Source organism: Coregonus lavaretus, assembly GCF_964263955.1.
Source record: "Coregonus lavaretus genome assembly, chromosome: 6".
In the NCBI taxonomy this organism is placed as follows: domain Eukaryota; kingdom Metazoa; phylum Chordata; class Actinopteri; order Salmoniformes; family Salmonidae; genus Coregonus; species Coregonus lavaretus.
Window position 1 is genome coordinate 27,068,854 of NC_139993.1, and position 144,179 is coordinate 27,213,032.

At 42.0% G+C, this 144,179-nt stretch overlaps 4 protein-coding genes across 5 annotated transcripts in view; 2 read left to right on the plus strand and 2 right to left on the minus strand.

Annotated features, from left to right (window-relative positions):
- LOC311130845 (uncharacterized protein) overlaps positions 1 to 9,094 on the minus strand; it is a gene marked incomplete at its 5' end in the record, with an annotated part of 19,621 nt that extends 10,527 nt beyond the window's left edge. The window contains 7 exons of the mRNA XM_084163651.1: positions 126 to 338; positions 566 to 724; positions 2,642 to 2,770; positions 2,927 to 2,998; positions 3,488 to 3,613; positions 7,010 to 7,103; positions 9,075 to 9,094. Of these exons, the coding sequence (XP_084019777.1) occupies positions 126 to 338; positions 566 to 724; positions 2,642 to 2,770; positions 2,927 to 2,998; positions 3,488 to 3,613; positions 7,010 to 7,103; positions 9,075 to 9,094 (813 nt within the window). The remainder of the gene's footprint in view (positions 1 to 125; positions 339 to 565; positions 725 to 2,641; positions 2,771 to 2,926; positions 2,999 to 3,487; positions 3,614 to 7,009; positions 7,104 to 9,074) is intronic.
- A 12,398-nt stretch (positions 9,095 to 21,492) lies between these two features.
- LOC311130762 (LIM/homeobox protein Lhx8-like) lies at positions 21,493 to 32,979 on the plus strand (the record flags this gene model as incomplete). Its single annotated transcript, XM_084163555.1, has 8 exons — positions 21,493 to 21,567; positions 22,648 to 22,794; positions 22,992 to 23,113; positions 23,525 to 23,745; positions 24,456 to 24,559; positions 24,725 to 24,820; positions 32,019 to 32,208; positions 32,900 to 32,979. 8 exons carry the CDS (start codon positions 21,493 to 21,495, stop codon positions 32,977 to 32,979), a joined length of 1,035 nt encoding a protein of 344 aa, XP_084019681.1.
- A 3,120-nt stretch (positions 32,980 to 36,099) lies between these two features.
- LOC311131628 (choline transporter-like protein 5-B) lies at positions 36,100 to 109,821 on the minus strand. Of its 2 annotated transcripts, none has more exons than XM_084164708.1 (22): positions 109,641 to 109,821; positions 71,134 to 71,182; positions 59,923 to 59,996; positions 55,440 to 55,524; positions 54,486 to 54,570; positions 54,235 to 54,363; positions 48,646 to 48,706; positions 48,297 to 48,420; positions 44,324 to 44,407; positions 44,097 to 44,209; positions 43,658 to 43,795; positions 43,247 to 43,346; positions 43,003 to 43,095; positions 42,616 to 42,703; positions 42,086 to 42,348; positions 41,687 to 41,781; positions 41,475 to 41,578; positions 41,262 to 41,335; positions 41,060 to 41,130; positions 40,787 to 40,875; positions 40,611 to 40,695; positions 36,100 to 38,182 (listed from the first exon to the last, which is right to left on the minus strand). In XM_084164708.1, exons 1-22 carry the CDS (start codon positions 109,675 to 109,677, stop codon positions 38,070 to 38,072), a joined length of 2,154 nt encoding a protein of 717 aa, XP_084020834.1. In that variant the 5' UTR covers positions 109,678 to 109,821; the 3' UTR covers positions 36,100 to 38,069. The 2 variants fall into 2 exon arrangements, with proteins under 2 accessions (XP_084020834.1, XP_084020833.1); XM_084164707.1 differs by lacking the exon at positions 36,100 to 38,182 and adding an exon at positions 38,278 to 40,014.
- Positions 109,822 to 125,633: 15,812 nt separating this feature from the next.
- LOC311130994 (alpha-N-acetylgalactosaminide alpha-2,6-sialyltransferase 5-like) overlaps positions 125,634 to 144,179 on the plus strand; it is a gene marked incomplete at both ends in the record, with an annotated part of 22,568 nt that continues 4,022 nt past the window's right edge. Inside the window, 2 exons of the mRNA XM_084163829.1 lie at positions 125,634 to 125,660; positions 129,903 to 130,115. Of these exons, the coding sequence (XP_084019955.1) occupies positions 125,634 to 125,660; positions 129,903 to 130,115 (240 nt within the window). The remainder of the gene's footprint in view (positions 125,661 to 129,902; positions 130,116 to 144,179) is intronic.

Consider the following 144,179-nt stretch of genomic DNA (forward strand, 5'->3'; position numbering starts at 1 on the left):
GTGCGTTTGATCACACTAGACTATAGAGTGGGTGGACACCCTACCATGTGTGATCTGAAGGGGGGAGGGAGCTATGGTTGAAGAGGTAGAGAGGGAGGAAGGAAGAAAGAAAGGAAAAGAGAGACCTCCGTCATTCCGGGGCCACTGGGGGCCGTGGTGGGGCGCAGTCTCCGTCCCCTGAAAGTGCCGTTGGGGGTACCCTTAAAACCGCCCCTCTCTTTCCTCTTTGTCGGAGGTGGCACTGGGGTAACAAAGTTGTTGATGACTGGAAGACGGTAGGGGGATATACCACGGGAAAACTCTGTCGCGGTCAAATGTCTTCTGGAGTCTCTGTCCATCTGGAAAGAAAATACAAAATTCCTGTGATAACGCTTCAATTACAAGTTGCCCGGATACAGGTCCAGGAATACAAAGGCAAGCAAGTGCAATAAAACATGCATGGAATTCTGACTAAGGACTAAAGACTCCACTGGTGGCTAGCCCCGTAAGTCTGTGTGTGTGTGCGTGCGTGCGTGTGTGAGCGCTATAGTGTTATAAATAATACAGTCGATGTTGGTGGTCTCACAATGCAGTTGAAAGGCTGGTCCGTTTCGTTGGAGGAGTCATGGGGCCTGTAGGGGGAGGTGTGTCTGTGGGAGGCTGTGGTGCTGTTACTATGGATGGGCTTCAGACGCACCGGCCTCTGCATCTTCCCTGGAGCCGTGTTGGGCCGGGAGGAGCCCGGCTGCAGCACACACACACATCAACCATGCATTCTAAGCAGAATATGTTTTTTTAAATGTTTCATTTTCTGATGGACATTTAATGTTCATCATAGTAAATGTTTCAGTATTTTAAACATGCTCTTATCTACACATGAACTATACTGAACAAAAATATAAATGCAACATGCAACAATTTCAAAGATTTTACTGAGTTAGAGTTCATATAAGGAAATCAGTCAATTTAAATAAATTCATTAGGCCCTAATCTATGGATGGGGTGCAGCCAAGTCCCACCCACTTGGCAGCCAAGCCCACCCACTGGGGAGCCAGGCCCAGCCAATCAGAATTGATTTTTCTCCACAAAAGGGCATTATTCCAGACAGAAAAACTAATCAGCACCCCCATCCCCCCTCAGACAATCCCACAGGTGAAGAAGCCGGATGTGGAGGTCCTGGGCTGGCGTGGTTACACAGGGTCTGAGGTTGTGAGGCCGGTTGGACGTACTGCCAAATTCTCTAAAACGACGTTGGAGGCAGCTTATGCTAGAGAAATTAACATTAAATTATCTGGCAACAGCTCTGGTGGACATTCCTGCAGTCAGCATGCCAATTGCACACTCCCTAAAAACTTGAGACATCTGTGGCATTGTGTTGTGTGACAAAACTGCACATTTTAAAGTGGCCTTTTATTGTCCCCAGCACAAGGTGCACATGTGTAATGATCATGCTGTTTAATCAGCTTCTTGATATGCAACACCTGTCAGGTGGATGGATTATTTTGGCAAAAAAGAAATGCTCACTTACAGGGATGTATCACATTTGTGAGAAAGAAATTGAGAGAAATAAGGTTTTTGTGCATATGGAAAATGTAAAGGATTTTATTTTTCAGCTCATGAAACATGGGACCAACACTTTACATGTTGCATTTATATTTTTGTTCAGTGTATGTTTAACCAAGTGCTTTTAATTATATTTGAAGTATTTTTGGCAACACTATATAGTAAGATTTGAACAAGCCCCAACATGCTTGTGATACGTATGTTTTCCGATTTCGTCAAGGGACAACGTCTAACTTCTAGTAAATACAACGATCAAAGCCAGAAAAACCCAGGCAGGCGTTCACCCCTCGACATATGTTGATTCAGCCATTAAGACCTGCCACATCTTACATTTCAAAAGCGTGAGATAAACTTGTGTAATCCTACCACTTCACGTTGAATACACTCTTAAACGAGACATTGAGCAAACACATGAGAGAAGTGTTCTTCAGACCTGCTGACTAGAATGTCAACACCAACCTGGCAACTATCTCAGCACGCACAGGCTATGTCTGCACCCTAAATGGCACCCTATTCCCTATATAGTGCACTACTTTTGACCAGGTACACTATATAGGGAATAGAGTGCCATTTGGGATGCACAGGCCATGAATCAGCTCCACACAAATCCATCAGCCTATAGCTACCAATGAAATACATTTTCCATGATTGTCAGATGGCTGCCTCTGTGTGGTTGAAACACAGCTCAATTTGCTAAATGTGTATAACTCTTGTAACAATAACTCTTAAAATATCAAACGTGATCAAGTTTAAAAACAAACAGCATAGTCGCCAACATTGATACTTATTTTCCGAACCTTTGTCACAACTATCCGGCTCGCGAGTGGCGCAGCGGTCTAAGGCACTGCATCTCAGTGCTTGAGGTGTCACTACAGACCCCCTGGTTTGATTCCAGGCTGTATCACAACCAGCCGTGATTGGGAGTCCCATAGGGCGGCGCACAGCGTCGTCCGGGTTTGGCCGGTGTAGGCCGTCATTGTAAATAAGAATTTACCTTGTCACAATAATGCGACTCTTGAGCAATCATTATCAAAATCGTTATTAGAGATCCCAGTTGTGCATTTGCTTTAATTGCTATGGTTTCAGAGGCATCACTCACAGATTCAGAGGATTCAGAGTGCTCCCCCTCTGGCCCAGAATGCTGTGCGTGGGAGACCCTGGGGCCCGTGGGCGGCCGTGGAGACAGGATATGGATTACTTCCTCCTCGTACCTCTTGGAACGTTCCACCTTCACCAAGACAAAGACTATGGTTATAATGCCTTTACTCATGACTCCCTCCAAAATACATGAGAGACATAGGTTTGCATATGATTATGTTTGATACGATAAATTCAAATGAAGGAGTCACAGGTTATACAGAATATTAATCTCCAAACGATACACCTTGATTTTATGCACTCTCTCCCTCCGGGCAAAATCCTCCAACTTCCTCTTGATCTCGATCTGATGGAGACGCTGGATGAGAAGGACACAGGAGCACAATGTTTACGTTACACACAGAGGCAGAAAGAACCCACCAATCAGAACAGTGGGATCATGGTATCTAGGACAAGATCATGTTCAGGAGGGCGCAATGTACTAAATGTTCAGATAGAAATATGTTATGTTTAACAGAAATGCCTTCCCCTCCCCCAATCCTAACCTTAACCAGAATGTAACATTTTTATGGGAGACTCTGTTACAGAGGAGTGTAAATGCTTTTTTTAGGCTGGATCATGTTTTTTTATTGTATTGTTGTATGTTTTAATTCTGTAATGTATTGATTGTTGCTACCTTCTTGGCCAGGTCTCCCTTGAAAAGGAGTCTCTGGGTCTCAATGGGCTTTCCCTGGTTAAATAAAGGTTAAAAAATATATAAAATATAAAAACAAATACTAGTGTGGGGAATGCAAAATTGACCCAAGGTCAGCATCTAGGGGCAACTTCACCCTACTCCCCCTCTCACCTCCATGTCCAGCACCTTATGGAAGATGGCCTGGGCCAGGCATTCCCTCACATGCCTCTGGTGGGCTCTCTGCATCACATTGTGTCTGTACTCTTTGTCTGGGACTATCCGCCCACTCCTGGTGATCTAATAGAACATCACACATCACGTTAGGAAGTGTTAGTATTAGCCAGGACAGTCCTCAAAATAAGATTTTTACTATCTTATCATTTTGTCTCCCATACACTTCTGTCATCATCACTGGCATAATCGTCATTGTAAAACTGGTTGTTTGGATCCTGGATGCTGATTGGACGAGCAGCGTTCCAAGCCGTGCTGTATTGGCTGTCACAGACACACCTATGCCTGCTATCTCAACTCGCATATTATTTCCCCTTGCTTCCAGCCTAGCCTTTAGTTTGGTTCACCCTCCTTGGTATTTTTCCTATTTTCTTGCCTTACAACCTGGAATTAAAATTGATTTTTGGGGGGAGTTTGTATCATTTGATTTACACAACATGCCTATTTTGTGAAACAAACAAGAAATAAGACAAAAAAACAGAAAACTTCAGTGTTCATAACTATTCACCCCCCCATTGTCAATACTTTGTAGAGCCACCTTTTGCAGCAATTACAGCTGCAAGTCTCTTGGGGTATGTCTCTATATGCTTGGCACATCTAGCCACTGGGAGTTTTGTCCATTCTTCAAGGCAAAACTGCTCCAGCTCCTTCAAGTTGGATGGGTTCCGCTGGTGTACAGCAATCTTTGTCATACCACAGATTCTCAATTGGATTGAGGTCTGGGCTTTGACAAGGCCCTTCCAAGACATTTCAATGTTTCCCCTTAAACCACATGAGTATTGCTTTAGCAGTATGCTTAGGGTCATTGTCCTGCTGGAAGGTGAACCTCTGTCCCAGTCTCAAATCTCTGGAAGACTGAAACAGGTTTCCCTCAAGAATTTCCCTGTATTTAGCGCCATCCATCATTTCTTTAATTCTGACCAGTTTCCCAGTCCCTGCCGATGAAAAACATCCCCACAGCATGATGCTGCCACCACCATGCTTCACTGTGGGGATGGTGTTCTCGGGTTGTTGAGAGGTGTTGGCTTTGCGCCAGACATAGCGTTTTCCTTGATGGTCAAAAAGCTCAATTTTAGTCTCATCTGACCAGAGTACCTTCTTCCTTATGTTTGGGGAGTCTCCCACATGGCTTTTGGCGAACACCAAACGTGTTTGCTTATTTTTTTCTTAAAGCAATGGCTTTTTTCTGGCCACTCTTCCATAAAGCCCAGCTCTGTGGAGTGTACGGCTTAAAGTGGTCCTATGGACAGATACTCCTATCTCCGCTGTGGAGCTTTGCAGCTCCTTCAGGGTTATCTTTGGTCTCTTTGTTGCCTCTGATTAATGCCCTCCTTGCCTGGTCCGTGAGTTTTGGTGGGCGGCCCTCTCTTGGCAGGTTGTGGTGCCATATTCTTTCAATTTTTTAATAATGGATTTAATGGTTCTCCGTGGGATGTTCAAAGTTGTGGATATTTTTTAATAACCAAAGCCTGATCTGTACTTCTCCACAACTTTGTCCCTGACCTGTTTGGAGAGCTCCTTGGTCTTCATGGTGCCGCTTGCTTGGTGGTGCCCCTTGCTTAGTGGTGTTGCAGACTCTGAGGCCTTTCAGAACAGGTGTATATATACTGAGATCATGTGACAGATCATGTGACACTTAGATTGCACACAGGTGGACTTTATTTAACTAATTATGTGACTTCTGAAGGTAATTGGTTGCACCAGATCTTATTTAGAGGCTTCATAGCAAAGGGGGTGAATACATATGCACGCACCACTTTTCCATTATTTATTCTTTAGAATTTTTTGAAACAAGTTTTTTTTTTCATTTCAATTCACCAATTTGGACTATTTTGTGTATGTCCATTACATGAAATCCAAATAAAAATCCATTTAAATGACAGGTTGTAATGCAAAAAAAATGGAAAAACGCCAAGGGGGATGAATACTTTTGCAAGGCACTGTAAGACTTGCTGTCTGCCTGTCCAACTTCGGAAACAATGTTTCACTTTTGAATTTCGATCTGTGTAGTACCATACATAGAGTGAACGTGCCCAAATGAGACAACTTTTTCTGAACCAGTCGAAATCATGCATCAACATTCTTATCATGGACATGCTGTACATGGCTAGTTCCAGGCATAAGCGACATAGCCCGACCAAAACAAAGATATACACTGAGTTCACAAAACATTAAGAACACCTTCCTAATATTGAGTCGTTGTCGTCCGTCCGTCCGTCCGTCCCCCCCTTTGCCCTCAGAACAGCCTCAATTCGTCATCGGGGCATGGACTCTACAAGGTGTCGACCACATTGACTCCAATGCTTCCCACAGTTGTGTCAAGTTGGCTGGGTGTCCTATTCTTGATACACACTGGAAACTGTTGAGCATGAAAAACCCAGCAGCGTTGCAATTCTTGACACAAACCGGTGTGCCTGGCACCTACTACCATACCCCATTCAAAGGCACTTAAATCTTTTAACTTTCCCATTCACCCTCTGAATGGCACACATACACAATCAATGTCTCAATTGTCTCAAGGCTTAAAAATCCTTCTTTAACCTGTCTCCTCCCCTTCATCTACACTGATTGAAGTGGATTTAACAAGTGACATCAATAAGGGATCATAGCTTTCATAGCTTTCACTTGCTCTTTCATTTTTATATATATCTTAGGAACTCAGTCGCGGTCTCAACTTACTATTGAGAATAAGAATAGTAGAATAAACCTGATGCAATTTCGAAATGTGTTTGTGCATCAGCAGTTTTTCTCTTGTTACGTCAGTCACCGTTTTTAGCTTGTTATGTTTGGCCCCGTGTAGCTCAGTTGGTAGAGCATGGCGCTTGCAACGCCAGGGTTGTGGGTTTGTTTCCCACGGGGGGCCAGTATGAAAAATGTATGCACTCACTAACTGTAAGTCGCTCTGGATAAGAGTGTCTGCTAAATGACTAAAATGTAAAATGTAGTCACTCCAATTTGCCATGTCAGCTAAATGTGTAGAATTGCAGGAAATTAGCTTTAAAACTACAAAATATTATCTCCACTCCATGGCAAAATTAGTAGAATTGCATGAAATTAGCTGTAACTGCATTTTCTTCTCTCCGTCCCAAAGCAAAATGTGTAGAATTGCAGGAAACTTGCTTTAAAGGTCCAATGCAGCCGTTTTTATCTCGATATCAAATCATTTCTGGGTAACAATTAAGTACCTTACTTTGATTGTTTTCAATTAAAATTGTCAAAAATAAACTAAAATAGCTTCTTAGCAAGTGCAATTTCTCAAGAATGAATTTAGCTAGGACTGTATCTTGTGCCTTATTGCTTAATCACCATCATCATCATTAGCTCTGGTCCAAGGGATTACGTGTGGCTTGACCCTTCAAGCCACCCGTAACGCTCTTGACCAAAGCTACATCATCATCAACTAATACAAACTTTGAGGGGAATGTTGCTGATGTGCGTTAACCACTGGTGTTCTTGACGTACCAGGCCAACTCTCTGGAGATGTCTCCTGATCCGGGTGTTGTTGAAGTATCCAGTAAGGTGTTTGTCTGTCAGACTATTGTAGGCTGAAAGTAGTCTAAAGAGAGAATATTACATTATGACAGAAAGGCTATTTATTTTTTGTGTGAAAACATCATACGAACTGTATCCATTTAATGTGCCTAATATGCCATGTATCAGTAACTTAATTGATTTTGTCTGTTCTCCTTTATAGTGGGTTGTATTATGGATTGAGAATACCTGTCTAATGGATTATAGTGGTTCACCAGTCTGCATCACCTCTGAAAGTAACAATTATGCTTAATTTCATCATTACAACATCTAGCCTAAATGTCAATGAGTCACCTGCACCATTAAAAACAAAAAAAACAAAAATCCATGTTTTTGTAATTAACTAGGCTATCATGGTGTCAGGTCTACCTTCGGATATGTTCAACTTCAATTCTGCCTAGCTCTTTCCAACACAGATTTGATTTCCTAGAGCGTTTGTCAGTGGAACAACAGTATCCCCACAACTATCGGCTCTATTTCCGGTGTCTGATTACCTTAGGAATTAAGGGATGGATAGCGCACTTAACCCAATCGCCCTTTTGTGCCCCCCGTCTTTCTCTCCTGCTCTAAATACCTTCAGTACGGATTTCTCATCTGAATAGGGTCACCAGAGCATGCCCAAGAGCAGGGGATACATTGTCATCCTATACAAAGATATTCTGAGTGGCCAAATTATTTAGATAAAATCTAAGATTTTAATAATAATAATAATATTGTAGCGACCTTAAAGGGATAGTTCACCCAAATTACAAAATGACATATTGGTTTCCTTACCCTGTAAGCAGTCTATGGACAAAGTACGACAGCAATCCTTGCTTTGGTTTTGTTTATCTGGCCACATCTTTTTTGTAAACATTAGTGTCACAAATCCAATGCAAGTCAATGGAAACAATATAAGCATTTTCACGCTTCACGTCCAAATCATCTCTAAGTAACAAAATAATTTCCTAAATATATTTTTTTGATACTTTAGGATGATTTGGACATGAAGTGCGAAAATGCTAATATTGTTCCCATTGACTTGCATATTTTGTAACTCAATGAAGTTACTTAGAGATGATTTGAAAGTGTAGCGTGAAAATGCTTATATTGTTTCCATTGACTTTGTGCCACAAATGCTAAAAAGTTAGCATTTGAAACAGTGGCCAGGTAAACAAAACCAAAGCAAGGATTGCTGTCATACCTTGTCCATAGACTGCTTATAGGGTAAGGAAATGAATATGTAATTTGGGTAAACTATCCCTTTAACCCAACACCTAGTGATTTTGTCAAGATGTTCGGATCTCTTGGTGTAATGGCTAAGGTAATGTGTTGACATTCACTGGACAAGGGTTAAAATCCCGATTGGGGCTACCCTCTGAATTCGCTACATTGGTGTCATAAGTGGGATGACCGCCATGAGGCCATTGGAGAGGCGTGTACACTTGAGGGACTTGGCATATAGAAGCGTAGTGACACGCTTTACCGAAGGAAGGGGTAATGTAGTGACCTGAACTCAACACCTTGCGATCTCGTCAAGAGGTTCGGATCTCTTGGCGTAATGGCAAAGGTGTTGCGTTGACAGTCGCTGGACCAAGGTTAAGTTCCAGTGGGGCTACCCCCGAATTTGCTAAAATATGATTAACTATAAAGTCCTTGACAACTTTTATATTGTATTTGAGCCACGTTACAATTCCCACCAATTAAGTTAAGCCTATTGGCGCCATGCGTAAGGTGTAGGCTATGCCATTAACCCCGGTGACCCGAGTTCGCGTCCCGCTCTCTCCATTCACTACTAATATTTCCTGTTTACTCAAAAGGCCAATCTTTTTTTTAAGCAAACCCGAAGAGTCGAATAGCCTATGAATATATATATTTTAAACATGAATAATAAAGTCTTAAAATTGTCAAGAAGTAAGCTACCCTATCATTCGCGTCTGTAGACTAGACGCGCTAAAACCCCTATCATCACTAGGGTACAACAACCTGTAGAAAATATCCAAAGAATGGCACCTACCCTGGGTTTAGGTGACTCATGATTTCAGGATGCAGTTTTCTATAATAAACGGAGCACTCCGGGTCGGAAGACTGTCTGCCTTGCTCAAATACATGCAGATATAGAACCAGACGATAGAATACTGTCCTATTCGAATGCCCGGCTTGGTAAACGCTGACTGTACTTGCTACACTTCTTCTCGAGCGGAACTGATGACAATTTCACCGTTGCTATGGAAAGTCACGTGACGATGCTATAGAGGAGGCTTGTCTCCACTTACAACTACAGTAAGGATTATTTTCTTTTTCTGCAGGGTATTTTTCTATTGTATTCTATTCTAGAATAAAACAAATGTCTGAATTATTGGACCTACATTCTATTCTATTCTATCCATTATCAGATATGCATGGACCCTATCAGTAGTTTTTTAAAATTATTTATTGTAATTGTATTTGTTATTATAATATTGTAGGTAGCAACCCTGCACTGTATTCAGGGACGGACTGGCCATAGGGCAGTTCTGGCAAATGCCAGATGGGCTGGGCCATCTTTAGCCTACTGGGCCTGTTGAAATTGGGGGTTTTGAACAAAATAGTATTTATTGGGCTAATAATGGGGGCATACCCTGGAGCATTTAGGGTTGTGCCTTGCTCAAGGGAATATTCACTGATCTGTCACCTAGTCGGTTTTAGGGATTCGAACCAGCGACCTTTAAATTACTGGCCCAATGCTCTTAACAACTAGGCTACCTGCCACCCTACATAACAGGTCACAGAACTCCACATCTATGGTCCATTCCACACAATATGAAAATATGTAATTAGGAATATGATGTAAATAATGTTATTGGGTCTTCTGCATTCTTCACAGCATGCTACACATCTATCTCTGCCAGACAGTGTCTGTGTCTGTCTCTTTGATCAAGGTTGCCAATCTTTGCTCAGGAACATTTCCTGGTCCTTAATAAATGCCTCTCGTTACTGTCAGAGAGCAGCCGTTTGCTGAAGAGGCCTCTGCAGTGCAGCAGTTGACCAGTAGATAGAGCCATAGGTCTTATACGGATGTTTGTGGCTTGCAGTATGATGACGGTGTTCCTCACTCTGACCCTAGAGGGCAGCCAATCATCAGTCTACACAAAACCCCATAATGACAAAGTGAAAACAGGTTTTTAGAAATGTTTGCTAATTTATAAAAAATTAAAAATAGAAATACCTTATTTACATAAGTATTCAGACCCTTTGCTATGAGACTCGAAATTGAGCTCAGGTGCATCCTGTTTCGATTGATCATCCTTGAGATGTTTCTACAACTTGATTGGTGTCCACTGGTAAATTAAATTGATTGGACATGATTTGGGAAGGCACACACCTGTCTATATAACGTCCCACAGTTGACAGTGCATGTCTGAGCAAAAACCAAGCCATAAGGTCGAAGGAATTGTCCGTAGAGCTCCGAGACAGGATTGTGTCTAGGCACAGATCTGGGGAAGGGTACCAAAACATTTCTGCAGCATTGAAGGTCCCCAAAAACACAGTGACAATCAAAAATGTAAAGCTGAAATGTCTTGAGTCAATAAGTATTCAATGTCTTTGTTATGGCAGGCCTAAATAAGTTCAGGTGTAAGAATGTACATAACAAATCGCATAATAAGTTGCAGGATGCATTCTGTGTTCAATTAAAGTGGTTAACATGATTTTTGAATGACTACCTCATCTCTGTACCCCACACATACAATTATCTGTAAGGTCCCTCAATCGAGTAACGCATTTCAAGGACAGATTCAACCACAAAGGGAGGTTTGCCAATACCTTGCAAAGAAGGGCACCGATTGGTAGATGTGTAAAAATAAAAAAAAGCAGATGCTGAATATTCCTTTGAGCTTGGTGAAGCTATTAATTACACTTTGGATGGTGTATCAATACACCCAGTCACTACAAAGACACAGGCGTCTTTCCTAACTCAGTTGCCGGAGAAGAAGGAAACTCCTTAGGGATTTCACCATGAGGCAAATGGTGATTTTAAAACATTTACAGAGTTTAATGGTTGTGATATGAGAAAACTGAAGATGGATCAACAACATTGTAGTTACTCCACAATACTAACCTAAATGACAGAGTAAAAAGAAGGAAGCCTTTACACAATAAAAAATATTCCAAAACATGCATCTGTTTGCAACAAGGCACTTAAGTAATACTGTAAAAAATGTGGCAAAGAAATGTACTTTTTGTTCTGAATACAAAGCGTTATGTTTTGGGCAAATCCAACACAACTGAGTACCACTCTTCATATTTTCAACCATGGTGGTGGCTGCATCATGTTATGGGTATGCTTGTCATCGGCAAGGACTAGGGAGTTTTTTTTAGGATAGAAAGAAACCGGATACAGCTATAAGCACAGGCAAAATAATAGAGGAAAACCTGGTTCAGTCTGCTTTCCAACAGACACTGGGAGACGAATTCACCTTTCAGCAGGACAATAACCTAAAACACAAGGCCAAATCTACACTGGAGTTGCTTACCAAGACAACATTGAATGTTCCTGAGTGGCCTAGTTACAGATTTTACTTAAATTGATCTAGCAATGATCAACAACTAACTTGACAGAAGGGCACAATGGCACTTGATATTCTGATGCTAGCAATTCTCTGGTTGCCATCTCATACTCCCGCCAAAGTTCCCCTTTAACCCTGGGATTCGAACCAGCAACCCTGCAGTTACTAGACTGCTTCTCTAACATAGAGGCTAGTGTAGAAGCAGGAATCATAGACAGACAAACACTGGCAGATGGGCAGACAACCAGACAGACATACAAACATGGGCAGATTGACAGACAGACAAACATGGGCAGATTGAAAGACAGACAAACAAACAGACATATAGCCAGATAGACAGATATGGGCAGACAGGCAGACAGACAGACAGACAGACGGACAGAAAGACAGACAGACAGACAGACAGACAGACAGACAGACAGACAGACAGACAGATTTGCATTTAACATTCCCCTCTCGTCAAGTTGGTGGAATCGAGAGGTACAGTGTGTGTATGAATACCTCAAATGCCCATATTAAACACTGTAATCAAGGCCGACATTTCCCTGGAAATAAACGTCTAATATAATTCTTAAAATGACAATTAGCCTGCAAATAGACGTGGGGTGATTATAAATTCCTTTCAGGAGGGGCAGCTTGGCTTAAAGCTGGGGGGAGGGGTGGCAGGGAGATCTGGAGGATTCATGCGGTTTGGGGATGGGGGGGGGCCAACCAGTCTTTGCAATCAGCGTTAAATAGAGCAGTTTTGTGCCTGTGTGATTGTCAAGTGGGCCATTACTGGCTGATAAGGGCACTTTTTCCCCCACGTCGCCCTGATTGGGCCCGAACACGTTGCACCGCCTCGCATGCTGTCCTGATGCAATCAGGGCCCTTTTGCCACTGCCATTTTCACCGCTGTGATTTCCACTGAATCCCTCATCGGCCCTCAGCCAACACTAGGCCCCCTTGAGCCTCAACGAGGGCCCATTCACATCAAGGAGAAAAGGTCACGCCAAAGTCATTGTGTCAATTGTAAACCACCACAATTTGGCCTCATTTCAATGAAACAAATAAGTAGTTAAAGCCCTAAAGTTTGAAAGAAAGCAAGGAAGTAGCAAATTATGGGATTTTAGAAGATTCATTTGGGGCGAATGCTTGTAGTTTCTATCATCAATGATGCCCCGAATCTTGCACCTTAATCTTGATTTGCTCAAGCTGAATTATTATCTGTTCAAAACCCCTTGAATAAAACTATTGACATAATGACAATGTTTTGTTTCAATAAAATTCTTAGAGGAATCTCAAATAATCTACTACACTTATATTTGGTTTTTGTGTGTGACTATTGACCTGGGCCTGGTTTCCCAAAAGCAAAAGGCTATGTTCATCGTTAGAACCTTCGTAGGAGCATTGTTCAATCTCAGAGCTGTTTCCCAAAACCATTGTTACTAAAGTTGCTCTTGAAAAAGCTCGTTATTTAACGACTGTGTTTTTTTTATAAATGAGGATTGCCGAATCATTTTGAAAGTAGGCCTACGCGGGGCACGTAATGTCACCGTGTAACTATATACACTACATGACCAAGAGTATGTGGACAGCTGCGCGTCGAACATCTCTTTCCAAAATCATGGGCATTAATACGGAGTTGGTCCCCCCTATAACAGCCTCCACTCTTCTGGGAAGGCTTTCCACTAGACTTGCTTCCATTCAGCCACAAGAGCATTAGTGAGGTCGGGCACTGATGTTGGGCGATTAGGCCTGGCTCACAGTTGGCGTTCCAATTAATCCCAAAGGTCTTCGGTGGGGTTGAGGTCAGGGCTCTGTGCAGGCCAGTCAAGTTCTTCCACACCGATCTCGACAAACCATTTCTGTATGGACCTGAGGGCATTGTCATGCTGAAACAGGAAAGGGCCTTCCCCAAACTGTTGCCACAAAGTTGGAAGCACAGAATCATCTAGAATGTAATTGTATAGGCCTCCTGTAGCTCAGTTGGTAGAGCATGGCACTTGCAACGCCAGGGTTGTGGGTTCGATTCCCACGGGGGGCCAGTATGAAAAATGTATGCGCTCACCAACTGTAAGTCGCTCTGGATAAGAGCGTCTGCTAAATGACTAAAATGTAAAAAAATGGTATGCTGTAGTGTTAAGATTTCCCTTCACTGCAACTAAGGGGCCTAGCCCGAACCATGAAAAACAGCCGCAGACCATTATTCTTCCTCCACCAAACTTTACAGTTGACACTGCATTGAGGCAGGTAGGGTTCTCCTGGCATCCACCAAACCCAGATTTGTTTGACGGACTCCAGAGTCCAATGGCAGCGAGCTTTACACCACTCCAGCCGACACTTGGCATTGCGCATGGTGATCTTAGGCTTGTGTGCGGCTGCTCGGCCATGGAAACCCATTTCATGAAGCTCCCGACGAACAGTTATTGTGCTGACATTGCTTTCAGAGGCAGTTTGGAACTCGGTAGTGAGTGTTGCAACTCGGCGGTCCCGTTCTGTGAGTTTATGTGGCCTACCACTTCACGGCTAAGCCGCTGTTGCTCCTAGACGTTTCCACTTCACAATAACAGCACTTACAGTTGACCAGGGCAGAAAGTTGCGAACTGAACTGTTGGATAGGTGGCATCGTATGACGGTGCCACTTTGAAAGTCACTGAGCTCTTCAGTAAGGCCATTCTACTGATAATGTATGTCTATGGAGATTGCATGGCTGTGTGCTCGATTTTATGTCAGCAATGGGTGTGGCGGAAATAGCCGAATCCACTAATTTGAAGGGGTGTCCACATACTTTGGTATATATAGTGTAGCTCCACTACACATTAATTCTAAATGACTACTGCTTGCAAAATAAAAAAATTCAACTAGGCTAAATTGGTTCTTCTTACTATTCTGGTTGGCTGGAAAGTTTCACCATCAATTATTTCAGATCTACAGGAGTGCAAGCTTCACCATGGCACATACCGTGGCTATAAGTTGGCACATGATCATTATTAGAATATGGCAAATATTAGTCAATTATTACTTTCTATTCATGGTGGCTTTCGCGAGCTAGGCCTACCTGAGACATGAAACAGATAGGTGGGAGGCCATACAGGCTATCGCGAATTTATTTGCCTAAAAGGGTAATGGTAAACCTTCAACCACTACATTTGTATTCAACAATATGTTTTCTTTCGGCTGTTTTAGGTGTGACATCATTACATCCAGCTGATTTTATCTACACAAGAAAAGTTAGGCTAAATGGAAACACACCCTAGCATGCAGGCAATTGTCGCATCTATTTTATATGCGAACTTAAATGTCGAAAAAAAATCACAGGACAATTTAATGGAAACATAGCTACTGACAATAATACAAAGTTGCCCATTTCTTTGCATATCAAGCGAAGGATATAGATGCTTCAAATGAAAACCGAGATTACTGTATTAAAATATAAATACAGTATAGGCTATAGCCCTACAGGCTATGTTTGAATGATATCGAAATCAATTTCATGTTGTTTCAATTGAGTTGTATCTATTTGTATGCTACCGTCAGTAATTTTTGCTTTGATATATTTCATGATGTGCAACATGTGCACAATGATGTGCCAAATCTTGATTTAGTGCATTATTATAGGGTAAGCATTAGAATAAGCCGCCTCAATATTTGTAACCGTAGGTGATAATATTTCTCTAGGACAGTGGTATTCAAACTTTTTCAGCAGTAACCCCATTTTTTGGCTCCAGAATTTCCGGGGACCCCATTTTCCCCCCAAGATTTTCTCCCGATCCCACCCCAACCCCCCCCCCCCCCCCCCCAAAAAAAAATCGGTAAATGTCGATTTTTTACATCAACAATCACATTCAATTCATTGCATTTTCAACTAAAAGAAACCAATAAATACATTTACTCAATATTATTTTTTCCCCCTCAAATTATCTTTCTCAAAAACGTTTGTATATTGTCCCATACAATAATCGGTACTTTTTTGTGTTCCTATTTTTGTATTATTATGATTCTTTTTTACAAGTTTGAATATCACTGCTATAGGAGCTGATCCATCGTCAGTGGGCTATTGTGGAATAATCCAAAAGCCTCGTTCACAATACATATAAACACTCCGTTATGTTGCGCGATGTCATGCATTTCAATCGGGACATCCGCAACGGAGTGGAAACACAACGCCCTCTTGTGGTTGAAGGCTCCGTTGCGAGACGGACACCGCATACTTGCTCTGTATAGCTCCGCATTGACATTATTGGTTCACAGTAGGTGAGGGCGGGGAGTCCTGTATAAACACAAACTCACTTCCTTGACAACTTCCTTCGCAACAGTTCTGCGCTGCTCGGCGAAGCACAAGAAGTATGAATGCCCTGACTTCTGCAGAGGCAATATCACCATAAATGCTGCACAGCCAATGCAAACGTTGGAAACAGCATTTACGGTGATATGGCCACTGCAGATGTCAGGGCATTCATACTTCTTGTGCTTCGCTGAGCAGTGCAGAGCCCTTGTAAAGGAAGTGAGTTTGTGTTAATACAAGACCTCCCGCCCTCACCTACGGTCAACCAATCATGTCAATGGGGAGCTATATGGAGGCCTCCGCATTGTTAAAACATTTGGGAGGTCCCCGGCGATGCAGTACAGAGCTCAATTTGGCCTCTGCATGCCTCCAGAACTCCACAATTGCATCACATCCTCCATTTGGAGCCTCCGACCACATTTTCGGATCAAGTATAAATTGGCTTGAAGTTCCATCTACCGGTTTTCCAAAAGCATTTTAAGGCTAAATTAATCGTTAGAACCTTCGTACAGTAGGAGCATCGTTAAGTCTCCAAGCTGTTTACCAACACCATCGTTATTAACGTTGCACTTGAAAACTATCTTAATCCAACACCTCCTCAGTCCGCCCATAGAACAGCTAAATTGTTAGATGCTTTTTGCCCTCCCGCGTTACTTTATATACGGAAGATCTCCGCTAAACATAGAATCACATGGTTTACCAATCTCTCTGTGACCGCCATAACTTCAGATTAAAGTTGACCACAAATACAACGGTGCCAATGTCTTTGCAATTAATACAAACAAGCAATGTATAAAAATATGCTTCAAATGAAAACCGTGATGACTGCATTAAAATATAAATACAGTAGGCTATAGTCCTATTAAAATCATATTGAAATAAATTTCATGTTCAATAAATTGAGTTCTATTTTGCTACTTAGGCTACAGTCTGTAATTATGGCTTGGTGTACAGGGAGAATACTGTAAGAACGGCCCATGTTCTGAATTATGTCGCTGTACATTTTAAAAGAGCTGAACAAATAGTTATATTGACTACGTCCGTCCTAGCTCGCTCAATAATGTCTTACTCGAAATTACGGTTTGCCTCTTGTCCGCACGTCGTCCCCTTATGCCATAGTTTGTACATCTCAATTGTCAGTAGAAACCACATTTGTTTAAGCAAGTCAGCCATATCAGCTGTTTTTTTTAAAGGCAGTAAATGAGGCTGAATGAAATGTTTTGCAGCCAGACAAGGCTCCGCTGATAGCCAGGTGTAACAGTGGTAAGGTGTTGGGACTGCTATTGGGACTGCTGTAGGCCCTAACAGTTTGTGGGCACTGTTTGTCACCGTTATAGTGCAATTAATGTATTGTTTAGTGTTGTGTTGTGTTGTGTAGTGGCTTTGCTGGCATGCATTAAAAAAAAATGTTTTTTTTGTTTGCCCCACCAATATTTACATGCTAAAATCGCCACTGATCCAGACTGAAGAGAAATCTGCAAATTTTACATTTTTACATTTAAGTCATTTAGCAGACGCTCTTATCCAGAGTGACTTACAAATTAGAACTGCATGCCACAAAAGGCCAAATGACTAAAAACTCAAGCATTAAGTTAGAGCATATTGAGTATAAATATAGTAATCAGAACATAAATACTCTGTTCATTCATACACAGACTGTGGTGGTTCATGAAGACCAGGTGAAGCCTTCACATGTGCAACAAGAGTTCATGTATTTTCAGGGGGGCCAAAATTGAAGACAACACTCCAAATAATGTGTCCCTGACCACCTGAAGTGGTCAGCCAGATCTGAACACAATCCGACCACAATGCAACTTTTGTGTGTCTAGACCTGTCGTTTCAATGCGATCTTCGTATTCTGATAGCAGGTCAATGTCCCAGGTAAGTGTCAAGTGTAAACACAGCCGTAGAACAGCTAAGTGTGTGATATATGCTCCCCCCCCCCCCGAGTCACTTTATACACAGAAGATCTCCGCTAAACATAGAATCACATGGTTTAGCCCAGGGGTAGGCAACCCTGTTCTTGGGCTGCAGTCCAAACAAGTTATTTTTACCCCCCCCCCCAATGACATTGATTTTAGCTTTAGTAAATTGGTTTAGTCTTGTAGTGAGGAGCCTATAAAACGTAGCTAGCTTCATAAACAAGTCCCCTGTAGCTCAGTTGGTAGAGCATGGTGCTTGCAAACGCCAGGGTTGTGGATTCGTTTCCCACGGGGGGCCAGTATGAAAATGTATGCACTCACTAACTGTAAGTCGCTCTGGATAAGAGCGTCTGCTAAATGACTAAAAAATTAAAATAATAATTGCACTATTACGGTGACAAACGGTGCCCACAAACTGTTAGGGCCTACATAAAGCTGTCCCAACAACTTACCACTGCTACACCTGGCTATCAGCGGAGCCTTGTCTGGCAGCGAAACAGTTCATTCAGCCTCATTTACTGCCTTTAAAAAATATATAGCTGATATGGCTGACTTGCTTAAACACGTGGTTTCTACTGACAATTGAGATGTACAAACTATGGCACAAGGGGACGACGTGCGGATAAGAGGCAATCCGTAATTTCGATTAAGACATTATTGAGCGAGCTAGGATGGACGTAGTCAATATAACTATTTGTTCAGCACTTTAGAAATGTACAGTGACAGAATTCAGAACATGGGCTGTTCTTGCAGTGTTCTCCCTGTACACCATGTCAGAACCGTAGGATAAATAAAGGGGCATACATGCAGACAATGAAAGCTTTTACAATATTCAATGATTACATTTCTCTAAAACAGGTTATAGGCTACATGTACACAACCAAGTCAGAACAGTAGGCGAAATTAAGAGGGGAAAATAGACCAAATTATTAGGGTGAGGCACATGGGCTACTAACAGCTTACTACACAACATACACTTAGTATTACTTTCTTAGCGACAGTATACATATCTCCCTGGCATATTACATCATTTGTGCAGAAGCATACAATACTTTTTTGGACTCACCTTGTTGTGCTCACTTGAACAGGAAAGTGGAGTGGCGGTTCTTTGTGGGCAAGTTTTGTCATCAGACTTTGTCATCAAAGTCTGGCATTCTCTGGATTTATGGTGCTTTCAACACAACTGGGAACATCGGAAAAAAACAAGGTTGAATCATGATGATGTCAGTGATCTTCAGGTCGTAGCTCTAGAAAGAGGCCCAAATTCCCAACTTACAATTCTGAGTTGGATGACCATTCAAAACGTATTTTCCCAGTCTGAGCAATTTTTTCCTGAGTTCCCAGTTCTGAGTTAACAGTTGTTTTGAGCTCGGCAGAAATCATGCTGGATTGACAGCATGGCCAATGTTGAATGTTTATCATTTTAAGCTTGGAAAAGAGAACCTTAAACCGATAATTGGGACCACACACCCACTCCACTGAATAGCAGGCTAGTGATTGCTTTGCAATGCTTGCAGTTAGCCACTGATTCCTTCCAAACCACTCATTGTTGAATTTGCGATTTCCAACTTGTTGTGTAATGTTTATGTCCAATGGGCTGATGAGCACTGATACGTTTTATCTATCATTTCTCTTCATTATTTCTCTTCATATGACAAGGATTTAAAAGAATTTGCCAGTAGATTGTCAACTTGATTCATGATGATGACTGCTGGCTAACATTTTGAAAGTATGATGTTGACATGATCAGTCCAAACAAAGCTACTGTAGAAAAAACGTGATTTGACTTCATTTTATTTGTGGCCAATGACCTTGAGCCTTCTTGGATGGGCACTTCTAATGTAACTCTATGGCAGCACCCAAGGTTATTGAATTTTAGAGCTCAATCCTTAGATTTGGCAGTGATGTAGTGTCCCCATGAGTGACAGAACACTGAGCCAATCACAGCGCAACTAGAGAACATTACCAACCCCTATGGTCCTTATTTTCCGCTGGCTGCCCCACCACAACAGAAAGCACTGAGCTAGGCTGAAACACCTGCATTTTGGAGCTGCCTTACTCAAGAAAGCAAAAAAGAGACCATGTTTGTATGGAGGCTTTATTAACTCAATTATGTTTTTTTTTTTTTTTTTTTTTTTTTACATTGTTTACAAACTGATATGTGACACCTATTCATGCCAAAATAACATGCAAAACAGGCAACCCCCCCCAAAACAAATCTACAAACGTGGGGCTCAAAATAGGGCTGCAGTCCAAACCCAAAGTAGACAGCCCTCGGCGCTAAACCCTCAGCCCTTGAATGACGTTTTACATCATCACATCCGAGTGTACCTTAAGTTTAGCGCCGAGGGCTGTCTACTTCTATGGAGACAGTCAATTCAATTAAAGTGTAATGGAGAATTTGATTTTGCATGTGGTTTATTATCAAAACGTAAGGGACTCACCAACAAACCAACAGAGTGAATAGCCTAATCGTTAATTTAATCAATGAATGAATAATCATCTTATGATGAAAATAAATACCTATGATCAATAAAAGGAATGTAAAATAACACCCTGAAAATATTATGACATTCTGACCGACTGCAGCCTGTTTCCAGCCTTGTGTGTGCCATCAAAGCCAGTCAAAATGACTAATGAATTTCACTGAAGGTTATACAGTAGATCACAATGAGGTAAAACTGATAGATGAAACTTCCTAGTACCAGACATGTGCTATCACGTCAATTCCTTGTCATGCCAAATGGCAAGGAGTGGCATGATGGCACAACAGACTGGTAGCCAGGCTATAACTTTCCTTCTTCAGGAAAAATAAAAATAGATCTGGAGTTTTGAGAGAGGTTGAGCTGAAAAGATATTGAGGGTAAATTGAGATACCATTTCTTCACAATATGATGGTGTATGTAAAATGTGATAGTAAAATGACAATTGACTATGAAAAATCACTCAACACTGTAGCAAGCTTTGTGTAGAATTACTATTCCAATATATTTTGAGATTTTGTCATAAAACATTTGTTATAAAACATGAGATACAGGCTGGAACAAAAAGTGAAATTTTGTTGCATCTTTTTAGTAAAATAATTTAGGTAGTTTAATGAACATATTCAGATACTATACAACCAGCCTTTCATTACCAGTTAATTGAAATAAATGTTGTATTGTCAAATGCCTATGCTATAAAATCAAATAGGCCTAATGCCTCGACTGTCGTTTCATGGTTTATGCTCAAAATGTTCTGTGCCGTTTCATAAAAACACATTTTAATCGAAAGTGATTTCATTTGAAATAACCACTTCGGCATACACTTAAATGCCTTTACATATGCTATAAAATACTCAAAAACAATGGTACCAATTAGAATACTCCATTGAGGTTAATTGTATGCCATTGTATGGCATTTTCCTCCTCCTAGGCTTATACAGTAGGCCATTTTTTTTTTTTTACGATAGTGAATATTTGACAGGTAGGCGCGGCCAAAGCAGACAGGAAAATATGAATTATGTCCCTCCCTCAAGATAACAAAAGCTCCTGGGTTGGTATAGGCTAAACCTATAAGTAGGCTATTTTCGGATTCGAAGGAGACACATGGAATAATCTTACAACACATGTAACTACTCTTGAAAGGGATATTGACATTTGAAACTGTCAGGAAGTTGCTGTTGGGTTGTTTTGAGCAATACCGATAATCACAATTTAAATGCACTGGAAAAGTGAACAGAAATTAGAATGTTGCAATGTTGTTGATGAGAATGAAAACGGTTCCAACGATGGGGTAAGTTCTGTTTTTCTAGCCTAGGACTAACCTACTTAAAAAAGAAAAGGATGCGTCAAAGATTCTGCTTTCATCGGAACAAGTATTGTGCCATCCTTTCAGGGCAGCCTGCAAAGATATAGCCATAGGTTTATTATAAAAAAGTGCGGAGAATGATAACAAAAGGGGTTGAAATAGAATTGCTTGAAATTACTTTACCAATTATACCTGTCAATATTATATTGTATGTCTTATATAGCGGCAGGTTCAGTGTTTTCACTTCCTAAATATTCAGCAATTAAGGCTGAAGTAGTTAATGAGACCTCTTCACCTTTAGGTTGTCCCGTGCAAACGTTTGTGTCAAAATTAATTGGTGTTATTAAATAAATCAATTCCCTTTCCCTGTCTACCTCGCGCTCGTTTTGATTGACATGCGAAATTGATACGTTGGGGAGTCAACCGATGTACTAAGCAGTTCAGAATCCCCAAATGCAAATCTCAAGAGCATAATGCACATTTGATAACTATTACCTCAAGTGTCGCCTGTTGTTTGAAAGTAATGACTATCCTTCCCTTTTTAAATGTCATTTTGATAATCGCTGGGGTAGTCATGTTAAAAGGTGAAGAGGATGATAGTTATGGGATGTAGCTTGGGGAGTTTTTTTTAAAGCGGCTGAGCGTGACAGACAAAAAAACCCTGTTCCTCTAGCTTGTCGTCATGTGTGAAGATTGCAAAGGCGACGCAGAGGTTATCCGCAGGTGGAGAGAGGGCAGGAGAGAAATTCTAATGGTAACATTTCCTAATTTGATCTAATGAATAATTTAAAAACGTTCTAAAAAATTCACCATGCATTAGGCTACTCACATGCGATTATGTTTAAGTTATAAAGGTAGAGAGGTTTGTTTGTTTTGTTTCAACCACATGAGCCTGTCAAAATCTTTAAAAAAGGCATTTTGCAAATAATAATAATAATTCGAATGGACCGGATAACCTGAGTAATTGGCGTCAATGCGTGATTTGCGCCAAAGTTTTTGTTAGCACCTGTATAAAGTAGGATTCGGCAGAACATGGTCTTAACTGCGGTATGTTTTTCATTTCAGGGTACACCGGTGGAAGTTTTGGATGACGATTCCTGCTCGCTCGGCTCATCCTCCCCGTCGCTACAGGCGATGGTATCTGCACCTCTGTTGGGTAGAACTGTTTGTGCAAGTTGCAGTGAGGACATTTTGGATAAATACTTGCTGAAGGTAAAATTTGTGATTGCATCTTGTTTAAACGTTTCAAATTTTTTAGGGGTGTTCATTTTCGTGCATAGCTTGTACCTTTTGTATTGATTTTAGTCGACTTACTGTACAACAATAGGCTATTTTGCATTAGCATTAGCCTACTACTAAATAATGTCAGAATATTCTTGTTATTTCATTATTGTATGTTTTTTTCATAGGTTAACGACTTGTGCTGGCATGTGCGTTGTCTCTCCTGTAGTGTGTGCCAAATATCGCTTGGAAGTCATACAAGTTGTTACATCAAAGAAAAAGAGGTCTTTTGCAAATTGGACTACTTTAGGTATTTCAAATTGTTCTTGAATCCTTCATACATATCCAATAAAATCGAGTTTAATTTTTTAACATTTAATTTAAGGCATTTTTATGCATGTGCATGTCATGGTATTTGGCTTAAATAATACATCAATAAATAAACATATTATTATCAGTTATGTGTAACACGTTATTTATAAGATTGGATAGCATGTAAAAACATTATTTTTGGGTTAACCCTTATTTTATCAGGTAAATTGACTGAGAACACATTCTCATTTACAGCAACGACCTGGGGAATAGTTACAGGGGAGAGGAGGAGGGATATGCTTTTTATGCTTTTATTTTATTTTGCATTTAATTCCACGACTAAACCACCATCTAAACAAAATGGCAAGTATTTACCTGACTTTTAAAACCTGTAGCCTATTTATTGCAGAAGATATGGAACATGGTGCGCGTGCTGCGGCCGAAATATCCACTCTACAGACTGGGTCCGCCGGGCGAAGGGCAACGTGTACCACTTGGCGTGTTTCGCCTGTTTCTCCTGTAAGAGGCAGCTGTCCACGGGGGAAGAGTTTGCCCTGGTGGAGGAGAAGGTGCTGTGTCGTGTCCACTACGACTGTATGCTGGACAACCTGAAACGCGCCGTGGAGAAAGGTGAGCATGCTGCAGCGGAGTAATACAAATATTAGCACAATTTATGCCGGTATAGCGACCTGAAATATGATAGAAAATAAATCGAATAACTCATAATAATATGCAGCAATCTTTGTCAATTAAAACATATACTAATGATTATTTATTATCAACATAGGTGAAGTGGAGCCTAAATATGTAGTCCTAACAAAATAGATAATGTTGAAAGTGTTTCTTAAATTTCTGATATTTGCAAAGTTCCTGAATATACCCATGCTTAATGTGGTGTCTGGACAACTACTGCACCAGAAGCTCCTAACTTTTCAACTATGTGTATTGGATATGTTTGTTAATACGTTCTGGAAGCCACTGAGAAAACAACAATAGGATGAATGCATTATCTTTCATTAATATGTTCTAGTCAAATTGATCATAGATATGTATACTTTTTTACTGTACTGTAAAATACATAAACCAAAAGATAAATCCCCTTGACATTTGATAATAAAACAGACTACATTAGATTGTCAATTGATTGAAAGAAACAAAAACAAAAAACAACAACTATTGTCTCTGATAGGGAACAAAAGTAACTTCCCATTTCTCAGATAAGAAGCCATTTGGTGTATAGATGTCAATAAACAAGATGTCATATTAATGTCTAATGCTTGCCATGTCGAGTATCATGATTATGAGCTCATTAATTAAGAAGATCCATCATGTTATTTCAGGAACTGGTGTGAACCTAGAGGGGGCGATGCCAACAGAACAGGAAGTGAATCAGCCCAAGCCGTCGAAAAGAGCGCGCACCAGCTTCACCGCTGACCAATTACAGGTGAGTATCACTGTCCTGTCGATCTCTCCCAAACATAGCCACAATATATAATTGTCAATAATGTCTGACTGTTCCCAGCCAATGGGTTCAGGCCAAGTGAGGAACAATGGATGACCACATGTGATTGACCTGTGATTGACCTCTTAGACCTTATGACCCCTCCAGGTGATGCAGGCCCAGTTTGCCCAGGACAACAACCCAGATGCCCAGACTCTGCAGAAGCTGGCAGAGCAGACAGGCCTGAGTAGGAGAGTCATACAGGTTAGATATTCATACACAGTTCGAATCAACACATGCCTTAATCAGCATAGGACATTACTGAATTTCTGCAGTTAATTTGTAATATTTTTGAGGATTTGTTGTGTTGAAAAACAACAACTCTAAAACTCTAAAAACACCCCCTTGGTTTCCTGAAATCTCCTCAAAAACAGCATTCTGGGATGGGTACATCTGTTTACCAAAACAAGTGGTGGGGTGCCACTTTGTTGTTGTTTGAATTCCAGATTTCCACTTTAACCCTCATACTACCAACATCTTTTACATAAATGGATTACCAACTAGGGTCATTTTGACCCCAAGAAGAAACTACAGGAAAAAGCAGCAATCATAGCAAAATGTCAACTTAATTCATATCAAAACACCATTAGACATGTAAATAATTTTATCTGAAATAAAAAACGAATATAAACAGACTGTTATTTTAGCAAAATTACAGTTAATTAGTATATTTTGTTAAACAAAAAACAAAAACATATAAAAATAATATATATATATATATATATATATACAGTACAAGTCAAAAGTTTGGACACACTGACTCATTCAAGGGTTTTTCTTTATTTGTACTATTTTCTACATTGTAGAATAATAGTGAAGACATCAAAACTATGAAATAACACATATGGAATCATGTAGTAACCAAAAAAGTGTTAAACAAATCAGAATATATTTTATATTTGAGATTCTTCAAATAGCCACCCTTTGCCTTTATGACAGCTTTGCACATTCTTGGCATTCTCTCAACCAGCTTCACCTGGAATGCTTTTCCAACAGTCTTGAAGGAGTTCCCACATATGCTGAGCACATGTTGGCTGATTTTCTTCACTCTGCCGTCCGACTCATCCCAAACCATCTCAATTGGGTTGAGGTCGGGGGATTGTGGAGGCCAGGTCATCTGATGCAGCACTCCATCACTCTCCTTCTTGGTCAAATAGCCCTTACACAGCCTTGAGGTGTGTTGGGTCATTGTCCTGTTGAAAAACAAATTATAGTCCCACTAAGCCCAAACCAGATGGGTTGGCGTATCGCTGCAGAATGCTGTGGTAGCCATGCTGGTTAAGTGTGCCTTGAATTCTAAATAAATCACAGACAGTGTCACCAGCAAAGCACCCCCACACCATAACACCTCCTCCTCCATGCTTTACGGTGGGAAATATACATGCGGAGATCATCCATTCACCCACACCGCGTCTCACAAAGACACAGCGGTTGGAACCAAAAATCTCCAATTTGGACTCCAGACCAAATGACACATTTCCACCGGTCTAATGTCCATTGCTCGTGTTTCTTGGCCCAAGCAGGTCTCTTATTATTGGTGTCTTTTAGTAGTGGTTTCTTTGCAGCAATTCGACCATGAAGGCCTGATTCACACAGTCTCCTCTGCAGTTGATGTTGAGATGTGTCTCTTACTTGAACTCTGTGAAGCATTTATTTGGGCTGCAATCTGAGGTGCAGTTAACTCTAATGAACTTATCCTCTGCAGCAGAGGTAACTCTGGGTCTTCCTTTCCTGTGGCGGTCCTCATGAGAGCCAGTTTCATCATAGCGCTTGATGGTTGTTGCGACTGCGCTTGAAAAAACGTTCAAAGTTCTTGACATTTTCCGGATTGACTGTGCTTCATGTCTTAAAGTAATGATGGACTGTCGTTTCTATTTGCTTATTTGAGCTGTTCTTGCCATAATATGGACTTGGTCTTTTACCAAATAGGGCTATCTTCTGTATACCACCTCTACCTTGTCACAACACAACTGATTGGCTCAAACGCATTAAGAAGGAAAGAAATTCCACAAATTAACTTTTAACAAGGCACACCTGTTAATAGAAATGCATTCCAGGTGACTACCTCATGAAGCTGGTTGAGAGAATGCCAAGAGAGTGCAAAGCTGTCCTCAAGGCAAAGGGTGGCTACTTTGAAGAATCTCAAATATAAAATATATTTTGATTTGTTTAACACTTCTTTGGTTACTACATGATTCCATATGTATTATTTCATAGTTGTGATGTCTTCACTATTATTCTACAATGTAGAACATAGTAAAAATAAAGAAAAACCCTGGAATGAGGAGGTGTGTCCAAACTTTTGACTGGTACTATATATATAATATTTCCAAAGTACAATCCACATACAGTGCCTTCAGAAAGTATTCACACCCCTTGACCCTTTCCACATTTTGTTGTGTTACAAAGTGGGATTAAACTTGATTTGATTGTCATTTTCTGTCAACGATCTACACAGAATACAATCTAATGTCAAAGTGGAAGAAAAATCCTAACATTTGTAAACAATTAATGAAAAATAAAACACTAATTTATCTTGATTAGATAGGGATTCAACCCCTTGAGTCAATACATGTTAGAATCACCTTTGTCAGCGATTACAGCTGTGAGTCATTCTGGGTAAGTCTCTAAGAGCTTTGCACACCTGGATTGTGCAACATTTGCCCTTTATTATTTTCTAAATTCTTCAAACTCTGTCACATTGGTTGTTGATCATTGCTAGAAAACCATTTTCAGATCTCGCCATATGTTTTTAAGCCTATTTAAGTCAAAAATGTAACTGTGGGGTACAGAGATAAGGTAGTCTTTAAAAAATAATGTTAAACACTATTATTGCACACAGAGGGAGTCCATGCAACTTATTATGTGACTTGTTAAGCACATTTTTACTCCTGAACTTATTTAGGCTTGCCATAACAAAGGGGTGGAATACTTATTGACTCAAGATAATTCCACTTTGACACTATGGGGTATTGTGTGTAGGCCAGTAACAAAAAAATCTCAATTTGATCCATTTTAAATTCAGGCTGTAACACAACACCAGCCCTCCTGTAGCTCAGTTGGTAGAGCAGGGCACTTGCAACGCCAGGGTTGTGGGTTTGATTCCCACGGGGGCCAGTATGAAAAATGTATGCACTAACTGTAAGTCGCTCTGGATAAGAGCGTCTGCTAAATGACAAAAATGTAAAAAAAAAAAAAATGTGGAAAAAGTCAATGGGTGTGAATACTTTCTGAAGGCACTGTCAGTACTAAAAAAACAGATTTACGATCATTTCATTGTAGTATCATTTTGTTTTTAGAATTTGTAAGTAAATACAAATGACGTCATATTTACAGTGAGGGAAAAAAGTATTTGATCCCCTGCTGATTTTGAACGTTTGCCCACTGACAAAGACATGATCAGTCTATAATTTTAATGGTAGGTTTATTTGAACAGTGAAAGACAGAATAACAACAAAAAAATCCAGAAAAACGCATGTCTAAAATGTTATAAATTGATTTGCATTTTAATGAGGGAAATAAGTATTTGACCCCTCTGCAAAACATGACTTAGTACTTGGTGGCAAAACCCTTGTTGGCAATCACAGAGGTCAGACGTTTCTTGTAGTTGGCCACCAGGTTTGCACACATCTCAGGAGGGATTTTGTTCCACTCCTCTTTGCAGATGTTCTCCAAGTCATTAAGGTTTCTGGAGACTGGCTAGGCCACTCAAGGACCTTAATGTGCTTCTTCTTGAGCAACTCCTTTGTTGCCTTGGCCATGTGTTTTGGGTCATTGTCATGCTGGAATACCCATCCACAACCCATTTTCAATGCCCTGGCTGAAGGAAGGAGGTTCTCACCCAAGATTTGATGGTACATGGCCCCGTCCATTGTCCCTTTGATGCGGTGAAGTTGTCCTGAAATACACCCCCAAAGCATAATGTTTCCACCTCCATGTTTTACGGTGGGGATGGTGTTCTTGGGGTCATAGGCAGCATTCCTCCTCCTCCAAACACGGCGAGTTGAGTTGATGCCAAAGAGCTCCATTTTGGTCTCATCTGACCACAACACTTTCACCCAGTTTTCCTCTGAAACATTCAAATGTTCATTGGCAAACTTCAGACGGGCCTGTATATGTGCTTTCTTGAGCAGGGGGACCTTGCGGGCGCTGCAGGATTTCAGTCCTTCACGGCGTAGTGTGTTACCAATTGTTTTCTTGGTGACTATGGTCCCAGCTGCCTTCAGATCATTGACAAGATCCTCCCGTGTAGTTCTGGGCTGATTCCTCACCGTTCTCATGATCATTGCAACTCCACAAGGTGAGATCTTGCATGGAGCCGCAGGCCGAGGGAGATTGACAGTTCTTTTGTGTTTCTTCCATTTGCGAATAATCGCACCAACTGTTGTCACCTTCTCACCAAGCTGCTTGGCGATGATCTTGTAGCCCATTCCAGCCTTGTGTAGGTCTACAATCTTGTCCCTGACATCCTTGGAGATCTCTTTGGTCTTGGCCATGGTGGAGAGTTTGGAATCTGATTGATTGATTGCTTCTGTGGACAGGTGTCTTTTATACAGGTAACAAACGGAGATTAGGAGCACTCCCTTTAAGAGTGTGCTCCTAATCTCAGCTCGTTACCTGTATAAAAGACACCTGGGAGCCAGAAATCTTTCTGATTGAGAGGGGGTCAAATAGTTATTTCCCTCATTAAAATGCAAATCAATTTATAACATTTTTGACATGCGTCTTCCTGGATTTTTTTGTTGTTATTCTGTCTCTCACTGTTCAAATAAACCTACCATTAAAATTATAGACTGATCATTTCTTTGTCAGTGGGCAAACGTACAAAATCAGCAGGGGATCAAATACTTTTTTCCCTCACTGAATGTGGTAAAACCGACACCAAAATTTAAAAGATACTTCATTTTATTGACAAACATTTATTTATCCATTGATCCTGAGAGACAACGACCATAAATATGGTGTAGTTTTCTTTAATTACTTACCCCGACAGCCAGCATTAGCATCTCTGCTAGTGAAACAATGGGAGTGGTAGTACCTACAGCAGGATGCTTCAAAAAGCATGCCCAAATCCTCAAAGTCACTTCAAACCAAATGTTATAGCAAGCAAGCCAAATACCATAACAAGTTGCACATATAGAATCTTGGAGGATATTATAGGAATTCTGGTATTTATATAACATTTCCAGAAGAATAACTTTTTTTCAGAGAGTACACACCAATACAGCACTATGTACAGTGCATTCGGAAAGTATTCAGATCCCTTGACCTTTTCCACATTTTGCTACGTTACAGCCTTATTCTAAAATGTATTAAATATGTTTTCCCCCTCATCAATCTACACACAATACCCCATAATGACAAAGCAAAAACAGGTAAATTTTTTTGCAAATGTATTCAAAATAAAAAACGGAAATATAACATTTACATAAGTATTCAGACCCTTTCCTATGAGACTCGAAATTGAGCTCAGGTGCATCCTGTTTCCATTGATCATCCTTGAGATGTTTCTACAACTTTATTGGAGTCCACCTGTGGTAAATTCAATTGATTACATAAGCTGCTCCAGCTTTGCAGGTGATCTGTCTATCTGGTCAAAATCACTAATACAGGTCCCCCTCCACCCTTTGATGATACTGTATGTATAACTGAATATTATGTAAAATAAATACTTTTTTAGATTTGCCTTAGAATACCTACTTTTCAGAAAATACACACCAATACAGCTCTCTGTAGATTCAGAGTGTTTCTGAGTTCTGTATTGCAGTACTATCAAGTATTTATACCATTGGCAGACGTTGTATACCATTGGCAGATGTATATGTTTTTTAAAAGTTACTTTTTGTATTGTACACGGTCATACGATACGTGGTATAGAAAAGTACAATCTCAGGCGAGATGACATGGTGTGCTATATCTCGGCAGATGATCGGTCTATCTGGTCAAAATCACTGATACAGGTCCCCCTCCACCCTCTGGTGGTATGGATAACTTGATATTAAGTCTCCAGAGGAATCTAGATTACAATAAAGGTCCTATTAATCAAATTACTACACTCTTAGAAAAAATAGTTCCATAAGGGTTCTTTGCGGAGGGATAGGGTTCTACCAATAACCGTTTTGATCAGAATAACCCTTTTTGGAAGTCAAGGGTTCTTTGTAAGGCAAAGGGTTCTACCTAGAACCTTTAACATACTAAGAACTGTTTTTGGAAGAAAGGGTTCTTTGATGATTCTTTGGAAAGCGAGAAGGATTATTTGGAAGGGAAGAAGGGTTCTACATAGAACCATGTATAATATTTCCCAGCATGTTCTATTGCAGGGAGATTTTCTGAATTGTTTGTTTTACTGTAATATCTGTGTTTTTGCATGTACATTGATTGGTTGATTAATCTTATGCTACAGGAAGATAAAGAACATACCGTTTTCTAAACTAATCCGATCTGTTAGTAATTGGATTTATTGCACCAGTTACTGAGATGGTTGTTCCAGTTTAGATGATTTATGTAGTCTCAGTATTCAATCTTCCCTACCCTGGCAGTCATTCTGAATGCAGGTTGCGGGTGATTAACAATTCCACTTGTTGGATATCCTAACTCTGGCTGGATTCCAATAGGAATTACACATCACTTTGCAAGCCAGCATAATGTGACTTGCAGGCCTGATGTGGCCTGTAAACCAGGAGATTCATAACACCACTGTGTTAGGGTGTAACTAGGCCCTCAAAGAAACACCTTATGATATACAGTACAGTATGTAATGTATTGTCATAAATAATTCAATTTTAAAGTATATAAAAATAAAATGTATGCACTCACTAACTCTGGAAAAGAGCGTCTGCTAAATGACAAAAAAATAAGAAAAAGGCTAATAAGGCTGGTGGAACTGTTTATAGAGGGTTCTAGGAAGAACCCTCCAAATATAAAAGGGTTATCTGTAGAACCCTTCATAGAGGGTTCTAGGTAGAACCATATAAAGGGGGTTCTTTGAAGAACCCTACATATAGGGTTCCAGATAGAACCCTCTGCAAAGGGTTCTACCTAGCACCAAGAAGGGTTCCGCTATGGGGACAAACCGAAGAACCCTGTATGGTTCTACTTAGCACCTTTGTTTTTAAGAGTGTATAGGCAGAAATAGGTGCTTTTGGCTGGGGTCAAAATTACCCCAAAGGACTTCAATTTTAAAAAAAGTCCATATTGATACAGAAACACTAAACAATTATTTGGATTTATTAAGAACAAGTTGATTGACACAGTCATGAACATTTTGAATAATTGAACAAACCATCTTAAATTGACCCCAGTCGGTAGGTAGTAAGTATGAGGGTTAACACACATCAATTAAGTGTGCCACTATTGAACGCTAGTACTAAAACATGGCACTACTTACTGTATATCCATCCAGGTTTGGTTCCAGAACTGCAGAGCACGCCATAAGAAGCATGTGAGCCCCAACCACTCCTCAGCCACCCCCCTGTCCTCCCTGCAGCCCGGTCGCCACTCCCAGCCCACCCCAGCCCCAGAAGAGCTGCAGTACACAGCCTACGGCAACCCAGAGGGCTCCATGCTCACCGCGCTGCACTCCTACATCGATGGTAAGCTGAGAGATAGCCTGTGAGATGGCACCCTGGTCCCTTTATAATGCTCTACTTTTGGACCCTATGAGCCCTGGTCAAATGTAGTGCACTATAAAGTGAATAGGGTGCCATTTGGGACGCACTATAGGCTGCACCAGAGACATATAGAAAGACATACGAGTATGGCTCTGGGCTGCACTGTGTTTAGCAGTCAATTAGAGTTATAGGAGCAGTAATCTCTTCTGGACAGACTATGTAATATAAATGGTATCATTTAACATTATGTGTGTCAAAAGACTTACAAGAGACAGTATTTCCGGTGCTCTGGTTTTCTGCCACTGGTTATTTGGACATATCAGGATTGGGTGATGGTGGTGCTTAAAGTGGGAAGGGGGATTTCAAGCAATGATTTCAAGTGTAACGTTTTCGGAATGGGGGGGAACCTAATCGAGTATCTGACCCAATTACTCAAGATTTTAGTTCTGGTTTTCTGAGATTATAGAAACAGATTTAATAGAAGAGATATTAGGGCTTTGACGAAACATTCGTTTTGAATATGGGACACGTCCCTAATGGTACCATATTCCCAAGATAGTGCACTACTTTCAACCAGAGCTCTATGTGCCCTAAAAGACCAGAGTAGTGCACTATAAAGTAGTGATGGATGTATTATTTGAGTGTCTCATGCTAGTCCTCTATCTCTCCACAGTGCACTCCCCTCAGTCTATGCTGTTCCATCCCCTGCTGCCCCCCCATTCCATGGCCTCCCTGCCTGTGACCCATGCCTGAGCCACACACACACACAGGAACATGTCAATTTGCCAGAGCCTCACACACTACCAGGGATCTAGCAGGTTTCTTGGCACATTAATTAATTGTAACATTTCATGTGACTTATCACTAAAGGTCTTGTTAGAAGCCTTATCTGTCTGAAAGGAGCCCCATACACACTCAAGTTGTACAACTGATGTACAACGCATTTGTCACAAACGTTTTTTTCTCCCCCAAAAATAAAAATAATAATTACACAAGCACAGTGGTTAAGTAAACATGTTTGTGCATACACACTCTTTGTTGTATCACACAAATATGAGTTGTATCACAACCATTGTGTCATACTTTGTACATCAGCTGGATAACCTGTGTGTACATAGCTTTGTGTATTTATTGCAAAGTGCCACAGTTTGATGCCGATCTTTTATCAAAGGGGGAAAACTAGACTGCCATTGACAAACCATTGTGACGTTTATCTTAAATTATGAATTCTTTGTACATTAGTATTTGAATTATTGTTGTTTCATGTATTTATTGTATGTGATTAAGAAAATAAATGTTTATTGACAAAATTACTTTATAAAATAGTGACAGTTTCTACTCACATCAACAACCAACAGTACCACAATGCAGCAAAGCAAAATGGAAAAATGGGTTCAGTCAATGTCATAAATGTAATGTTTATTTTTTAAGAATGATAAATGGCATGGAATGCACCTCAAAAATAATTAATAAGTCAGGAATGGTTGATTAGCATCAATTTATTTAAAAAATGAAAGCAAACCCCAATCAAATATTATTGTGATTAAATAATATGCATATATAAAGTCCAAATATGCCAAATTCTTTACATTTTAAAAATACATTTCTGAACGATGTTAGGAATCTACCATTGGTGAGAGGTCACAGACAAGTCAAAATGAATTTATTCTCTCCGCAAGAGGCTTTTAGCTTCTTGTCACTGTGCTGTTTGTAATCTGTCCTTGCGTTGTCCTTGAGAGGCAGAGGGAAACTAAGGCACACACTAACTCACCATGAGCTTTTACTTGTGTCTACTTGTTGTCTGTGGTAAAACAAAATAATTCACTTCCCAAAGAGGGAGGGATTCTTCTTATTTACCTCCTTATCTGATTTGTCAAAGGTACAGCATTCTACCACATGGCGATGGAAATTAGTGGGTGAGTAGAAAGATAAATGACTACATACTGTATATTCTTTTGTCATCTTGTGCCTTCAGAAAGTATTGACACCCCTTGCCTTTTCCACATTTTGTTGTGTTACAGCCTGAATGTAAAATTGATTAAATGTAGATTTTGTGTCACTGGCCTACACACAATACCCCATAATGTCAAAGTGGACTTTTTTACTAATTAATAAAAATTGAAAAGCTGAAATGTCTTGAGTCAATAAGTATTCAACTCCTAAAGTTCAGGAGTAAAAATACTTTACTGACTACCTCATCTCTGTACCCACACATACAATTATCTTTAAGATCCCTCAGTCGAGCAGTTACATTTGTTTTTGTTTTAACTGAGTCCGCAACTCCCGTGCGGACTCAGGAGCGGCGAAGGTCGAGAGCCATGCGTCCTCCGAAAACACTACCCCGCCAAGCCGCACTGCTTCTTGACACACTGCTCGCTTAACCCGGAAGCCAGTCGCAACAATGTGTCAGAGGGGGGCGAAGGCAGCGTGCATGCGCCCGGCCGCCACAAGGAGTCGCGAGACAAGGACATCCCAGCCGGCTAAACCCTCCCCTAACCCGGACGACGCTGGGCCAATTGTGCGCCGCCTCCCGGTCGCGGCCGGCTGCGACACCCTGGGATCGAACCCGGATCTGTAGAGACGCCTCCAGCATTGATCAGTGCCTTAGACCGCTGCGCCACTCGGAAGGCCCTCAAGCAGTTAATTTCAAACACAGATTCAATCACAAAGACCATGGAGGTTTTCAAATGCCTTGCAGAGAAGGGCACCTATTGGTAGATAGGTAAACATGTAAAATAAAGCAGACATTGAATATCCCTTTGAGCATGGTGAAGTTATTCATTACACTTTGGATGGTGTATCAATACACCCAGTCACTACAAAGATACAGGCATCCTTCCTAACTCAGTGGCCGGAGAGAAAGGAAACCGCTAGGAATTTCACCATGAGGCCAATGGTGACTTTAAAACAGTTACAGAGTTTAATGGCTGTGATTGGAGAAAACTGAGGATGGATCAACAACATTGTAGTTACTCCACAATACTAACCTAAATGACAGAGTGAAAAGAAGGAAGCTTGTACAGAATACAAATATTCCAAAACATGCATCCTGTTTACAATCAGACACTTAAATAAAACGGCAAAAAATGTGGCAAAGAAATGTACTTCATGTCCTGAATACAAAGCGTTGTTTGCGGAAAATCCAACACAGCACATCACGGAGTACCAGTCTACATATCTTCAAGCATGGTGGTGGCTGCATCATGTTATGGGTATGCTTGTCATTGGCAAGGATTAGGGAGTTATTTTTGTTGATAAAAAGAAATGGAATAGAGATAAGCACAGGCAAAATCCTAGAGGAAAACCTGGTTCAGTCTACTTTCCAACAGACTGGGAGATTGGGAAACAAATGAACCTTTCAGCAAGACAATAACCTAAAACACAAGGCCAAATATACACTAGAGTTGCTTACCAAGATTACATTGAATGTTCCTGAGTGGCCTAGTTACAGTTTCAACTTCAATGGGCTTGAAAATCTATGGCAAGACTTGGAAATGGCTGTCTAGCAACGGTCAACAACCAACTTGACAGAGCTTGAAGAATTTTGCAAATATTGTACAATCTAGGTGTGCAAAGCTCTTAGAGACTTACCCAGAAAGACTCACAGCTGTAATCACTGCCAAAGGTGATTCTAACATGTATTGACTCAGGGGGTTGAATACTTATCTAATGAAGATATATTAGTGTTTTATTTTTCATGAATATTCTACAAATGTTTTAATTTTTCTTCCACTTTGACATTACAGATGCTTTTGTGTAGTTGACAAAAATTACAATTAAATCCATTTGAATTCCACTTTGTAACACAACAAAAGGTGGAAAAAGTCAAGGGGTGTGAATACTTTCTGAAGGCACTGTACATACTTTAGCATATGCATAGTCATAAATAGTTTATTGGCATCATTCCATTATAGTGGGACTGTTCTTTCATGGCAATAATAGGGAGACAAGAAAACACAGTGCATCTGTAACAATCCATTCAAATTATTATCTGATATGCATTACTTCCATATTTTCATGTTACATGATTTTACATTTACGTCATTTAGCAGACGCTCTTATCCAGAGCGACTTACATTATTTATTTATTTTTTCATACCCCCTGTGAGAATCGAACCCACAACCCTGGCGTTGCAAACGCCATGCTCTATCAACTGAGCTACATCCCTGCCGGCCATTCCCTCCCCTACCCTGGACGACGCTGGGCCAATTGCGCGCCGCCCCATGGGTCTCCCGGTCACGGCCGGCTACGACAGTGCCTGGATTCGAACCAGGATCTCTAGTGGCACAGCTAGCACTGCGATGCAGTGCCTTAGACCACTGATCATAAAGTTGTTGTGCCCTAACACAGGTCGGATTTTAAAAAACAAAAATGGTATGGCAGTGATGCCACTATGGGACAGACATAGTAAGGCCACATTATCTGTCCCCACAGTGCTGCTGCACAAAGAAGGAATGGGATGAAGCCTTTAGACCAAAAACCTTGAATGACATACAAGAGGGAATGGGGCCAAACATAATTTGTAACACAGTGTGATTTATGGTCATTGGTGGCCAGAATCCAATACATACAGGTAATTGTCCTTGAAGGCTGCATTCCTGCTGATTTCTGTTGCTCTTTGGCACTTACTTAGGCACCTAATTGTAGGGCTATTAAATTTTTAGTCATTTAGCAGACGCTCTTATCCAGAGCGATTTACAGTTAGTGAGTGCATAATTTTTTTTCATACTGGCCCCCCGTGGGAATCGCACCCACAACCCTGGCGTTGCAAGCGCCATGCTCTACCAATTGAGCTACAGGAGGCCTATTACATACATACAATTGGAAAAGTTAGAAGGTTGAGACAAAGAGAAATTAGCACAATTGACAATGTATGGCAAATAGCTTTCTCAATAGGAGAAAATAAAAGATAATGCTCCAAGGAGCTTGAAGAGCATAATTATACATAACTGTACATGGTAACTATTTACATTTCATGTACAGTATTAACCCGAGCAGCCATTCACTCAGCTGTCTTGGTGTAACCTCTTGGGAGGTTTATTAAAGGCCAGTGCAGTCAACATTTTTATTTCCTGTTTTGGTGGGATGGAGTTTTGGCCTGCCTGGTGACATCACCAGGTGTCAAATTAGCTAATAGACCAATAAGAAAGAGAGTTCCAAACCTCTCTGTCAATAACAGCTGGTTTTCAGTTTTCCCCTCCCCACTCAGACCAGTCCCACAGTCCTAGCATAATTCTTGCTTGAGAAATTGCTCTTTGCTAAGAAGCAATTTTTGTTTCTCTTTGACCACTTTAATTGAAAACAATCACAGTAATGTACTTAATTGTTACCCAGAATTGATTTGATATCGGGATTAAAACGGCTGTATTGGACCTTTAAGATTTCCACGTTAAGAGTACCATCTTGTGGCTGGTTTGAGTTCCTGCATACTGAGTGACATGGGCCTGCTGACAGGTAATATGTGGAGCAACCTATTATTATACAAATATATACTTCGCTGTTCACTAAAGTAAGTGCTTCACAGTACATTGGTAAAACCAAGAACTTGCAGTTGCCTTTAAATGCATGATTTGGCCACAGTTATGCTAACCATACTGTTGTCATTGTGGATTCATGGTGATGGTTTGTTAGTACATCAAGTACTGTACGGCAAGATAAGAGAATTCCCATATTATGTCCAGAGCATAATAATAATGTCATCAAGTGCATTATGGACCAGGATTAGTATTGTCTGTCTTCCATCACTACATCACACACTGGTGCCTTCCCCATCTCCATCAACTCTCCTGCCTCTGTCTCCTCCAGTCACCCTGTATCCGTTCCTCTCTTCTCATCTTCCCTGCTATCTCTTGTCTTTCCTCCTCTTGCTGTTCTTCTTGTTGAGAATGTGTCTAAGGGTGCTGCTCATGTAGAAGGGTCTGGCAGCAGAGCCGTTGTTCACCTCCAGATCCACCACTAAGGACAGGAACACATAGCTAGTCACATACCACAGAAGCTATGTTACATACCCCTAAACTACTATTAAACATTCTCTAACACGGTCATATTCCTCCAAATCTATTTGAAATACCAAACTCATTTTTACTCTCAAACCCACTTGATCACAGCCAAACCACCTTTTATTACCTCAAACCCACTGTTTGACAACAGGTCTTCCCCAAATCCTGTGCAATACCACAAACCCAGTGTCAATGTAAATATTTCATAAACCCTCTGTTTAATACAAATGAGATATCAATTACCTAAGAGTTGTGCTATAATTGAACCATTCAAAAAAAAAAGAAGGAAAAAATAAGATTTAACATTTTCATGGAGTCATTGATACAAAAGAGTTCTCCTGTACAAAAACATTAAAAAGCCTCCAAACAGATGCGAGTTACAGTACCTAGTATTAAAAACAGCACTACTGCACGTCCATACGATTCCATATAAAATTACTAAAAATGGCTTTAACATCCTTTTATAAACGGTATTTCAAAGGTTCTCGGTGTTAGAATGTAAAACCACAAAATAATAAGAGGAACATTTTTCCACGTAGAATTAGGCACGTTTACTAGCGACTGCATTAAGAATTCCTGAAAGGTGTCAGGGTCTATTCAAATCTCATTCTTAGCATAAGCATCAATGTGTTCAGAAGTCTTGACCTCCCTTAGCCTACATTATATCTGTCATTTACAGTATATCAATGATTGTAAAACCAAACCATACTACAAGTGTCTGTGACTCTGTAGATTTATATCAAATGTCATTTATGAGTGTGTTCAGTTTATCTATGTAGCATTACACATTAAGTTTGGAATAGTGTTCTTGTGCCCAGGACTCTGTAGCAGTATCTGTAACAGTGTCAATAAATATGGTGGACCAAATGTGCCTCTTCAACTAATGTTAAGCATAAACAGCCCAAAAATTATCATGCTTTACAGAAAACCCATCTCAAGGTTATTTTCCACACATGTGCCTAAAACAGTTATTGGGTGGGGTAAAACCTCCCCCAATCCTAACCTTAACCATTGGTGAGGAAAATGCTAAACTGACTGACCCAAGATCAGCGTCTAAGAGCAACTTCACCCAAAACACCTTACATTACAGTACATATAACCATTGCACAAACACAGTAGTGTCAGAAGGGGGTGCCCTTGTACTGTATCACCCCACAACCCCATAATGTTTTTACCATCTGAAAAAGTACACCAATTGCATCCGAAATACAGAGATCTCCTTTTGCAGAATGTGTGCCTCTTGCAATGTGTTGGGCTAATGGCAATTTCACCCTCGTCACACACACACACACACACATGTCCACTGTTCTGCTGCAGCGCTCTCTACGTAAGGCACTGATCAGCAGTGTCGGCACGGCAGAGAAAGAAAGGGACAGAAGCACGACAGAGAAAAAAGGCAAGTATCAGAAGTATCAACGGCGGTGGCGGCGAGAGGGAGGAAGGTGAATAGAGCCTCGCCCTTTTCTAAACCCCACCTACATACACCACCCTCTTGGGTCCTGCCATGTCCTGCCAAGGCCTTCCTGGCCAGTCAGGAGTCCAGCCCAGCCATTAGGCCCTGCTCTAGTATGCTCCAGACCACAAACAACCCCACACATAGATAATAAATGGGTCAGTCCTTCAGTGAGTCAGTGTTCTGGCCTATCACTAGGCAGATGTTCAGTGTGGTGGCCTATCAGGAGGCAGCATAGAGCTTGGAGCCCTGCTCTCTGCGGAGGATCCTGTGCAATTGAGGGGACATGTAGAAGGGCTTGAGGGTCGAGCCATCGTTCCTCTCCAGGTCCTCACCTGAACCAGGCCCCACAGGATAGGAAGCATTGCCACAGAGGAGAAGGAGGAGAGGAGCAGACAACGTGTATGTAGGAAGGCAGAAAGAGAGAATACGAGAGAAAGGAGTTAGCAGAGCCAAACGATTTAGAAAGTCAAGCAGGAAAATTAATTAGGAGAAAAGTTTATAATGGTTTAAGTCAGCCAAAATGGCCAGTGCATTATAGCCATCTAGTTCAGTGATTAGAGTGCAGCCAAGGCAAGGTTTGACAGAGGACATGTAAATAACAGTCTCTATACAATTCAAATCGTTTAATAGTCTTCACTAGTTCTTCACTGTAAGAACATGTGATATAAATAATTTAATTGGTAAAACAATAATTACTGTGTAAAAACATCAAGCAAGAATAACCTTTTTACTGATTTATTTAAGAAAACTGTCCACCACTAATCACCACAAACATTCTAATAGGGTCATATGACATCGAGAACCTTTCAATTCACCAACAAAGTTCCAACACAAACCCTTCTGTGTCTTTGTGTGTTCACTTTGTATCATATAAACACCCTCACTCCCCAGACTGGGCTGTATTTAAAGAGATGAATGGTGTACTTACAGAAACAAAGGAATAAGGTGTCCACACACATAGCATAGACATTGAAGAAGCCATGGGCAATCAGGTAGGATCCAAATATCACCGTCTGTCAATGAGAGAACAGTTGAAGTCAGTGAACACACTTAGCAACAAGCAATGCTGACCCAAACTCTGTATGATGTATATATATTTCTTACCAGAAGGGGGACCCAGTAGTAATTTAGTGATGGCACTTCTTCTTGAATAACTGGTATCTTACGGGTGAAGAAGAAGAATGCTAGAACACCTGGGGAAAAATAACAATCACGATGAATCATGCGAATACAAATAGTGCCTTTCAAAGAGACGCCTGAACTCAAGCATGCACAGTATCACTGTTTCAAAGTACTGTTTCCCTTTTTGTATTGAGACTCATGCAGTGGTTAGACATAGTTTAGTACACCAGTGTGTGGGAAAGACAGGGAACTCACCAACACTCCCTGAAATAAGCACTTTTCCCAAGAAGAGCAGAAAGTCTGTCACCTTGTCCAGCACTGCCACCCTAAAGAGGAGGGGAAACTCATTGGAGAAGCCCAGAGGCCCAGAGAGAGACAGTAACCCCCATGACAGACAGACGGAGAGACAGACAGACAGACTCTATTCTAATGGAAACCAAGCTTTACAGTGCCTTACCTCACAACATTCCTCATCAGGAGGAAGAAAGCATCCTTAGCCGAGATGCAGAAGTTCTTCCCATATATCGCGATCTAGGGTGAGAAAGTATTCATGATTCCAACAGTTTGCGTAAAATGGTTATCAGAATGGCTTGATCTGCTGTTCTTTTATTTTATTTTATTTTTTATTTAACTAGGCAAGTCAGTTAACTCTGCACCATCCCAAACTCACCATGATGTAGGCGTTCCTGTTCATGAACTTGATGAAATGCTCCAGGCACCAGAAGCAGCATTTGAGACAGCAAATCAGGAAGCGGGCAAAAGCATTGTGAGCACCTGAAAAGACATGATGATCATCGTCATGAACTGATGGTAAAATAAATGTACACTACTGTATCTAAACATATAAAAAGGCAGTGGGTTTAGTATGAGCACAAAACCCACCTTTGAGTTTGTGATCCAGATACTCCAGAACAATGCGGAACATCTGCACTACAGCCAGGATCAGAGAGCCAAACGCCAGAGAGCCTGTGTGGTACCTGGGAGATACACCATACACTGTATGACCAAACTGTTAATGTGTGTGTTAATAAATTTAGCTTATACATCCACTATACACACACTCACTTCCCCCTTCAAATCATAGGCTTAAACACCTAAACACACTTAGAGACAGTTTCCTGGACACAAATTAAGTCTAGTCCTGGACTAGAAGGTATGCTTAATAGAGAATCTCCATTGAAATAGCTTTTTAGTGCAGGACTAGGATTCCTCCCTTAGGGGAAATCTCTCCAAGCAAGATGTACCATTATAAACTAATCCCATATGACTGAGCCAGCCTACCTTACAGCCCTACTGAAGGAGGAGAACAGTGGACAGGATGGTATATCCTGGGGCTTCCTCAGGGCCCAGTAGTAGGAGGCGAAGGCCCCGGCCAGGGTGCATTGTCCCAGGGCGATGGTGAAGTTGACCAGCCACAGGAACACCAGCAGGTTACACAGCTGCAGCACAAAGATGTAGCGGTGGTAGAGGCTCTCGCCACCGTAAAAGGCAAAGGTGCACTGGGAGCCAGGGCACACCTTGGTCACGTTGGTCTGACTGAACGTCTGGAGAGATAGGGGAAGTTATTGGGTTAGAAGGAAATGACACCCTATTCCCTATATTGAGCACTCCCTCTGGTCAGAAAGACAGAATGTAGCCAGAGCTCACAGATGTTGTCACTGGCTAGCTATTCACATCTGAATGATGTGTACTCCTATTAGGGACAATAAGCTGCTCCAATTCAGGATTTAAGGCCAACAACATACAGTCGTTTTCCATACAGCAATAACACCAATGTGATTAAGAGGAAGAGAGTAGAGAGAAAAGCGAACCTCTGGATCACAGGTGAGGTTGGCATACATGCATTTGTCCTGCGTCGACATGACCTTGTAGACAGCATCGCCAGAAGACGCCAAGAAGCTGAGGGCAAAACCAGTTAAGGGCAACACAGAGGAATGGAAGCAGAAACAAGCATCACAATTTGTACCTGCTTATGAGCCATCAATATTGGGATTTCCACTAAAGGGTCAGCAGTTTTATTAGGTTCAATTAAATTCCAGCCAGGTTCAAGTAAATTCCAATCACTATGACTCCATGGGTGATAGCTCGGAATGATTCACCTGTAGCTACAATGGGTAATGCTGCATTCAAAGATAACTGTGTAAAGAGCACACATAGTACAGTGAGGATGAGGCTGGGTAGATATATAGAGAGGATACACAGCAGTGACTGCCCAGTATGCTATGCAGATGGCCAGCAGCACAAAAGTGATGATCGGGTAGAAGAGAGTGGACATGATGTAGCCAATGGCCCTGGAGAAAAGAGAGAGAAAGAGAATGGAGAGTAGTTAGGTTAAAAGTTAGGTTAACGTTCCAACACTGAGCACACAGACGATGGGTTCATTCAAAGTGACACAACAAGAGAAGGTCAGAGTCACTCTCCTGAGAAAAGATTGCCACTCACCTGCTCCCCTCCTTCAGCAGAGCGATGGCGATGCGTACTCTCCTCCTCAGGAATATCAGGATTATTATGATGACCGCCTCAATGACCGATAGGAAGATCACTGCAATACAAATGATTACTATTAAGCAGAAAACTCGCTATTCCTCAGACCACAGCCTCTCCTGGGGTTTTCCCAATAAATTTAAGCAATACGAGGTTGCATACAGGTAACAGGAAATCCTATGGTTTCCCCATCTCTGATTGAGAAGCAAAAGCAAAACCAGCAGACAAGTCTTGCACCCAACTGCTTCACAGCAAGTTCAAGAGACTCTGCACCTTGTGATTCACACAGTAAACTGAGTTGACAGCCTTGTGCTAGGCTAGTATTTCCTGTGCTAAACAAATAGATGGGAGAAGTGGATGGCCACGCACTGAAGATGAGCCAGGTCTGACTGAGCTGCAGGTAAACTCTGAAGTCCGTCTGAAAGCCGATGTCAGAGATGGTGACATCACCATCACCGTGCGGCTTCCCTCTCAGTGTACTGAACTCCCAGTAGCAGTGCCAGATCCCTGAGAAAGGGAGAGAAGAGAGAGAGAGAGAAAGAGACGTGACAAGTTGAGATAATGTACCTGTATATCTGCAACATTTAGCTTGCCATGACAACAGAGGCGTTGGGTGACAGCTGGAAGTGAGAAGATGTGGACACTGTCTCCCACACAAATCTACATACAGTAGCGGTATGTTTACCTTAAGTACAGTATGGGCTGGTGAAGTGTGGATACCGTACTCAGGCTAAAGATGGCATTGTGCTCTTTTAGTGAGGCTAAAGTAGCTGTTGGTCAGTGGTGGAGAGTGTACTGTATTACTAACCGTAGCCCACCACAGCGATGACTCCGAAGATGATGAGCCACAGGAGCACTCCGGCTGTGAACCGCAGCAGCAGGATAAAGGCCAGGCTGACCACCATGGTTATCACCAGACCTCTAGAAACACACACACACAAACACGCCTTTATGTCAGAGTGAGGACCACAGTAAAACATATACACATACAAAAATACATGCATGAATGCACGCGGACACACGTGTTGGTCTTACATTAAGATCCAGTACCAGGAGCTGGCATAATCCTCAAAGATCTTCATGCCAACCTCCTTGGCATCTAGCAGACTGGTAATGCCACTGTGAGGGAGGGAGAGGAGAAGCGAGAGAGAAAGATTGAGAAATAAAGAATGAGAACATGCTCATTTACAGAGAGAACATTGGCCTGTGTTGTGTTACAATCACTCTCACTTGTACACACAGCACAGGGTCACGACACACTGCAGTTTATGAGGGGGCTGTACAACCCTGGGAGACGGCACAGGTTGTAGGCAGGCGTCCCTTATAAATGTGTCAAACGTCTACATTAGGGTTATCAAAGCGCTAGGAAGCAGCAATGCTCTCTATGACTCTGAAGCAGCAGGTTATTACTCTACAACAGTAGCAAAGGAACCCCCGGGAAAAAAACATACAAATGGGTCTTGAAGCTTAGTTATTCCTGTAGGAATCTCTTTCTGTAATAACTACATGAACAAGCAGGATATGGTAACAGTTCAATGTACAAGCTGAACAAAGAGCTGATGGCAAAAATCACCGGGAATACTTCATCAGATATCCACCGTAGAACCACTTTACCTACAGCACTTCCGCAACAAAATATTGTGCAAATATCTGGCTTTGTGAGCCCTCATTACTGCATTGGTAAACTGACAACGCTACACTCTTAGAAAAAAAGGTGCTATCTAGAACCTTAACGTGTTCTTCGGCTGTCCCCATAGAATAACCCTTTGAATAACCCTTTTTCATTGCAGGTAGAACCATTTTGGTTCCAGGTAGAACACTTTTGGGTTCCATGTAGAAGAGGGTTCTACATGGAACCCAAAAGGGTTCTACCTGAAACCAATAAGGGTTATCCTGTAGGAACAGCCGAAGAAGATATCTGACCCAAAGTATTCCCTGATGCTTTTGCTCACTAGATTATCAGCCTCTACATGACTGATGGACAGCAGTAGAAAGAGACTAGAACCAACCTTCCCCTAGAGCTGTGCAGAATGTCGAGCACCAATCTCTGTCTGTTTTATGAGGACAGCCACCACACGTCAGGAGGAAAGCTCACTCTAGGCGTTAACTTAATCTAGACCATCATATTTCTATAAAAAGCCCATGACTGTATAATAGCACATAATACAACCTACTTAAGTAATTTTGTTGTTATGAAAAAGGAGCCACAGTAATTCTGCATGTACCAATGAAACCATAAGTGCTGTGCTATTGTGCCCAATGCACTCCACAGACCAGGCTTTAACAGATGGGGTTTGGACAAACCTGTCGAAAGCTAAATAATAGATGCTTTGTTAAAGTTTTTGGTGGGAGGCAGTGTAATTGGAATGAAATGCTCTGTCCTTGGACAACTCTTTGAAGTGCTTGGCATTCAGGGGGAAATATGTCAAAGGCACTGGTGGGCTGTTGACAAATCATGCGTGAGGGTGAGATGAGCCATGTCTGAGGGTTACCATCAGGCATAACAACAGAAGAATAGCTGGAGGGATTTTTTAACTTTGACAAAAATGCCCCTCTACAATGATTGTCATTTCTAATAGGAAATGGTGGAGCAGTCATCCTAACTACAGATGCTGAGGTCATACAAAGTTCAAAGTTTGGGCGAGATGAAAGATGGAATTACACCTGTCATAACAAAAGCATTACACCAGTCAAAAAATGAGATTACCAGTCACAACAATGCGGATGACATTAGACGACTAGTCATAACACATTTCTGGCTCTCACAGACCTGTAACTTCTTCTTTAAGAGGCTCCTCTGTCCTCCACTCGTTACCTGTATTAATGGCACCTGTTTGAACTTGTTATCAGTATAAAAGACACCTGTCCACAACCTCAAACAGTCACACTCCAAACTCCACTATGGCCAAGACCAAAGAGCTGTCAAAGGACACCAGAAACAAAATTGTAGACCTGCACCAGGCTGGGAAGACTGAATCTGCAATAGGTAAGCAGCTTGGTTTGAAGAAATCAACTGTGGGAGCAATTATTAGGAAATGGAAGACATACAAGACCACTGATAATCTCCCTCGATCTGGGGCTCCACGCAAGATCTCACCCCGTGGGGTCAAAATGATCACAAGAACGGTGAGCAAAAATCCCAGAACCACACAGGGGGACCTAGTGAATGACCTGCAGAGAGCTGGGACCAAAGTAACAAAGCCTACCATCAGTAACACACTACGCCGCCAGGGACTCAAATCCTGCAGTGCCAGACGTGTCCCCCTGCTTAAGCCAGTACATGTCCAGGCCCATCTGAAGTTTGCTAGAGTGCATTTGGATGATCCAGAAGAGGATTGGGAGAATGTCATATGGTCAGATGAAACCAAAATATAACGTTTTGGTAAAAACTCAACTCGTCGTGTTTGGAGGACAAAGAATGCTGAGTTGCATCCAAAGAACACCATACCTACTGTGAAGCATGGGGGTGGAAACATCATGCTTTGGGGCTGTTTTTCTGCAAAGGGACCAGGACGACTGATCCGTGTAAAGGAAAGAATGAATGGGGCCATGTATTGTGAGATTTTGAGTGAAAACCTCCTTCCATCAGCAAGGGCATTGAAGATGAAACGTGGCTGGGTCTTTCAGCATGACAATGATCCCAAACACACTGCCTGGGCAACGAAGGAGTGGCTTCGTAAGAAGCATTTCAAGGTCCTGGAGTGGCCTAGCCAGTCTCCAGATCTCAACCCCATAGAAAATCTTTGGAGGGAGTTGAAAGTCTGTGTTGCCCAGCGACAGCCCCAAAACATCACTGCTCTAAAGGAGATCTGCATGGAGGAATGGGCCAAAATACCAGCAACAGTGTGTGAAAACCTTGTGAAGACTTACAGAAAACGTTTGACCTGTGTCATTGCCAACAAAGGGTATATAACAAAGTATTGAGAAACTTTTGTTATTGACCAAATACTTATTTTCCACCATAATTTGCTAATAAATTCATAAAAAATCCTACAATGTGATTTTCTGGAAAAAAATTCTCATTTTGTCTGTCATAGTTGACATGTACCTATGATGAAAATTACAGGCCTCTCTCATCTTTTTAAGTGGGAGAACTTGCACAATTGGTGGCTGACTAAATACTTTTTTTCCCCACTGTAACGCTCAGCTTTGAAAGACCAATATAGTACATAAACTGTAAGCTAAGTTGTTACTCTTTGTTAGGGCTTAAATATGGATGTTAGCTCCACATCAGACAACATTTGAAGGTAATCTGTCCTCTTTCCTTTCCACAGCCACAGTCGGAGAGGAGCAGGAGCAGATTACCTATGATGCACAGTCAGGTGGGAAGGTTAGTTTGCAGACAGTGAGCTAGGGGCTACAGAAGGTCACGGTTAAAGGTTAAAATACTGTAATTAGTTTGAGACCTTTCCACTCCTTGCTGCATGGCGGTAACTTGGCTAAAAAGGAAAAGCATTCAACTGGTCATAACATCCTTTTTTCAAAGGCAAACATGATCTACTAATGGCAGCTCGTTAATACAAAACTATCAAGACCCTGCATCTGTCTTAATTGCTCCTCTCTTATCACTCCCACAAGTTAATCCATACATATTGTTTGTTTTATAGACTGTATATGCGTAGCATGAAGAAAGTCCCTTAACTGTACTACTCTGAAGCTACAGCATGAGCTGCATTTCCATGCAAACATGCATAGACGGCTTTCAATGTGCATGAATGATCCACACTCCACACACTACTTGGCATGAGTGATCATCGGCCAGTTGTCCTACCCTGTAATAGCTGTCCAGTTGACTCTGGGTTCCAAGGTGGAATCCCTATGACAATATAATAGTTTAAATGCATTTTAATTCCCAAACATGGCCTCAATGAGGTCCAGTGAACAGATTTGTACAGCGTTAATCTTTCAGGTGTACTCCCACTTACACAATTCATCCAATAGTCTCAGTCCAAGATTTGGACTACAACAAAGGCTTCCGCAGAGGGACATTGTGGAGAGCAGGACTTACTTGGCAGCGTCTCGGAGATCGATCACGCTCCTCGTTTTACCTAAGCCGTCTTTGAAGACTGTCTTGTTGGCGACAGTTAGCGTCCCGTTCCTGGTGATGAAGTCAGGGAAGCACCGCTGGAGGACTGAAACACACAAACAAATATTTAATGCCTAAGAATCTGTCTTTTTACAATTTGTTTTTGTTTTTCCATGGTATGTAATAAGACATATTTCAATTTCATACACTGTCGATATGTATCATTTCCCTTTTCCAACCCCTCCCACAGAATCGAAGTCTTAGAATAGACGATCTGAAAGTCAAAATAACGATACTGGAGGAACTGTGTGCAGAACTTGGATTCACTTACAAGGTCTGCTTGGCACTATCATGGATGGGCAGTCCTCATCTCGCAAGACTTGTGCAACGGACTAAACAGAGAAAAGGGGAGAGGGAGAAGAAGTCAAACAATACACACTTAGTGACGTCAAAGCCTCAGAGTTTAGTTTTTATACCTCACTAGGTTAGGAAGACATCCTATCATCATATCCTATGACTTTGCCATTACCCAACAGGACCATGAGGAGAGTGGGCGTGTAGGGCTGAGATGACTAGGAACAGACGGACTGTCTGTCATACAGTACAGAACAGACTGGTAGGAAACCCTTTCTGATCTATCTGTCATTCCTCAGTTTAGCACTCTGCTCTGGGTACTGACTGAGTAGACAATGTGGGTGGGAGAACCAATGATTCAGCAGTAACAGTGTGATTGTGTGATTATGAGTTCCCACACACAATCTCTCACTCTCCCTCCCCCCTTTCTCTCTATTTTTCTGTCTATCTGAGTCTCATCTGAGGTGTCATGCCAGCATGTCTGACGAACATGGACCAGTGTCACAGTCTGTGTCCCACAAACCAACTCGTCAGAGCTTGTGAGTGACATCAGCAGATGCTGCCTTCCTCACGCTTTTCTCTCACAGGACTTTTAAATGACATTCTCATTATGTTTCCTTTACATAGTACATTACATAGGCCTAGTACTTACAAAGTATTATCATGGGATGTCTTGGTCGCTATTATTGAACACTATTATCTTATTTTAATTTCAAAAACAGAGAACATTCATTTAAAGGCTCAGTGTCGTCAAAAACATGATTCGGGCTGTTCCCGTCTAAAAAATATATTTGTCGACCGAAAGTTGTCTGTTCTTTCTACTAATTGATTGGTCAACATTTTTTGAACGTGTATTTTTCCATATATAGACACACTCTATGTGTTTCAATAAAATCAACTATATGTATTGAGCTTGTCTGACGCTTTAAGCACACTGTTTGATGAAATAAGACACAAATGACTCAAGAGGGAGCCAAATATCAAGAATAAAAAAACCTTAACCTGACCAGACCATTCTCCTCTCCCTCCTGCTGGCTTTCGCAGATTCTGCCGTTACTCTCCTGAAGTTTCCTGTAATAGGCTACACGAGGATTCTGCAACCATTTCTACCGATCTGCGTGCCAGTTATGGTTTTCATATGCACATTGTCGTGGAATTGTTTCATTTAATTTATAATAACGTCTTCGTTTCTCAAAATCATTGTCTAAATGAAAATGATACAAACCTAAAACATAACTTCAATTGCCATTGGCAACGATGTCACGCCTACTCCCGCTCTGGCGCTCGACGCCGCCGGTCTACTAACCACTGGTCCTGGCAACCCACATTATGCACACCTGGCAACCATCATTACGCACACCTGCTCCCCATCGTTATGCACACCTGGACTTCATCATTACCTTTATTACTTCCCATTTATTTAGCCCTCAGTAGTGTCAGTCTTCAGGCAGTATTGGTTTTGTTTTCATGTCCAGAACGCTTCTCTTGTTTTGCATATCTTCATGTTCCTTGTTATTAAACTCTCCAACTGCACTTGCTTCCTGACTCCCTGCGTCTTCATTACAAACAATGTAAAAATAGCCTACATAAAGCCAACAAATAAAAACATTGCACCCTGCAGGTAGAAAATATCCTGATAAAAATAAATATCCTATCAATCACATTGGCTATGCATGCCTGTCTGCAACGCACTTGAAACATTGTATCAACTATAAACTTGGGTCAGGCCCAAAGCTTGTGCTAGCAAACTTGCAACATTGTATAAAACATTCTGGGCCCTTATTGTTTCCTGCACCAGTGAGCTCGGGACAGACACAGCTGTAGGCTATTTGCGCAAGGGATAAGAGGTCACCAACATGATATTTTTCCCTTTCATGCTGAGTGGTTATTGAAAGGGAGAGAGCTGGAGAGATCTTTCAAATACATTTGGGAACTATTGTCATTCTCAATGGATGTAAAAACAGACTTTGTTTGCTTGCTGTTTGAGGTGAAGAAAACATTACTTTGAGAAGCTCCACAGCTCATTAGTGGTGGTGCGTTAAGCCAATCATAAATACTATCAGATCCCCAAATGGGCACATTTATATGCCTTCATTTGCGCGCAGGCCAGGTAGCCTATAGGCCTACTTCTATGCGTAATCAGGTGCGCGTCCTTACTCAACAATGACATGAGCACTCCAAACAAAATACAATGATTAAATTGACAAAACTCGTCAATGGAATGAAATAAACCAAAACTTTTTTCTCACAAGCATAGGTTGTGCACTCTGAAAACAACGTGTCCACTCCGACAACAAGAACGGTAAAAGACTGGAATAATAATATATTGAATGCATTAACAGAAATTACCATAACCTAACAAACATGGAGTCCCCTGTAGCTCAGTTGGTAGAGCATGGTGCTTGCAACGCCAGGGTTGTGGGTTCGTTTCCCACGAGGGGCCAGTATGAAAATGTATGCACTCACTAACTGTAAGTCGCTCTGGATAAGAGCGTCTGCTAAATGACTAAAATGTAAATGGTAGATTAGAAATTATAGGAATTAACAGTAAATGTACTACTGGTGATACAGCACCAGTCAAACGTTTGGACAAACCTACTCATTCAAGGGTTTATTTTTACTATTTTCTAAATTGTAGAATAATAGTGAAGACATCAAACCTATGAAATAACACCTATGGAATCATGTAGTAACCAAAGTGTTAAACAAATCAAAATATGGACATGTGCAAAGCTGTCATCAAGGCAAAGGGTGGCTATTTGAAGAATCTCAAATATAAAATATATTTTGATTTGTTTAACACTTTTTTGGTTACTACATGATTTCATATGTGTTATTTCATAGCTTTGATGTCTTCACTATTATTCTACAATGTAAAAAATAGTAAAAAATAAAGAAAAATGCTGGAATGAGTAGGTGTGTGTCACGCCCTGGCTCTGGGGACACTGTTATGTTGAGCCAGGGTGTGTAGTTCTATGTTTGTATTTCTATGTTGGCCTGAGTGACTCCCAATCAGAGGCAACGAGTGTCAGCTGGGGCTGGTTGTCTCTGATTGGGAGCCATATTTAAACTGTGTCTTTCCCTTTGTGGTTGTGGGTTTTTGTTCCGTGTTGGTTGGTGTATGTAACCAGGGACGTCACGGTTTCGTTTTGTTGTTTTGATCGTGTGATCATTTATTAAATAAAGAATATGTTTGCCTTCAACGCTGCGCCTTGGTCCTCTCCCTCCTTAGACGAACGTGACAGAAAAACCCACCAAAACTGGACCAAGCAGCGTGTCCAGGAGCCATCGCCAGGGGAATCGCTTGCAGATCTCCGTGGCAACCTCGACTGGGTCCAGCCTTGTAAAGAGCAGAGTGGATGGACTTGGGAACAGTGGAGGAGGAGTCTCGACTGGGTCAAGCCTAATGAAGAGCAGAATGGCTGGAATTGGGGGCAGAAGAGCGAGAGTTGGGCGAGAACGATAGAGGCCTGGCCCACGGGGAGGAGAGACCCCCAGAAAATTTTTAGGGGGGGGCTCACGACGTCGGGGCAGCAGGAGGCCGCGATAGAGCGGTCCAGCGGGTTGACAGAGGAGGCCGCCAGGTTACGGGGGCCACTGGTCGAAGAGGGGATGGAAGGTGGAGAGGCACGGCGAGAGGTACTGGGGTGTGTTACCAGTCCGGTCCGGCCCGTTCCAGATCCCGGTGTAGGGCCAGTGGTGTGTGTCCCCAGTACGGTCCGGTCTGTTCCTGCTCCCCGCACCAAGTCAGTGGTGCGCTTCGTCAGCCCGGCTCGGCCCGTTCCTGCTCCCCGCACCAAGTCAGTAGTGCGATTCGTCAGCCCGGCTCGGCCCGTTCCTGCTCCCCGCACCAAGTCAGTGGTGCGCTTCGTCAGCCCGGCTCGGCCCGTTCCTGCTCCCCGCACCAAGTCAGTGGTGCGCTTCGTCAGCCCAGTCCGGCCTGTCCCTGCTCCACGCACCAAGCCTACGGTGTGCGTCGTCAGCCTGGTAAGGCCCGTTCCTCCTCCACGCACCAAGCCAGGGGTGCGCGTCGTCAGCCTGGTAAGGCCCGTTCCTCCTCCACGCACCAAGCCAGGGGTGCGCGTCGTCAGTCCAGCACAACCCGTGCCTGGGTCACCGGTGCCTGGTAAGGTCCCGGTCAACTGCTCCACTACGGAGCTGAAGCTATCCGCTCCACCAGTGTGCAGTCCAGCTCCGGTCAGCAGGGCCAGACCGGACCAGGGGTACTTTGGGGGTGTAGAGAAGGAGTGGGGGTCATGTCCGGAGCCGGATCCGCCGCCAAGGCGGAGTGCCCACCCAGTCCCTCCCCTGTGGTATTTAGTTGGCGCGGTCGGAGTCCGCGCCTTTAGGGGGGGGGGTACTGTCACGCCCTGGCTCTGGGGACACTGTTATGTTGAGCCAGGGTGTGTAGTTCTATGTTTGTATTTCTATGTTGGCCTGAGTGACTCCCAATCAGAGGCAACGAGTGTCAGCTGGGGCTGGTTGTCTCTGATTGGGAGCCATATTTAAACTGTGTCTTTCCCTTTGTGGTTGTGGGTTTTTGTTCCGTGTTGGTTGGTGTATGTAACCAGGGACGTCACGGTTTCGTTTTGTTGTTTTGATCGTGTGATCATTTATTAAATAAAGAATATGTTTGCCTTCAACGCTGCGCCTTGGTCCTCTCCCTCCTTAGACGAACGTGACAGTGTGTCAAAACTTTTGACTGGTACTGTATATGTAATGGGGAATTGATAGACACTAACAATCAAACGCAAACAATTCGCACAATGAAGTAATGAAAGAAACAATAAATGTGCACAAATTGGCGGGAGAGAGCGCATTCTGGAGAGAGACATTGTGAATTTTAGCCACACTCCCCTTCTTCTTGGACTGTGCCATCCCTGCGGCCTTCGCAATGGATTAGTCTCGGCCTCCACAATGGATTAGTTCACTGAGATGGGCGTGAATCAGACAGGTGTCTCGAGTGCCATAAAAAAAATATATATATATATATTTGCTACTGCTCTACAAAAACAAATCTTGGTCGACCAACAGCCTATCAACCAAACAATCAACCAGTCAACTAATTGGGGTCAGCCCTAATTTCCACACCATGAGGTTTGAATAATACTGTGGAATTGTGTAAGCCCTGTTTGAAAAGACTGCCTGAAATGTCAGCCTGTTTTGGTGGGATGGAGTTTTGGCCTGTCTGGTGACATCACCAGGCGGTAAATTAGTTAAATAGACAAATAAGAAAGAGAATTCCAAACCTCTTTGCCAATAACAGCTAGTTTTCAGTTTCCCCCTCCCCACTCAGACCACTTCCAGACAGTCCTAGCAAAATTATTGCTTGCACTTTGCTAAGAAGCTATTTTTGTTTCTTTTTCACAATTTTAACTTAAAACAAACAGTAATGTACTTAAATGCTCCATAGAAAATATTTTATATTGAGATAAAAACTGCTGCAGTGGACCTGAGTACTCCACTGACTTATAGATGGATAACCATTACAGAAGATATCTGTTTCAGAACGCTCAAGGACTTGATAAGTGAGACCATAAGTGACTGGAGGCATCAGTCTCGGTACCTTTCTAGGATTGTCGAAGCCCGGCTTGCAGAACTGCCTGTAATACTCCCAGTAGCTCTTGTTGTACCTGTAGTTGTATTGCATGTCTAGGTATGTGGCAAATCTGTCCGGGCACTTGGAGACACAGAGCTGGGAAGAGAAGAGAAAGGGACAGCCAAATATTAATCAACGCTTAACGACAGAGAACAAGCGAGAAAAACCAGCGGGAACATAATAGCATAATGTCTGCAGCGTTAAGAGGCAGCTCTTACCTGGGTTGTAGGGCACTGGAGGTTAATTAGAACGGCAGGATTGGCACATTGCAATATGTTGAAGTAGAATAATATGGCTTTGTTGCTGTAACCACAGCGACATGGAGAGAATAGTCATTAGTTTCCCAACACAAAGACAATGACAGTTTTATTAGAGATCGCTGAGAACAAACGTTGTATTGAAAATCTAACAGGAGATTGAGCTGTCTGTCAAACAGTGTATAAAAACACAGGGAGCAGGAAAGTCCATGATGGTGGTTAATGCTACTTTATAAAGCGCTTTTCATTCATGGTGCGCAAAGCACTCAATTTAGAAAATATTACAGACTAATACAACTAGCAGGCAGCCAATGTGATGTAGGAAAACCTTTGTAAACTATATTCAGATTATATTGACAAAGAATTTGTATAAGGATCAGCCTATGATTGTCATAACAGGACGCATAACTGCAACGTGTTTCGATTAGAGTCTTCTTCAGGCAACGCTGCTCCTTATTTGTATTTTTGTAAATATAACCTGTATATAGTTCACCTGTATACAGTTTTCCTGCGTCATACTGGCCACCAACTCATTTTCTTTCCTGGATTACCTGCCATTTAGGGGCCTACCTTCCACTGTCCTCATCTCACTTAGACTAATACAACTGACATGCTGAGGCCGGATATTAATCATAGGGAAAAGCAGTTTCTCTGCATTATGATTTCTCTCAGATTGTTCATGCCGTATTGCAGGTGTCAAACGTGTTAAAGCCGACACACCTCCCAAGCTGTTTTCTATCTCTTCCAAGTGCACTAAAAGATTGACATCTTGCAGAATTTCTTTGAGGATATTGATGTGAAGCCTCATCTGTCCGAAGTGCAATGTGAATGCTGGCCATTTAGTACTATACTTATCCATAGCAGATACAATAAATGTTTCTCCAAACACAGGTAGAGGTCTTTCTTTATACTCACGCGTTGGGGGTCCCCTGCTGTCCACAGAACTGTCCGTGGCTGTCAGTGGGGTAGACCACCTTCCTGGGGTCACCATGGATCCAGGCTGCAACCAGACAAACGGCCGCATCATTAGCCTCCTTCCCTGCCCCTTCAACTGTCAATCCTCTGGGCATTTATGAGTCAGTGACAGGACCTCCCTGGCTGTGTGTACAGTTGAAGTCGGAAGTTTACATACACTTAGGTTGGAGTCATTAAAACTCGTTTTTCAACCACTCCACAAATTTCTTGTTAACAAACTATAGTTTTGGCAAGTCGGTTGGGCCATCTAATTTGTGCATGACACAAGTAATTTTTCCAACAATTGTTTACAGACAGATTATTTCACTTATAATTCACTGTCTCACAATTCCAGTGGGTCAGAAGTTTACATACACTAAGTTGACTGTGCCTTTAAACAGCTTGGAAAATTCCAGAAAATGATGTCATGGCTTTAGAAGCTTCTGATAGGCTAATTGACATCATTTGAGTCAATTGGAGGTGTACCTGTGGATGTATTTCAAGGCCTACCTTCAAACACAGTGCCCTCTTTGCTTGACATCATGGGAAAATCAAAAGAAATCAGCCAAGACCTCAGAAAAAAAATGGTAGACCTCCATAAGTCTGGTTCATCCTTGGGAGCAATTACCAAACGCCTGAAGGTACCACGTTCATCTGTACAAACAATAGTATGCAAGTATAAACACCATGGGACCACGCAGCCGTCATACAGCTCAGGAAGGAGACGCGTTCTGTCTCATAGAAATGAACGTACTTTGGTGCGAAAAGTGCAAATCAATCCCAGAACAACAGCAAAGGACCTTGTGAAGATGCTGGAGGAAACAGGTACAAAAGTATCTATATCCACAGTAAAACGAGTCCTATATCGACATAACCTGAAAGGCCGCTCAGCAAGGAAGAAGCCACTGCTCCAAAACCGCCATAAAAAAGCCAGACTACGGTTTGAAACTGCACATGGGGACAAAGATCGTACTTCTTGGAGAAATGTCCTCTGGTCTGATGAAACAAAAATAGAACTGTTTGGCCATAATGACCATCGTTATGTTTGGAGGAAAAAATCTTGCAAGCCGAAGAACACCATCCCAACCGTGAAGCACGGGGTGGCAGCATCATGCTGTGGGGGTGCTTTGCTGCAGGAGGGACTGGTGCACTTCACAAAATAGATGGCATCATGAGGAAGGAAAATGATGTGGATATATTGAAGCAGCATCTCAAGACATCAGTCAGGAAGTTAAAGCTTGGTCGTAAATGGGTCTTCCAAATGGACAATGACCCCAAGCATACTTCCAAAGTTGTGGCAAAATGGCTTAAGGACAACAAAGTCAAGGTATTGGAGTGGCCATCACAAAGCCCTGACCTCAGTCCTATAGAACATTTGTGGGAAGAACTGAAAAAGCGTGTGTGAGCAAGGAGGCCTACAAACCTGACTCAGTTACACCAGCTCTGTCAGGAGGAATGGGCCAAAATTCACCCAACTTATTGTGGGAAGCTTGTGGAAGGCTACCCGAAACGTGTGACCCACTGGGAATGTGATGAAAGAAATAAAAGCTGAAATAAATCACTCTCCACCATTATTCTGACATTTCACATTCTTAAAATAAAGTGGTGATCCTAACTGACCTAAGACAGGGAATTTTTACTAGGGTTAAATGTCAGGAATTGTGAAAAACTGAGTGTAAATGTATTTGGCTAAGGTGTATGTAAACTTCCGACTTCAACTGTATATGGGAATATTCTGCCCACCTGTAACACACACTAACATAATCACTTCAGAGTAAAAAAGCAGGTCAAACGGGATCAAAGGTAGACTTCTATTATGAATCACAATCAGAAAAGCCAGACATGAAAAGATTAGTGTGTCAAGGTGAGAGCTGGCTGTTCAGCAATTATAGGACAACCTGAAAACCCTGCGAGACTATACTTACAGAATACAGAGGTACCAATTCGGTGGCTTTTGAGAAGTGTAACTTGGTTAAAAAAAAAGTTTGATTTCAACTCATTTTAACATTCTGTCATAAAGAGCACATGTTTAACTTAATTTAAAAAACACGGTTTCCCATCTCACGAGGTTAAATTTAAAAATGACTTTAGTAAGTACCTGTTAAGTGCCATATAAAGTAACAGGGTTGACCGTAACAGGTTTGACGATTTCATCTTAAATCAGCCAAAAATCCCCTTGTGACAGGGAGCTGCAATTGAATGCAAGCGTGACAAAATAAATATAATTGTAAAAATATTATTACCGTATGGGTTACAGGGTTGACGTATTATGGTCAGTTTTCCATCACAAAACACCAGAAAATGGCCAAAAAGGGTCGAACCAGCTCACCTGCTTTTACAATATGATTCAATGTTTCTTTTGAAAATAATATTTAAAAAGGAATAGTTTACTCATATTAAATCGAGAGTTCTGTTTACGTAACAGGGTTGACCTTAAAATGAGGGACAGATGTAAATTAATCACTAATCACATTAAATAAATAATAATATTCAGAAATGACTTTGTCAAAGCAACAAAATAACTAGGGCATAACAATAATGGTGAAAACTTGTTGAAATTTTGGGATTAAGTGGGTTAAAATCTCCCTAGAAGTCACAGAAGGTGCATGGCGGGACATGTAAAAATGCTGAAATGTGGCACTTCAGCAAGTCTTTATTCATATTAAAAATCTGATTTATTGAATTCTCCTCGAGGTCTATATTAAAGGGCACTTCATTTAATATACAATTCTATATTGGTGCACAATTTCTACTTTAAATATCAAAGGGATGCAAAAAGCACACTTTTCGTGGAATGATGCCACCAACAAAACCAAGGCCAAGGTAATCCAATTATTCCAATACTCTTTCAACACCAGTCTGTATCTTTTGAGACTACTCTGAACTTCAATCCATGCTGCAAATGTGTTTTTCTAACCTTTTCAAGACATCAACAAAAAATAATTACTTTAGAGGACAAAGCATTCTATTCTATTCACAGACTGTTAGTCTTCCTAGCCAACAGCACTGTACCTGCCTCACACAATAGTCATGATAAAACAGAAAGTTTATGCATGAGGAAGACCACGGGTGAGGAGAAAGAATGAAAAGCTGTTCACGTAATTGCGAACATACCAGTATATATTTGAAGTCACCTCATTTTCATGGCTCTGGCTCTTTTAAAGTAATTGCGCAACAGACAGTCCTTCCTCTGCCCAGACTGGGACGTGACTCCACACGGGAGTCAGAGGGACTGCACTTTGAGAAAAGACATCACCGTTGATTTCATTTGACTAACTGGGAGGGGGAGGGGTGTGTGTGTGTTTGGTTTTACTATCTTTCTGGTCCTCACAAGGATAGTAAAACAAGGAAAATTCGGATAAGTGGGGACATTTTGCCGGTCCCCACAAGGAAAAAGGCTATTTTAGGCTTAGGGGTTAGGTTTAAGGTTAGAATAAGGGTTAGGGGTTAGGTTTAGGAGTTAGGGTTAGGTTAAGGATTAGGGAACATAGGATTTGGTTTGGTCCCCACAAGAATAGTAAAACAAATGTGTGTGTGTGTGTGTGTGTGTGTGTGTGTGTGTGTGTGTGTGTGTGTGTTTAAGCATGCATGTCTGTGTCTGTACAGATTGAGGTGTGTGTGTGAGGAGATTCACATTATTGATTCCAATCTACTGAGAGGAACACACTGTAGTAAGGCTGTGTTTACATCGCCACGCACAACTACTCTAACTAAGTCCCTTAAAAGGAATGGAGGCCACAGGATGTCACCCATATCTCTGGAGAACATGGTCAAACCCCCAATCAAGAGATTAGATGCACAGATTAGGGAAATGCCATCCAGTAACCTCAGTCAGAAACAGAAACTGACTCACATAAAATCATTAGACTGATGTTGCCGACTCCCACTCATTAAGGAATGGGTCTGTCTCTGGGGAAATTCAAGCACTCATTTTTCAACCTCCCACACACTTCACACAATCAGAGGCTCTGTTGCTTAATGCAAAATGGGATCCAATACAAAACTTTATCTAGCATTTATATGGCAATGCAGTTTGAATCCTCGAGCCGGCAAGGTGGAAAAAATCTGCTGCTCTGCCCTTGAGCAAGACAGTTAACCCTCAACAACAACTGCTCCCCGGGCGCCGATGACGTGGACATCGATTAAGGCAGCCCCCCGCACCTCTCTGATTCAGAAGGGGTTGGGTTAAATGCGGAAGACACATTTCGGTTGAATGCATTCAGTTGAGCAACTGACTAGGTATCCCCCTTTCCCTTTCCCTTCCCCACCCAAAGACTTTGTCAAGATGAGAGCTAAGCATGCAGAAACTCATGAACACAGACGAACGCACACACTCTACATTTACATGGGACTTGGCCTCACACAACGTGGAGCACCATCATAGGGTGGGCTGTGGTGTTATGAAACCTGGTCTGATGAAATAAGCAGCAACATGACAACTCACCCACGGTGCCCAGAGCGATGTAGCCGAGGATGACGATGACGAAGATAACACAGCACACCACGTCCGTGCAGCCCCTGGAGAGAAAACAGAGAAAGAGAGGGACAGAAGGAGAGAGAGAGAGAGAGTGTCGATTAGATGAGTCTAGTACCCAGGGCTCTGCCCTTGCCATGGCATCCCTGACAGTGGGCTTGTATTTGAGCTCCTAAGCTGGGTGCAGCATTTGCCACCTGACAAGACCAGGTGGCATCTCAAGACTCAAGGCTCTGAGAAAAACATTCCGAGCTCCACTGAATTTGTAATGAGACATGCTCAAACCCCCAGAGTTTATGCTCTCCACAGAGACCCCTCCAACAGAGGTTTTGAAGGTTGGACTGCACAATAATATGAGAGGGGAGGATGTCTCTCTCACAGCTGGGGTTTCTCCTCCTGTCAACAGATAAGAAGTCTTCCCCAGTCTCTCACCCTTCTCACACCCCAGAGGAGCTGTCAGCCTTGCCCCTCATTGGCCCGTCTTCAAAAACCCACCCCAACTTCAGCCCTGTGGTGTCCCCTCAGACAGAGCAAGTACAATCCAAGTCTGAACTTTACCATACAGAGCATGCACTGTGAAGGCTATCATAAGGAACTACACACCCAAATGTAAGACCTTCAAGCCCTCATGCTTTACACTCTCCTCTTTCATCCCCAAGAAGAAAGCCTGTGTCGAGTGGAGGCCGGAGCCTGCGGGCGTTTTAAAGCAGTTCTGCTGTGGCGCTCCTTTGAGGTAGCTGCTTGTCCTTGTTTTGTATGCAGCGTGGTGCCACCAAGACTCCACGAGCAGCACATACGCACATTGCTTTTGAGCCTCCGAACACCATTTTGTGATTAAATAGCAGATGGTCCTGCGGAGCTCGGGCCACTGATGCACATAGAATATCAATTTCATCACAATGGATATTAAAAAGGATAAACTACTTAGATAGAGACATACACAGAAACAAATATGCTGTATAGACATACAAACACACATGCAAAAACATTTAGGTTACTAAGTCTGGCTCTTAAACTGATTTAGACTGAGGCAGTTGCACAGTTCAATCTTTGCATCGCAAATTATCCAGGAATGTTTTGCAAGTGCTGTTGCAACTAAGCAGAATGATCATAGCCCTACATAAATACTGTAGGTAATTGCAACTGCATTTGCATTCCATGCTAATGTGTTGTTATGTGAAAGTGGGGCTTGTTGAGTTTAACATTAGTGAAGACTGAGATTCCTTCCCAATTAAATGGCTTAGATCCAGCACTACAGTACCTATAATAAACGTATTTCTCACTGCTGAATTAAATGGGCCTATTATTACCAATCTCATCTGAATTACATGGGCTCGATTGCGACAAACAGTCAGGTTAACGCTGGATTTCTTAAAACGCTACTAACGGGAGATTACATGCACCTGCGGGCTAAACTAAGCTTAAAAAAAAAAAAACTGGCAGACCAGCAGATCTGAAGCTTTTACGGTGTTAAGCCGGCTTGATACTAGACAATGGAAATGGCATGGGGAATGGACATCGTCTGCGTTCACTACCCCCACCCCAATGAAATAACAGTTTATCAGGAACAACGAAATCGAAATACGAAAAAGATAAATGGAAGAATGACATACACTACATTACCAAAAGTATGAGAACATCTCATTCCAAAATCATGGGCATTAATATGGAGTTGGTCCCCCCTTTGCTGCTATAACAGCCTCCACTCTTCTGGGAAGGCTTTCCACTAAATATTGGAACATTGCTGCGGGCTCTTGCTTCCATTCAGCCACAAGAGCATTAGTGAGGTCAGGCACTGATGTTGGGCAATTAGGCCTGGCTCACAGTCAGTGTTGCAATTCATCCCAAAGGTGTTTGATGGGGTTGAGGTCAGGGCTCTGTGCAGTCCAGCCAAGTTCTTCCACACCGATCTCGACAAACCATATCTGTATAGACCTCGCTTTGTGCACAGGGGCATTGTCATGCTGAAACAGGAAAGGGCCTTCCCCAAACTGTAGCCATAAAGTTGGAAGCACAGAATCGTCTAGAATGTAATTGTATACTGTAGCGTTAAGATTTCCCTTCACTGGAACTAAGGGGCCTAGCCAAACCATGAAAAACAGCCCCAGACCATTATTCCTCCTCCACCAAACATTACAGTTGGCACTATGCATTCGAGCAGGTAGCGTTCTCCTGGCATCCGCCAAACCCAGAATCGTCCATTGGACTGCAAGATGGTGACGCGTGATTCATCACTCCAGAGAACGCTCCACTGCTCCAGAGTCCAATGACAGCAAACTTTACACCAGTCCAGCTGACGCTTGGCATTGCGCATGGTGATCTTAGGCTTGTGTGCGGCTGCTCGGCCATGGAAACCCATTTTATGAAGCTCCCGACGATCAGTTCTTGTGCTGACGTTGCTTCCAGAGGCAGTTTGGAGTGAGTGATTTTTACGCGCTTCAGCACTCGGCGGTCCCGTTCTGTGAGCTTGTGTGGCCTACCACTTTGAGGCTGAGCCATTGTTGCTTCTAGACATTTCCACTTCACAATAACAGCACTTACAGTTGGCCCGGGATAGCTCTAGCAGGGCAGGAATTTAACGAACTGACTTGTTGGAAAGGTGGCATCCTATGACGGTGCCACGTTGAAAGTCACAGCTCTTCAGTGAGGCCATTCTACTGCCAATGTTTGTCTATGGAGATTGCTCAATTTTATACACCTATCAGCAACGGGTGTGACTGAAATAGCCAAATCCACTAAATAGTTGAATTCACATACTTTTGTATATATAGTGTATTACAACTGAAATAAAATTATTTAGTTAACATGTTTAATTGCAGACAATTACTAGCCAAATTATGTCTACATCAAGAGTCCTCTTCTGCGAAAATAAAGTTATTGAAGACCTACTTATAATGAATTACCACATTGTAAATTGAAGTGATATGGAATGCAACAACATTGATAGACAATTAAAATGTAATTATAAAACAAAGCACTTTGCATCGGTTTGGTTAAGATAATGATTTCCAAATAATAAGAAATTACTCTCCCTACCAAATTTCTTTCCAATTCAGAAATCCACGTTACGGAGTGGCAAATCGATGACGGATGATGGTGGCAATTTAAATCAGCTGTGCGGGTGATTTTAGAGCGTAATGATGTTTTAACGAGAGATCAGCTGGCGATAATCTAGTGGCCATCAGTGGTTGCAATTCTCCCATTAAGTCTGGAGACCTGATACTTAATTGTGAATGTCCAATTTGAGATATCTCTCCAAATTACATTGCCCATAAATCCCATCCTGCTAATAGCTGACCCATTGACCATCTGTTCAGATCTGCATTCTCCTGTAAAAGACACCATTACCCACAAAAATCCTGACCATAAATCATATTTGATGGCATAGACTCAAGGAATGACACAAGTCTATAACATGATGGTTATGGAACTGAGGCTTTAAAGGCTAAACCATATTTCACAAACAAACCCAGTCCGAGGGAGCCGAGGAAGAAAATGGCTCCATCATCACACCGACAACATTCCTGTAAGAGACAGTGTGATAGTGGAACTGCGGTGACCAAGGCACTGCCGGCTCTAATATTAAACACGGTATTAAAGAGACAGACGAGGGACTACTTTTTCATTTCATTCAAAAGACAAGGAACAAGAACTGTCGAGGTTGCCATGGTGAGGACTGAATTTCTCAGCGTCCATTAGGAGTTGAGTCAGGTAGTGTAACGGACCAGCAGTCAGCTAGGAATCATGGGTGATTAGTCGATGAGATCCAGGGGGTGGGACCCCGAAGCAGACCTTATGTCACCTCTTCACTGCCTTACCGTGAGGTGCGTCTCCATTGTCTTCTACCCAACCCCCCAGGGCCTAGCATACCCATAACATGATGCTGCCACCACCATGCTTGAAAATATGAAGAGTGGTACTCAGCAGAGTATGTGAGCGGAGTTGAGCGGTCGGAAATCCTGCTCATCGCTCATGGAGTGGTGCTTCCCGGCTCTCCATGTCCTTTCCAACCGCTCCGCAAAAAACCACTCCTCGCACAGGAAAAAAAACTGCCACTCCAAATTCACTCCATTCATTAAAATCATGATATGAAGAAAATGTAGTCTATTTCAGAAGAAAATAATACTCTGAGTTGTCCTTGTGTTAGGTCCTGATGTGGCTATGCCAAATGGCTGTGGGCTACACTAGTTCATTTAGCAGAGTTGCTTATAATTCCGTGGCATTATTTTATATTATTTTATAATATGAAGAATACAATTGAACAAAGCTGAATAAAATATAAATATCTTCTCCAACCACTTTGAGGGAGTGCGCACATGCGGCTATTCTGTGTTGAGCGGTTAACAAAGAAATAGGTACTCCTATATGCTTAATTTAGACGTATTAATGTAACTTTAGTTGTTCTACAAACGTTGGGCTATATGTTTTGATTTTTAATACATTGTAAGGCTGCATGATGAGACTAATGATTTGAAAAAAGTTGCTTGAAAGGCATGAGCTCTGCTTTGTTTTTTGCGCAGGCTGTACACACTCCAATAGTCTCTCATTCACAATTTGACAAGCACTTGATAATGCCTAGAATTTCACAGCGCCATCCCCTTTGTGGCCGTAATTAAATGCACCCTAAAGAAATCCATGCCTTTTGCGGCCCAGAGTGATGTGTTGTGCCCTTCTCCCTGAATGTGCTGCGCAATCCGAAGCTTCTCTCACTCACACGGCTCTCTGTCACGTGATCGGGTCTTTCTCACATGCTACAACTTAAGACAGACACATCGGGGACGCAACTGCGCGCGTCCGTATCCAATTCTGAGGTGCATATTGAAGATATTGGAAGAACTGTCCACATTTACTTTTCGTCAGCCAACAAGTTGAGTAGGCCTAACGAACAGCAAAAGCACTAGCCTATGTCAATCTACTATCCCCCATAGTACAAAAGTCGACCTATTCTATTCTGTGTGAGAAGTAAATATTCCAAACATAGTCTGGGACAGTTGTGGGATGCGATAGATCCCAAATTAATACAACGACTAGCATCAAAAAACATTTTTTATGCAATGTGGCTGACACAACAGATCAGAACGTTTAGCTTAAAATGTTGATAAACTATTAGGCTATTTCTTCACATTATAAGCGCAGCAATGCGCACATGGTAGTAGGCTATAAGCGCGACTGTTACATTAGCGGAAAACACCATTATCAAAAGTGACCGCAAATGCAATTATGCATGTAATGCTTTTATTATAAAGGTGCATTTACAGTGGGGAGAACAAGTATTTGATACACTGCCGATTTTGCAGGTTTTCCTACTTACAAAGCATGTAGAGGTCTGTAATTTTTATCATAGGTACACTTCAACTGTGAGAGACGGAATCTAAAACAAAAATCCAGAAAATCACATTGTATGATTTTTAAGTAATTAATTTGCATTTTATTGCATGACATAAGTATTTGATCACCTACCAACCAGTAAGAATACTGGCTCTCACAGACCTGTTCGTTTTTCTTTAAGAAGCCCTCCTGTTCTCCACTCATTACCTATATTAACTGCAACTGTTTGAACTCGTTACCTGTATAAAAGACACCTGTCCACACATTCAATCAAACAGACTCCAACCTCTCCACAATGGCCAAGACCAGAGAGCTATGTAAGGACATCAGGGATAAAATTGTAGACCTGCACAAGGCTGGGATGGGCTACAGGACAATAGGCAAGCAGCTTGGTGAGAAGGCAACAACTGTTGGCGCAATTATTAGAAAATGGAAGAAGTTCAAGATGACGGTCAATCACCCTCGGTCTGGGGCTCCATGCAAGATCTCACCTCGTGGGGCATCAATGATCATGAGGAAGGTGAGGGATCAGCCCAGAACTACACGGCAGGACCTGGTCAATGACCTGAAAAGAGCTGGGACCACAGTCTCAAAGAAAACCATTAGTAACACACTACGCCGTCATGGATTAAAATCCTGCAGCGCACGCAAGGTCCCCCTGCTCAAGCCAGCGCATGTCCAGGCCCGTCTGAAGTTTGCCAATGACCATCTGGATGATCCAGAGGAGAAATGGGAGAAGGTCATGTGGTCTGAAGAGACAAAAATAGAGCTTTTTGGTCTAAACTCCACTCGCCGTGTTTGGAGGAAGAAGAAGGATGAGTACAACCCCAAGAACACCATCCCAACCGTGAAGCATGGAGGTGGAAACATCATTCTTTGGGGATGCTTTTCTGCAAAGGGGACAGGACAACTGCACCGTATTGAGGGGAGGATGGATGGGGCCATGTATCGCGAGATCTTGGCCAACAACCTCCTTCCCTCAGTAAGAGCATTGAAGATGGGTCGTGGCTGGGTCTTCCAGCATGACAACGACCCGAAACACACAGCCAGGGCAACTAAGGAGTGGCTCCGTAAGAAGCATCTCAAGGTCCTGGAGTGGCCTAGCCAGTCTCCAGACCTGAACCCAATAGAAAATCTTTGGAGGGAGCTGAAAGTCTCTATTACCGAGCGACAGCCCCGAAACCTGAAGGATCTGGAGAAGGTCTGTATGGAGGAGTGGGCCAAAATCCCTGCTGCAGTGTGTGCAAACCTGGTCAAGACCTACAGGAAACGTATGATCTCTGTAATTGCAAACAAAGGTTTCTGTACCAAATATTAAGTTCTGCTTTTCTGATGTATCAAATACTTACGTCATGCAATAAAATGCAAATTAATTACTTAAAAATCATACAATGTGATTTTCTGGATTTTTGTTTTAGATTCCGTCTCTCACAGTTGAAGTGTACCTATGATAAAAATTAGAGACCTCTACATGCTTTGTAAGTAGGAAAACCTGCAAAATCAGCAGTGTATCAAATACTTGTTCTCCCCACTCTATATGGTGAAAATTATCTTCCCCAAACTTCAAACTCACGCGCTGCTTATATATGCCAGTTAGGCGCTACACCCCTTGTAAAGTGGATTAATGTGCTTAATTTTAAGAAGTTATTTGGCCACTTTATGTGATATAAACCTTATTAAAACATATAGGCCTATGGGCTAGGCTACATGAGGTGTGCGACTATAATTCGAACAAGTCGCAGAAAAAAGGCATTGTTTCTTATGCTGGGCATCATTCACAAGTGATACAAATGTGGTCCTCTGTAGCTCAATTGGTAGAGCACGGCGCTTGTAACGCCAGGGTAGTGGGTTCGATCCCCGGGACCACCCATACGTAAAAATTTATGCACACATGACTGTAAGTCGCTTTGGATGAAAGCGTCTGCTAAATGGCATATTATTATTATTATTATTATAATATATAATTCACAAGTGATAGGATAATATTGTCACCCATCAGACTATTCTTGATTTAATCTTGTTTTTACATATACTAAATAATATATGTGTGACATTTGTTTTGATTAAGAATGGACCATTATCATGCACCTGTATCGAAACAGGGGCAGCGGGAAAAAATACATGTCATCTATGCACTTAAATAGCGAATGGAGGATGCTTTTCCCTGTGGTTTATTTTCATGCTAGCCAGGTAGGCTATACTCCTGTTGTAAATATAAGCAATGTGCTTAATATTAGGAAAGTTGAGAAATAAATATAGTAGGCCTAGCCTATAGAAAGCTGATGGGATCCTCCTCTTTTTAATAGCGGCCATCACTCTGTTTTCTCCCACAATTACACAGCCTATAGAAATGTTGTGCAACATGAGCTCATGGGCTCTCATGAAGTGTTCGATTTGATTTTCAAATACATTTGCATTGATGTCAGAGTGTTAGAGGGACAATAGAGTGCTGAGTACCAGGCAGTTAGTACGTTTGGTAGGCTACTAATGGCCAGCAGCAGCATCAGAGCTTGGAGAAGCCTAATTACAGTGACTAAACGGTCATGTGGAATTTGACTGCCTTCATGACTCGTGACTGCCAGTGTGGCTGTAATACGGTCACTGCAACAGCCCTAGCCATGGCTGTGGTTGTGATGACCGGTCAACGCTGCCACAGAATAGCGTGGGTGCAATTCTGGTGTGTTACCACCGGTCGCCTGTCTCCATCACATCATGAGAATTAACAGGGAGAGAGTTTGGGAGAGAGGGGGAGAGATAATGGATTCCCACACGCTGGAACACACCGGGAAGTTTCTCACGGTCTGGAGAGACAACAGGGATAGCAGTGGAAGGCAGGAGGGTTTTGAATGTTTTTCAACTTCCCTGCAGAAGTCTCAAGGACATATTTACAGTCCATGTATGTATGTTGTCTAGTTAAATAAAGGTTCAATAAAAAAATGAAATAGAAAATGTGCCTTGACTTAAAAGGTGTGCAGTCCACTATTCAGGCCGGGGCGATACCAGTATCGGGATATTTCTTCCAAGGCAAAAATGAAATAAATGTGACTCTGGATGACAACATAATGATGTTGGTTCCCAACATTAGGGCTGTTTTCCTAAATAATTTAAATCCACTTCGTGTTTTGTTTCCTTGCCACGATACTAATGAGTATCCCGATACTGGTATCGTCCCGGCCCTAGTCAATGGTATTATTCAATTCATACATTATTCAGATGTACTTTATGGATTGATTCATCCCTCGTACCGCAGCATAATGGAAGCCGGAATTAGTCAGAGAGCTACAATACATCTCCATTTTCTCTACTGTTCAATAACCACAGATACAGACTTAATTTAGGCGGTGAGCTTCTGAGAAAAAAGACAACCGGAGGAGAGTCAGTTCTCTCCCAGTTCTCATTTAAAACGCCTCTAAGCCAGATAAACATCAAAGTGCCTTCACTTAGTCCACAGCTGTAGGAGGAAAACGAGCTGGAGATAAAGGTTCGGGGAACATGCTTTCCCACCAGTGTATGAAGCTGGTCTTGAGTATATCTGTTCTACAGTATGAAGTAATGATACGCTCCAGTGCAGAAATTAGGGGTCTAAACAGTATAACCACGAAGTTGAAAGGCTATAAGACATAAACAGCTGCATCCTAAATTGGTTATTGAGCAAGCTTGTTTACTACGTCGTCTTATGGGATGGCGGACGCAAGTGAGAGCCAATGACATCCAAACAAATGTAAACAAGACATAGCAACAGGACATTGGTATATGTGCTAGATAAGGCCAGGCATTCAAATAAAAAGGATGCAGCCAGGTTATACGTGAATGGTATATGTGGAAATAAGTACAGTGGGGAAAAAAAGTATTTAGTCAATTGTGCAAGTTCTCCCACTTAAAAAGTGTAATTTTCACCATAGATACACGTCAACTATGACAGACAAAATGAGAAGAAAAAAATCCAGAAAATCACATTGTAGGTTTTTTAATGAATTTATTTGCAAATTATGGTGGAAAATAAGTATTTGGTCAATAACAAAAGTTTCTCAATACTTTGTTATATACCCTTTGTTGGCAATGACACAGGTCAAACGTTTTCTGTAAGTCTTCACAAGGTTTTCACACACTGTTGCTGGTATTTTGGCCCATTCCTCCATGCAGATCTCCTCTAGAGCAGTGATGTTTTGGGGCTGTCGCTGGGCAACACAGACTTTCAACTCCCTCCCACCCACGTTTCATCTTCAATGCCCTTGCTGATGGAAGGAGGTTTTCACTCAAAATCTCACGATACATGGCCCCATTCATTCTTTCCTTTACACGGATCAGTCGTCCTGGTCCCTTTGCAGAAACCAGCCCCAACGCATGATGTTTCCACCCCCATGCTTCACAGTAGGTATGGTGTTCTTTGGATGCAACTCAGCATTCTTTGTCCTCCAAACACGACGAGTTGAGTTTTTACCAAAAAGTTATATTTTGATTTCATCTGACCATATGACATTCTCCCAATCCTCTTCTGGATCATCCAAATGCACTCTAGCAAACTTCAGATGGGCCTGGACATGAACTGGCTTAAGCAGGGGGACACATCTGGCACTGCAGGATTTGAGTCCCTGGCGGTGTAGTGTGTTACTGATGGTAGGCTTTGTTACTTTGGTCCCAGCTCTCTGCAGGTCATTCACTAGGTCCCCCCGTGTGGTTCTGGGATTTTTGCTCACCGTTCTTGTGTTCATTTTGACCCCACAGGGTGAGATCTTGCGTGGAGCCCCAAATCGAGGGAGATTATCAGTGGTCTTGTATGTCTTCCATTTCCTAATAATTGCTCCCACAGTTGATTTCTTCAAACCAAGCTGCTTACCTATTGCAGATTCAGTCTTCCCAGCCTGGTGCAGGTCTACAATTTTGTTTCTGGTGTCCTTTGACAGCTCTTTGGTCTTGGCCTTAGTGGAGTTTGGAGTGTGACTGTTTGAGGTTGTGGACAGGTGTCTTTTATACTGATAACAAGTTCAAACAGGTGCCATTAATACAGGTAACGAGTGGAGGACAGAGGAGCCTCTTAAAGAAGAAGTTACAGGTCTGTGAGAGCCAGAAATCTTGCTTGTTTGTAGGTGACCAAATACTTATTTTCCACCATAATTTGCAAATAAATTCATTAAAAATCCTACAATGTGATTTTCTGGAGAAAAAAATTCTCAATTTGTCTGTCATAGTTGACGTGTACCTATGATGAAAATTACAGGCCTCTCTCATCTTTTTAAGTGGAAGAACTTGCACAATTGGTGGCTGACTAAATACTTTTTTCCCCCACTGTACTTATATTGCAGTTAATTGGCTGGCTGATTCCCTGTGATATGCGAGTTTGTGTTACTCCGGTCTCCCAGGCTGGTTAATAATGTGTGTCATTGGGCTAACGCCAGCCCATCGTGTGACTAATAGCCATTGATCTGTGTGATGTAGCGAAGACAGCTGCCAGCACTCAGCCTCTCTCTCTATTAATACTGACAAATGATCAATCCGTCAACACATAGAGTGACGTGCAAAAAAGCTTATGAAACAGTAAGGTCAATATTTTCATAGGGGGAAAAAATTATAATCTAAGATTCTGATTAGGTGTGTAGTGGTTTTGATAGTATGCACAATTAAATTATATGGCAGATTGAGAAGATGACTATAGGCCTATCTTTGGGGCAAATCAAAAAGAGAAAGAAAAAAAAACTTTGGGGAATAATAATCTAGACCTAACTATCAATAGGCTGTTGAATGTCCATCATGCAGCCAATTACACATTTATTACTGTGCATGTCTCTATTGCTTCGTCAGCTGAAACAGTCAAAAGAAACAAGGGAAGTTGGAGGAGACCAGAAGGTACAGTACCTGTTATGGATAGGACCTCTGAAGCTCAGGTCAAACTTGCGTGGCTCACCTGTAAGGGAAGCAGATCATTACATGGTTAGCCTCACCAAAAACTATTTTAAAGCTCTAACATGCAAAACAACTGTGCCTTGGTGAACTACTAGGCTTAGAAACAGGAACATCCATAGTTCATCTCCAATAACCAGACAAGTGACATCATGTATGAGAGCAAATTATACGTTTTTGTATGTAGACTTCGACTATAGAGCAGAAATAAACTGCCCTCGAGCAACATACAGTAACTCCACATGGCATTACTGAGGGGAATGCTCATGGTGATCAATGAGACAGCAAAACAACAACACATGTACCATTAGTCATAACATTGTGTCTGGCCCTGTCCTGCAATAAACATAACATGCAACTGCCTGGGAGGGCACTAACTAGGTCAGTTCACAGCTCCTCTCTGTGTCTGTGTCCAAAATAGCACCCTATTCCCTATATAGTGCACCATTTTATACCAGGACCCATTGGGTGCCATTTGGGACGCATCCTGTGTAGCTGTACTGAGGTGCTAACATGATGCCAAGCTACTATAGATCAGGGGGTTTCCAAACGTTTTCACTCAGGTCCCCCTTCCAGCACTGGGGAACATCCCACGTCTATTTCTATGTCTATTACTCTGTACACACCCCTCTTGTTGGTGGAGAGAACATTTTGCAGGTTTAAAGCTTATTTCCTGTAACCCTTCACATTTTGTCATAGGGTGCAGAGAAGATTTTGCAGTTTTAAAGCTAATTGTCTTGCAATTCTATACATTTTGCCATGTCGTATGTGTATTCATGTGATATTTGAGTGACTTAAACATTACAACAAAATCTATGGGCTAAGTAAGTTGAAAGCCGGACTGAGTCCCCCCCCACACAGTTTGGGAACCATTGATATAGATAACAGAAAGTTCTGTGTTTCACACAGAGAATTTGGGGGTTTATAAATCATCTACTTTAACTGCACAGGAGCACAGACGGCATATCTGGGTCACTGCACAGGAATCTCCACTTGACCCTGTAAATGTTATCAGTCCCACTTTAAACCCACTATACACCATCCCACCAGGCCCTCCTAAAAATCTGCTTGTGTGTGTGTGTGTGCGTGCATGCGCACGTGTGTGCCTGTTTGCGTGTATACTTAAGTGTGTGTGTGTGTCCACGTGTATGCCCGCACGTGTGTGTATGTATATTGCATATGTTTGCTGGGGCCCCCATGGAGTTTCTGTATGAACGGATTCTGTGAGCACATTTATCATCACACAGAGAGTGTAATTTCTCAGAGCAGCATGAGTGGGCCTATCTCCCATCTGCCTGTCTCTGAAGGCCTGCTTCTGCTCTAAGAGATAAAGCTCACTTGGCAGAACCCAGCACCAGGGATACTGTACTACGTACTTGGCCTCCTCACTGAGCACTCATGAATCACTGGGTGTCATTGGCTGAGACGGAGAGAGAGGGAGAAAGACGCATGGCACCGCTCCTATGTTGATGATCAGTCACATGGCTGTGATGTTCATCATTTCTGGTTTAAGACATTGTCTCAGCAGCACTGTTCTGATATTCAGGCATAACATTCGGAATAGTCATTAGTTATTAGCATAACATTCGGAAGAGGTCATTAGTTATTTAGCAGATGCTTTTATCCGAAGCAACGCAAAGAATGTAAAGTATCAGATCCAAGGGAATTGAACCCATAACCCTGGCGCCAGTAACACTATAATCCAACCCACTGAGTATGCAGGCTATTGTTCTGTACTGCTCTGGAGTTCTGCACTGCTGTTGTGTTTGGTTCTAAATAAAGATGGGACCTTGGAGTTTTTCTGGGATATATATGCATCTCTCAGCCAAGGACACATAGACAGAGGACTAGGTACAGTCGTAGTAGAGGTGTGTTAATAGCCTGGTCACGTTTTGCATGACAATGACCACAGGAGTTTGCAAGACAGCACAAACCGATCTGGGACCAGGCTAGTGTGTTAACGCCTTATACAGCAGGCGAACTACAGCGATATGTTTGAGACACGGATGCAAATTGATGCTATAAAGATATGAGGCATCAATGATGCAGTAAAATACAAATTACTGTACTATGGCAGTATGCTTTAGCTTGCCATGTTCCAAGACTTGAAGGTCATGACAGCAACACCATCTATTTCCTCAGGCAAAAGCAGCAAAAAACTCTGTATTACATCAGTGCAATATGTCGGAATGGGCCCCAGGACACCTGCACCAGCATGGTCCTATAGACCAGGGGTTTTCAAACTGGGATCCGTGGCCGAGGTACTGCAGGGGGTCCTTGATTTTATTCAATTTTTTTTTTTTTGGGGGGGGGGGGGATATTTTTTGGGATTTTTTAAGTGGAAAATAATTATTTTATGAATATCGCTAGCTGCAACAGAATACCATCGTGGCTACCATTTTTATGCCTCTGCGTCCAGTATGAAGCACAATGACTGGAAGTCTACAGAAGCTGTTAGCATGCTAGCTGTTCCTGTTCATTCGACTCTGGGGAAGTAGATAAATGGCTTCATTGCCAAAATCTTGAACTATACCTTTAATATGAAGGAAATTACAGTCAATGGAGCCAAGTTCTCTCTTCTTCTGTATAGACAATTCTTAGGCGGGCCATCTAAGTGTTAATTTTAAAGGATGGAAAATCTGTTTCAGTGTAAAGTTTTAATAATACCATATTTGAGAACTAAAGCCTTGTTCACACTGCAGGCCTTAATGCTCAAATCAGTTTTCTTTTTCAAATCCTTTTCGGAATACTGACAGTCCAAACAGCATGTTAGAAGTGACCAAATTGTATGTGTGTGTGTTTTGACAGAAGTCATTTGCTGACATGGCTACGCTAGTTGTCATAGTAACGACAGGTGTGTGCGCATTGGTGTAGGCTGATTGGTGGTGGTGCTCGTGCTTCCTATCACTCAGAAGTTATGTAGCAAGCTAAGGTGACAACAATACCTGCCATGGACATTTCCCAGTTGCTTTGAATGTTCAAAATCATAGTGTGATGATTATCCAACTTTCAAAACAAGTCCTTTTCGGCTAGCCACAACAGTCAACTAGCTAGCTAGGTAGCTGTTTAGCTTTCTAGCACATTCACTATTTGTTTGTGAACAATTAACTAGATAGTTAACTACCACATGTTCTTGTCAAACTGTCAACAGAGTAGCTAGCAAGCAACAAGATCTGCCAAATAAAAGTCTAAAAACCACTTGAGGGGCAAATAAATCAGATTTGACCGTTCAGACACAAGTCGCATGACCAGGAATCAGATTTGTATTTGACTTCAAACCACCTATGAAGGTGGTTTGAAATGTGGCTAAAAATATCAGATTCCATGTGCTTTTTGGCTGATCAGGCTGCAGGAAAAAGAACAGTTTAGAATTGGATATGAATTCTTTATGGATTTGAGTCACTTCAAACTGCCAATATGAACAAGGCTTTACAATCAAATAAAAGCTAGACACTCAGGGAGAATCGAAAGCAGAGGAACACAGTATTGTATAGACAAAATGTATAGAATTGCAGGAAATTAGCATTAAAACTGCAAAATTGTCTCTCAGCTCCATGCCAAACTGTGTAGAATTGCTTGAAATTAGCTTTACAACAGCAACATTTTCTCTACACAGCCAAGATAGTATATTAGCTAGAAAGGTATGTTAGTTTACACTTCCTCTTCCAATGAACTGTGGGGAGGTCAAAATAATGACACTGTCTACCAAATCTATTAATTTTAAGTTTTGATTACTTACTTGCCATTAACGTTCACCTTAATGTTAGATACTACTGCACTGTTGGAGCTAGAAACACAAGCATTTCGCTACACCCGTAATAACATCTGCTAAATATGTGTGACGAGTACTGAGGATACGAAGAGGCAGGACGCAGACGCAGGAATCAACAATGTAAAGGTTTACTTAACACTGAGCAAGAGAACAACAAAGAGCGAGTACACGACATGACACTAACAATCACACACAACACAACACTGAACAGTCCAGGGCTATATAGGGGTGGTGATGAAATGATGAGGTGCAGGTGCGCTGGAGGTGATTAGGGTGCGTTGGGTTTCCATTCCGGTGTTGCCGAGGTGGTGCACTCAGACCGGTGGCTCAGTAGACCGGCGAATCAGAGCGCCGGAGGGGAGCAACGGGAGTAGACGTGACAATATGTGTATATGACCAATAAAATTAGATTTGATTTGAAGAGAAGACGTTACTTTTTTTGTTGTTGCTAACATACAATGGGGGTCCCTGGGTTGCCGGTTTGCCTGGGTGGGGGTCCCTGGGCAAGAAAGTTTGAAAATCCCTGCTATAGACGCTTTCAACAGAACTTTCACAGCCAGTTCAAGTAACTGGCAATGACTATTGGCCAAACAGATTCACCATTGACAATTCCTACACTATATGGCTTCAGAGTAGATATTGAAAGCAGGTCCTGTGCAGTAGGAGACTGGTTGGATTTGTCAGCACTTCCGCATGGTGCATGATACTAATAGAAACTTGCTACCTCTCTGTGATGCATCATTAGTTGCCTTAAGTTGCTTTTATATCCCGGTGGATGTTCCTACAAACGGGCGGCCGGCAGGTTGCATTACATTAACTCATATCAGAGCTAATTAGAGCTCCAGCTGCCGGGGGTTGTGAGCTGGCTATCTGTTGGACTGGGACTCAAGCAACCAAGCAGAATATAAATAGACAGAAAAATCATTTTCATTGATCTTGCTATGGTGTGTGAATATTTCAAGCGACTGAGTGCTCCCTGGTCTTTGTCAGCCATCGTGGTGAAAACAGACTGGTCGGTACCAAGGGGAGGACTGAGGATGTCAATTCATACAGAGATGAAGGGAAGCCAATGGCGAGAGGACAGATTGCGCAACAGCAAGGGGCAGGAGGAAATTGTCTTGGGAGAGCCTGGGATATCGCTCTGTCTCTATGTCAGTGATGAACACTCAGTAAGCCCATGCAGAGGCCATCCAGTCTGTCCAACTGGGGACCCAATGGGGGCCGTGGGCATCAGCCTCTTGTTAGGGTGTAAAAAGCGGTCACTAGCTTGGCGATCAATGTCACCATACTATTGGGTGGATATACTCACAGAAGTAAATACCTAAATGCGATTTTCCAGGGCACACTTACAACATTAAATCAACAACATGAGTGGCTAAAATTTACTAGATTCTCATCAATCCAAACACACTAAACCAGGATTTGCTTATCGGGCACAACCTGTGAGACCTGAATGCTTGGCTTTATTAATGTACTCACCACAGTAGCCTGCCCTTTCCTCCTCACAGAAGGCCTCTGAGCTTTCCTCTGGTTCACAAAACTGACTATAGTCCCATTATACAGTACCAGGGGGCCTGACATTCATCAGTAACATTGAACCACCAGTATACTTGGCCTTGGTTGATGACTGTACTTAGACTTAGCCAGTGCAGAGAGAGTAGTGGATGTGTGATGTGTTGCTAGGGTCAGGCTGAACAAAGGGCTGTAGTCAACAACATTTAGAAAATGCCTGCGAGGCATATTGTGGCAGTTAGCTAACATCAGTGTGTTGGCTCTGTTGAACCCGTGCACAGCAACATTGATGATACAAACTGGTGGTGCCTGGTGTCCTAAAGATAGCAGCATACATTTTAAAGGTAAATATTGAACTTTGCTAAATAAGGTGTTCAATACACAGTCAAGCAATATATACTCTGCAAAAAAAGAAACGTCCTCTCACTGTCAACTGCGTTTCTTTTCAGCAAACTTAACATGTGTAAATATTTGTATGAACACAACAAGATTCAACAACTGAGACATAAACTGAACAAGTCCCACAGACATGTGACTAACAGAAATGGACTGCACCAGATTTGCCAGTTCTTGCTGTGAGATGTTACCCCACTCTTCCACCAAGGCACCTGCAAGTTCCCGGACATTTCTGGGGGGAATGGCCCTATCCCTCACCCTCCGATCCAACAGGTCCCAGACGTGCTCAATGGGATTGAGATCCGGGCTCTTCACTGGCCATGGCAGAACACTGACATTCCTGTCTTGCAGGAAATAACGCACAGAACGAGCAGTATGGCATTGTCATGCTGGAGGGTCATGTCAGGATGAGCCTGCAGGAAGGGTACCACTTGAGGGAGGAGGATGTCTTCCCTGTAACGCACAGCGTTGAGATTGCCTGCAATGACAACAAGCTCAGTCCGATGATGCTGTGACACACAGCCCCAGACCATGACGGACCCTCCACCTCCAAATCGATCCCGCTCCAGAGTACAGGCCTCGGTGTAACGCTCATTCCTTCGACGATAAACGTGAATCCGACCATCACCCCTGGTGAGACAAAACCGCGACCCGTCAGTGAAGAGCACTTTTTGCCAGTCCTGTCTGGTCCAGCGATAGTGGGTTTGTGCCCATAGGAGACGTTGTTGCTGGTGATGTCTGGTGAGGACCTGTCATACAACAGGTATACAAGCCCTCAGTCCAGCCACTCTCAGCCTATTGCGGACAGTCTGAGCACTGATGGAGGGTATGTGCATTCCTGGTGTAACTCGGGCAGTTGTTGTTGCCATCCTGTACCTGTCCCGCAGGTGTGATGTTCGGATGTACCGATCCTGTGCAGGTGTTGTTACACGTGGTCTGCCACTGCAAGGACGATCAGCTGTCCGTCCTGTCTCCCTGTAGCGCTGTCTTAGGCGTCTCACAGTACGGACATTGCAATTTATTGCCCTGGCCACATCTAAAGTCCTCATGCCTCCTTGCAGCATGCCTAAGGCACGTTCACGCAGATGAGCAGGGATCCTGGGCATCTTTCTTTTGGTGTTTTTCAGAGTCAGTAGAAAGGCCTCTTTAGTGTCCTAAGTTTTCATAACTGTGACCTTAATTGCCTACCGTCTGTAAGCTGTTAGTGTCTTAGCGACCGTTCCACAGGTGCATGTTCATTAATTGTTTATGGTTCATTGAACAAGCATGGGAAAAAGTGTTTAAACCCTTTACAATGAAGATCTGTGAAGTTATTTGGATTTTTACGAATTATCTTTGAAAGACAGGGTCCTGAAAAAGGGACGTTTCTTTTTTTGCTGAGTTTATATTTATTTCAAATTTGATTCACCAGATATTTATAACTGCAAGACTTCGTAAGCTTTCACTGTCATGTTTCTAACTAATTACTTCAAGAAATGTCTTCAAATGTGTCTGTCCCATTTTGTTTCCAAAGAATGAAGTTAATGGAGGATGTGCTGTGCAGCCCTGAAGATCATAATGTATGTGTAAGCAGAGATTAATAAGGCTTGGAATTGTGAGTCAATGCTAAGAATTCTGTACAAGGGAATGGACTAAATGTGGAAGAAAAATGTTAGACATGCTGCAATCCTTTTTCAGAACTATGCACATAATTTGTTAATCAAAATTGTTGATCGGCAATGAATACGCCCCCCTAATTACTAATTCCCCTGTCCACACCAACATTGATGGTTTTTGGTCACAGGTTCAGGAATGGCTGAAGAATTACAACATTTACCTGGAGCTAACTCTGCAAATACCACTGCTGGGTGATTTGAAAAGTCATAATCAATCAATCAATCAATAATATTATAATACTCTTAGCAAAACATTGTATCTTTAATTTAGAATCTGTAGAAACTATGACAATAGAAAGGTCCAGGACTTTTGTGAAACATCACAGCACAGTTGAAAAAATATATGGCTAATAGAAATCAGAACTGGATGGTGTTCAGAGATAGATTGAGGGGAACTGAAGGGCGGGACAAAAAACCCCACAAAAAAACAAGATAACTAATGTCAAATATACTGTGTCCGTGAAATGTACACTGCTCAAAAAAATAAAAGGAACACTAAAATAACACATCCTAGATCTGAATGAATGAAATAATCTTATTAAATACTTTTTTCTTAACATAGTTGAATGTGCTGACAACAAAATCACACAAAAATGATCAATGGAAATCAAATTTATCAACCCATGGAGGTCTGGATTTGGAGTCACCCTCAAAATTTAAGTGGAAAACCACACTACAGGCTGATCCAACTTTGATGTAATGTCCTTAAAACAAGTCAAAATGAGGCTCAGTAGTGTGCGTGGCCTCCACGTGCCTGTATGACCTCCCTACAACGCCTGGGCATGCTCCTGATGAGGTGGCGGATGGTCTCCTGAGGGATCTCCTCCCAGACCTGGACTAAAGCATCCGCCAACTCCTGGACAGTCTGTGGTGCAACGTGGCGTTGGTGGATGGAGCGAGACATGATGTCCCAGAGGTGTTCAATTGGATTCAGGTCTGGGGAACGGGCGGGCCAGTCCATAGCATCAATGCCTTCCTCTTGCAGGAACTGCTGACACACTCCAGCCACATGAGGTCTAGCATTGTCTTGCATTAGGAGGAACCCAGGGCCAACCGCACCAGCATATGGTCTCAGGGCGGCAGGTAGCTTAGTGGTTAAGAGCGTTGTGCCAGTAACCGAAAGGTCGCTGGTTCTAATCCCCGAGCCGACTAGGTGAAAAATCTGTCGATGTGCCCTTGAGCAAGGCACTTAACCCTAATTGCTCATGTAAGTCGCTCTGGATAAGAGCGTCTGCTAAATGACTAAAATGTAAATGTAAATGTCTCACAAGGGGTCTGAGGATCTCATCTCGGTACCTAATGGCAGTCAGGCTACCTCTGGCAAGCACATGGAGGGCTGTGCGGCCCCCCAAAGAAATGCCACCCCACACCATGACTGACCCACCGCCAAACCGGTCATGCTGGAGGATGTTGCAGGCAGCAGAACGTTCTCCACGGCGTCTCCAGACTCGTCACGTCTGTCACATGTGCTCAGTGTGAACCTGCTTTCATCTGTGAAGAGCACAGGGCGCCAGTGGCGAATTTGCCAATCTTGGTGTTCTCTGGCAAATGCCAAACGTCCTGCACGGTATTGGGCTGTAAGCACAACCCCCACCTGTGGACGTCGGGCCCTCATACCACCCTCATGGAGTCTGTTTCTGACCGTTTGAGCAGACACATGCACATTGTGGCCTGCTGGAGGTCATTTTGCAGGGCTCTGGCAGTGCTCCTCCTGCTCCTCCTTGCACAAATGCGGAGGTAGCGGTCCTGCTGCTGGGTTGTTGCCCTCCTACGGCCTCCTCCACGTCTCCTGATGTACTGGCCTGTCTCCTGGTAGCGCCTCCATGCTCTGGACACTACGCTGACAGACACAGCAAACCTTCTTGCCACAGCTCGCATTGATGTGCCATCCTGGAAGAGCTGCACTACCTGAGCCACTTGTGTGGGTTGTAGACTCCGTCTCATGCTACCACTAGATTGCAAGCACCGCCAGCATTCAAAAGTGACCAAAACATCAGCCAGGAAGCATAGGAACTGAGAGTGGTCTGTGGTCACCACCTGCAAAACCAGTCCTTTATTGGGGGTGTCTTGCTAATTGCCTATAATTTCCACCTGTTGTCTATTCCATTTGCACAACAGCATGTGAAATTTATTGTCAATCAGTGTTGCTTCCTAAGTGGACAGTTTGATTTCACAGAAGTGTGATTGACTTGGAGTTACATTGTGTTGTTTAAGTGTTCCCTTTATTTTTTTGAGCAGTGTATATAGTATGTATGAGCTGGAAGTAGAAGCCTAAGTATTGTTGTCCAGTAATTTACTCCAATTAGGGGAGGGATGATAGAGTTAGGGGAAAATAATAAAGAAGGAAAATATATTCAAATATATACACTACCGGTCAAAAGTTTTAGAACACCTACTCATTCAAGGGTTTTTCTTTATTTTTACTATTTTCTACATTGCTTCACAATAACTGCTTCACAGACTTCAAGTAACAGACACATCTCAACATCAACTGTTCAGAGGAGACTGTGTGAATCAGGCCTTCATGGTCGAATTGCTGCAAAGAAACCACTACTAAAGGACACCAATAATAAGAAGAGACTTGCTTGGGCCAAGAAACACAAGCAATGGACATTAGACCGGTGGAAATTTGTTCTTTGGTCTGGCGTCCAAATGTGAGATTTTTGGTTCCAACCGCTGTGTCTTTGTGAGACGCGTTGGACGGATTATCTCCACATGTGTAGTTCCCAACGTAAAGCATGGAGGAGGTGGTGTGGCGGTGTTGCAGTGCTTTGCTGGTGACACTATCTGTGATTTATTTACAATTCAAGGCACACTTAACCAGCATGGCTACCACAGCATTCTGCAGCGATACGCCATCCCATCTGGTTTGGGCTTAGTGTGACTATAATTTTTTTTCAACAGGACAATGACCCAACACACCTCCAGGCTATGTAAGGGCTATTCGACCAAGAAGTAGAGTGATGGAGCGCTGCATCAGGTGACCTGGCCTCAATCCCCCGACCTCAACCAAATTGAGATGGTTTGGGATGAGTCGGACCACAGAGTGAAGGAAAAGTAGCCAACAAGTGTTCAGCATCTGTGGGAACTCCTTCAAGACTGTTGGAAAAGCATACCAGGTGAAGCTGGTTGAGAGAATGCCAAGAGTGTGCAAAGCTGTCATCAAGGCAAAGGGTGGCTATTTGAAGAATCTCAAATATAAAAATATATTTTGATTAGTTTAACACTTTTTTGGTTACTACATTATTCCATATGTGTTATTTCATAGTTTTGATGTCTTCACTATTATTCTACAATGTAGAAAATTTAAAAAAAAATAAAGAAAAACCCTTGAATGAGTAGGTGTGTCCAAACTTTTGACTGGTACTGTATTTAAATGTATTAAATACGTTTTTGATAAATATATGATGCATTTCTAATGCATTCAAAAATATATTTAAATGTTGTTGTTTTCTCGTATGGGCGACTGGTGCCTGCTAGGCCCCTATACTGACACTGTGTTAGCCCATCTCATATTGAGACTTTACGTTTGAAATTCGAGATTATGGTGCATGTTGTGCACAATGGGCACAGACAAATATGTTGTCTGTAGTTGGTATGTGTCTGTAGTTGGTTTGTGTTTACAATGTTTAGATAAGGAATGAGGATGTTAGCAATATGTATACACAAATGCAATGTACAGTTTGCAAGTTTGTGTGATGTGTGCTGTAGGGAGGGGTTAGTCTTGCGAAGCCAGATGCCGTAGCCTAGATATCGAGGCTAGTGAGGGGTTAACATGGCCATTATTTGTCCAGGCAAATAACAAGGCTCAGCAAATCTCTCATGTCTAATGTTTGCCATTTCTGTAGGAGAAAAACAATAGGATTTCATCATCCACCGCAAATGAACTGGTCATTATAGCTACTCTCTAGGGCATTGAGAGCAGACTGGGTATGGAATTACATATCACAAATCCTTGTACTCCAATCCCATTTGCATCTTCTGTCTGCCATTGCAACAGCCTTATGGGTCAAGCTACACCACAGCATTGACCTGACAGCATTGACTGTGACATACAGTGGAGAAAAAAAGTATTTAGTCAGCCACCAATTGTGCAAGTTCTCCCACTTAAAAAGATGAGAGGCCTGTAATTTTCATCATAGTTACACGTCAACTATGACAGACAAATTGAGAAAAAAATTCCAGAAAATCACATTGTAGGATTTTTAATGAATTTATTTGCAAATTATGGTGGAAAATAAGTATTTGGTCACCTACAAACAAGCAAGATTTCTGGCTCTCACAGACCTGTAACTTCTTCTTTAAGAGGCTCCTCTGTCCTCCACTCGTTACCTGTATTAATGGCACCTGTTTGAACTTGTTATCAGTATAAAAGTCACCTGTCCACAACCTCAAACAGTCACACTCCAAACTCCACTATGGCCAAGACCAAAGAGCTGTCAAAGGACACCAGAAACAAAATGGTAGACCTGCACCAGGCTGGGAAGACCAGATAGGTAAGCAGCTTGGTTTGAAGAAATCAACTGTGGGAGCAATTATTAGGAAATGGAAGACATACAAGACCACTGATAATCTCCCTCGATCTGGGGCTCCACGCAAGATCTCATCACGTGGGGTCAAAATGATCACAAGAACGGTGAGCAAAAATCCCAGAACCACACGGGGGGACCTAGTGAATGACCTGCAGAGAGCTGGGACCAAAGTAACAAAGCCTACCATCAGTAACACACTACGCCGCCAGGGACTCAAATCCTGCAGTGCCAGACATGTCCAGGCCCGTCTGAAGTTTGCTAGAGTGCATTTGGATGATCCAGAAGAGGATTGGGAGAATGTCATATGGTCAGATGAAACCAAAATATAACTTTTTGGTTAAAAAACTCAACTCGTCGTGTTTGGAGGACAAAGAATGCTGAGTTGCATCCAAAGAACACCATACCTACTGTGAAGCATGGGGGTGGAAACATCATGCTTTGGGGCTGTTTTTCTGCAAAGGGACCAGGACGACTGATCCGTGTAAAGGAAAGAATAAATGGGGCCATGTATCGTGAGATTTTGAGTGAAAACCTCCTTCCATCAGCAAGGGCATTGAAGATGAAACTTGGCTGGGTCTTTCAGCATGACAATGATCCCAAACACACCACCCGGGCGAAGAAGGAGTGGCTTCGTAAGAAGCATTTCAAGGTCCTGGAGTGGCCTAGCCAGTCTCCAGATCTCAACCCCATAGAAAATCTTTGGAGGGAGTTGAAAGTCCGTGTTGCCCAGCGACAGCCCCAAAACATCACTGCTCTAGGGGAGATCTGCATAGAGGAATGGGCCAAAATACCAGCAACAGTGTGTGAAAACCTTGTGAAGACTTACAGAAAACGTTTGACCTGTGTCATTGCCAACAAAGGGTATATAACAAAGTATTGAGAAACTTTTGTTATTGACCAAATACTTATTTTCCACCATAATTTGCTAATAAATTCATAATAAATCCTACAATGTGATTTTCTGGATTTATTTTTCTCATTTTGTCTGTCATAGTTGACGTGATGAAAATTACAGGCCTCTCTCATCTTTTTAAGTGGGAAAACTTGCACAATTGGTGGCTGACTAAATACTTTTTTCCCCCACTGTACTGTACAGAACAGATTGATGTTTTAACAAAGTTGTGTCACTCCCCTCAAATCCCACCTTCCAATTCCAATCATTCCAATTATTCAGTGGTTAATCTGTTAGTCGCTTTGGATAAAAGCGTCTGCTAAATGGCATATTATAAGATATACACTACCGTTCAAAAGTTTTCCATGAAAACATACATGAAATGAGTTTGAATAGGAAATATAGCAAAATGAATAGGAAATGTAGTCATTGACAAGGTTAGAAATAATAATTTTTAATTGAAATAATAATTGTGTCCTTCAAACTTTGCATTCGTCAAAGAATCCTCCATTTGCAGCAATTACAGTCTTGCAGACCTTTGGCATTCTAGTTGTCAATTTGTTGAGGATATCTGAAGAGATTCCACCCCATGCTTCCTGAAGCACCTCCCAAAAGTTGGATTGGCTTGATGGGCACTTCTTATGTACCATACGGTCAAGCTGCTCCCACAACAGCTCAATAGGGTTGAGATCCGGTGACTGTGCTGGCCACTCCATTATAGACAGAATACCAGCTGACTGCTTCTTCCCTAAATAGTTATTGCATAGTTTGGAGCTGTGCTTTGGGTCATTGTCCTGTTGTAGGAGGAAATTGGCTCCAATCAAGCGCTGTCCACAGGGTATGGCATGGCGTTGCGAAATGGAGTGATAGCCTTCCTTCTTCAAGATCTCCCACTTTACCACCACCAAAGCACCCCCAGACCATCACATTGCCTCCACCATGCTTGACAGATGGCATCAAGCATGAATGGTTGTTTTTTGTTTGTCGCACCATTCTCAGTAAACCCTAGACACTGTTGTGTGTGAAAAGCCCAGGAGGATGGCCGTTTCTAAGATACTGGATCCGACAATCATACCGACGATCATACCTTGCTCAAAGTCGCTTAGGTCACTCGTTTTGCCCATTCTAACATTCAATCGAACAGTAACTGAATGCCTCGATGCCTGTCTGCCTGCTTTATATAACAATGCCACAGCCATTTTTGTAAACGGGGTGGTGTACCTAATAAATTGGCCGGTGAGTGTATAGGACAGCCTCAACAGAGTCTTCATTTCAGTCAGGCAGATTCCAAACAGTACAAAAGTAATCTGAGATTGAGTGGTGGGAAGTAACTTCAAAATGCCTGTGGTGGAGCATTTCCAAACGTAACAGCCCGGCGTGGAGTGATAAAGCTTAGCGCTTCAGGAAAAATCATTCGAGGGTGTTTTTCATCAGGTTGTATTTAGAATTTTTTGGTGGAAGAGAAAATAATGCTGTTATCTCTCTGTTTGAGCCCCTCTGATGGGGCTGGTTGTAATAGTGTAGACTTCTAGGGAGTTATGGGGACAGTTAGTGCCCAAACTGATTCACTGTTACCAGGCATATAGTCTGTCTGATTCTGGATAATTTATCAATTAATTCAGTCAGTTCTTGGTCTAGTTCCATGTGAGAGCAGAATGTAGATATAGCAGAAACTAAGATTGCTCTTATTACTGGAAAAAAAACTACTGGGCAAAGATCCTTTCAGAGCACTGTACATTTTTACTGAACTGAATAGTCATTATCCTTGGTAGGACTGGATGTCCTTGGTAGAGGGCTGTGATAGGGCTTTGTAAAAGGCTAGAAAGGGATGCCAGACTGAATGTATTTGTGTCTGTTATAAAACCATTATTCGGGGATGAGTTAAGGCCACAAAAACAGTAGTATATTCCTTGATTAAATGCCTCTTTATGGAGATATATTGCGCTTTTGTATTGTTGTTGTCCTCATATACACTGTTGTCAATGTCAACACAAGTACAGTATGGCACTGTTTCCCCCTGCTCTCTCTCTCTCCCCCCATCTCTCTCCCCTCCTCCGACTTTCTCAGCCTTTCCCCATAAACACATCCAGTACACAGACACACCAACACAGGCGGACACAGGCACCAGTGTCCTCATGTTCCACTATGTAACACAGGCTTCTTTCATAGGGTGGCCAGGCAAACGGCACCACCACTGCAGGTGCAGCGCCTGGGTTGGAGCGGAGACGCCTTTCAGTTGGCCTTTTCCATTCTGCCCATTCATGAACATAATTAGACTGGGAGTGACTGGCTGCAGAAGGTCGGGTGTTCCTCACCTTTGAGGGTCGGGTGTTCCTCATCCCCTTTCACCCTTTTTCAGCATGGTGTCGTGCGAAAAAAATCTTCAACGTTCTGCATTGCAAATATCAACAACTTAGCAAAGCAAGCACAGCGTGCAGGTTTGAGAGAACTTCTCTTTTCATTCATATTTGATGAGGCAAAGCCCTCAACAGATCCATAGGAGTCTCGAGGTTTTGCTTGCCTGAGGTAGAGTATCTCTTGATAAGTTGTAGACCACACAATTTACCAAGAGAGTTTTCCTCTAGAATTTTTTGTAGCTGTCTATTTACCACCACAAATCGATGCTGGCACTAAGACCGCACTCAACAAGCTGTATAAGGCCATAAGCAAACAAGAAAATACTCATCCAGAGGCGGCGCTCCTAGTGGCCGGGGACTTTAATGCAGGAAAACGTACATCCGTTTTGCCTAATTTCTACCAGCATGTCACATGTGTAACAAGAGGGAAAAAAACTCTAGACCACCTTTCCTCCACACACAGAGATGTGTACAAAGCTCTCCCTTGCCTTCAATTTGGCAAATCTGACCATAATTATATCCTCCTGATTCTTGCTTACAAGCAAAAACTAAAGCAGGGAGTACCAGTGATTCGCTCATTACAGAAGTGGACAGATGACGCAGATGCTAAGCTACAGGACTGTTTTGCTAACACAGACTGGAATATGTTCCGGGATTCATCTGATGGCATTGAGGATTTTATTTTTATTTAACCTTTATTTAACCAGGTAAGCCAGTTGAGAACAAGTTCTCATTTACAACTGCGACCTGGCCAAGATAAAGCAAAGCACTGCGATAAAAACAACAACAACACAGAGTTACATATGGAATAAACAAAACGTACAGTCAATAACACAATAGAAAATCTATACACAGTGTGTGCAAATGTAGTAAGTTATGGAGGTAAGGTAATAAATAGGCCATAGTGCAAAATCATTTACAATTTAGTATTAACACTGGAGTGATAGATGTGCAGAAGATGATGTGCAAATAGAGATACTGGGGTGCAAATTAGCAAAATAAATAACAATGTAAATAACAATATGGGGATGAGGTAGTTGGGTGGGTTAATTACAGATGGGCTGTGTACAGGTGCAGTGATCGGTAAGCTGCTCTGACAACTGATGCTTAAAGATAGTGAGGGAGATAAGTGTCTCCAGCTTCAGAGATTTTTGCAGTTCGTTCCAGTCATTTGCAGCAGAGAACTGGAAGGAATTCTGGCCAAAGGAGGTGTTGGCTTTGGGGATGACCAGTGAGATATACCTGCTGGAACGCATACTACAGGTGGGTGTTGCTATGGTGACCAATGAGCTAAGATAAGGCGGAGATTTGCCTAGAAGTGATTTATAGATGACCTGGAGCCAGTGGGTTTGGCAACCAATATGTAGTGAGGGCCAGCCAACGAGAGCGTACAGGTCACAATGGTGGGTAGTATATGGGGCTTTGGTGACAAAACTGATGGCACTGTGATAGACTACATCCAATTTGCTGAGTAGAGTGTTGGAAGCTATTTTGTAAATGACATCGCCGAAGTCAAGGATCGGTAGGATAGTCAGTTTTACGAGGGCATGTTTAGCAGCATGATTGAAGGAGGCTTTGTTGCGAAATAGGAAGCCGATTCCAGATTTAACTTTGGATTGGAGATGCTTAATGTGAGTCTGGAAGGAGAGTTTACGGTCTAACCAGACACCTAGGTATTTGTAGTTGTCCACATATTCTAAGTCAGACCCGCTGTGAGTAGTGATTCTAGTCAGGCGGGCGGGTGCAAGCAGCGTTCGATTAAAGAGCATGCATTTAGTTTTATTACCGTTTAAAATCAGTTGGAGGCCACGGAAGGAGTGTTGTATGGCATTGAAGCTCGTTTGGGGGTTTGTTAACACAGTGTCCAATGAAGGGCCAGATGTATACAAAATGGTGTCGTCTGCGTAGAGGTGGATCTGAGAGTCACCAGCAGCAAGAGTGACATCATTGATATACACAGAGAATAGAGTCGGCCCGAGATTTGAACCCTGTGGCACCCCCATAGAGACTGCCAGAGGTTCAGACAACAGGCCCTCCGATTTGACACATTGAACTCTATCTGAGAAGTAGTTGGTGAACCAGGCGAGGCAGTCATTTGAGAAATCAAGGCTATTTAGTCTGCCAATAAGAATGCGGTGATTGACAAAGTCAAAAGCCTTGGCCAGGTCGATGAAGACGGCTGCGCAGTACTGTCTTTTATCGATCACGGTTATTATAACATTTAGGACCTTGAGCGTGGCTGAGGTGCACCCATGACCAGCTCGGAAACCAGATTGCATAGCGGAGAAGGTACGGTGGGATTCGAAATGGTCGGTGATCTGTTTGTTAACTTGGCTTTCAAATACTTTCGAAAGGCAGGGCAGGATGGATTTAGGTATGTAACAGTTTGGATCTAGAGTGTCACCCCCTTTGAAGAGGGGAATGACCGCGGCAGCTTTCCAATCTCTGGGGATCTCAGACGATACGAAAGAGAGTGGAGGTGTATTTAGAGGGTAAATTAGTCAGGATGATATCTATGAGGGTGCCCATGTTTACAGATTTAGGGTTGTACCTGGTAGGTTCCTTGATAATTTGTGTGAGATTGAGGGCATCTAGTTTAGATTGTAGGACGGCCGGGGTGTTAAGTATATCCCAGTTTAGGTCACCAAGCAGTACGAACTCTGAGGATAGATGGGGGGCAAGCAATTCACATATGGTGTCCAGGGCACAACTGGGGGCTGAGGGGGGTCTGTAGCAAGCTGCAACAGTGAGATACTTATTTCTGGAAAGGTGGATTTTTAGAAGTAGAAGCTCAAACTGTTTGGGCACAGACCTGGATAGTATGATAGAGCTCTGCAGGCTCTCTCTACAGTAGATTGCAACTCCGCCCCCTTTGGCAGTTCTATCTAGATGGAAAGTGTTGTAATTCGGGATGGATATTTCTGCATTTTTAGTGGCCTTCATAAGACAGGATTCAGACACTGCTAGAACATTAGGGTTGGCAGTGTGCTAACGCAGTGAATAACTCAAACTTGGGGAGGAGGCTTCTGATGTTATCATGCAAGAGATAGCATCACTGGAGGTACCGATTGAGCCGGTCTCCGCGTGTATGGGGGGGGGGGGGGGGGCGGGACAAAGGAGCTCTCTGAGGCTGGTTGAGCGGGATTGGGGGCTGTACAGTGAAATAGTACAATAAGAACTAGCCCAGACAGCAATAGGCTAGGCATATTGACATGGGAGAGAGGCATAACGCAATCACAGGTGTTATTCGAGAGGGCTAAGACAACAACTGGTAATGGCGACGAAAGTTTGGGCTGATGCTAAACAGATAAACAGGATAGGGTACCGTGTAAAGGAACAGTCCAGCAGGCATCAGCTGTGTAGCTGAGTGATCATAAGGTCCAGTGAACAGCAATAGGTAAGTCCGGGAGCAGTTCGTAGGCTGCTACAGCACAGGCAAGCAGATGGCACGGCTATTGATTGCGCGTGCTAGTGTGCTAGCGGGCCGGGGCTAGCAGATGGATCTTCGTGGTCGTCGCAACAGGAAGCCTGTTGAAACCACATCAGACGATTACGTCGGCAGACCAGTCGTGATGGATCGGCGGGGCTCCGTGTCGACACTAGGAGGTCCCGTCCAGTTGACAAAGGTAGATAGCCGGGAGATGGGCCTGGCTCGAGGCTAGCTCAAGGCTAACTGGTGCGTCGGGACAGTGGTGATTAGCCAACAACAGCCATTCGGTTGCAGCTAGCTAGTTGCGATGATCCGGTGTTAAGATCCAGTGATTCAGTGATTCCGGCAGAAAATCCGATATGCTCTGGGTCAATAGCACGCTGTGCAGACTGGCTGATAATTGTCCAAGCTAGAGCTGGCTGGTAGGTAGTGCAGGCCATGGACAGTGGTGAAGACCGCTAACGGTGGCTAATAGCAAGTAGCTAGTTAGCTGGCTAGCTGGCTAGTTTCAGCCGTAGGTTCTTGATAAAAATAAAGAAATAATAGAATCCGTTCCACATTGGGTGAGGCGGGTTGCAGGAAAGTATATTTAGTTAAAGGATGGAAAGTGAGATAGAGAAATATATATGAAAAAAGACAAAAAACTAAAAAAAACTGGCTATTTACACAAGGACACAACAGAATACACGACCGCACTGCTACGCCATCTTGGATATCTCTATGGATTATACCACATCAGTCACCAGCTTCATAAGTGAATCGATGACGTCGTCCCCACAGTGACCGTACGTACATACCCCAACCAGAAGCCATGGATTACAGGCAACATCCACACTGAGATAAACGGTAGAGCTGCCGCGTTCAAGGAGCGGGATTTAACCCCGGACGCTAGGGCTGAACGATTAATTGCATTCGCGATAATATCGCGATTTGACTGAACGCGATTTTCTAATCGCAACGTGCGCGATTTGAGGTGGTCACGTGACGCGACTTTTCATGCTGTCCAGCGCAATGGCCTCTTGCTCGACGGAACAGTCAGAAACTGACACAGCTGATACTTTAATATCGAAGAGGAACAGCACGTCGGTGGTGTGGAACTATTTTGGTTTTAAAAAAGAAGATGCTGAGCAGCGTCAGGTGTTGTGCAGAGCATGCCGTGCTCCGATTGCTACTTCACGGGGTAACACTACAAACCTGTTTCAGCACTTAAAAAAATACCACAAATCAATGCATGACAGTTGTATGACCAAAATGCCGAGCATCAGTGCGCGAGACAAGCCAAATACCTCAAGACAGGGATCACTGACAGAAATGTTCGAAAGTGTCACTCCGTATGAACGTAATTCAAAACGGCACGGAGAAATCACTCGGACAATAACCGAGTTCATAGCCAAAGATATGATGCCTCTCAGCACGGTGACCAAGCCTGGGTTCATGGCATTAATACATACGCTTGATAAACGTTACAGTATACCCTCCCGCACATACTTCAGTCAGACTGCCATACCGGAGCTGTACAAAAAGTGCAAAGAGAAAGTCGCCGCGGAACTTAAAACGGTGGAGTTTTTTGCTAGCACTACTGATATGTGGTCAAGCCGCACAGCTGAGCCGTACCAGAGTCTTACAGTCCATTTTATTGATGAAGATTTCAACCTCCGAGCTCGCTGCCTACAAACTACCTACTTCCCAGACAATCACACAGGGGAAAATATTGCAGCCGGCCTGAGAGAAGGGCTTGTCAGCTGGGATCTCCACGAGGAGAATCACGTCTGCATCACGACGGACAACGCGTCGAATATGGTGCTTGCTGCGCGGCTTAATGAATGGACGAGGCTCCAATGTTTTGGCCACAGATTACATCTTGCCATTGGTAAGTTATCGTGTGTGTGTGTGTGTGTGTGTGTGTGTGTGTGTGTGTGTGTGTGTGTGTTTGTGTGTGTGTGCGCGAGTGCGAGAGAGAGAGATGCGTCGATTAGTAAAGCTGAATATACAAATATATATAAATGATATTATATAAATCGGATGGGATTAAATAAATTCATACTTCCACTCCTTTTCTAATATGTAAATTCATTTTACTTGCTTATATCATATGTCTGTCTGTGGTGGAATGCCCACCTGCATTTTTTTTCTTTTCTTGTTTTTGTTTTTTACATGTTTTTTTAGTGTTTATGAGAGAGAGAGAGAGAGAAAGAGAGAGAGAATTGACATGCAAATAAAGACCCTTTGAATTGAGAGAGAGAGAGAGGATGTGTTGTGGATGTGTGTATTTCAGAATTACAGCTAATTTGAGTGTGTAATAGTGAGAGCCTTGTATCAAAACTCAAATTGTGTGTAATACACTACTTTTTATTTCTTTTAGAAAATGCACTCAAAGATGACAGAGTGTCAAGGGCAACAGCACTGTGCAGGAAGCTGGTGGGGCACTTTTCCCACAGTTGGAAGAAGAAAGCAGCCCTGACGGAGGCACAGAGAGAGCTCAAACTCCCTGAGCACAACCTCATAACGGAGTGCCCAACAAGATGGGGTTCTAAAGAAATGATGATTGCCAGAGTGCTTGAACAGGCCAAAGCCATTTCTCAGGTATTGTCTGGAGATCGATATGCACGCTCCCTTATCCCAACCTGGCAGGATATTGACGTGTTGGAGTCGATTCACAAGGCACTGCATCCTCTACTGGAGTTTACTGATGCTCTTTCTGGAGAGGAGTATGTAAGCATCTCCTACCTCAAGCCAGTTCTCCACCTTTTTGCCACATCAGTCCTGGCTGAAGATGCTGAGGACACTGACCTGACTAAATCAATAAAAACCAAAGTCCTAGCATACCTCAATAACAAATATGGAGACCCAAACATCCAGGAGCTTTTGGATGTTGCCTGTTTCCTGGACCCTAGGTTCAAAATACAGTACATCAGTACAGACAACATCCCTGCTATCAAGACTCGTCTGAAGACAGAGATAGTAGACTTGGCACAACGTACATATCATTGGGTAAATAATTATGTATTTCACAAAAACAAAAATTTTCTGTAAAATCTAACTGGAAAACTAATGGCTGTTGTTTTCATCTAATAGGAGAAGAGGTCTCGTACTGAAACTGTTCAGATGCCTCAAAGTGCACAGTCCTTGGGGGAAAAGACGAAGAGGTCTCTTGGCAGTTTTTTCAAGACCAGTTCAGCCTCTCCTTCTTTGCCTGTAAATCTTGAAGATGTCGCAGAGGCAGAGATAAACAATTACCTGATGACTCCTACCATTGATGGAGAAGATGATCCATTGGCTTGGTGGAGGGTGCACAAGATCAGCTACCCACAGTTGTGCACCATGGCACGCAAGTATCTTTGTGTACCTGCTACAAGCGCTCCCTCAGAGCGTCTTTTTAGCACAGGAGGGAATATTGTGACTTGCACTCGCTCAGCCTTGAAGCCAGAAAAAGTCAATATTCTGGTTTTCTTAGCAAAAAACCTGTGAGCCACTGAGAACAGAACTGTTGGATAAGTATGGCTGGCAGTGCCATACTCGTAGTGAACTTTAGTCTGTGTGGTGTGTTATTGTTGTGTACTTGAGATAAGTGAGGCTCATCTATTTTATATTATAATATTCAAATCGTTTATAAAAAATAGTTTGTCTAAATTAAAAGTGCATTTCTCATTTTTTATTTATAACTTTATTTACTTTGATTTTACAAAATATTTTCAAAGCAAATTCCTTGTTTCAGTTGTGTGAAATGTTACTGACTTGGGAGCAGTAAGATACATACAATTTAAAATTATTTTTTTCTTAAGACTGTACCTTTTGCACACAGTGTTTACAAAGTTCATGCCTTTGTTTAAATTATTTAAATGCACAGTGGCAAAGCCACAGATGTTTCTGTAATGAGCAGTTCAATAAAAATGTCATTTATTTCAAGTCATACATGTTTGAATTTAATTCTAACAAATAGACCCAGCCTATGGGAAAGAACATTTCACACTAAATGTATATACTATTGTGTTGGTCATATTTAAATCATTCATTATGTTTTGTAGGGGAAAAAGGATAAATAAATTAAATCGCATATTAAATCGCAATCGCAATATTGGGGGCAAAAAATCGCAATTAGATTATTTTCCAAAATCGTTCAGCCTTACCGGACGCTTATAAAAAATCCTGCTATGCCCTCCGACGAACCATCAAATAGGCAAAGCGTCAATACAGGACTAAGATTGAATCCTACTACATCGACTCTGATGCTCGTCGGATGTGGCAGGGCTAGCAAACTATTACGGACTACAAAGAGAAGCCCAGGTGCGAGCTGCCCAGTGACACGAGCCTACCAGATGAGCTAAATGACTTCAATGCACGCTTCGAGGCAAGCAACACTGAAGCATGCGTGACAGCACCAGCTGTTCCGGATGACTGTGTGATCAAGCTCTCCGTAGACGATGTGAGTAAGACCTTTAAACAGGTCAACATTCACAAGGCCGCAGGGCCAGACGGATTACCAGGACGTGTACTCAGAGCATGCGCTGACCAACTGGCAAGTGTCTTCACTGACATTTTCAACCGGTCCCTGACCGAGTCTGTAATACCTACATGTTTCAAGCAGACCGCCATAGTTCCTGTGCCCAAGAACATCAAGGTAACCTGCATAAATAACTACCAACCCGTAGCACTCACGTCTGTAGCCATTAAGTGCTTTGAAAGGCTGGTCATGGCTCACATCAACACCATCATCCCAGAAACCCTAGACCCACTCCAATTCGCATACCGCCCCAACAGATGACGCAAACTCTATTGCACTCCACACTGCCCTTTCCCACCTGGATAAAAGGAACACCTATGTGAGAATGCTGTTCATTGACTACAGCTCAGCGTTCAACACCATACTGCCCTCAAAGCTCATCACTAAGCTATGGACCCTGGGACTAAACACCTCCCTCTGCCACTGGATCCTGGACAATCTGACGGGCCACCCCCAGGTGGTAAGGATAGGCAACAACACATCTGCCACGCTGATCCTCAGGGGTGCGTGCTTAGTCCCCTTCTGTAATCCCTGTCTCCCACGACTGCGTGGCCAAGCACGACTCCAACACCATCATTAAGTTTGCCAATGACACAATGGTGGTAGGTCTGATCACCGACAATGAGGAGACAGCCTATAAGGAGACCTGGCAATGTGGTGCCAGGACAACAACCTCTCCATTAACGTGATCAAGGAAAAGGAGATGATCGTGGACTACAGGAAAAGGAGGGCCGAGCACACCCCCATTCCCTTCGTGGAGCAGGTCGAGAGCTTCAAGTTCCTTGGTCCACATCACCAACAAACTATCATGGTTCAAACATACTTAGACAGTCGTGAAGAGGGTACGACAATGCCTATTCCCCCTCAGGAGACTGAAAAGATTTGGAATGGGTCCTCAGATCCTCAAAAAGTTATACAGCTGCACCATCGAGAGCATCCTGACTGGTTGCATCACCGCCTGGTATGGCAATTGCTCAGCATCCGACCGCAAGGCGCTACAGAGGGTAGTGCGTACAGCCCAGGACATCACTGGGGCCAAGCTTACTGCCATCCAGGACCTCTATAGCAGGCGGTGTCAGAGGAAGGCCCTAAATGTTGCCAAAGACTCCAGCCACCCTAGTCATAGACTTACCGCACGGCAAGTCTAGGTCCAAAAGGCTCCTTAACAGCTTCTACCCCCAAGCCATAAGACTAATGAACAGCTAATCAAATGGCTACCCGGACTACTTGCATTGACCCCCCCCCCCCTTTTTTTACGCTGCTGCTACTCGCTGTTTATTATCTATGCATAGTCACTTTACCCCTAACTACAGTGAGGGAAAAAAAGTATTTGATCCCCTGCTGATTTTGTACATTTGCCCACTGACAAAGAAATGATCAGTCTATAATTTTAATGGTAGGTTTATTTGAACAGTGAGAGACAGAATAACAACAAAAAAATCCAGAAAACGCATGTCAAAAATTTTATAAATTGATTTGCATTTTAATGAGGGAAATAAGTATTTGACCCCCTCTCAATCAGAAAGATTTCTGGCTCCCAGGTGTCTTTTATACAGGTAACGAGCTGAGATTAGGAGCACACTCTTAAAGGGAGTGCTCCTAATATCAGCTTGTTACCTGTATAAAAGACACCTGTCCACAGAAGCAATCAATCAATCAGATTCCAAACTCTCCACTATGGCCAAGACCAAAGAGCTCTCCAAGGATGTCAGGGACAAGATTGTAGACCTACACAAGGCTGGAATGGGCTACAAGACCATCGCCAAGCAGCTTGGTGAAAAGGTGACAACAGTTGCTGCGATTATTCGCAAATGGAAGAAACACAAAAGAACTGTCAATCTCCCTCGGCCTGGGGCTCCATGCAAGATCTCACCTCGTGGAGTTGCAATGATCATGAGAACGGTGAGGAATCAGCCCAGAACTACACGGGAGGATCTTGTCAATGATCTCAAGGCAGCTGGGACCATAGTCACCAAGAAAACAATTGGTAACACACTACGCCGTGAAGGACTGAAATCCTGCAGCGCCCGCAAGGTCCCCTGCTCAAGAAAGCACATACAGGCCCGTCTGAAGTTTGCCAATGAACATCTGAATGATTCAGAGGAGAACTGGGTGAAAGTGTTGTGGTCAGATGAGACCAAAATCGAGCTCTTTGCCATCAACTCAACTCGCCGTGTTTGGAGGAGGAGGAATGCTGCCTATGACCCCAAGAACACCATCCCCACCGTCAAACATGGAGGTGGAAACATTATGCTAAAACATGGGGGTGTTTTTCTGCTAAGTGGACAGGACAACTTCACCGCATCAAAGGGACGATGGACGGGGCCATGTACCGTAAAATCTTGGGTGAGAACTTCTTTCCCTCAGCCAGGGCATTGAAAATGGGTCGTGGATGGGTATTCCAGCATGACAATGATCCAAAACACACGGCCAAGGCAACAAAGGAGTGGCTCAAGAAGAAGCACATTAAGGTCCTGGAGTGGCCTAGCCAGTCTCCAGACCTTAATCCCATTGACAATCTGTGGAGGGAGCTGAAGGTTCGAGTTGCCAAACGTCAGCCTCGAAACCTTAATGACTTGGAGAAGATCTTCAAAGAGGAGTGGGACAAAATCCCTCCTGAGATGTGTGCAAACCTGGTGGCCAACTACAAGAAACGTCTTACCTCTGTGATTGCCAACAAGGGTTTTGCCACCAACTACAAAGTCATGTTTTGCAGAGGGGTCAAATACTTATTTCCCTCATTAAAATGCAAATCAATTTATAACATTTTTGACATGCATTTTTCTGGATTTTGTTGTTGTTATTCTGTCTCTCCCTGTTCAAATAAACCTACCATTAAAATTATAGACTAATCATGTCTTTGTCAGTGGGCAAACATACAAAATCAGCAGGGGATCAAATACTTTTTTCCCTCACTGTACATGTACATATTACCTTAATTACCACGACTAACCTGTACCCTTGCACATTGACTCGGTACCGGTACCCCCTGTATATATAGCCTCGTTATTGTTATTTTATTGTGTAACTTTTTTTACTTTAGTTTATTTAGTAAATATTTTCTTAACTCTTATTTGTCTTAAAACTGCATTGTTGGTTAAGGGCTTGTTAGTAAACATTTAACGGTAAGGTCTACACCTGTTGTATTCGGCGCATGTGACAAATACAATTGTATTTTATTTTATTTGAAAACAGTAGCAGTTCTTTGAGGCTCATCTTCTCTCTGGCCTGTATACTGTATCGACCATGTCTTTCTGTATTCTGTCATAACACTCCACCAAACCCAACTCATCAGAGGCTTTGGACATCAAGGGTCAAGAGAGCGGATCTTTAGGGCAGATCTTAGGCTTCAAAGTGCTATTAGTATATTAGATATTAGTAAATCCCACTGAACGTGCGAGCACGCACGCTCCTGTGCGCACACACACACACACACACACACACACACACACACAGTGAGAGTGGCCTTAACATAAAACCACTGAGCCTCACATTGGGTGCAGCATGCTGATTACACTACCCACTCTCCCTGCCATGGTCCAACCTAAATAAAGGATTTGGAATCCATCACAGAAGAAATCAAAGCAGTCTAACCACTCTAGATGGCTGTATTATATTTCAGTTTATTAAAGACCTGGACATGCATATAATCACACTCTCAACACTGTTCCCTCTCTCTCTCACTATGTCACATACACCTGTAAAAGTCTATCTTCTCCTTTAACAGACAAGAACTCCCAAATGTCTGCACTTACATCACAGACTCCTGAGTCCTCACTCAGCTTAACTCAATTCCCCAATAGATCCTCTGCCCATGCAGGAATCAAAGCCACAACTCTGGCGTAACAACCACCATGCTCCAACCAACTGAGCCACCAGAACCACAGATGCACTGTGGCTGGCATATCTGGAGTGGACTCCAGATATGAGTGAGTGAGTACATCAACATATGAGCAATATTTAAAACAGCCCCCTGTTCCAAAACAGTAAGACACCACACTGACATCCACTCTGTAGGGGAGAGAGGCAGCAGGGCACAGGGTTAGCATTTCACAGTGTCAGCCTCTGACAGCTAGCCTGCAGCAGACAGAGCCAGAGTAGAGAGAAAGAGCAGGCAGTGTGTTTAGGGGACTGTGACCTTGGCTACTTGTGTGATGGGAGGGAAAATAAGCTAGGCCCCCAGGCATGTCAGTAGCAGCCCTGTTTTCCTGTGAAATGAGTCTCTCATGCTGGACCAGTGACAGGCTCAACTGGCTTTGGTTTGGAGTTATATGGGTTTTAGGGGTGAGACGTGTGAACGATGTCTGTTTATTAATCTCGATTCACCTTCGGCGGCTTGTGTAATATGTAGGTTCGGAGAGAGGCACTACCGTTTAAATGCTAAATCAAGTGCACACACGCATGCACAATGTTGTTCCTTTATTGTCTTTCAAACACTAAATATTGCATTTCAGACTAAATCCTCTCCCTAATACAGTGATCAAATCAAATTGTATTGGTCACCTACACATATTTAGCAGATGTTATCGCGGGTGTAGCGAAATGCTTGTGTTCCTAGCTCCAACAGTGCAGTAGTTTCTAACAATTCACAACAATACACACAACTCTAAAAGTAAAAGAATGGAATTACGAAATATATAAATATGTGACACTTCAATGATGTGCACAACAACTCTCTAATATCAGTCTGTTGCCAATTTGCCTAAAGTTGCATGGGGTGTTACAATCAGGACCCAACACAATCAGACTTAGTTAACTTCATTGATTAAGTGACAGTAAGAATTGATTTTGGGGTCTTCAGGGAGGGCCAGCCTCTTAATGTGGTTAATGCTAATAAGAACCCTTTGGTGCTTATCCTCAGGCTAAGGGATTCTCATAAGCCTATGCCTCTAGCTCTTTCTCTTTCTCGCTCTCTCTTTTTCTCAGTCATTTTCTAATTTACATCAGTGTGGAGTTGGCTGAGAACCCAGTATATAGCACATCCCTGCAGTGTTACGCAAGGCCCTCACCTCTGCAGCCCCACATACAGAATAAATAACACGGGAGCAGCAATCGCTGACTTTCATCTAAGGATGATGATCCAGCAGTATGTGGAATCTGTTGATAGACCTGAATCATTCAACACAGTGTGTGCTTCACCAAAGTCATCATCATCACCGACCTCACAGTATCACAGACTCAAACAAAGACCTGAAGCTGTTTCCTATGCATGCTGTAATTGCAGCCATCTCATTCACTCTACACAGTTTGTGTCTTTGGGTTGTGTTTAATAAATCACTGTCATTGTCAGTTAGCCCAGCAGTCCAACACAGAGAGGGACTGTATTTGTGCTGCAAATTGGATATTAAGCAATGCCTGTGTGCATAGTGTTGCCTGAAACAACAAGACATAGTTGGCTATTTAGAGCCAACTCTGTTCAATTTGCACAGGGTCAAGAAAAGGCAGTTCATGTTTGCCTGACTTGATACAAAGTGAGTTTGTGGAAGTTTTTACTGACTCGAGTCTGTCATAAGCGTGACAGACAATACATTTCTCTAATCTCTAAAACGTCGGGCAACCGTGATATGCTACACTGTAATAGCCTGAGAAAAGTGCTGAGGCATTTCACAGGGGACGAACATAACCTCATTAAAAATAATGAGTACGAGCATCATAAAGAGTAAATGAATGTGTGTAGGAGTACCACATCAGTCTTCATATTGAGTGAGTGGTAGCAGAGAGCCAAGGCACCTAAAAGCCAATCATGGTTGTAAAAATGCCACACTCAGGCAAGCTGACCATGCGAGAAATTTGTTAATTATCAAGGTGCCCAGCTCAAAATTTTTTGACGGTGAACGCTACTCTATCTAAATAGTCACTTACGAACAGTTTCTGATTGTCTGTGAAAAAGCACTGGAAGTGTGAAAGTTGGTGTGTGATGGAATGTGCACAAATTGACTGCAAGTGTGTATCGAATCAATGTGTATTGTTGCTTGCTTGCCTAGTGTGTGTGTATGTGTGTGTCACCATCTCATCCATTTCCATTTGCTAGAGAGGTAGGTTGGGGAGGACGATAGAGTGTTTGCCCCTAGTATCCCTCTCTGCCTGACAGCATTAGCCTGAGTTGCCTGTGAAAGACCATTTGGACAGGCTGGCTGACTGAGCAACAGCACCAGAGAGAGGCCATTTGGACAGGCTGGCTGACTGAGAAACAGCACCAGAGAGAGGCCATTTGGACAGGCTGGCTGACTGAGCAATAGCACCAGAGAGAGGCCATTTGGACAGGCTGGCTGACTGAGTAACAGCACCAGAGAGAGGCCATTTGGACAGAGCAGCTGACCTAAACATGGGGAGTCAGCACAACTCCATCCCATGCTCCACTGACTAAGTCTCCAACTGCCCAGGCTGCATTTAAAGATGCAGTGCCTCAATTCCCTTCTCAGACGGAGGAGCTCCTGCCATTCTTTTGATAATTACACCAAAATGTTGCATTGGCACTCGAGTGATCAGGTAGTTTACGCCATAAGCATACAAAAGTACATTAAAATGCTTAAACCTAATGTTCAGAATGTTGTAGTATAGCTTTCTCTATAGCGCTGCTTCATCACAGTGAAGCCCTTTATCTACTTTCCCAGTGTCAAAGGAACTCGTGGATACCATCTTTATGTTTCTGCGTCCAGTATGAAGGAATTTGGAGGTAGTTTTGCGAGACAATGTTAACTAGCTTAGCGCAAAGACATGCTAGCTGTTCCCGAAGACTTCCAGTCTTTGCGCTAAGATAGCACTAACACTAGTTAGCATTGGAAGCAGAGACATAAAAATGGTACCATGAGTTCATCTGACTCTGGGGATGTAAATAAAGGGCTTCATTGCCAAAATCCCAAACTATCCCTTTAAAGTGTGGGCTGAATCCTGAGATGGGGGTAGGAAGTCAAACTCCAGCTGACAGGCTACAAACATGATTGGCAGGGGCCTAGGGTCAGTGTGGAGAGAGATGACAGACACTGCAGCTTTCCCATGAAGTCATACTGAGTATACTGACCATGTCACTCACTAACAATGACAATTAGGTCTACTATATACACTCCCCTACGTATTTATTTAGAATTTGGCTCTATACTTTGGCTCTATACTCCAGCATTTTGGATTTGAGATCAAATGTTTTATGAGGTGACAGTACAGAATATATCATACAGTATCTGTTTTACCATTTAGAAATGAAAGCACCTTAAGTATCTAGTCCCTCCATTTGAAGGTGTCAAAAGTATTTTGACAAATTCACTTATAGTGTATTACATTTAGTCATAGGTTTAGTATTTGGTCCCATATTCCTAGCACTCAATGACGACATCAAGCTTGTGCTTCAGATTATGTTGTGCCCAATAGAAATGAATGGTAAATAATGTAATGTGTCATTTTGGAGTCACTTTTATTGTAAATAAGAATAGAATATGTTTCTGAATAATTCTACATTAATGTGGATGCTACCATGATTACGTAAAATCCTGAATGAATCGTGAATAATGATGAGTGAGAAAGTTACAGATGTATAAATACAGTGCCTTGAAAAAGTATTCATCCCCCTTGGCATTTTTCCTATTTTGTTGCATTACAACCTGGAATCTAAATGGATTTCTATTTGGATTTCATGTAATGGACATACACAAAATAGTCCAAATTGGTGAAGTGAAAAAAAGAACTTGTTTAAAAAAATGCATATGTATTCACCCCCTTTGCTATGAAACCCCTAAATAAGATCTGGTGCAAACAATTACCTTCAGAAGTCAAATAATTAAAGTCCACCTGTGTGCAATCTAAGTGTCACATGATCTGTCACATGATCTCAGTATATATACACCTGTTGTGAAAGGCCCCAGAGTCTGCAACACCACTAAACAAGGGGCACCACCAAGCAAGCGGCACCATGAAGACCAAGGAGCTCTCCAAACAGGTCAGGGACAAAGTTGTGGAGAAGTACAGATCAGGGTTGAGTTATCCGAAACTTTGAACATCCCACGGAGCACCATTAAATCCATCATTTAAAAAATGGAAAGAATATGGCACCACAACAAACCTGCCAAGAGAGGGCCACCCACCAAAACTCACGGACCAGGCAAGGAGGGCATTCATCAGAGAGGCAACAAAGAGACCAAAGATAACCCTGAAGGAGATGCAAAGCTCCACAGCGGAGATTGGAATATCTGTCCATAGGACCACTTTAAGCCGTACACTCCACAGAGCTGGGCTTTACAGAAGAGTGGCCAGAAAAAAGCCATTGCTTAACCTCTTCATCCCGAGGTTCCCCACATCCGAGGTACTCCTTCCGCAATCTCAGACAATGACGTAGTATGGTTTTTAAACGTGTGAATACCTGAATGTTATACACTACTGGAACGAGAAGCGTCTCAACTGTGAATCTAGCTAAACTGTTGTTGCCCAAATGAAATAATATTCAGACTCCAAGCAAATATATAAGCATGTAGCAAAACCAGTACTGTATTTTGAAACCGTGCATGCCCGTATATTCGTAGACAGATAGGTTGAGAAAAATAAGTTATCTATACAAACGTTACACCATTCGAAAGCTGCTACCTCACAGATTCCAACAGTGATAGCCGTGTTCCTCTATGACCAACACTCACTAAACTATTAATCAAAGAACGTCAATAACAAACTTTTTTTATCACGACAACAAACTGTGTCTTACCTTTGTTGTTTTTGTTACTAAAAGTAGTGTCTGATCGAATAAAACCACTTGAAAAGATACTCTAGTGTCTCTCTCTCATTTCGAGTCGATTTCAATGAGTTTACATTATTTTACATGGCCAAGAATTTGTTTGAAGATGAAGTCAGTAGTTTGTTTCAATCACAACAGGCACTGTTTTGTCACCATCTTCTGGATATATTATGCAATCCCAGTGGCTTGCAATTGTGCTAATCTATTTCTACTGATCCAGAACTTTCGATAGAGGGGTCACATGTCAAAATCGACCAACCGGTTGTTGAAATATCCATGTGCGCACCTCATTGTATCATATTAATTGACTTGCTGCATTACGCACGGTTACGCAGAGTGCACAACTGCACTTGAATTTCGAAGGGAAAACGCAAAGTTTATAAAAATATGGCAGGCTCTAGTAAGAAATATACAGTTACAGAAGCATTAGCAATTGTAACAGATGAAAGTTGGACTCCATGTAACCCCATTGACTCTGAATCGGACGATGAGGACCTGCTTAGACCGGACGAACCACACCCCAATGACGAGAACGAAGGTTATCGTGTCCAGGGCCCTACTCAAGCATCAGAAGAGTATGTAATCCCATTGTTATTTATTACTTCTAATACTACTATTACTCATTTATTGTATGAGTACAAAACATACATTCTAAAATATATATTTGAGTAACTGAAGCTCAACGTAAATTGGCGCTAGCTTAGCTTAGCTAGCTTAACTTAGCTCGCTAGCTTGCTTAGTTTAGCTAGCTAGTTAGCTTAGCTTAGCTAGGTAGCTAGTCCTGCAAGGATCACAATCAAGTCTGTGTTTATAGTATGATAACACTTTTATTGGCTAAATAGAGGCCCACACGCAAGTTTACTTACAATAGAATGCTATGTGTATTATTTCTTGTCACTGAATTATCACTTTAGTCAACACGTATATACAGTGGGGAGAACAAGTATTTGATACACTGCCGATTTTGCAGGTTTTCCTACTTACAAAGCATGTAGAGGTCTGTAATTTTTATCATAGGTACACTTCAACTGTGAGAGACGGAATCTAAAACAAAAATCCAGAAAATCACATTGTATGATTTTTAAGTAATTCATTTGCATTTTATTGCATGACATAAGTATTTGATCACCTACCAACCAGTAAGAATTCCGGCTCTCACAGGCCTATTAGTTTTTCTTTAAGAAGCCCTCCCATTCTCCACTCATTACCTGTATTAACTGCACCTGTTTGAACTCGTTGCCTGTATAAAAGACACCTGTCCACACACTCAATCAAACAGACTCCAACCTCTCCACAATGGCCAAGACCAGAGAGCTGTGTAAGGACATCAGGGATAAAATTGTAGACCTGCACAAGGCTGGGATGGGCTACAGGACAATAGGCAAGCAGCTTGGTGAGAAGGCAACAACTGTTGGCGCAATTATTAGAAAATGGAAGAAGTTCAAGATGACGGTCAATCACCCTCGGTCTGGGGCTCCATGCAAGATCTCACCTCGTGGGGCATCAATGATCATGAGGAAGGTGAGGGATCAACCCAAAACTACACAGCAGGACCTGGTCAATGACCTGAAGAGAGCTGGGACCACAGTCTCAAAGAAAACCATTAGTAACACACTACGCCGTCATGGATTAAAATCCTGCAGTGCATGTCCAGGCCCGTCTGAAGTTTGCCAATGACCATCTGGATGATCCAGAGGAGGAATGGGAGAAGGTCATGTGGTCTGATGAGACAAAAATTGAGCTTTTTGGTCTAAACTCCACTCGCTGTGTTTGGAGGAAGAAGAAGGATGAGTACAACCCCAAGAACACCATCCCAACCGTGAAGCATGGATTTGGAAACATCATGTAGCTCAATTGGTAGAGCATGGCACTTGTAACGCCAGGGTAGTGGGTTCGATCCCCGGGACCACCCATACATAAAAATGTATGCACACATGACTGTAAGTCGCTTTGGATAAAATCATCTGCTAAATGGCATATTATATTATTATATTATATTCTTTGGGGATGCTTTTCTGCAAAGGGGACAGGACGACTGCACCGTATTGAGGGGAGGATGGGGCCATGTATCGTGAGATCTTGGCCAACAACCTCCTTCCCTCAGTAAGAGCATTGAAGATGGGACGTGGCTGGGTCTTCCAACATGACAACGACCCGAAACACACACCAGGGCAACTAAGGAGTGGCTACGTAAGAAGCATCTCAAGGTCCTGGAGTGGCCTAGCCAGTCTCCAGACCTGAACCCAATAGAACATCTTTGGAGGGAGCTGAAAGTCCGTATTGCCCAGCGACAGCCCCGAAACCTGAAGGATCTGGAGAAGGTCTGTATGGAGGAGTGGGCCAAAATCCCTGCTGCAGTGTGTGCAAACCTGGTCAAGACCTACAGGAAACGTATGATCTCTGTAATTGCAAACAAAGGTTTCTGTACCAAATATTAAGTTCTGCTTTTCTGATGTATCAAATCAAATCAAATTTTATTGGTCACATGCGCCGAATACAACAGGTGCAGACATTACAGTGAAATGCTTACTTACAGCCCTTAACCAACAGTGCATTTATTTTTTTATTTTTTTATATCAAACTTCACATAAATACTCATCAGATATTGGGCTATGGTCCCATAGTGTTTAGGGGCTGCAGCTGCATAAGTCCAATAAAACATTCCCTATAAAACCTGAAGTTACTTTCAGGTGGAATCAAAGCCTCCCAATTTATGCTGTGTTCTAGCTTCATGTACTCTGACACAGTAATACCCACATTAATTATTCAAGATACATCTCACATGTGTTATCTTTCTTTTGCTACCAAGATTATGTTTATAGCCCTTGTCGTTTTGGAGATATACTCTATTCAATTTGGGCATGCATTTTCGAGGCAGGCACTTTAGCCAGGTGCCTAGTGATGAAGAGGTTAAAGAAATATATTTTTTGTTTGTTTCACAATAAAAAATATTTTTGCATTTTCAAAGTGGTAGGCATGTTGTGTAAATCAAATGATACAAACACCCCAAAAATCCATTTTAATTTCAGGTTGTAAGGCAACAAAAATAGGAAAAATGCCAAGGGGGGTGAATACTTTCACAAACCACTGTATCATACACCCAAGAACATCCTAACCTCCCCAGTTATTGGTAATGGTGAGAGGTTAGCATGTTTTGGGGCATGATCTTTCTGCATCTATATCTTTCTCACTCATCATTATTCTCGTTTCATTCATGATTATCTGTAATCATGGTAGCATTCACATTAAAGGGACACTTCAGGATTTTGACAAGGAAGCCCTTTGTCTACTTACCCAGAGTCAGATGAACTCGTGTATACCATTGTTAATGTTTCTGCGTCCAGTATAAAAGGAAGTTAGAGGTAGTTTCACGAGCCAAGGCAAACTAGCGTTAACGCAATGACTAAGTCTATGGTAAAACTAGCCTGCTAGCTGTTACCATAGACTTCCATAGACTAAAGCTAGTCAGCATTTGCGTTAATGCTAGTTTGCAACTTTCTTCAAACTGCACACAGAGAGATAAAAATGGTATCCACAAGTTCTTCTGACTCTGGGTAAGTAAAGGGCTTCATTGTCAAAATCCTGAAGTATCCCTTTAATGTAGAAGTGTTAAGAAACATATTATATTCTTATTAACAATAAAAGTGACTCCAATATGACACAATACATTATTTACCATTCATTTCTATTGGGCACAACATAATCCGAAACACAACCAAAACAACTGCAAATGCATCCAACAAGTTTATAGTTTATGTAGTCATTGCATGCTATGAATATGGGCCCAAATACTAAACTTTTGACTCAATTGAATACACTATAAGTCAAGTCCAAATACTTATGACACCTTCAAATGGGGGGACTAGACTACTCTATATATACACAAATTCACTTATAGTGTATTCAATTGAGTTAAAAGTTTAGTATTTGGGCACATATTCACAGCATACAATGACTACATCAAGCTTGTGACTCTATAAACTTGTTGGATGCAAATGCAGTTGTTTTGGTTGTGTTTCGGATTATGTTGTGCCCAATAGAAATGAATGGTAAATAATGTATTGTGACATATTGGAGTCACTTTTATTGTTAATACGAATAGAATATGTATGTGGACACCCCTTCAAATAAGTGGAATCGGCTATTTCAGCCACTCCTGTTGCTGACAGGTGTATAAAATCGAGCACACAGCCATGCAATGTCCATAGACAAACATTAGCAGTAGAATGGCCTTACTGAAGAGCTCAGTGACTTTCAACGTGGCACCGTCATAGGCTGCCACATTTCCAACAAGTCAGTTCATAAGATTTCTGCCCTGCTAGAGCTGCCCCGGTCAACTGTAAGTGCTGTCATTGTGAAGTGGAAACATCTAGGAGCAACAACGGCTCAGCCGCGAAGTGGTAGGCCACACAAGCTCACAGAACGGGACCGCCGTCTGTCCTCGGTTGCAACACTCAATCCCGATTTCCAAACTGCCTCTGTAAGCAACGTCAGCACAAGAACTGTTAGTCAGGAGCTTCATGAAATGGGTTTCCATGGCCGAGCAGCCACACACAAGCCTAAGATCACCATGTTAGTCAGCTGGAGTGGTGTAAAGCTCGCTACCATTGGACTCTGAAGCAGTGGAAACGCGTTCTCTGGAGTGATGAATCACGCTTCACCATCTTGAAGTTCGATGTACAAACCTGGGTTTGGCGGATGCCAGGAGAACGCTACCTGCCCAAATGCATAGTTCCAACTGAAAAGTTTGGTGGAGGAATAATGGTCTGGGGCTGTTTTTCATGGTTTGGGCTAGGCCCCTTAGTTCCAGTGAAGGGAAATCTTAACGCTACAGCATATAATGACATTCTAGACTATTCTGTTCTTCCAACTTTGTGGCAACAGTTTTGGGAAGGCCCTTTCCTGTTTCAGCATGACAATGCCCCGGTGCACAAAGCGAGGTCCATACAGAAATGGTTTGTCGATATCGGTGTGGAAGAACTTGACTGGCCTGCAGAGCCTTGACCTCAACCCCATCGATCACCTTTGGGATTAATTAGAACGGCGACTGTGAGCCAGGCCTAATCGCCCAACATCAGTGCCCGACCTTACTAATGCTGTTGTGGCTGAATGGAAGCAAATCCCTGCAGCAATGTTCCAACATCTAGTGGAAAGCCTTCCCAGAAGAGTCAAGGCTGTTATAACAGCAAAGGGGGGACCAACTCTATATTAATGCCCATGATTTTGGAATGAGATGCTCGATGAGCAGGTGTCCACATACTTTTGGTAATGTAGTGTACATAACATGCATTCATTTCTAAATGGTAACACAAATAGCTATGTATGAAAACATTTGATCTCAAATCCAAAATGCTGGAGTATAGAGCCAAATATTTTTTTTCTTCACTGTTCAAATAAATACATAGGGGAGTGTAGCCTACCTTTGCCAGTTGTGTCAAAGACTGAATTGTGGATAAGATATGTGTTAAAATAAGCTGCTTGGACTAGGCTGGCTGACACTAGTCTTGTGACTCATTCAGCAATAATATGGATGGCCTGACCCTAATTATAATGATTGATCATGTACAGTAATTATTGATTATAATGAGGGTCAAGCCATCCTATGATCATGACTGTAAAATCGCTACTTATAATATGTTGTGACATGTACTTTCTGTAATAACACCAGACATGAGTAAAATAGCCTTCAGGGTATTGACTATTACACTGTAATTACATAAGCCATAGCTAGAGCTGGCATATCTCTGCCTGCAATACTGTATCAGTGCTCCTTTGTCTAATAATCTGCGGTAAACTGTGTTATTGCTGTCATTTCACACTTGAAATACTGTAGTTATGTGGTTTCTATGGCATCTGGCACAAGTCCAGGATTATATCATTTTCATAAACAACCTAACAAAGTGCACCAGCTAATGGACAGTAAATCTGCACAGAGATTGAATATCCATATGCCAACCATTCAGAAAACTTATGGACAAAGGGACAAATATATTGTCTTTACATTGTTTGCCTATTTGCCAAATAACAATGGACATTGTTTATGAGCATTGTTGTTTATCTTGGCTTTCAGATGCAATTCACTTGTTTTCTTAATCAAAACAATACCTTTATGTCTTTAAGTAATCTATTGTCAAGGGTTGAACAGGAAAATGGAAACAGTTTTAATAATATTTTGAATTTGACTTGAGTATATGTTTAAAACTGTAACAATAACATTTGTACCAATATGTTTATGCACACTGCACGTCAAGTGTTAAGCCCCAAGAGGGTGCACTGTATTCTGTAAACAACAAAAGCAGAATTCCATAGCAAACTATGATATAGACAGTTTAACTTGTGTTACATTTCATAATTGGAGTGAATGAAACAATATCATGGCATTATTATAACCAGTAGGCCTACTTTCGAAATTAAAAGATTATCACGAAGCAATTTTTATTTTGGTAGCCTTCACTCATGGTTAATTCGGCATCCAGTTTTGTAACAAAGTAGCGCTTTCTATGAGCGTTACGTTTGCATAATATTATATTGTATCTTGCTTCAATGTTACATTTAGCAAATCAGTGCAAGCGCCAGAAGCGACCCAATAACAAAAGTCAGAATAGCGTTCGAAGCATACGGTTGTAGGCTATCCTTTGTCGTATGTCTTGAAGAAAGAACGGTTACCGACGGTAAACGAAGACGAATGTGGCGACTCACCATAGTAAGAAGGAGGAATGTCCGTCTTCCTAGCCATCGCACCTCAGACCGGAGATTCTGCACCGTCTTTGTTTTTGAGATAGCATATGAGGCGTGAGATGTGAATAGCGTTTTAATGGCCCAGTCTACGTAAATACATTAGCCTACCTCGAGCCCTTGGAATGAGCTGTCTCTGTCTCTATCTCCGCCACGCAGCTGAGCGAGCAGTGTTTACAGCACGAGAGAGCGTCATCAACTGTGTGATAAAAACACTCTTAAAGGAGACGCACACAGAGACACCCTCGGCTGGCACCAAGGTTGGCACACTGATGGCAATTCAAATGTTATACATGAATCTCGATGTAGCCCTGATTCACACTTGACACAATGACCATCATCTTTAATGTGAATGTATTAGTAAAATTGGAAAGCAATATACCAACATGTATGAGAGTTGTAGGCACACTGTTATTTTATTGTGCCAGTGTAGATGCCATCTAAATACGTTTTAATGCCACTTACAACATGAAGAGTGAGTGATACATGAACACTTAAAAAATTATCCTTTCTTTGATGTAATCTATAGCTAGCTATAGGTTGACTTATTCAGGTCTATATCCAGTGAGTAGGCTCTATTGCTAATATCCACCAGAAGTTTGAATGAATGGGTTGATAGCGTATAACCTATGATAGAGATCATATTAAATTAGCATATAATTCTGTGGCCTATACTTAGAACTTTCTCTCAAACAACTTTCACTATTTTACTGTGTGGCATCCCTTGACTTTCACATGGACCCTTTGTGGAGAATTACTGTCCTCTGCAGGGCTTTTTGTGGCAGCACAGATACGGGATCTGTGCTGCCACAAAAAGCCCTGCCTGCCAGGATTTGGGAGAAATGTCATGTTAGGGTCAAGGCAAAGCAATGGTTATAAGTGTTAAACTCAAGCAAAAGTATCCAATTACATTACTAGTCATGAATAACACAAAGTCTGGACCCCTAACCAGTTAAGAGTGTTGTGAGAAAGTTCTCACATAGAGCTCCTATAAGCATGTGACATCCAGTGGAGAAGAGTGGTGTTGAGCTGAGAGTCTCCATCGCAGTATCACAAATTAATTATCGAGTGACTCTTACCATTGCTCAATTTCTTTGGGAATGTCTCACTCACTCACACACACACACACACACACACACACACACACACACACACACACACACACACACACACACACACACACACACACACACACACACACACACACACACACTGGTTACAGTAGATGAGCATGACCAGGGAGTGGCAGCAGAGGGTAGAAAAAGCCATAAATCAAGTAAACATACTGTAGGCTTGGTACTGGCAGGATGTAATGTGCATGTCTGCCTATTTGTACTGAATATTTATGTTTATGCTTTAACATGAAATACAACTACTTTATCATTATTTTACAACCCATACCCTGTGTTCAAATAAGGGAATCTGTTTTAAAGGGATGGTTAATCCGAATTACATATTGTTTTCCTTAAATTTTTTTAGTGATCCAATTGACATTTTAATCATTTAGCAGACACTCTTATCCAGAGTAACTTACAGTTAGTGAGTGCATACATTTTTCATACTGGCCCCCCGTGGGAAACGAACCCACAACCCTTGCGTTGCAAGCGCCATGCTCTACCAACTGAGCTACAGGAGGGCCAGTCTATGGACAAGGTATGACAGCAATCCATGTTTTGGTTTAGTTTCCCTGGCAAAGATTGCAAGGCACTGGTTGGAAAGGTGGCATCTTATGACACTGACACGTTGAAAGTCACTGAGCTCTTCAGTAAGGCCATTCTACTGCCAATGTTTGTCTATGGAGATTGCAGGGCTGTGTGCTCGGGGTCCGTCTTTAAATTTACTCTTGAAAGTTGTAATAGTCGAATGCACAAGGTGCAATTTCGAAATTGGGTAGTGCATCATCAGTTCCTCTTGTCATGTTAGTCATTGCATACCTTGGAGAGTTATTTAGAACTTGTCAGAAATGTCCAGAACAACTAGCCCATGTCAGCTAACGTTTTTTTATTTAGGTTTTGTAGCCCATAGTTATTGATGTAATTTTTTTTTCTCACTCAAATATGACATGAATACACATTAGACATGGCAAAATGTATAGAATTGCTGTAAGGTTCTGTATTTATTTTCTTAGTTCGCCTTGTGTTCTTGAACGTAGCCCTGTTTCTTTGTGTTCTTGAACGTATCCCTGTCTTTCATTTTTGTTCATTGATTTCACCTGTGTTAGTTACTCACCTGGTCTCATCAGCTCCTTATTTAGTTCAGTTATTTCTATTTGTGCCTTGTGAGGTATTGTTCATTTTGACTCTATTAAGCCTTTTCCTAGCTCGTTTGTGAGAACCAGTTTTAGCCTTCAGTCCTAGTTTTGTTTCACCTGCCTGTTTGCCTACCTGTGTATGACCATTGTCTGCCTGTGACCACAATTCCTGCTTTCTGCGAAGGTGTAATAAACACCTGCCACGCTCTGCGTGTGAATCTACACCTTTTTCTCCCTGAGTATTCATTACAATTGATTAAATGTTGCATTAAAACTGGAAAGTTTGCTTTGCGCCAATGACAAAATGTGTAGAGTTGCAGGAAATAAGCTTTAAACCTGCTAAATTCTCTCCACCAACGAGGGGTGTGAACAGTTTGTGTCATTAACAGTGCTTGTGCCCATAGAAATAGACATGGCGTGTGTGCGCGTGCAGGATGTTCCCTAATGCTGGAAGCGGGGCCGCGAGTGAAAAGGTTTGGGAACCCCTGATCTAGACTACTGCAACTCTCTTGTGCCATCAAGCCCCTGCAACTTATCCAGAATGCCGCAGCCCGCCTGGTGTTAAACCTTCCTAAATTATTCCATGTCACTCCACTCCTCCGCACACTCCACTGGCTTCCAGTCAAAGCTTGCATCATCTTCAAGACCCTGGTGGTTGCCTATGAAGCAGCAAAGGGAACTCCCCCTCCTTACCTCCAACCCGAGCACTCCGTTCCGCCACCACTGGTCTCTTGGCCCTCCCACCCCTACGGGAAGGCAGCTTCCCGCTCAGTCCAGTCAAAGCTCTTCTTTGTCCTGGCACCCCAATGGTGGAACAAGCCCATCTTCCAAAAACATCTGAAACTGTACCTCTGAAGAGTATCTTAAATAACTCTCAAGGTGCCCCCTCATTAATATGTTGTCTTTGAAGGACATCTTTGCCCTTTCTTCATAGCTTCTTTCAGGGAAGTCATGGTTAAACTGCAGAATTAAAATCAAAACAAATAAAATTTTATTTGTCACATGCGCCGAATATAACAGGTGTAGTAGACCTTATCGTGAAATGCTTACTTACAAGCCCTTAACCAACAATACAGTTCAACAAAGGGGGGGAGGGGGGTCACTAAAAATAGTCCAGGTGGCAATTTGATTAATTGTTCAGCAGTCTTGGCTTGGGGGGTAGAAGCTGTTAAGGAGCCTTTTGGACCTAGACTTGGCGCTCCGGTACCGCTTGCCTTGTGGTAGCAGAGAGAACAGTCTATGACTGGGGTGACTGGAGTCTTTGACAAGTTTGCAGTTTTAAAGCTAATTTCCTGCAATTCTATACATTTGAAATTGTTGTATTTATGTTTTTGTTCAGTGTAAATACAGTTTATAAGGGGTTTATACCAATTATCTGTATCAATAGCCTCTAAAATATATGTAAACAGACCATTTATTGTTTTCTTGGTAAGCTGTGAGTGTTATTATATGATAAAATATCAGAACATGTTGCATTTACAACTTTTCTAAGTCTATCATCAACTAATTTCAGACAGTGTATGGCTGTATATTGACTGTGTGCATTGTTTGAATGGAATGTTGGCATATTGGCCATTATTTAGACAAATGTATGGAATCATTCCTCTAAAACTGTCTAGCTAGCTAACAAACATACAGTGCAGATAATCTTCAAATTCATTGTTTTACACTATTTTATCACAGCACTGGCAAACCATGGTTGACCAATAACGCACCTCATCATTGCATGGTATTAAAATAGTACTCACTTATAGGAATGGGTAATTGTTTACAAATTGCTAGCTATCCCATAAAACCATCACCGAAAACACATAATTTATTTTCATCTTGTTCTGTGGTTTGGTAACTTCCTGTTCTTCGATGGACTCTGGCTGGACTGAGGACAATGCACAGTTAGAAAAATATCGAAGTATGCAGCGTCCGTCTCGCAACAGAGCCTTCAACCGCAAGGAGGGCGTTGCATTTCCAATCCGCTGTGGACGTCCCCATTGAAATGCATGACATCCGGCGCAACGTTATGGAGTGTTTATGGGTAATTTGAACGAGGTTTGAGTCTTCATTCCTTCATTGCAATCCTAGCGAAGCATTCCATTCAACTTTCAACTTTCAATGATACCCCACTGGGCACACACTGGTTGACTCAATGTTGTTTCCATGTCATTTTAATTCAATTACGTTGAACCGACGTGGAATCGACATTGAATTGACGTCTGTATTGAATAAGACTTTCTTTTTATGGATGTTGAAAAAACGTTTTTTCTTTATGTTGAAATCAGGTTCATTTTCGGTTGTGAATGAAAGTTGAAAATACATATTTTTAGTCATTGATTCTATGGCCAAATTTCAACTGCACATACATTCTCAATGAAGTAAGCTTTATATCACAATAATATTCTTAAATCCATTTAAGATACTGTAGGAAAGAGGAGCCGGCTGAAGACTGCAACATAGAAAATGTATTATTGCTACCATCTGTTCAAAAACTTAAAAACTGGCAGCGATGATAATCAAAGCAGTCCAACCTACAGGATAAATCAACAGACCACTTCAACTACAATAACATTCTCAGTAACGGTTACAGAAATATATATTTTCTTGCTATGACTGTGATATGTTGTTTATCTACCTAAGTTGCATGCACTGGCTGTAAGTCGCTCTGGATAGGAGCGTCTGCTGAATGACCCCCCCAAAATGTTCCAATTAGCCACATCTTTTAGACTCTTTACAGGTTTGGTTCCAACATGTTTCTATGTGTCCAAGAAAAGGCATGGTATATCATTTATTGGTTGAAGAAAATCATATTTATTGCAGGCCTACTTACAAAAATAATGTCCAGGTTTGTCACACAGTTCCTTGTTGATGAGTAGTAAAAGAAAGAATTGTTTCCAGTATGCACAGATGGGTTCCAATTGATATTGGTAAAAGGTACAAAAACTATCAAGATAAACAGGATGAAATGAAACAGTATAAAGAACGTTAAAATAATTAAAAGAAAGATTGAAAACTGTATCTTAACTCGCCGTCTATCTAGCAGGCTCCAAAATATCTTCAATACATTTTCTTTCACATACAAAATGCCTCTAACATATACTATCACATAAGCTCCCCAATGTTATTCCTTGCATGGCTGTCTTAATAATGTCATAAATTAATCGTGCATGTATTAACAGTACATAATATATCATACACATAGTCTGAAGCATGTTTAATATTCCTCCATGTTCATCTAACACCAGAAGCAAGTCCAATTTGACCTCATTTTTCACCTCATTAATTGTGTTTTGCTATAATATGTAATCATTTGCACAGACATTAAAGTTGCATTAGTAGGCATATTAAACAGCCTGATTAACAAACATCCCTAAAATGTCCCAGAGTAGCCAAAAAGCTGCCTGTCACACCATCTGATTTACAGCTATTGGAAATGAGGGGAAAGGAACAGCTTGATAATTACAGTGGCTTGCGAAGGTATCCACCCCCCTTGGCATTTTTCCTATTTTGTTGCCTTACAACCTGGAATTAAAATAGATTTTTGGGGGGGTTGTATCATTTGATTTACACAACATGCCTACCACTTTGATGATGCAACATATTTTTTATTGTGAAACAAACAAGGAATAAGACAAACAAACAGAAAACTTGAGCGTGCATAACTATTCACCCCCCCCCCCCCAAAGTCAATACTTTGTAGAGCCACCATTTGCAGCAATTACAGCTGCAAGTCTCTTGGGGTATGTCTCTATAAGCTTGGCACATCTTGCCACTGGGATTTTTGTCCATTCTTCAAGGCAAAACTGCTCCAGCTCCTTCAAGTTGGATGGGCTCCGCTGGTGTGCAGCAATCTTTAAGTCATACCACAGATTCTCAATTGGATTGAGGCCATTCCAAGACATTTAAATGTTTCCCCTTAAACCACTCAAGTGTTGCTTTAGCAGTATGGTTAGGGTCATTGTCCTGCTGGAAGGTGAACCTCCGTCCCAGTCTCAAATCTCTGGAAGACTGAAACAGGTTTCCCTCAAGAATTTCCCTTTATTTAGCGCCATCCATCATTCCTTCAATTCTGACCAGCTTCCCAGTCCCTGCCGATGAAAAACATCCCCACAGCATGATGCTGCCACCACCATGCTTCACTGTGGGGATGGTGTTCTCGGGGTGATGAGAGGTGTTGGGTTTGTGCCAGACATAGCGTTTTCCTTGATGTCCAAAAAGCTCAATTTTAGTCTCATCTGACCAGAGTACCTTCTTCTATATGTTTGGGGAGTCTCCCACATGCCTTTTGGCGAACACCAAATGTGTAGGCTTATTTTTTTCTTTAAGCAATGGCTTTTTTCTGGCCACTCTTCCATAAAGCCCAGCTCTGTGGAGTGTTTGGCTTAAAGTGGTCCTATGGACAGATACTCCAATCTCCGCTGTGGAGCTTTGCAGCTCCTTCAGGGTTAACTTTGGTCTCTTTGTTGCCTCTCTGATTAATGCCCTCCTTGCCTGGTCCGTGAGTTTTGGTGGGCGGCCCTCTCTTGGCAGGTTTGTTGTGGTGCCATATTCTTTCCATTTTTAATAATGGATTTAATGGTGCGCTGTGGGATCTTCAAAGTTTCTGATATTTTTTTATAACCCAACCCTGATCTGTACTTCTCCACAACTTTGTCCCTGACCTGTTTGGAGAACTCCTTGATCTTCATGGTGTCGCTTGCTTGGTGGTGCCCCTTGCTTAGTGGTGTTGCAGCCTCTGGGGCCTTTCAGAACAGGTGTATATATACTGAGATCATGTGACAGATCATGTGACACTTAGATTGCACACAGGTGGACTTTATTTAACTAATTATGTGACTTCTGAAGGTAATTGGTTGCACCAGATCTTATTTAGGGGCTTCATAGCAAAGGGGGTGAATACATACGCACACACCACTTTTCCATTATTTATTTTTTAGAATTTTCTGATCTAAGTTATTTTTTTCATTTCACTTCACCAATTTGGACTATTTTGTGTATGTCCATTACATGAAATCCAAACAAAAATCCATTTAAATTACAGGTTGTAATGCAACCAAATAGGAAAAACGGCAAGGGGGAGGAATACTTTTGCAAGGCACTCTACATCATCTATAATGTTCCCATCTTGTTTCAAACTGATTACTTGCTGTTGCTATACTATTTGCAGACACAATGGGTAATTTAACCCAATGCAATTTTCCATTTGAAATTTTAGAGCTGAAGTGAGTTCATAGTCAGAGCGGGGAGGGCAGAGTAATGCTTATCTAGACTATCTCTGTTTCAACTCAGTGGATAATAAGGAACTGCAGTTGCAATCGACCCCAGTGACTCCCTATAATTGAAACCCATGAAGTGAAAAGGGAAGTGATTCAATTGAGTTCTCTCTGCTATCGCTCTCGAAACAAACAAAACAACAGAAAATGATCCCAATAACAAAACAAACCTGAGTATTATGCTGTAAAAGATTAGGTCTATCTGAAAGAGGAAATTGCATCCATAATTGGTATGATGGGTATTGCACTGGTACACCGACAGTTTCCTCAAAGATGAAGTGACTCTCCGGCTTGAAATATAGACCTGTGTAGTGTACACCGGGCAATAGAGAACTAGACAGTCAACTCCGGTAGTAGTATATTCTGCCAGATATCCATTCACTGGTAGCTGTTGATATGTGGAGTCTCTTGGCAGTTGGAACAGTCTGAGTCATGTATTCAGAAACAGCTCTTAGACCCCCCGGGGACCGCAGAGTCAAAGCTCCCGCCCAGCATCTGTCCAGAATACATTAACATTCAGCAGCTTTGTCCACCTCTGACCTACTATTATCTGTTGCAGATTGTGTAGTGTCCACTGCACTGCCTCCCGTATAGCTCCTTTTAGTTTGTGTGGCTATCTATCCATACACTACCTCCTATGCTTCTCTGCTCACCAATGTGTATTCCTATTAAATACAAGATAATATAATATTTTTCGGACATTCTTCCCAACCTTTATTGATGCAAGGGTAAGTGAAGCAAGCTAGGAAATACTTACAGTTGATAGGGGCTTAATAAAGGTAGGCACTGTGACAAACTGAAAAGTTAAAAGTAATTCTCAGGAAATGTCTGAGCAGTTGAAACAATTCACATTTCATAAGTTTGTCTAAAAGTCATACAATAAGTACATCTAATGTACAAAGCCAAAATTGGATTGCCCATAATCATTGTCACATTGATGACACATCACAGAGCTGGACTATTGAGTGAGTGACAAAAAGCGTGTGGAATATCAAACAGATGGGGGCAGAGCTGCTTATTCCTCTCCTGCATTGTGCTTGGGCGAGCCGGCCGTCTGCCATTTTACTGTAAAAGACAGCCTAGTTAATAAAAAAATATATGTTGTTCCACAGACAGCACTTGCTTCCTTTATGTCACTGTGGTCCCCCCTAATCTTATCTCTGAGATGCATAATACCTCAGTGAGCTATCTAATTAAACACATATACTGCCTGTGGGAAACTAGGGAATAGTCAGCTAATCCATCCAAGCATGGTCTTTCACTTCAATAACAAAATCATTGGCCTTGGTTCTACTGCACATTTTGAAACTGCCCTCAACAGTTCAGTGAAACACCTGTCGTTAGTTAGTTAGTCTCCCTAGGCAGACAGTTTGCATGTAAAACATGCTGGTCCAACTCAAGGTGTCATAAAAAAAATGCACCCACCTTGTAGGCTTACCCAGTATCGAAGGCTTAGGCTTGACAATATCTGAATGGTATTCAACTTTTGGGTTTTTGTAACAGCCTCTGCACAGTTTGGGTTGATTGATTGATTGTTTGATTGATTTTATTGGTCAGTTAAAAAAATACATATATACACAAATCATTTTCAAAGTGACCGGGATTGCATAATAAAGTCGGGGACTTATTTCCATTGTGGTCCCTACATTTTCTGCAGCATATGCTGCAGTAATATAAGGACTGAATGCATGTCTAATTTACACTACATCTCCATCTGGCTTTCGGGGTCACCTTATTTTTTAACATAGCTACATCTATGGGCTTTTATGTTTTTCTGTGGGGTGCAATGTGCGGTAGCCTATATCATAGGATAAGGACACAATCATTTGGGTTACTGGAAAAGTGATAATTCTCCGGATGGAACCGGGAAAATATTCAACTCTATTCTGTAGACCAACAAAGGCAAGTGCCTACCATAATGTTATTCATTTTACAACAGACCTACTTATAACCTATCATAAACTAAATACGGAGCACACAATTAAAAATACAGAATTTCATTTAGCCAATGAAAATGTCTCAACAGAAATATAAACAAAACAGGTTTTGCATATTTAAACAACAGATTTTGATGAATAAATAGGCTTACAATAATAACAATGATATTCAATAATAATAATGATAAATCAAATTATTATAAATACATTTAAGTTCCAAAAATTGCATCCTACCTGAATAGGGAGTTGCACAGTAGCCTGCATTCTTCTCATCCTAGTCCACTACAATATTAAAACTTATATTAAATTCCCCCTGTAGGCTTTTCACTATAGGCATACTCTTTTTCCTCTAACTTTTGTTTCACTTCAATGAAAAAGGCCTCCATCTTTGCAATTAACAGTAGCCTAGCCCAAGGCTCCTCTGTTGCTCTCTCTCTCCTCAGCAGCAGGCGTGCATGCACGCAATGTGTGAAAGAATGGTGCTGAAATGCGATTTCAGGGTGTAGGCTGTGATAGACAGCCTCTCCTGGACAATTTGACCAAATACCATTTTATTTATCGGCTGAAATATTTTTTTTTAAGCGGCCAAATGCCCACAATTACTAGCTAAGGGAAATCCTGGAGCATTTTCCCATCAGAGTTGTGTTTCTGTCAAATTGACTTGTTGCAGATAAAAGTCTGTGGGTAAATGCATAGTGCACATAAAATACCTTTTGAGGTTGAATTCCCATGTACCGAATAAAAAATACAAGTTAAATGGGTTTCCAACTCTAGGCGTACTGATGGTTTTGTCACATAAAATGTTGCATAGGTATCACAGGAGGCTGCTGAGGGGAGAACGGCTCATAGTAATGGCCGGAACGACGCATATTGAATGGAAAACTATGTGTTTGATGCATTTGATAGCATTCCTTTTATTCCACTCCAGTCATTACCACGAGACCGTTCTCCCCAATTAAGGTGCCACCAACCTCCTGTGACAGCGATTGTGCCTACTCTGGTATTGGCACGTGCACTCTAGCCAACAGCTTGCAGATACAGTGTAGGTATAGCCTACTACACAATGAAATTATTATGGACAAAAGTGTGAGATTATTTTTATTTGTCAAATGGCAGCCAAGCATCGATCATCATGTCACCAGAATAAGACCCTTTATATTTATTGAAAGGAGCATCAACCTCATCACTGTGCACTTTCACCACCCTGTGAAGTTCATCATCATTTATTTCATCTGTAGCCTAATAAACTGCGTGCTTTCTCATGATGTGGTGAAACATTTTTATGTAGGCTACTTTACTCCCATAAAAAGGTTGGATGGAAACCTGGTTAAGGTCAAGCCATTTTGAGTATAATGGAATTATATTTTGGATGAGCGTGCCCATGCCTATAGCATACTTTTGAAGTAGCCTAATCAGATTAAAACATTGTGACTGGTTGTGTTTATGCCACATACTGTATAAAATGAAATTATAAATATTTAGGCTATATTGAAGCATTAGGTTCTAGGTGTGCGAGGAATAGCCACTTTGATTAGAGAGGCGGCAGAGCATGTGTTAAGTTTTCCTGAATAACTGGGTTGCCGGGAACAAATGTTGGCACATTATTATAGGACGACTTGGGAGAATGATGATCTGCAACAGACAGCGCATTCAGTATCAGAAGTAAAAATACAGCCAGACTAGCCTGCTACTGTACCTTTCTAGACCTTATAAACTGTCGAGAGTAGACCCACAACTGATCCAAATCGAATGAAATATTCAAATTACAGGGCTTTTGCGCCATTATTCAAATGACATTTTCACCACTCAAGTACATTCAGAGACTTGTCCCGAAGCCACTCCTGCGTTGTCTTGTCCGTGTGCTTAGGGTCGTTGTCCTGTTGGAAGGTGAACCTTCACCCCAGTCTGAGGTCCTGAGCGCTCTGGAGCAGGTTTTCATCAAGGATCTCTCTACTTTGCTCCGTTCATCTTTCCCTCGATCCTGACTAGTTACCCCGTCCCTGCTGCTGAAAAACATCCCCACAGCATGATGCTGCCACCACCATGCTTCACCGTAGGGATGGTGCCATGTTTCCTCGAGACATGACGCTTGGCATTCAGGCCAAAGAGTTCAATCTTGGTTTCATCAGACCAGAGAATCTTGTTTCTCGTGGTCTGAGTCCTTTAGGTGCCTTTTGGCAAACTCCAAGCGGGCTGTCATGTGCCTTTTACTGAGGAGTGGCTTCCATCTGGCCACTTTACCATAAAGGCCTGATTGGTGGAGTGCTGCAGAGATGGTTGTCCTCCTGGAAGGTTCTCCCATCTCCACAGAGGAACTCTGGAGCTCTGTCAGAGTGTCACTGTGTTCTTGGGGACCTTCAATGCTGCAGACATTTTTTTGGTACCCTTCCCCAGATCTGTGCCTCGACACAATCCTGTCTCAGAGCTCTACTGACAATTATTTCGACCTCATGGCTTGGTTTTTGTTCTGACATGCACTGTCAACTGAGGGACCTTATATAGACAGGGGTGTGCCTTTCCAAATAATGTCCAATCAATTGAATTTACCACAGGTAGACTCCAATCAAGTTGTAGAAACATCTCAAGGATGATCAATGGAAACAGGATGCACCTGATCTCAATTTCGAGTCTCATAGCAAAGGGTCTGAATACTTATGTAAATAAGGTATTTATGTTTTTTTATGTTTATTACATTTGCAAACATTTCTAAACACCTGTTTTCGCTTTGTCATTATGGGTATCGTGTGTAGATTGATGAGGATTTCTATTTCTAATTTTAGAATAAGGCTGTAATGTAACAAAATGTGGAAAAGGTGAAGGGGTCTGAATACTTTCCGATTGACCTGTGGTATAGTAAAAGTTAGCACATGGAAAAGTGTAGTGCATAAGGACAGTACCAAAACACCTTGATATAGGGGAAGCACATGCAAGCAGATGAGGACATTTGGCTAGGATGGAATAAATTATATAGTAACACTTGCAAAAGAGTGAATGTAAACCAGGGAAAAAACACATTGCCCAATAAAAAACCACACAATTCTCCCCAAAGCAAAACCCTCCACTATTTTGGACCACCCCTCCCACCCAGTAAATTGCGATCTGTCCCTTAGGAGACTGAATGATTCTTGGACAGTACAAATTACCTTCAGGCTTAATCAGTAAGATTAAAAAATTGATATCTTTAGACTGGAATAAAAGGAAAATCATATAACTCAGAATAAACCCAAACAGATGGTGTAAAAGCTCAAGCAATACAATTCAGAAAACAACAGATCAGTAAAACAACAGATCTGTATGGTGTCCCAGCAATAGGCTTAATCAGAAACAAAACCAATCATTATGGTATCATGCTCGAGAACTAGTCTCTGTCTATGACGGAGGTGATTGGCTAAGGTTAGCTAGCTAGCTTGTGTTAGCTAGCTAGCGGCTAATAATATGGTGCTTTGAAGACAACTGCAAACAACAACAAAAAAGTCAGTGATATTCAGGTCAGAAAGTCTGAGCTCTAGAAAAGATTATTCAAAACTATTTTCCCCAGTGTACAGCTATACACAGCAGGTCTTTACAATACAGCAACGGTCACAGCAGTCCGCCATAGACTGTTTTGAACAGCATATTTCAGTCATTTCAATTGCTGATATGGAATTTCGTTAGAATCTTATTTATTATATATGTGTGTGTAATAATATTTAATGTAATAATATTATTATGTGTGTGTATGTGTGTGTTTATGTGCACCACATTGGAAGAATTGTAAATGCATTGTGAAAGGCTATGGAGTTTGTGTTGCAAACTATTCCGATGAAATCTGTCCATATATTGGTCTTTTAGACCACCTATTGGTTCTTACTGTGTATGTTGCATCGGTCTATGGCAGAGCTGAGTTGAGCAGTGTGTCATTTTGTCGGCTGATATGAAATATGCCGTAATCAGAGGCTATCGCTTGTGTATCTTGGCTACATTGATATTACATTTGGTTGTTTGAGCTATCTGCTTTATGGTAAACTTGGGCTTCATCAAGGTTTATTTTGTGAGTAAATCTGCCTACCCAGCCAGCGACCTCACTGTTTATTTGCTATATAGCGTCTAAAATTGATTCAGAGATGTTTTGAACAATAAAACAACATATTTCAATATATTGTAGAATATCTAATGAAGGAAAATACATTTAAATTGATTAAAGTTTCATTTTGTGAATTTTTATTGCTGAAAAGGTCCCTGTTCCACTATTCAAAAACCATTCAGGGCAAGTGGGACATTACTATAAATCTGATTTTCATAAAATATATAATAACTGTTTACATTAATGGTTATTATATTTTAAAACACTACCAGTAACTATTTATGTTAACACCAAAAGCTAGATTGTGGAATTTCAATTGACAGAATGATAGCCTTATCATTCTAGCGCAAGGTTTCATTTGTACTGTGGTTTTTTATGAGTTTTAACGGGTCACCCCATCTAGGAAATCTGACCACACACACACTACAATGTCCCACTAACCAAAACCATTTTTCATTGCACAGAACACATTCAGCAACAACCCAATAACATTTGTTGTGATTGGGTTGCAAAATTGCCAAAGTACAGTAGTACCCACAAACACAAATGTACCACTACACCAGATGTCCCACTAATGTTGACATTGCCCTATCTATATCAGAACAGCAATGATCAAATGCTCAAATACATTTACAGAAAAATACATTTACAGAACTTCTGATCATTTTCTTACCTTAGTACCTGACTTGCATATCTTAGACCACATTTAGCAAAACTTTAAATATATAATGTCATCAGTGAATACAGAAGAAAAATGTGTGCAATTGTGTTCACTTTTTTGGCAAAATTAAATTCTAAATCGCCCCATCAGTGTCATACCATGTACAATATACTGTGTGTAAAGATCTAGGAAATGGGGACCTCCTAATTGTTATGACTTTTTACAATATTGTGGACATGCAGAGAATGAAGTGGGGTTACTTCTAAGTAACTTTGGGTTACTCCTAAGTCATCATCTTCAACATTGTGACCTTCCATTACAGAGCTTTGCTTTGGTGTGGATTAAGGCCAAAACTCTTAAGAGAAAAAGGTGCTATCTACAGTAGAACCTTAAAGGGTTCTTCGGTCTTCCCCATAGGAGAACCCGTGGAAGAACTATTTTTGGTTCCAGGTAGAACCCTTTTAAGTTCCATGTAGAACCCTTTACACAGAGGGTTCTTCATTGAACCCAAAATAGTTATACCTGAAACCAAAATGGGTTCTCTGAAACCAAAAAGGGTTCTCCAATGGGGACAGCCGAAGAACCCTTTTGGAACCCTTATTTTGTTGTTGTTGTTTTTTTTTGTACTATTATTATTAGTATTATTATTATTTAAACAATACAAAACATACACATACAAACGCACACAAATATCCTCAAAATCACCCCTGCCCAGACCCACCTGCTCACACCCCCATCTCCAGCGCCCGCATCTCCGCCACATCGCCCACACACTTTCAACATTTAGATAATAAAGCATTTTGATCTTTCCATTGTGTTAACGATGAAGGATTGGTTGATTTCCAGTTTTTAAGTATACGTTTTTTCAAGATGATTGACGAGAAAGGTATCGTCCAACCCATCGGGTATCTCACTGCACCCTCATATGCCATGTCTTGAAATATGCAGACAGGCGGATTACACTTTTTTTTGTATACATTTTTGTCATTTAGCAGATGCTCTTATACAGAACGACTTACAGGAGCAATTAAGGTGAAGTGCCTTGCTCAAGGGCACATAGACAGATTTAATGGTAAACATAACATAAACTAAACTTATTTGCAGATGATCTCCTAATATACCTGACCAATTGGGAACTAAATTCCCCCCTTGTGCCCCTTTCTAAAGCAATTTCATCAGATAATGCATTATTTGTTTATTTCTTTGCTTTAGGACATTTTTTATATTGTTATTAAATCTATTATTTCAGCTAGAAAGTTGAAAGCTTCTGAAGGTTTTAATAGAAAATGCCATTCAAGATGATTGAAAGCCTTTTTGATATCAACAGCCATTATTGATAAATCTATATCTTGTTTTTTAGCGTATTAAACTGAAACATGTTCTTGTACAGTGCCTTGCAAAAGTATTCATCCCCCTTTTTTCTTATTTTGTTAAATTACAACCTGTATTATTTGGATTTCACATAATGGACATACACAAAATAGTCAAAATTGGTGAAGTGAAATGAAAAAAATAACTTGTTTCAAAGAATTCTAAAAAATAAATAACGGAAAAGTGGTGTGTGCGTATGTATTCACCCCCTTTGCTATGAAGCCCCTAAATAAGATCTGGTGCAACCAATTACCTTCAGAAGTCACATAATTAGTTAAATAAAGTCCACCTGTGTGCAATCTAAGTGTCACATGATCTGTCACATGATCTCAGTATATATACACCTGTTCTGAAAGGTCCCAGAGTCTGCAACACCACTAAGCAAGGCGCAACACCAAGCAAGCGGCACCATGAAGACCAAGGTGCTCTCCAAGCAGGTCAGGGACAAAGTTGTGGAGAAGTACAGATCAGGGTTGGGTTATAGAAAAATATCCAAAACTTTGAACATCCCACGGAGCACCATTAAATCCATTATTAGAAAATGGCACCACAACAAACCTGCCAAGAGAGGGCCACCCAACAAAACTCACGGACCAGGTATGGACGGCATTAATCAGAGAGGCAAGAAAGAGACCAAAGATAACCCTGAAGGAGCTGCAAAGCTCCACAATGGAGATTGGAGTATCTGTCCATAGGACCACTTTACATTTTACATTTACATTTTAGTCATTTAGCAGACGCTCTTATCCAGAGCGACTTACAGGAGCAATTAGGGTTAAGTGCCTTGCTCAAGGGCACGTCGACAGATTTTTCACCTAGTCACCTCGGGGTTACTGGCACAACGCCCTTAACCACTAAGCTACCTGCCGCCCCCCTTTATCACACTTTATTAAACATATGGGTCTATAATCAGCAGGGGACTCTCCAGATTTTCCTGGTTTTAATATAACCCTCTTTTCTGTGTATACATTCATATCAGTTGTGTTCCTTCATTTTATTCACCTTTCCTTATTTCTATTGTGGATTTGTGCACCAATGGAAAGTCTACAAAACAATGAGCAAACCAGCCTTTGAATTGAATACATGGAATTGGATTGTAATGATACCGGTGAATGAATCCTGCACACAATGTGCTTATTTAAAAAATAAATAATATCAGGAATAATATTTGATTTAATGTATGAAATTGTTTGGTGAAATATGCATAAAAGGAGAGTAATTGCCCATAATTCTGCACGTTTGGATAGCATTTACTATTTTTCAAAAGGCAACAGACTTCTGTGTCTTGAAAATTGACAACATTCTTTTTTAGCAAAACATTTTGTAGGTGATTTAGAAAAACTGTATTTTTTTCTTGGTCCTGTGCAGTTGTAAATCAAACAAATACACATGTGAACACCAAAAGTTGTTTCAATTTCAACTTATTTTATGTAGAAGAAATAGTGAATCATGCAAGGGTGCCAATATATTCAGCCTGGTCTCATAGACTAGACGTAACATAGTAAACGGAAATCCAGGACACTCAAATTAGTATGATGTGTTACTTTGGTATGGTTACATAAGAATGATGGTTACTTAAGGTAGGGTGGTTGGTCGGGGTGGATGGGTGGGCGTACAAGGTGAATGTCTAGCAACCCAAAGGTTGCGAGTTTGGATCTCATCAAGGACAACTTTAGCATTTTAGCTAATTAGCACCTTTTCAACTACTTACTACTTTTTAGCTACGTTGTAACTACTTAGCATGTTAGCTAACCCTTCCCCTAACCTTAACCCTTTAACCTAACTCCGAAACTTAACCCTAACCTCTAGCCTAGCTAACGTTAGCCAGCTAGATAACATTAGCCACCTAGCTAGAATTAGTAACATATCATATGAATTGCAATTCGTAACGTATCATACGAAATGAGTGATGGACATCCACAAATTATTACATACCATACGAAACGTAACATATCACACTAAATGGAGTGAAGCAGATTTACATACAGAATAATACGAAATGGTCTGAGACCAGGTTGATGTATTTGACCTGAACTGTATGTCAAAGTGTATGTGTATGTGTGTAAAGACCCTGAGAGAGTGAGAGAGAGAGAGAGAGGCTGAGAAAGAGAGAAAGAGCATTTTATATTCTACTCCATAACATATATACTACTCTTGCCCCATGACCCCATCAGGGAAATGTAGACAGAAAGCCTAGTGGAATAGAACTGGGACTGGAACCCATTAGAGATCAATAAGTCCAAAGCATGGATTCCTCTTGTTGCTTTCCTCGTGTGATGCACGTTTATGTGGCCTTGTAGGACCTTGAAATCGATGTGGGATAATTTCTTCCCACCCAATTGAGTATCTCCCTACCGCTATTCAAATAACTGTGTTTTTGTATTTATTTCTGATGTGACAGTACCCCTTTGGCTGGCCATTGGTTAGCCATGACCACAACTTTTTCACAGGAAGAATGAACAGGATTATTCACTTCCTGCTATGACATCTCCTCTAGTAACCTCTACCAGTCTCTCTCAGGTCCTATTTGTCAGGTCATTTTTCAGGTCATTTTCATGTGTCCTCATACTCCCTTTCATCACAGTGGAATTAGTGCAGTGTTAAACTTGCTTGAATTATTATGGGTACAACACACTGGAGCCATATCCCTCCCAGCCCAAATGCCCTAAGATATATCAAAAGATATGATAGAAAATTATGAACACATGAATCTGAATATAAGGCTTTGATTATTACTAATTACTCTAAACCATGCCAATTACACTAATTAGGTCAATGGTATCATTAAAATGTACATCTAGGCTAGAGTGAAAAAGAGACAAAACAACGACCTGAATATTCCACTCTATTACTTCAAGTATCATAGGCTGACTGAATGTATTGTTTTCTATTGAGATTTTAAATGACTTTATTTACCACCTCCCTCAAGCTGCTGCACAGCGTATCTTCTAGGTGAGAACCATCTTACAGCGATGTCAATAAGAGATGAAAGTCGGAGATTCAACAACTCAGAGGGCGGCTAAAAAAAGCCTGATTCCCATTTCCCAGCAGCTCCAGACTAGATTACAGTTTCTAGCAAATCTGCTCTCCCGTGAGGAGCGCTGGTGCTCTGCTCTGGTTGCCATTTTTAGATGAGGAAATGCTATCTCTTCACATTGGGGCTCCCAGTGTCTGTGGTTGGCATGTGTTTGGAACTACTGTTGAGGCTACTTGTGATCACAGCCTAGAGGTCAAGAACTCTAAGGCATAGGTGGTAGTGCACACACAGGTGGTACCACAGAGTTGCTGGTTCAAGCCCTGCCCCAGGTGCTCTTCCACTACCTTATGCATTATGTTTACATAATTCAATTAATAAGAATAACTTGATTAATTACTCTGTAGCCTACCTATTATGAAATATTATCCCACAATCTGGTTATTAGGCTATGATATAAAATAAAAATGAATTCAATAAACATTATTCCACATATTTGCAAAGCCTATACCATTACATAAACTACATTTATTGAATTCCATTATTCAGCCTATATTAACCACTTATTAATGGTAATTAACAGCCTATAAGCTCTTTGTCAACACTGACATTTTTACCAAGGTCTTTTTTACAAGGAAGCCCTGCAATTTACAAATACAACTTAATACAAAAATATATATATACAAGATTGCAAACACACTCAACAGAAAGAGTTAGGCTACATTACTCAGTAAAGAGGTCCCCAATGAATAATTTGAACTGTACGAAATTGTACCATCCTTGAACAGGCGTGCATTATGACCATGCGAAGTAACGATACTGGGCGCTCTGGATTCTGCGTGAGGGAAGTGGATCGTTGATGTATCCGCGCGAGCGCTAATCTGCTATATAGGGATGCGCTCTTGATCAAAAAGTAATTTGTTATTTGTCACAAACAGACACGGCTGCGACGATTTCAGTAACGTGAATGCTTCGGCTTCTAAATCGTGATGTAAAGTGAACAATACGGAGGACATCCACAAAATGAAGGTTCGGGTGGTATGCTTTTTGAAACTCTTTTGGAAAGATGGAAGTTATGGGGGGAAATAGACATCTAGCCTACTGCTACTGTATCATGGTCCTAGTCTATTCTACTCTACTGTTTAAATATTTTCGGCTCTATCTCTATGACAATGGGTTGGATGATGGATTTAAAGATTATAATGTAAAGAGTGCCTGGGTGCACAGCTGTCAGTCTTTTTAAATCATAGAGCGCTTCTATTCACACAGGGCAAAAGCTGGTTGAATCAACGTTGTTACCACGTTATTTCAACAACAACAACGAAAAATCCAATGACATGGTGATTTGTTGATTTCACGTTGAATTTGCGTTAATTGACAACTCAACCAAATGTAAATTTAAACTGGACTGAACTGACATCTGTTCCCAGTGGGTTGTTTTGAGTGGTGGATGAGAGAATTTAATTGTGATCACAGAAAGAAGAGATGTGATAATATTTGTCATCTCACAACCATTAGTATAAGCTGCTAAAAGAGTTTAAAAGTTCTAATTTGTATTTATATACTAGAATAGAAATGCTATAAATAAGTAATTATAGCATACTGCAGATATAGGCTAATTTAGTTTTTGGCATATATTTTTTTAAACAAACCGGTTGAATACTTCATGATATAACCTATTTTACAAATTCTCTCCTCATTATAGCGCCATGGGGTTATTGTCGTTATAGTTATTACCATGGGTACCAGTCTTATGGTTGTGTACAACAACAGCTTCACCGACACGTCAGGGACAGGGTATCACATGGATGTTGCTGCTACTGGACGACCAGTGGATAAGCCCAGGAAAGCGCAGCCTAAACCAGGAAGAGCCCTGTCATCAACCCTACAGGGCTACACTGGAGTCATCGATCAAAAGGTAAGCAATACACTGACTATAAGAATGCAAAATCTGTAGAAATGTGTCAAGACATTTAAAAAATTTATGGACAACCACTGCTGTCAACAAATAGTGGTTGTTTCATGTATAATTTATTCAAAAGGCTTTGTAGATATTTTGAAATTGTAGGCAGGTATTCAGCAAAGCCTACAGTATATTCCAAAGTACCATCAACAGCACTATCACTAGACTTTTCAATAACCCAATGCCCTTTGTTGCTACATATCTTCAGTCTGTCACTTAAGGTTAAATTGTTTAGGACTAAGATGAGGGTTAATCGATTCAGTCTCTTGTGAGTATAATTGTAATCAGTGGCCATAGCCGACATGTTGGACATCAAGCACTTGAGAGGCACATTGATTGTTCTAGTGATGTTGTGCATTAATAATAAGAGCTGCACCTCCCGATCTGTATTCAGCTGTCATTCAGGTAAAGCTGACAGGCCAGCTCACAGATGAATATCCCAGGTAGGCTACACTTGAAATGGCTTATTGATAAAGCTTTGGAGATTTCCTCTTGAACCACATGACTGGGTCGGCCTTTGAAATTGGCAACCGTTTGCAGTGTGTTTTATTCCTGTTCCAAAGACTGCAGTCAGTGAGGTTCCAGACAAGCTGATTGGTAGACAGATAGGTAGTTGTTTTGGTACCTTTGAGTTTTTGTTGTTTGTTCCTAAATAAGAGATACACACAGCAGACTTGCAGTATTGTTCTGTATGGGCTGACTTATCAGCATTGCTCCCTCAGAGTGAGACACGGCAGCATGAAAGGACACTGCGTCTGTCAGGCGTCACCGGACAAGAGAGGCTACAACGGACAGTGGTTGGGAAAATGATTACATCTGGGTCTGTGTCTGGAGCTGTTCTGTTCACTGCTCACTGTTGAATGATTATTAAAAGCGTCAGAGAGTTGTGTGATTTTTAGCTATTGTACTGTACATGCCCAGCACAATGAAGTTATTTGTTCTTGCCAAGCACAAACTTTTCAAAAGATTCAGCAGCAATTTGAAGTCCACTTCCAGTCAACAGCTAGAATGTGATGATGAAAGAACTTAGTAACTTGGACCAAGTAGGACATAAAGAAGTCTTTATTTTTTCTTTCTTTATGTGCTACTTGGTCCCAGTCCAAGACAAGGCAGCACAATGAGCACATCTACAGTTGAAGTCGGAAGTTTACATACACCTTAGCCAAATACATTTAAACTAAGTTTTTCACAATTCCTGACATTTAATCCTAGTAAAAATTCCCTGTTTTAGGTCAGTTAGGATCACCACTTTATTTTAAGAATGTGAAATGTCAGAATAATAGTAGAGAGAATTATTTATTTCAGCTTTTATTTATTTCATCACATTCCCAGTGGGTCAGAAGTTTACATACACTCAATTAGTATTAGGTAGCATTGCCTTTAAATTGTTTAACTTGGGTCAAACATTTCGGGTAGCCTTCCACAAGCTTCCCACAATAAGTTGGGTGAATTTTGGCCCATTCCTCCTGACAGAGCTGGTGTAACTGAGTCAGGTTTGTAGGCCTCCTTGCTCGCACACACTTTTTCAGTTCTGCCCACACATTTTCTATAGGACTGAGGTCAGGGCTTTGTGATGGCCACTCCAATACCTTGACTTTGTTGTCCTTAAGCCATTTTGCCTCAACTTTGGAAGTATGCTTGGGGTCATTGTCCATTTGGAAGACCCATTTGCGACCAAGCCTAAACTTCCTGACTGATGTCTTGAGATGTTGCTTCAATATATCCACATAATTTTCTTCCTTGTTGAGTGGCCTTTCAGGTTATGTCGATATAGGACTCATTTTACTGTGGATATAGATACTTTTGTACCTGTTTCCTTCAGCATCTTCACAAGGTCCTTTGCTGTTGTTCTGGGATTGATTTGCACTTTTCGCATCAAAGTACGTTCATCTCTAGGAGAACGCGTCTCCTTCCTGAGCGGGATGACGGCTGCGTGGTCCCATGGTGTTTATACTTGCGTACTATTGTTTGTACAATGATGAACCAGACTTGTGGAGGTCTACAATTTTTTTTCTGCGGTCTTGGCTGATTTCTTTTGATTTTCCCATGATGTCAAGTAAAGAGGCACTGAGTTTGAAGGTAGGCCTTGAACTACATCCACAGGTACACCTCCAATTGACTCAAATTATGTCAATTAGCCTATCAGAAGCTTCTAAAGCCATGACATCATTTTGTGGAATTTTCCAAGCTGTTTAAAGGCACAGTCAACTTAGTGTATGTAAACTTCAGACCCACTGGAATTGTGATACAGTGAATTCTAAGTGAAATAATCTGTCTGTAAACAATTGTTGGAAAAATTACTTGTGTCATGCACAAAGTAGATGTCCTAACCTACTTGCCAAAACTATAGTTGGTTAACAAGAAATTTGTGGAGTGGTTGAAAAACAAGTATTAATGACTCCAACCTAAGTGTATGTAAACTTCCGACTTCAACTGTATTTCCATTCTCCCCCATCTCCTGATATTGCGTCTGATATTCAGTATGTATTGAAAAATCTTCTCCAGTCGTTCCCTGCCATCTTATTATTTCATCAATCGCAAACTGCCGTATCTCAGGTCTGCTCTCCACTGTAGGGTCTCTGAAGTACCGCTGTACTGTAGCTTCCATTAGACCCAGAAAATCAATATCTGGCCTCAGAGGACTTTGAGCCTGGCATCAATTCACAGACCATCCCAGTCAGTTGGAATCGGCTTTAGCTGCGGGGCCTCTTGACTCTGATCACATACATACACAAGCATTCATGCATGCATGCACGGCCCCACCCCAAACACACACCACCACCAAACCATCACCCCCAAAAACACCCCCTAGCGGCAAGATCTGAGGACAGGGTTCTACAGTATTTACTGTATCTGAAGGATTCTGGCTATGCCCCTCATTAACTTATGTGCATAACTTTCTCTTCATGGGCCATGATTCCACTGAGCTGGGTGGTGGATCTGTGAGCACCACCACCATTCCTCTAGCTGCTTTATGTCTCATCCTGGGGGCTGAGAAAGGCCACACATTAATCATGGAGAATATACAGGGGAGGTCTGCCTCCACCTACGCGCCACAGAAGCTTGTTAGTTTGCTCACAAGCCACCCAAAGCAAATCTTTTCTACTTCTATACCTGAAAACATTTATCTCATTCTAGTTTCATCTCAGATTTTGTGAATTGGGATGAGAAATAAGATATACAGTACCTAACTGGTGGCCTTTGACTATTTCAATACGACTAATTTCTAATAGGTGAAACTTTGCTGATAAATGTAGCATAAAAGGAATATACACTACCGGTCAAAAGTTTTAGAACACCTACTCATTCAAGGGTTTTTCTTTATTTTTACTATTTTCTACATTGTAGAATAATAGTGAAGACATCAAAACTATGAAATAACACATATGGAATCATGTAGTAACCAAAAAGGTGTTATACAAATCAAACTATATTTGAGATTTGAGATTCTTCAAATAGCCACCCTTTGCCTTGATGACAGCTTTGCACACTCTTGGCATTCTCTCAACCAGCTTCACCTGGAATGCTTTTCCAACAGTCTTGAAGGAGTTCCCACGTATGCTGAGCACTTGTTGGCTGCTTTTCCTTCACTCTGTGGTCCGACTCATCCCAAACCATCTCAATGTGGTTGAGGTCGGGGGATTGTGGAGGCCAGGTCATCTGATGCAGCACTCCATCACTCTCCTTCTTGGCAAAATAGCCCTTACACAGCCTGGAGGTGTGTTGGGTCATTGTCCTGTTGAAAAACAAATGATAGTCCCACTAAACCAAACCAGATGGGATGGCGTATCGCTGCAGAATACTGTGGTAGCCATGCTGGTTAAGTGTGCCTTGAATTCTAAATAAATCACAGACAGTGTCACCAGCAAAGCACCCCACACCATAACACCTCCTCCTCCATGCTTTACGGTGGGAAATACACATGTGGAGATCATCCATTCACACACACTGCTTCTCACAAAGACACAGCGGTTGGAACCAAAAATCTCCTCTGAACAGTTGATGTTGAGATGTGTCTGTTACTTGAACTCTGTGAAGCATTTATTTGGGCTGCAATTTCTGAGGCTGGTAACTCTAATGAACTTATCCTCTGCAGCAGATGTAACTCTGGGTCTTCCATTCCTATGGCGGTCCTAATGACAACCATAGCCTCCGAGTGGCGCAGTGGTATAAGGCTGTGCCACTAGAGATCCTGGTTCGAATCCAGGCTCTGTCGTAGCCGGCCGCGACCGGGAGACCCATGGGGCAGCACACAATTGGTCCAGGGTAGGGGAGGGAATGGCCGGCAGGGATGTAGCTCAGTTGGTAGAGCATGGCGTTTGCAAAGCCAGGGTTGTGGGTTCGTTTCCCACGGGGGGCCAGTATGAAAAATTAAATAAAATAACTGTAAGTCGCTCTGGATAAGAGCGTCTGCTAAATGACTAAAATGTAACCAGTTTCATTATAGCGCTTGATGGTTTTTGCGACTGCACTTAAATAAACTTTCAAAGTTCTTGAAATGTTCCGTATTGACTGACCTTCATGTCTTAAAGTAATGATGGACTGTCGTTTCTCTTTGCTTATTTGAGCTGTTCTTGTCATAATATGGACTTGGTCTTTTTTCCAAATAGGGCTATCTTCTGTATACCCCCCCTACCTTGTCACAACACAACTGATTGGCTCAAACGCATTAAAAATGAAAGGAATTCCACAAATTAACTTTTAAGAAGGCACACCTGTTAATTGAAATGCATTCCAGGTGACTACCTCATGAAGCTGGTTGAGAGAATGCCAAGAGTGTGCAAAGCTGTCATCACAGCAAAGGGTGGCTATTTGAAGAATCTCAAATATAAAATATATTTTGATTTGTTTAACACTTTTTTGGTTACTACATGATTCCATATGTGTTATTTCATAGTTTTGATGTCTTCACTATTATTCTACAATGTAGAAAATAGTGAAAATAAAGAAAAACCCTTGAAAAATTTAAATGTATTCTAAAACGTTTGACCGGTAGTGTATATAAAAAAGGAAATATATGTGTATCTTAGATGTAATCATATAATTTAGAATGAATCAATGCTTCTAGAATGAATCAATGCTTCTCCCCTTTGTGTTACTTTCTCCTTGTTCTTTCCATTTGTATTCGCCTTTATCCTCCACTGTCTGTTTCTTTTCTGAGAATTTCCGTCTATGGCTTTCTCACCTTTGACAATCTGATTACAGCTGCAGTCTCTCTCTCTCGCTCTCTCTCACACACACACACACACACACACAAACACACCTTGTGGACTAGGTACAGTTAGTGACAGCCCCCCCTTCTCCATCCTCTCCCTTATTCCCCCCCCCCCCCCCCCCCCCTCCCCGATGCTTTACCGATTCCTATTAAAGAGATGTTGACCTTTAACAAGTAGTCATCAGCATCAATCTGCACTGGCCTTTACACATGATAATCACAAATCATGTTTTTTCTGTAAATCTCCTCACTAAATGTGTGTGTTGCTCACTCATTATTCCAGTGCTGAAATCCACCTCTTTGCTTTTAAAGCCTTGCTTTTTGATGTAATCTCTGATGATTAGTTGGAACTAGAAAGGAAAATGTAGATAACCAAAGAAAATGAGTTATTTGTGAGATTCCCTCTTAATGATGCCCTTTACAAATCCCAGTTGTATTGAACACTAGACAAAGGATCCAGAAATCCTAACAAGATAATTAGTGCATTCCTGCCTAACGTCTGATATCTTTACCACAGTCTATAGGCCTAGACAGAGACTAGAAGATCAATGCTTAACCGAACCACGGCTAACCTTATTGGACGTCATCCTCTGGATGTCATTAACACAAGTATTCCATTAGCTGTGCACCCAACGCACTTCCTCCTCACTGAGATAACTTCTTCAAAAGGATCCAAGTCCTCATTAATCCAAGAGCCCTACTTCCTCATAAACAGATAGACAGGGCTAATCAGAGCCTTGAGAAAAGCTGACAGGAAGCAATGAATATTATCATTTTGTGAGAGGCAGCTGTTGACTCCATCTTGGATCTAAGTGGAAATTGACCATTTTTAGATTTCACCGTTAAAGATGAACTTTGAACAAAATGGCAGTGGTATATACAGCAAAATATCACAGAGCGGGCCTTTAACAAGGTTTCATCCACCAATTAATTGGGCTGTGAGAAGAATGCTGGTGCTGTTATCATTAAAAAGCAGTTGTAAATCAAACAAATACACATGTGAACACCAAAGGTTATTTCAATTTCTACTTATTTTAGAAGAAATTGTGAATTGTGCAACTGTGCCAATATATTTGACCGCATCTGTAATACAGTAACTCCACATATGATTCCCCCCGGTCCCTCAAATGCCTCAACTTCCTCAGACATTTCCTCTGATATGTAGGCCTACTGTCTCTAGTCATCATAAAGGAAGGGCTCTGTGCGCCTAGTCTCACTGTCAAACCATTGTTTCTGAAATATTACATTTACCAGAACTGCGAGACTGGAAATGGAGTCTACTGTCCGCCTTGGGTGCTGTGAGTATTCTGGGAGGTATCTAGAGAGAAGCTAAATGGACGGGGTAGTTCTCAAAGCAATTATGATCCTGCTTTCCTCTGAGGAGAGTCTAAGCAGGATGATAGTGATGCGTCTGGAGATGCTGTGTTGGTGGTAATTGACTGGGTTGGAGCTGTACTCATAACTGTGTGTTGTGCTGTGAGCTCTGTGGTCTGTTTATCATGGCTCAGCTAATCTAATCTACTTCACATTAGAGGTCAATGAAGTCTGAATCTGCCAACGCGCCATTACCATGCTAACTCTGGGACTGCGTCCCTACATAGAGCCGTATGGGCCCTGGTCAAAAGTAGTGCACTGTATAGGGAATATGGTGCCATTTGGGATGCACAGTTTGAGTAGAATATGTATATTTTCCGTTTATGAATGATTTATGACACGGTGGGTCGTATTAGTCAAGTTCCTACTGCATGCTCTTATTGAAATTGGTTCATAATGTAATAAATATAAAACAGGTGGATCCGTGAAGACCTCTACCACAGGCCACTCCCAAATGCATAGGCCTAATAAGGATCCTCCCAATTATTATTTCTTTCAAGCAAGGCTTCAAGCAGGTAGCTTCCATAATGATGGAAATGTAATAACATGTGATTCAATGATGTGCTATTTGAGAATCCTTTTTTCAACCTTTTCCTCAAAATGAAGGTTGATAAGTTGTTGCTATTTCTGCCTAGAATCATTCAGCTGACAGAAGCTCTGGGCTCTGTCAAAGACAATTTAGTCTTCCTGTCAAAAACACATTTATTACTGGTACTGGGAGAATTTCCCTGGTGCTCCAGGCCCCAAGGAGGATACAATAATAAAGTTGAAAGTTATTGCTTCGGTTCTATGTCTGCATTTTGCTGCACTCATATTCCTGAGCGTTTTTTAATGAACATGTTTCAATTCCAAATATCAATCTTATCTCTTGACTCGTTAAAGGAGAAACGAATGTGTTGAGAAAACGTTAACGGACAAACATAGTCAGTTCAGGTAAGAAAGCAGCAGAGATGAAAAGGAAAGAACAATCTTCCAGGAAGAAAACAGAGCATGGCGTTTGCAACGCCAGGGTTGTGGGTTCGATTCCCACGGGGGGCCAGTATAAAAAAAAAATGTATTCACTAACTGTAAGTCGCTCTGGATAAGAGCGTCTGCTAAATGACTAAAATGTAATGTAAATGTAAAACAGTTGCACTTCATTAGAAGAGACAGGCATGAAGACTGGCCGATAGAGAAAATGCAGAAACAAAACCGGTATGGATTAAATGTACCATCCTTTTCTTATATTGTACTGCATTAAGTAGGAAGTAGTTAGAAGAGTGGTTCGTATTGCCATGGGGAGTACGTGTTCCATATCTACGTAAACATGAAGAATACGAAGAAGAAAGAAGATCTATGTCCTCCCTAGTTATTTTCGTAGCCTGGCAGGTGATTGTGTATAATCGTGTAGCGGGGCGTGTAATTCTTTCTTGTCTACTAGAATGTCTGGCTAGCACGAACAATCGATATATCCACATTATTTCTATGAAAGATGCAATAGTTTGAAGTCTGGAAATTCAAATTCACAACCTGTTACCATGATAGGAGAACCCGGATCACTCATCCGGACACTTCGGGATGGAAAGACAAACTCAGTTTGCAGGGACTTCATTATCTCTGTGTCTTCATACACACTTCCCACATCGTGCTCATTCCCTTCTCCATTTCCTCTCCATTTCCCTTGGTAATTAATCTATGTGTAATTACAGAGATTATAGGAAGACATGTAAACAGTAGAGTGGGATCGTGTAGCAGTGAAGTCGGTAATCTCACCTGTATGTACAGTTGAAGTTGGAAGTTTACATACACCTTAGCCAAATACATTTAAACTCAGTTTTTCACAATTCCTGACATTTAATCCTAGTAAAAATTCCCTGTTTTAGGTCAGTTAGGATCACCACTTTATTTTAAGAATGTGAAATGTCAGAATAATAGTAGAGAGAATTATTTATTTCAGCTTTTATTTATTTCATCACATTCCCAGTGGGTCAGAAGTTTACATACACTCAATTAGTATTAGGTCATTATGGCCAAACAGTTCTATTTTTGTTTCCTCAGACCAGAGGACATTTCTCCAAAAGGTACGATCTTTGTCCCCATGTGCAGTTGCAAACCATAGTCTGGCTTTTTTATGGCAGTTTTGGAGCAGTGGCTTCTTCCTTGCTGAGCGGCCTTTCAGGTTATGTCGATATAGGACTCGTTTTACTGTGGATATAGATACTTTTGTACCTGTTTCCTCCAGCATCTTCACAAGGTCCTTTGCTGTTGTTCTGGGATTGATTTGCACTTTTCGCACCAAAGTACGTTCATCTCTTGGAGACAGAACGCGTCTCCTTCCTGAGCAGTATGACGGCTGCGTGGTCCCATGGTGTTTATACTTGCATACTATTTTTTGTACAGATGAACGTGGTACCTTCAGGCGTTTGGAAATTGCTCCCAAGGATAAACCAGACTTGTGGAGGTCTACAATTTTTTTTCTGAGGTCTTGGCTGATTTCTTTTGATTTTCTCATGATGTCAAGTGAAAAGGCACTGAGTTTGAAGGTAGGCCATGAAATACATCCAAAGGTACACCTCCAATTGACTCAAATGATGTCAATTAGCCTATCAGAAGCTTCTAAAGCCATGACATCACTTTCTGGAATTTTCCAAGCTGTTTAAAGGCACAGTCAACTTAGTGTATGTAAACTTCTGACCCACTGGAATTGTGATACAGTGAATTCTAAGTGAAATAATCTGTCTGTAAACAATTGTTGGAAAAATTACTTGTGTCATGCACAAAGTAGATGTCCTAACCGACTTGCCAAAACTATAGTTTGTTAACAAGAAATTTGTGGAGTGATTGAAAAACGAGTTTTAATGACTCCAACCTAAGTGTATGTAAACCTCCGACTTCAACTGTATGTGTGCACAGGCCACACGGGCCACAGTCAAGCATGAAGCTAATAGTACAGCTCTGAATGCCAAGGGGCCTCTGCATTAAGCCTTAGAATAATTCATGAGTGGGCCTCAGGATTTGTATTATTAGATATAGATGCCCTTTTGCCTGGCCTTCTACTCTGTGCTGTAGCGGGTATTGATTGTGCTGTTGAATTTTGGGGAGTACAGTTTTCCTCTTGGCAGGGAGATCTGAATCTGGTGCCATGGATCTCACCCCTCCATGTGCCCATTGACATCGATGAGAGAGAGGGAGGATTACATTATTTTTGAACACTTTTACTTATTTTGTTAACCTTTTACTGCAGGGTCACACATTCTTGGTAGTCTTAAACAAATCTACTTTGAAACAAGAGTATGCACCTGACACACATGGTTATGGCTTAAACAAAATAAGACACCTTTACCATGTCAGATATAGAGTTCAAATGTATTCCATTTTGAGTTTGCACCCCAATATTACACTTTATATACATCACAGAAGACTGAAATATAACAAAACCGTTTGACATAGAAACCGGATTTTCAGCGGGTTTTTGAAGTAATGTTTATTCATTATGAAATTATGAAAAATATTAATAATATTCCACCCATGGGGCCACTAGGTTATTTGACTGCAGGAAAGGGCTACAGGCATCGTTACATACTCCAAAATCCTCTTGGTGAATATGTCTCATATTTTATTGAACGATAATGGGTTGTGTGATTCCTGTAGAAGACCTTTTGGGCTTCCGTCAGCCCCAGAGAGTTCAGATACTGTTTGAAAACTTCAAACATGCATCCTTCTTTCTCTTCTGACTTCCGAAAGGCTTGAGCAATGTGGTGGGTACCGTGCTTTCACTTGTCCAATGCTGTTAGCTACAGGTAACTGCCAAAATAAAGGAATAACCATCATAAAGTTTCATAGCCCTTTCCTGCAGTCAATGACCAAAAGCGCCCTCTTTGGCTTCATGGGTGCAACGTTATTAATATTTTTCATAATTTCATCATTAATAAATAAATACAATTTTGTACAGACGAAAATCACTCTGTGTGATCCTGATTTAGCCCAGCGCAGTAAAAGGTTAATAGGGCGTTGGGCCACCACAAGATGCCAGAACAGCATTCAGCATTCTACAAGTGTCTGAAACTCTATTGTAGGGATGCAACATCATTCTTACACAGGAAATACCATAATTTGGTGTTTTGTTGATGGTGGTGGAAAACGCTGTCTCAGGCGCCGCTCTACTGTGGGGGAAGAAAGTATTTAGTCAGCCACCAATTGTGCAAGTTCTCCCACTTAAAAAGATGAGAGTGGCCTTTAATTTTCATCATAGGTACACGTCAACTATGACAGACAAAATTAGGAATAAAAATCCAGAAAAACACATTGTAGGATTTTTTATGAATTTATTTGCAAATTATGGTGGAAAATAAGTATTTGGTCAATAACAAAAGTTTCTCAATACTTTGTTATATACCCTTTGTTGGCAACGACACAGGTCAAATGTTTTCTGTAAGTCTTCACAAGGTTTTCACACACTGTTGCTGGTATTTTGGCCCATTCCTTTATGCAGATCTCCTCTAGAGCAGTGATGTTTTGGGGCTGTCGCTGGGCAACACGGACTTTCAACTCCCTCCAAAGATTTTCTATGGGGTTGAGATCTGGAGACTGGCTAGGCCACTCCAGGACCTTGAAATGCTTCTTACGAAGCCACTCCTTCGTTGCCCGGGCGGTGTGTTTGGGATCATTGTCATGCTGAAAGACCCAGCCACGTTTCATCTTCAATGCCCTTGCTGATGGAAGGAGGGTTTCACTCAAAATCTCACGATACATGGCCCCATTCATTCTTTCCTTTACACGGATCAGTCGTCCTGGTCCCTTTGCAGAAAAACAGCCCCAAAGCATGATGTTTCCAACCCCATGCTTCACAGTAGGTATGGTGTTCTTTGGATGCAACTCAGCATTCTTTGTCCTCCAAACATGACGAGTTGAGTTTTTACCAAAAAGTTATATTTTGGTTTCATCTGACCATATGACATTCTCCCAATCCTCTTCTGGATCATCCAAATGCACTTCAGACGGGCCTGGACATGTACTGGCTTAAGCAGGGGGACACGTCTCACACTGCAGGATTTGAGTCCCTGGCGGCGTAGTGTGTTACTGATGGTAGGCTTTGTTACTTTGGTCCCAGCTCTCTGCAGGTCATTCACTAGGTCCCCCCGTGTGGTTCTGGGATTTTTGCTCACCGTTCTTGTGATCATTTTGACCCCACGGTGTGAGATCTTGCCTGGAGCCCCAGATCGAGGGAGATTATCAGTGGTCTTGTATGTCTTCCATTTCCTAATAATTGCTCCCACAGTTGATTTCTTCAAACCAAGCTGCTTACCTATTGCAGATTCAGTCTTCCCAGCCTGGTGCAGGTCTACAATTTTGTTTCTGGTGTCCTTTGACAGCTCTTTGGTCTTGGCCATAGTGGAGTTTGGAGTGTGACTGTTTGAGGTTGTGGACAGGTGTCTTTTATACTGATAACAAGTTCAAACAGGTGCCATTAATACAGGTAACGAGTGGAGGACAGAGGAGCCTCTTAAAGAAGAAGTTACAGGTCTGTGAGAGCCAGAAATCTTGCTTGTTTGTAGGTGACCAAATACTTATTTTCCACCATAATTTGCAAATAAATTCATTAAAAATCCTACAATGTGATTTTCTGGATTTTTTTTCCTCAATTTGTCTGTCATAGTTGACGTGTACCTATGATGAAAATTACAGGCCTCTCTCATCTTTTTAAGTGGGAGAACTTGCACAATTGGTGGCTGACTAAATACGTTTTTTCTCCACTGTATAAGTGTTCCATTGGGTTGAGATCTGCTGACTGAGATGGCCATAGCATGTTTACATCGTTTTCATGCTCATTAAACCATTCAGTGACCATTCGTGCCCTGTGGATGGGGGAATTGCCATCCTGGAAGACACCACAGACTAGAGACCTTTACGGGTCCAAAATGTTGGACCCGTTCCGCAATGGACAGACCATTCCTTTCAGGATAGAAATGATTCACCACAGGTTGAAGGTGATCACTCAGAATGGCTGTGTATTTATTGGTGTTTACCTTGCCATCGAAGGGGTTGAGTGGACCTAAACCATGCCAGGAAAATGCACCCCACACCATTTGACTCATTTCTCTCTGCCTCCTTCTTTCCACTTCTCTCCTCTTTTGACCTCACCCTCTCACCGTCCCCCCCTACTCACAAGGCAGGCAATACGCTTGACCTCATCTTTACTAGATGCTGCTCTTCTACTAATCTCACTGCAACTCCCCTCCATGTCTCCGACCACTACTTTGTTTCCTTTTCTCTCTCGCTCTCCTCCCACACTACTCACTCTGCCCCTACACAGATGGTAATGCGCCGCCGCAACCTTCGCTCTCTCTCTCCCACTACTCTCTCCTCTTCCATCCTATCATCTCTTCCCTCTGCTCAATCCTTCTCCCTCCAATCTCCTGATTCTGCCTCCTCAACCCTCCTCTCCTCCCTTTCTGCATCCTTTGACTCTCTGTGTCCCCTATCCTCCCGGCCGGCTCGGTCCTCCCCTCCAGCTCCGTGGCTTGATGACTCATTGCGAGCTCACAGAACAGAGCTCCGGGCAGCGGAGCGGAAATGGAAGAAAACTAAACTCCCTGCCGACCTGGCATCTTTTCACTCCCTCCTCTCTACATTTTCTTCATCTGTTTCTGCTGCTAAGGCCACTTTCTACCACTCTAAATTCCAAGCATCTGCCTCTAACCCTAGGAAGCTCTTTGCCACATTTTCCTCCCTCCTGAATCCTCCCCCCCCCGCCCCCCCCTCCTCTCTCTCTGTGGATGACTTCGTCAACCACTTTGAAAAGAAGGTTGACGACATTCGATCCTCGTTTGTTAAGTCTAATGACACTGCTGGTCCTACTCACACTGCCCTACCCTATGCTTTGACTTCTTTCTCCCCTCTCTCTCCAGATAAAATCCTGCGACTTGTGACTGCAGGCCGCCCAACAACCTGCCCGCTTGACCCCACCCCCTCCTCTCTTCTCCAGACCATCTCCGGTGACCTTCTCCCCTACCTCACCTCGCTGATCAACTCATCCTTGACCGCTGGCCATGTCCCTTCCGTCTTCAAGAGAGCGAGAGTTGCTCCCCTTCTCAAGAAACCAACACTCGATCCCACTGATGTCAACAACTACAGACCAGTATCCCTTCTTTCTTTTCTTTCCAAAACTATTGAGCGTGCCGTCTTTAGCCAACTCTCTTGCTATCTCTCTCAGAATGACCTTCTTGATCCAAACCAGTCAGGTTTCAGGACTGGTCATTCAACTGAGACTGCTCTTCTCTGTGTCACGGAGGCTCTCCGCACTGCTAAAGCTAACTCTCTCTCCTCTGCTCTTGTCCTTCTAGACCTGTCTGCTGCCTTTGATACTGTGAACCATCAGATCCTCCTCTCCACCCTCTCCGAGCTGGGCATCTCCGGCGCGGCTCACTCCTGGATTGCGTCCTACCTGACCG

Coding starts and splice junctions, on each gene's coding strand:
- LOC311131628 (XM_084164708.1), bottom strand. CDS start 109,677: ATGGCTAGGAAGACGGACATTCCTCCTTCTTACTATG. Junction 54,571..55,439: donor CAGCAGGGGACCCCCAACGC/GTGAGTATAAAG, acceptor CTGTGGTTACAG/CAACAAAGCCATATTATTCT. Junction 41,336..41,474: donor ACAGGAACGCCTACATCATG/GTGAGTTTGGGA, acceptor TTCTCACCCTAG/ATCGCGATATATGGGAAGAA.